Source organism: Oryctolagus cuniculus, chromosome 4 (assembly GCF_051225735.1).
Source record: "Oryctolagus cuniculus isolate XC-2025 breed Fujian yellow rabbit chromosome 4, ASM5122573v1, whole genome shotgun sequence".
NCBI lineage: Eukaryota > Metazoa > Chordata > Mammalia > Lagomorpha > Leporidae > Oryctolagus > Oryctolagus cuniculus.
In genome coordinates, this window is record NC_142870.1 from 132,369,111 (window position 1) to 132,513,289 (window position 144,179).

General features: G+C 42.0%; 2 protein-coding genes and 1 long non-coding RNA gene across 26 annotated transcripts in view; 2 read left to right on the forward strand and 1 right to left on the reverse strand.

Annotated features, from left to right (window-relative positions):
• The first annotated feature begins 18,400 nt into the window (after positions 1 to 18,400).
• HLTF (helicase like transcription factor) lies at positions 18,401 to 89,042 on the forward strand. Of its 21 annotated transcripts, NM_001082376.1 has the most exon segments (28): positions 18,401 to 18,594; positions 19,710 to 19,917; positions 26,068 to 26,234; positions 27,779 to 27,912; positions 28,619 to 28,716; positions 31,354 to 31,428; positions 31,582 to 31,773; positions 32,886 to 32,981; positions 39,802 to 39,874; positions 41,138 to 41,228; positions 43,770 to 43,849; positions 43,928 to 43,969; positions 44,653 to 44,742; positions 52,617 to 52,627; positions 52,629 to 52,652; positions 52,655 to 52,714; positions 58,872 to 59,015; positions 60,868 to 61,006; positions 61,632 to 61,767; positions 64,241 to 64,420; positions 67,711 to 67,835; positions 68,324 to 68,502; positions 69,628 to 69,753; positions 74,984 to 75,040; positions 77,897 to 78,009; positions 78,990 to 79,170; positions 83,474 to 83,554; positions 86,881 to 87,036. In NM_001082376.1, coding segments are annotated over 24 exon segments (2,508 nt in total). In that variant the 5' UTR covers positions 18,401 to 18,574; the 3' UTR covers positions 75,002 to 75,040; positions 77,897 to 78,009; positions 78,990 to 79,170; positions 83,474 to 83,554; positions 86,881 to 87,036.
• A 3,552-nt stretch (positions 89,043 to 92,594) lies between these two features.
• Positions 92,595 to 127,797, reverse strand: GYG1 (glycogenin 1). 3 transcript variants are annotated; one of them, NM_001082241.1, is given in 7 exon segments: positions 92,595 to 93,421; positions 95,610 to 95,829; positions 109,976 to 110,102; positions 122,492 to 122,654; positions 122,919 to 123,093; positions 124,868 to 125,003; positions 127,636 to 127,716. In NM_001082241.1, coding segments are annotated over 7 exon segments (1,002 nt in total). In that variant the 5' UTR covers positions 127,643 to 127,716; the 3' UTR covers positions 92,595 to 93,247.
• A 41-nt stretch (positions 127,798 to 127,838) lies between these two features.
• LOC103350414 (uncharacterized) overlaps positions 127,839 to 144,179 on the forward strand; it is a 47,642-nt gene continuing 31,301 nt past the window's right edge. The window contains exons 1-2 of one of the 2 annotated variants that reach the window (XR_016233258.1): positions 127,839 to 128,189; positions 128,296 to 128,449. This is a non-coding gene — a long non-coding RNA (uncharacterized LOC103350414). Of the gene's footprint in view, positions 128,190 to 128,295; positions 128,450 to 141,255; positions 141,530 to 143,153; positions 143,307 to 144,179 lie in introns of those variants that run through there. The other variant, XR_011388155.2, reaches the window with a different exon arrangement.

The following is a 144,179-nucleotide window of genomic DNA, read 5'->3' on the forward strand; positions in this document are numbered from 1 at the left end:
ATAATGTCACTCATGGTCCATATAAAATGATCAACTTAAAAATTAGCCTGCTATAGATTTGATGAATTTCAAATTCCACCTCAGTTGCCTTGGCCGAGTCAAACCAAATGATTATGTGGACCTTCTATGGCCACAGACTAGCTGTTCTCCACTCCTGGAAACCCCAGTTTCTCCTCAGTGCCATCAGTGTGAGGATGACTTCAAAGATGGCTCCCTAAAACCAGAGTCTTTCTGAAAGGTTCTGGATTCCTGGGGCACTGATTTTCAAGCCCATCTGTGAGACACCACAGAATATATATCTATATTGATTTTGGAGAGTATGTTGAGAAAAATCACCTACAAAATGTCATTTACTTCACATTTTTTTATCATTCCATATATTTTCAAAGCAATTCTTGGAAAAGCTTAAAAGCAACAACAGTGTAGCAATTCCCAAAAGGAGGCAACCACTATTTGAGAAGATGGCTTCATTATCTTTCCAAAACAAACAAAAGAGAGCCTGAAAGATTGTTTTAGAATAGGGTTGGTGTCCTGAGCAAAGCTCCTAAAGGATGGAATGTGACTTTCTCAGAGCAATAGATAAAGTAGTTTCCACAGCTCTGAGCACCACCATCAGGGCTTTCAGAGAGACGCATGGCACTTTGGAGAAATCGAGAGCCAGCCCTGAGGTGTGTAACTCCAAGCAGAGTGTAAGGCAAACCACAGCTCCAAAAAGTGGTCTTCTCTCTTCCTCCTCCCTAGCTTCCTCTTCCCTCTCTTCCAGATTTTTCTTTTTCTGCCCAAATGGCTCAAGCTGTTTACTCCTTTAGCTTTACTGGCTTGCAGCATTCAGAGAATGTCTCACATTTGATTTGACCATAAATCTCCTACATTGCCAAAATGCTTTGAGGGAGCCTGGGACTACAAGCAGGCCAGTCTAACTCTGTCCCACAGCTCCTTGCCAACATGTATACCCTGAACAAAACAGAATGAAAGTTCGGGTGTAGCAAGTATTTGCCAGCAGACAACAAGATTTAGGTTGGACAAAAACAAGTTAGAAAAAGGCTTCCTTAAGACTGCCCCTGCCTTCACAATAGCTAGTGTATAACCACTACATTTGCTGCTTGGAGTTGACATGTTAGACATACAAATACCACAAGATCTCAGCAGCTCGTTCTCTTTTTCATGAACCCCTCACCTTTGCGGGGAGCTTCTGTTTCCTACTCAAATAAAACTTCATTTCTTCTCCTCTCTTCATTGTGTCCAGTCTTGTAAGTTGTCATTGACACCAGGACACTAACCTGGACTCATTTCACCAGTTTCCCGGCATCCTTTCCGTCTTGCCTCTCGGCAGCCTTATCACTCGCCTTAGAACACTCTCTTCACCCAGCTTTATATATCCCAGTCTCCAGGTCTTCCTGCTTTTAGTCTGCTTTGCTGGATCTCGACCTCCCCTTGTCTCAACTCTAAAATTAGATGTCCTTGGACATGTTCTATCCATACTCACTCTTTCTCGAAATTAGCCAATCTCATCACTTTAAACTAAAGTTAAAGTTATCTAAATGCTAAGGACTGCCAAATTTATATCTGGAGCCTCTCAGTCTCTCCCTTGATCTCTGACACTGAATACCCAACTGCCAATCTAATGTCTGCACTGCCTACTAGCAATTTTCAGACTTCACATGTTCAAAAGTAGACTTTCGATTTCTTTACCCCCAACTTCCCTAACTAGATAACAAGGATCACCCTGTACCAGTCACTTAGGTCAAAACCCAGGAATATCCTTGACCCATCTCTTTGTCTCACACCTTATAGCCAACCCATGAGCAAATCCTATAACTTTGTCTTGAAAATATATACAGAATTGAACCATTGTTTCCCTATATCACCCACCATTCCTGTCTTTAAAGTCACCATCATTTCTTGCCCAAACAAAAGCCTTGTAACTGCTTTCCCGGCTACACTCTTGTCCCCCTATAGTCCATTTCCCATAGAGCAGTCACAGACTTTTTTTTTTTTAATATTTATTTATTTGCTAACTGAGCACCTAAATGGAAACCTGTATTAGTGAAGCTGACACTACGAGAAGCAAGGACTTGATCAGCCATTGTTCTGACTGTTGAGGAACAGCTTACTTTTTTATTCTTTTTAGTATTTTTTCTAATTAATACCATTGGTTGGACCCTTTAATTAACACAAAATTATTCTTAGGTGCTTAAACCCAAGTGACAATTGATCCCTGTTAAAAATCAGAGTGGTAATAAGAGAGGGAGGAGATGTACAGTTTGGCACATGCTCCCTCAGACTCATCCCTAAGGGTGAAGCTAAAAACTTGCCATGGGATTCCAAAACCCATTAAGTTGGCAGGTACCAATGCCACCTTATTAGTTAAAGTGATCAGTTTAAGTTCATAACTGATCATAAAGATAGGATTAAGTGTCAAAGGGATCACATAAATAAGACCAATGTCTGCTAATAATAATTGATAGAATTAAAAAGGAGGGAATGACTCAACATGGGAAGTGGGATACACAGCAGACTCATAGAATGACAAATGCCCTAAACAGCACTTTGCCCTCAGAATCAGCCCTTAAGTCATTCAGATCTGGCTAAAAAGCCCATGAGAGTATCTCAGGCATGGAAAGCCAAGGCATTGTGGCAAAAAATGACCTAAATGAAAGATCTCTGTGAGATCTTGGTGGAAAGAAGGGGCCATCAAAGAAGGAGGTACCTTTCTCTGAAGGGAGGAGAGAAATTCCACTTTGATTATGGCTTTGTCTAAATAACTTCAGAGTTTGTGGACTCAAGAGGCTTCCATAGCCTTGGCAGCTCATGATAAGAGCTTAGGGTGATTACTGGCCTCATAAATAAGAGTGTCAATTGTTAAATCAATAACAGGAGTCACTGTGCACTTGCTCCCCATGTAGGACCACTGCCCTTAATGTGTTGTACTATGAGAATTAATGGGAAAATTAATCTTCAAACTTTATATTTTGTGTGTCTGTGTGGGTGCAAACTGTTGAAATCTTTACTCAGTATACAGTTGATCTTCTCTATATAAAATAATTAAAAATGAATCTTAATGAAGAATGGGATGGGAGAGGGAGTAGGAGATGGGATGGTTTGTGGGTGGGAGGGTAGTTATGAGGGGAAGAACTGCTATAATCCAAAAGTTGTATTTTTGAAATTTATATTTATTAAATAAAAGTTTTCTATTAAAATATTTATTTATTTGAAAGGCAGAGTTACAGAGAGAGAGAGAGAGAGAGAGAGAGAGGTCTTCTATCTGCTGGTTCACTCCCCAGATGGCTGCCAACGGCCGGAATTACACTGATCCAAAGCCAGGAGTCAGGAGTGTCTTCCAGGTCTCCCGCATGGGTGATGGGGCCCAAGCACTTGGGCCATCTTCTACTGATTTCCCAGGCCATGAGCAGAGAGCTGGATTGGAAGTGGAGCAGCCAGAGCTCGAACTGGTGCCCATTTGGGATGCTGGCACTGCAGACAGTGGCTTTACCCACTATGCCACAGAACTGGCCCCGACAGATCTTTTTTTTTTTTTTTTTTTTTTTTTTAAAGATAGAGTTATAGACAGTGAGAGAAAGAGACAGAGAGAAAAGTCTTCTTTCCATTGGTTCACTACCGAAATGGCTGCTATGGCCGGCGCCTCACCCACCCGAAGCCAGGAGCCAGGTGCTTCCTCTGGTCTCCCATGCAGGTGCAGGGCCCAGGCACTTGGGCCATCCTCCACTGCCCTCCCAGGCCACAGCAGAGAGCTAGACTGGAAGAGGAGCAACCGGGACTAGAACCGGGCACTTATATGGGATGCCGGTGCCACAGGCGGAGGATTAGCCAAGTGAGCCATGGCAATGGGCCAACAGACCTTTTTAAAACGTGTAACAATTTCATTTCTCCATCCCTGCCTTCTCTTTCCAAAACCCAACAGTTCATCTGAAAACTATTAGGTAGGGCAGAGTAAGGTAAGCAGCACAAAGGGAAGAGGAAACTGAGTTTCAGGAAAATTGGAGGCCAAGTGGAATGACTAGGACGTCTGTAAGGGGGCATGCAAATAATAAACGGGGGGTAGGTCTGTGGTGCTGGCATCTCATGTGGGCACTGGTTCTAGTCCCAGCTGTTCCTCTTCCGATCCAGCTCTCTACTGTGGCCTGGGAGAGCAGAAGATGGTCCAAGTGCTCGGGCCCCTGTACTGGTGTAGGAGACCTGGAGGAGGCTCCTGGCTCCTTGTTTCAGATTGGTGCAGCTCCAGTCATTGTGGCCATTTGGGAGAGTGAACCAGCGGATGGAAGACTTCTCTCTGTCTCCCCCTCTCACTGTCTGTAACTCTACCTGTCAAATAAATAAATTTTTAAGAGGGGATATGCAGCTTTGTGTAGGCACTCAGAGCCCCAGAAGGGTGAAGAGGCATCTCTATGAAGGGGCAATCAGGAATGGGGTGACAGAGCCTGGCTGTAGTGAGGAGAGCACCCTTGCGGAAGGAGGGCACCCACACATGGGCTGGACTGGTGTGAGGGATCAGAGCTGAACAAGGTGAAGAGAGTTTCCATGCAGGGATACAGTGGCCGGTACAGGATGTCAGATCCAGGGCGGAACAAGAAGCATATTCATGTGAGGGCAGACCACATAGTGCACAGGTGTATTCAGGAGGCTCTCTTTCTCTCATCTCCTGACCTCTGTCTCTCTCCATCTCTCTCTTACGCTCTCCTTCTCCCTCTTTTCCTTCTTTGCCCCTTCCCTCCAGTCTGTCGGGTTTCCCCCAAAAAACTCCTTCCCTTAAAAAAAAAGATACACTCAGGACATATAATAAAAGGAGTGAGAAGCAAGTTACTCACTGCTAGCAAAGGAAAGTAGAATCATAAAAAGGAGAAAATCGGAATCAATAAGGGAAAAATAAAAATAAAACATCAAAATTGCATAAACTGAATTTAATCTTAAGGAAAACATCAGACAAAAGCAAATTGAAGAAGATGCTCCAAAAAAGTGGCCACAATGGCCAGGACTGGGCCAGACCGAAGCCAGGAATGAGGAGCCTCTTCCGAGTCACCCATGTGGATGCAGGGGCCCAAGCACACATCAGGCGCATCAGCAGGCAGCTAGAACAAAAGTGGAGCAGCCAGACTGGAACCCATGCCCACACAGGATGCTGGTGCTGCAGATGGAAGCTTAACTTGCAGCTGGCCCCATGTAATTTTCTAAAGTGTCAAGTCAAAAAAAATTCAAGACTAGGGAACAGTTCCAGACTAAAGGACTCTGAAGAAATATGACAACTAAATAGAGCATATAATTCTTTTGCAGTTAAGAGAATTACTGGGATAATTGGCAAAATTTGAATAGGCTTTGAGGATTAGTGGAGGTGATATATAACTGTTAATTTCATGATTTATTTCTACACTTTGTATGTAAATATCCATACAAGAGTATACACACTCAAGTATTTAGTGATGATAGGATATCATGTCAATATCTTACATGCAAATAGTTAAAGAGAAAAAAGCAACCTCATCTATACATGGAATGTTTCTATAATTTTGTAATTATTTCAAAAATTAAAATGATAATAATAAATATAAGACCTTGGCCAGCGCCATGGCTCAATAGGCTAATCCTCCGCCTGTGGCGCCAGCACACTGGGTTCTAGTCCCGGTCGGGGCACCGGATTCTGTCCCGGTTGTCCCTCTTCCAGGCCAGCTCTCTGCTGTGGCCAGGGAGTGCAGTGGAGGATGGCCCAAGTGCTTGGGCCCTGCACCCCATGGAAGACCAGGAGAAGCACCTGGCTCCGGGATTCGGATCAGTACAATGCGCCGGCCGCAGCGCACCGGCCGCAGCGGCCATTGGAGGGTGAACCAATGGCAAAAGGAAGACCTTTCTCTCTGTCTCTCTCTCTCACTGTCCACTCCGCCTGTCAAAAAAAAAAAAAGTAAAAAAATAAATAAAATAAATAAATAAATAAATAAATATAAGACCTGACCCAGTCCATGGCTGCTTCTGCTTCTCTGGTTCAAGTCCCTGCTGCTCTGCTTCTGATCCAGTTCCTGCTAATGCACCTGAGAAAAGTGAAAAATGGTCCAAATGCTGGAACTCGTGTCATCCATGTGGGAGACCCGGGTGTAGTTCCAGGCTCCTGTCTTGGACCTGGTCCAGCCCTGCCTGTTGTACCATTTGGAGACTGAATCAGTGGATGGAAGATCTCTCTCTGCTTCCAATAAATAAATAAATCTTTAAAAGAAAACTAGGAAAAATAGCAGTAAATAAAGTCCAAAGTAATCAAAAAAAGGAAATAAAATTCAGAGTAGAACTCAATAAAATCAAATACATACACAAAATGGAGGAAAATAGGTAATATCAAATGCTGGTTTCTTTGGAAATCCATAAAATCGATACAACTGTAGCAAAACACAGGGGGAAAGGGAGTTAAAACACACATTACCCGTATCAGAAAAGAGGTGACAATTCCACCTTCTAGGTTGATCCATAAGAAATTTAGATTTGGTTCACAGCCCTTATTTAAAACAGTGGAGGGCTTAGAGGTATGGTTCCCTAATTTTGCTACACTTTAGAATCACTGCAGAGTTTTTAAATACCAATGCCCCCCTTATCAATGAAATCAGAATGCCTGGAAACAAAACCAGGCATAAGTCTTTTCTAAATATTCCAATATGTAACAACGTTTGAGAGCCACCAACTTCACAAACCCCATTTCTTCCTGTGCTTAGGGTGCTGACTAAATCTAGCCCTTACCCTGAGACACTTTCATTTTTCTAAGTAATGTATATAATATTCTGAAAGTGTGTACTGTATTGCTTTACACACTGTTGGTCAACGGTGATCTCTAGTGACCTCTCCTGGTGCAATGAGAACTTGAAATAAGGGCAGGCAGACACCCTACTACCATGGCACCGCCCCAGCAATCAAATTTTCTTAATGGAGACAAAGGTGTCAATGATGCTCTCTGTGACATACTGAATACTCCCTGAATTCCTGAATGTTTTTTTTTTTTTTTTCCAGCTTCCAAGCTGATTCCTGCAACAGCCAAACAGAACCACCTAACTGATCTGAGCCACAAGAACCTGGAAAGAAGTGGTGATCTCTCTCCTCTGTGCCTGGGGTTTTAATTTTCTCGGTGAGGCAGAAGGCAAAAGTTGCACTGTTAACCAGGGAATTATGGACTGGGCCAAAAAGCATATATGCCCATTCTTCTGGTTAAGGATAACTGTTCCCATTTTATAAATTCCCAATGAACATGGTTGCCTACACCATCCATCGTGAAACACTCCTTCTCTCTGACCAGAATTCAAGAGACTTCATATCAAGTGGCAAAATGAGGTCCAAGTACTCAACTGTTCTCTCCAGGTAGGCTTCTGATAGCTCCTGGCTGACCTGTATCCCCAGCACCAATGGAACACTCGCGGTGTGACATTCTCAGTATGAGGTAACAAAGGAGGATGCCCAAGTCCAAAGAGAAAGTACAGGGTTGTAGGGTCTGGAAGAACATAGGGTATCAGAGTCGGAGTGGAGAAGGTAGTGGTGGTGGGGAATACTTGAACCTACACTGGTGCAGTTAGTCCTCGAAGCAGGAAATAAGTGGCATTTGAGGAGCGACTATTAGGACCCCTCATGGACTATTAGGCTCCTCACGGCTGGCTTCCCGGGCCTGAGACTGGCAGCACGCCGGCAGCTCTGACCCTACCTTGCCTCCTGCTGCAGGTGCCTGATGCCCCACGGCGGCGTGGCACCCAGGCACTGAGGACCCTAGAGATCAAGAGACTTTCCAAGCCAATGTGAGTAGGAAAGACCTGGGGCTTGGGGGCTGGGGACCGACTGATTTTTCTAGCCATCTGCCACTGTTCAAAGAAAGGGGACGGTCAAGGGGCTACAGCGGGTGTTTCCGCCGTTCCACTCTTTCCACGGTCTTCATCTCATAATTTTTAATGACATCGTGAACGAGCAAACTGCAACAAAGTCTAAACGTGATGAAAACTAGAATTGCCTAGGTCCCCACAGCAAAGGGAAAGAAACGAGTTAATCCTGCCCTCTGTGTTCTGGGAGAAAGAAAAGTTTCCAAACCCAGCGGGCAGCCCTGCCGGGCTTTCTGGGAAGTGTAGTTTTGCGTGGAGAGGGCACATTTCAGGAATAGTAGTTTTGGGCCTTGGGATACGCATGCTATTCTTTTTTTTTTTTTTTTTTTTTTTTTTTGGACAGGCAGAGTGGACAGTGAGAGAGAGAGACAGAGAGAAAGGTCTTCCTTTGCCGTTGGTTCACCCTCCAATGGCCGCCGCGGCCGGCGCGCTGCGGCCGGCGCACCGCGCTGATCCGAAGGTAGGATCCAGGTGCTTCTCCTGGTCTCCCATCGGGTGCAGGGCCCAGGGACTTGGGCCATCCTCCACTGCACTCCCGGGCCATAGCAGAGAGCTGGCCTGGAAGAGGGGCAACCGGGACAGAATCCAGTGCCCCGACTGGGACTAGAACCCGGTGTGCCGGCGCCGCTAGGCAGAGGATTAGCCTGTTGAGCCGCGGTGCCGGCCTATGCATGCTAACTTGCCAGGAGGTGGGCACATCCGATGCTCTGAGGCCAGGTCTGGTGCAACCTGGGGGCTGGTGAGGTTTGCTCCTCCTTTCGCTTCTCTGTGAGGTTTGGTGGAAGGAACTTAATTCTTCCAGATGCAATAATGTGGACAGTGATAATCCCACCCGTGTTACAGTTGCAGCCCTGGATAGAAGCACTTGGGTGGGATGGTTAGCCTGGAGAGACTGAGGTTTGAATGAACATCTGCTGGACCAACAGGCAGGAAACTGCTGAGATGTACAGCCAGATCCATGGGAAGAGGCGCTAACAACTGACCCCGGGCCAGAGCAGAGTTCATGAAAAGAACTTTGCCATTTGGTGGGGAGAGAAAAAGGGAGTAAGGGGGAAGAGAGAGAGAGGTGGGAGGAAGGAGCACCACCTGAGGCAGAATTGAACAATTTGGAGGTTATGAGATTATTCATAGGCACTGTGCAGACACTAGAGCACTAGGCAGGGGTCTTACCTGCTCACAATAGCTTTTTAGAAAAATCTGTCTCTTCAAGGGGTGGGTTGAAGAATTGAAATTGGAGCCAGGAAACCATGTGAACAAACCATAGTGGTGTAGGCAAGAAAAGGAGCAGTGGAGATGGTGAGATGGCAATGAGATATATTTAGGAGGAGGTAGTCGGGGAACAAAAGGTCATTGATTGGATGGGGGATGGTCCCTTACTTTGAGTCACCCTGGGGTATGGTGGATGCCATTCATTGGTTGGAGAAACTAACACGTGCTTACCCAAACATTCTGAAATAAGTTGCCCTTATTGATAAACCATTTCATTCAAAAAATAAACTGAAGGTTTTCAGCCACTTGCACAACATATGCTTGTGGACACCCATAATATACAACACACTGATAGACCCAGGTACCTGTGTTAGACTTGAAAGGGAACATAGAGTTAGACCAGGTCACTGCTCCCCACTCCATCCCCTTCCTTCACACACCTCAAGGTCTGTTCATTATCACAGTGTGCTCTCGAGCAAGTCACTCAAACCCATTTGCCTTAGTTTCCAGAAGGCAACTGCTTAGGGAGGAATAAGTCAGTTACAGTGAGGATATGTTTCTGTGAGCATGACTTTTAAGTACCAAAGAATAGCTAGTGTGTCTGTCCATGAATGATGGCGCTTGTAGAAGAGACACCCACTTAGAAGAGAAGAACCCATCATGACAGTACAAAGAACGTGGAGGAAAAGGTTGGAATAAACACATCTTTTGGAAATGGCCAGTGTGAGGGATCAGTGTTCACTTGTACTGATGATTTAACCAGATGTAGATTATGGCATTTTAATTTACAATCACTCACAGTCTCCTCTGATCACAAAACAATAAAATTTTATTGCAATGCATCCACTCTTTTTTAAAAAAATTTTTTTTTTATTTTTGACAGGCAGAGTTATAGACAGAGAGAGACAGAGAGAAAGGTCTTCCTTTTTGCTGTTGGTTCACCCTCCAATGGCTGCCGCGGCCGGCGTGCTACAGCCTGGCGCATCGCGCTGATCCGAAGCCAGGAGCAAGGTGCTTCTCCTGGTCTCCCATGCAGGTGCAGGGCCCAAGCACTTGGGCCATCCTCCACTGCACTCCCGGGCCATAGCGGAGAGCTGGCCTGGAAGAGGGGCAACCGGGACAGAATCCGGTGCCCCGAACGGGACTAGAACCTGGTGTGCCTGCGCTGCAAGGTGGAGGATTAGCCTATTGAACCTCGGCGCCGGCCGCAATGCAGCCACCCTTATTAAGTATTGTCTATGGCTGTTATTGTGCTATTAGGCCAGAATCCAATAGTTGCCAGAGAGATTTTATGGATCACAAAACTGAATTTATTTGCCAAACTATTATTTTCTAAACTATTATTTGCTAAATAGTTGTAGAAAAAAAAACTTTGCAATTTCTGGAATAAAAAGTAACTGGGGAAAGTTATTTTAGATCAAGAAAGCCTTTCTAAGGAGGTAACTTTTCAGCATGAGCAGGAGCCAGCTCGATGGTACCTAGGCCACAGAAAGAAAGAGGGCCAGTGTGGCTGGACTGTAGAGGGCTTAGGGAAGTATGGTGTAGAATAGGATAAAAGAGACAAATAGGGGCTAGATAATGGCTATGGAAGAATTTGGATTTCATTGTAAGGCAAAGATAATTCATTGGGGTGTTTTAAGCATGGTGATGACATAATAGAATTTATTTATTTTATTATTATTATTTTTTTTTGACAGGCAGAGTTAGACAGTGAGAGAGAGAGACAGAGAGAAAGGTCTTCCTTCCGTTGGTTCATCCCCCAAATGGCCACTAAGGTCAACGCGCTGCGCCGATCTGAAGCCAAGAGCCAGGTGCTTCCTCCTAGTCTCCCATGTGGGTGCAGCACCCAAAGACTTGGGCCATCCTCCACTGCCTTCCTGGGCCATAGCCAAGAGCTGGACTGGAAGAGGAGCAACCAGGACAGAATCCAGCACCCTGACTGGGACTAGAACCCGGGGTGCTGGCGCTGCAGGCGGAGGATTAGTCTAGTGAGCCACGGCGCCGGCCATCATAATAGAATCTATATTATAGAAAGTTACCCCTGGCTGCTGGATGCAAAATGAACCTAGGAGTAGGATCAGATGAGGAAAATAGAAGGATGAAGGATGGAGTTTAGTCAAGAGGTTATCACAATAATTCAGGTGAGGAATAATGGTAGCCTGTGTCTGAGAATAATCTGTCTTTCATATGTCTACCAGATATGAAAATGGAGCTTAGAGAAGCACTTAGGGTTATAGACACATATTTGGGAGTGATCAACATGTACATGGCATTTAAGCTCATACAGGAGTGAGCTAATGTATGGTGGTGGTTGCCTCTGAGTGAGTGATTGCCTCTGCCCTAAAGGGTCAATGGACAGTATTCAAAGATATTTTTGACTGTTGGGAGGTGTGTGTTGGGAGGTATAGAGTGGAGTAGAGGCTAGGAATGCTGCTCAGCATCCTACAATGCATAGAACAGCTCCTTAAATAAAGAATTATCCCATTTACTTAGAAAATGGAAGTGGTGCTGAGGCTAGAGAACCCCTTGTTTTCTTAAAAAAATGTAATGACTATTTTCCCTGGGCCACTGGTGAGGCCACCACTACCCTCTACTGGAGGTCTGGACTAGGCTTCGCTTTTTTTGAGCTGTGCCAGGAACTCTGAGGATCTATTAACAGTACCTTGGTGGAAAATTGATATCATCTTTCTTGGTCTGCTTTGCTTCTCTGAGTCAGGACTGTCAGTGACACTAATCTGGAAGAAATTCTAAGTGGTGTTGATCTTGTATCCAGAAGTTTCTGAATACTGTGAGAAAGACTTTTTTTTCCCTACCAGGAAATCATTAAAATTATCTGTCAGAGAACTACAGCAAGATATGAAAGAGGATGTCTTGGAACTAAGGAATAAATTACAATAGAAATATGAGGAGTTGTCAGAAAGTTCATACATGTATGAAAAAAACTATATCTGGATTTCAAAATTTTTTTGCAATCAAATAACCTTACCTTTTACTTCTGTCTTTCCACCAACTTCTTGAAGTGCGCTCATATGCTGTCGTCAGGAAACATTCAACAGAAGCAAAGCATGGGCAGCAGGTGCAGGACTGTGTCCATGAGCAGCACAGCAAGCCTGCAGAAATTCCTCAGAAGTCCTTGGTGTACCTGGAACAGGCTTCTGCTAATAGCTCTGCACCTATTAAACATGCATAAAGAAAGAACAAAGTCAGTTGGTTTGGCCGGCGCCACGGCTCACTAGGCTAATCCTCCACCTTGCGGCACCGGCACACCAGGTTCTAGTCCCAGTCGGGGCGCTGGATTCTGTCCCAGTTGCCCCTCTTCCAGGCCAGCTCTCTGCTGTGGCCAGGGAGTGCAGTGGAGGATGGCCAAAGTCCTTGGGCCCTGCACCCCATGGGAGACCAGGATAAGTACCTGGCTCCTGCCATCAGATCAGCGCGGTGCGCCGGCCACAGCGCGCAGGCTGAGGCGGCCATTGGAGGGTGAACCAACGGCAAAGGAAGACCTTTCTCTCTCTCTCTCTCTCTCTGTCCACTCTGCCTGTCAAAAAAAAAAAAAAAAAAAAAGTCAGTTGGTTTGAAAATTGCCTCACATAATTCAGCCTAACAACAGAGTTCTACAAGACATCAATCTGGCATTTTACAAGAAGAGCTTTGCTGAAGTATGAGGTTATTTTAGTTTTCTTCACTAATCTAAAAATTCATACTTTTTTTTAAAAAAAGTTAATTTCGCCGGCGCCGCGGCTCACTAGGCTAATCCTCCGCCTAGCGGCGCCGGTACACCGGGTTCTAGTCCCGGTCGGGGCGCCGGATTCTGTCCCGGTTGCCCCTCTTCCAGGCCAGCCCTCTGCTGTGGCCAGGGAGTGCAGTGGAGGATGGCCCAGGTGCTTGGGCCCTGCACCCCATGGGAGACCAGGAAAAGCACATGGCTCCTGGCTCCTGCCATCGGATCAGCGCGGTGCGCCGGCCCCAGCGCGCTGGCCGCGGCGGCCATTGGAGGGTGAACCAACGGCAAAGGAAGACCTTTCTCTCTGTCTCTCTCTCTCACTGTCCACTCTGCCTGTCAAAAAAAAAAAAAAAAAACCAAAAAAAAAAAAAAAAAGTTAATTTCTCATGTACTTTCTAAAATTCCTAAAGCTTTAAGACAAAAAGAATGCATTTTGATCTACCATAGTGTACAGTACAAATCTAGACATACAACTTGTAACAACTTAATCTGAAAAGTTAGAAACTTGTGTGCATTTTTTCTTTAATTTTTTCAGCAGATTTTGCTACAATATATCAACTCATGTGTTCAATGATCCTCAGAGGGAATGGAGGAAGGAGTATATAACTGGAACTTCAATAACTGCCCATGTTTCTCTAACATAAAACATTCCCACCTCACCTAAGGGTTTCCTAACCTCTGGGTGGTGCCATTTGTAGATTCCTTTTTACTGGATTTTTTTTTAACTGATGATTTTTTTGTGTGACTTTGTCTATCTCTCTGTATTTTCGTCTGTTAGATTAAATTGTATAATCTGAGGGAGAACACTATAGTAGTCTGGGTATCAAGAAATGAAGATTTTGATGGTAGCCTCTGTGTAATTGCACTTGTGTGGTAGTGTACAACAATATGCAATTTTGCTGTGTTTCTTTCAGGACTTTGAGCTACCTCAAGGACAGAAATCTAAAGCAGCAATAATTGTAATGAGAATATTTTGCATATAGGTGGGAGGAAGATAAGGGCGTCCTACTATTATGGCGGGGTCCTTTGGTGGACAGGAACTTTGTTTTTTGTTTGAATGGGCTGCTTCTCTGTGACCTGGCAGCTTTGGCTGCAGCTTTAAAGATGCCTTTGCAACACACTGTTCCAGGCTTTTAATCTATTCTTAAAGGGGAGTGGTTAATTAACCTGATTGGCTGGTGGGCACTCAGGTGTGGCCACGTAGGGGCAAGAGATCACACAGGGGCATGGCGAAGGCGTGGTCTTCCAGCTCACAAACTTAATCAATTTTAACTTGTATGCCTGCCTAATTCAAGAGGATACAATGGTTTGGTGATTCTGATGATTATTAGAAAAGTGATTTACTAATACAATATAGTGTCTGACATTTTAAAAATAGCGTTTTTTTGTGTGTGTTAATTCAAGTGCATTTCGAGTTGAAGTTTTGGTGTTTTAACTGTTTTAAAAGATTTATTTATTTATTTTGAACATCAGAGTTACAGAGAGAGAAGGGGAGATGTTCCATCTGCTGGGTCACTCCCCGATGGCTGCAATGGCCGGGGCTGGGTTAGGCCAGAGCCAGGAGCTTTATACTGGTGTTCCATGTGGTGGCAGGGGCCCAAACACTTGGACCATGTTCTGCTGCTTTCCCAGGTTATTGGCAGGGAGCTGGACTGGAACTGGAGCAGCCAGGATGCAAAGTGGAGTCCAAATGGGATGCCAGTGTTGCAGCCAGCGGCTTTACCTGCTAGGCCAAAACATAGGCCTCCATAAAGGAGGCAGATGATTTTTAACAAACTTTGCAGGATTTGCTGAAATAAAAAGATAACTGTCTATTGCCACCACAGAAAGTCCAAATCATTCCACATTTCAGAATGGTGCTTTCCTAAGTTGGAGGTGAAGACCCTGGACAAGAAGCAAAGGAGAGGGCAGATCTCAGGCAAATGGATGCCTCAGCAATCCTGGACTTGGACCATATAAAAGTATTTAGTGAGCCAAGGCCTCAAGGAGGAGGAAACAGTTATCTCCTGGGAAAGGGCTGTGTAATCTGGAACACCACACGTTTCTCTGGATGGGAGTTGAGATTGGTGTGTCTTCTGCTCATTAATGAAACAATTCAATCTGTTTCAAGGACATGCACCTGTGAAAATGCCTGTTTCTGTAAATCATGCTATTTTCTATTTAGGACAAACTCAATTAGGAAGTAGGCTTCACTCAACGACATTCCTTGCTAAGTGCTGGAGGTCTCATTAGACAATCACTATTATTAAAGCAACAATGGGAATGAAGTTAGCATTTGGTAGAGTGCTTACTCCTGGGTAAGCATTTGATATTTGTTACATTATTTAAATAAGAAGATTTTTACTTGGCATGATTTTACATCATTTTTTGCCCTGTTAGCTGTGATTTTTTTTTTTTACCTAGAATTCTGTTCCAGAATCTGTAAGTGTAATTAAGTATAAGCAATTTCAGTTTTAAGAAATTCACAGATTTTATTTTCTGTTAATTTCTCTGCATTAGTCTTCTTTGGCTGTTTTTATTTTAAAGGATCATTAAGTAATGTCCAATACCTCCAATGTTCATTTTCTGGTTTGATCATTGTGTATGGTTATATATTTTTTTTTTTTAAGATTTATTTATTTGAAAGAGTTACACAGAGCCGGCGCCGTGGCTCAATAGGCTAATCCTCCACCTTGCGGCGCCGGCACACCGGGTTCTAGTCCCGGTTGGGGCGCCGGATTCTGTCCCGGTTGCCCCTCTTCCAGGCCAGCTCTCTGCTATGGCCAGGGAGTGCAGTGGAGGATGGCCCAGGTGCTTGGGCCCTGCACCCCATGGGAGACCAGGAAAAGCACCTGGCTCCTGGCTCCTGCCAGGATCAGCGCGGTGCGCCGGCTGCAGCGGCGGCCATTGGAGAGTGAACCAACGGCAAAAGGAAGACCTTTCTCTCTGTCTCTCTCTCTCACTGTCCACTCTGCCTGTCAAAAAAAAAAAAAAAAAAAAAAAAAAAAGAGTTACACACAGAGAGAGTAGAGGCATAGAGAGAGAGAGAGAGAGAGAGAGAGAACGCTTCCATCCGATGGTTTACTCCCCAATTGGCCCAATTGGCTGCACCGATCTGAAGCCAGCCAGGAGCTTCTTCCGGGTCTCCCACGTGGGTGCATGGGCCCAAGGACTTGGGCCATTTTCTACTGCTTTCCCAGGCCAAAGCAGAGAGCTGGACCAGAAGTGGAGCAGCCTGGTCTTGAACTGGCCAGGGTGCTAACCCGCTGCGCCACAGTGTCAACCCCATATACGGTGTTAAAATAAATGAGGTAACAATACGAGGGAACAATTTATACTACTTTTCAACTTTTCTGTGAGTCTAAAATTAGTTTAATAAGTTGAAAAGGAGCTTGCATTTCTTTATTATATTTTGTGTCTTGCTTTCTTATGGCCAAAAACCAATATATATTTAACACAGAGAATGTGTTATATGCATATACACAAAAAGAAAGAAAATGAACACCCCCCCCATTTAAACATCTAGAGGTATCAGTGTTATAAGTTCCTTTGGTGTAATATATGGAAGTATATAGCATATATGATTTTAGTCAGAGGCTCCATTTGCAAAGGTAACCTTTATATTCCCCCCCTCCCCTTTTTAAAGATTCATTCATTTCTTTGAGAAGCACAGTGGTTAAGATGTACCTTGGGACCAGATTGCCTGGGTTTGAGTTCCAGCTCTACGTCTGTTCCCAGCTTCCTGTTCATATTCTCCAGTACCTGGATCCCTATCACCCACGTGAGAAACCCAGATTGAGCTTTCTTTCTTTCCTTTCTTTTTCTTTTCTCTCTCTCTTTTTGAAAGATTTGGTTATTGAAAGTCAGAGTTACAGAGAGAGAAGGAGAGAGAGGTCTTCCATCTGCTGGTTCACTCCCCAAATGGCTGCAATGGCTGGAGCTGTGCCGATCCAGGAGCTTCTTCCGGGTCTGCCAAGTGGATGCAGGGGTCCAAGGACTTGGGCCATCTTCTACTGCTTTCCCAGGCCATAGCAGAGGCTGGATTGGAAGTGGAGCAGCCGAGACTCAACTGGCACCCATATGGGATGCCAGCACTGCAGGTGGCAGCTTTACCTGCTAGCCACAGTGCTGGCCCCCTCTCTTTGCCTTTCAAAAAAAAAAAAAAAAAAAGGAAGAAAGAGCCACACATGCCATTCTTGGATTTCCTGTTTACCAAGTCAAACAGGGGGCGTGACATGATTGATTTCCATAAAGGGAGGGGGACAGATGAGAAAGTGTGTTTGTGACTGGGAGACAGGAGGCTGGAGCAGTTTTGGATTCCTTCCTCTTCCTCACCAGCCATACTCAAATCAATGGGTGAATCCTGCTAGCTCTCTGAGCTTTGTCAGCTCGCCATTCCAAGCCACCATTCTGTCTTACCTGGACACCATAATTTTCTATCAGTTGCTTCTATTCTTGCCTCCTAAAATTCATTCTCCACAGAACTGCCACAAGTGAATTTTTTGAAGCCTAATTCAGTCCTCATTCTCCTACTTAAAAAACATTCACTGGCTTCCTATTGCCATTAAAGTAAAATCCAAACTTTAGGAGGGTCCATGCATTAAAGTCTGCCCTTTATCTTCCTGATGATCCACTTTGTGTCAGCTTCTCCTCCTCCTTGGTCCACCAAGCAACCTACAGTTCTTGTTCCTGTTACAATCGTTCTTTTTTCACAAAACATAACCTACTGTGATCATTCTGGATTTGTACTTGTTTCATCTCAAAATGAGGACAAACTGCACTTGGTTGTTACACTAGAGATCCTGGGTCCCTCAAAGTGGGCATTGGAGGGATGAGTCAAGCAGATAACCTGCGTCCCTGGCAGCCCCGAGGCCACAGGTCCATCGTCCCAACCCCACTTTAACAAGCTTCTTCCGTCCTTGGCAGGGGCAGCCATGGGCCCACAGGGAAGCTGGTGTTGTCCATTTCCGGCAGTCGCCAACCAAGTCAGTTGTACCATCATACGTTACAGTCTTCCCGCGCTAAGAAATGACAATTTTCCTTTAACACACACACACACACACACACACTTGGGAGAAACACTCGCTCTGGAAGATCCGATGAAGATTTTCCAAACTCGGTGTATCATAGATTAAGTCAACGAGGCTTAAAATGGAAAAGAAAAAAGAAAAGAAAAAAAGACTAAGTCTCCACGGTTGCAACAGTTATTCCGCGGGTAGCCCAGGTTCTGTAGCAGAGCTTATTCAGACGAAGAAATGAAAATGAGAAAAATGAGCAGCAGAACGACGCAGAGGCTTGAAAATGTGTCTGGGCCTTAGAATGTGGCGGGGAAACAGCAGAAAGGAGAGTTGTTTTCTTCCGAAGCAGGGAATCACCAGAAAACGCAGCACCATCGCACGGTAGTCGCACTCCGACGGCCACGAGGCTTTCCCGCGCGCCCGGCTTGGGGGCGGGGAAGAACCCGGATGGAACAGCCCTTCGCAACCGGGACCCCCACTGTCTTTGAATCGCAGCGCGGGGCGGAGTTGCCCTCCCTTCCGTGTCCTGATTGGGTCATTTCCGCAGGCTCCCTCTCGTGATTGGGTGGTCCTAACGCCAGTCAGAGCGTCGCTGGTCTCTCGTATTGTTGCTGGAAGGAAACGGCGACGACGTCTGATTAGACCCGCGGCGTCTTTCCCTGTCGGTGGGAGCATTTCATCCTGCGCTCAGAACCTGCCCGCGGCTTGAAGGCTGTAGGGCCAGGAAGGACGCGTAACAGGCTGCATCAGAGCCCTCCAGGGCGCCCAGCGTCTTCCTCGTCACCCCGCACAGCGCCATGTCCTGGATGTTTAAGAGGTGAAGGGGGCGAAGGGGGTGGGGCACTGGAGCTAACGGCCTGGCGGCGTCCCCAAATGAACCTGACCTTCCCCGTGTTTCCTCCGCCTTCCCTGTGCGATTCGTGCAGCTTGTGTTTGTTCTACTTTTCGCTCCTGTGGCTAGGGGAGAAATACATGCATTGTCTTCTTGGCGAGGAGAGACTCTTCAGGCGAGTCTCGTGCCAGACCCTCGGGGAATTTATGTCACGGACTGTGGGGGGCCTGGGACTCAAGGCTTCCTAGCCCTTGCTTCAGGCAACAAAAAATATTCAGCTCCGCTGTGCCGCTACACATTGTGCTCGGACTAGAGGGTCGAGCAATACAGGCCTTGTCCCCAGGTGGTTCGTAATTTGTGTATATGCACAGACGGTTGCAAACGGTTGCAGAGAAGCTAGACGAGGTGTGCGTGATGCGGAAGGAAAACGCAGGCAAAAATAGCGACTGTCTCTTAAGAGAATAGAAACTTTCCGGAAGCCTCCACCAGACTAACGCTCATTTTCCTTCGTCCAGATTGCTTTTCATGCCTATTCCCAAAATCATTATTCATTAAAGGATTGGGGTTACCCTTAAACCAACGAATTGGGGAGCGGGAGATGACGTAGCTTGAATACCAGATTAAAATGCGGTCGGTTCCTAGGGAATTAAAGTAATGGATGCGGGATATAGTATCTGAAAAAATATAAACAACTTAATGTATGCATGCATAATAATGGTTCCATTTTTGCAAGTTTCTTCTGGCTAAGTCCTTCTTTAAATTTTGGCATAAAATTGGAGTTACAAACGTCATATACGCTTAAATTTAAGTGATTTTCACTGGGAAAGAGATTTGTGACCCTTTACAGGATTTTTCATTTTGTATGGGGGAGGGATGGACGAGCCAATTTAACAGGTGGGATTTCCGGGAGCTTTGCCTATTGCAGTCTCTGCTTTAACCAGAGTGACTGTTAATTTGTGTACAGTGATTCCCACATTAGATTTTATTTGCTAAAATAGAATATTAAAAACTATTGGCCTATAAATACGGATAAGTCTTTGAGAAGTACTTGGTTAAGTAGTGTATTGTTTTTTGTGCCTCTTCCCCTCCTTTTTTCATAGGGATCCTGTTTGGAAGTATTTGCAGACGGTCCAATATGGAGTCCATGGAAATTTTTCACGCCTCTCATATCCAACGTTTTTCCCACGTTTTGAATTCCAAGATATTATCCCTCCAGATGACTTCCTGACTAGTGATGAAGAGCTGGATTCAGTTTTATTTGGAACTTTGAGAGGTCATGTGGTTGGACTACGCTATTATACTGGAGTAGTGAGTATAACAGTAGATACTAAGTTAAATAGTGATATGTTTATGGTGTTAACCCAGAAAGTGAGAAATTTAGAAGGTGATGCATGCAGTTATTATAAATAATTGTAATATACATAGGCAAGAGATACCAAATACCTGAACTTCTTTAATATTTTATTTTTGTGTTACACTTATGATATATGCAGCACTTTTGCCAGCACTGTCACTTGATCCTTAAAATAACTCTGGAATAGATGGGACATTTATTATCCCCTTCCTATAACTGCAGCTCTGGAAGGTCAAAGCCATGTGAAGAAAGCAGGAATACTACACAAGGATACTTCAAAAAGTTTGACACAGTGAACAAGACGTGTTTTGGGATGCCCACATCTCATATCAGAGTGCCTAAATTCAAATCCCAGTTCCAGTTATGATTCTGGAAGGCAGCAGGTGAAAGTGTTAGATGGAAGGAGAGACAGAAAGATCTTTCTTCTGGGTCACTCCCCAGATAGCCACAGTAGCCAGCCCTGGGCCAGGCCAGAGCCAGTAGCTTCATCCGGGTCTCCCATGTAAGTGGCAGGGGCCCAGACACTTTTGGACCATCTCCCGCTGCTTTTCCCAGGCCATTAGCAGGGAGCTGGATTGGAAGTAGAGCAGCTGGAATGTGAAACTGGTTCCCATATGAAATACCGGCATCACAGGTAGTGGCTTTACCTGCACGCCATAATGCTGGCCACCTGTGATGACTTTTTTCTTCCTGTGTCTGTCATTCTAAATCTGTATTTTCTACTCTGTGCATGTGTATATATGAGAGGGGGCAGGAAGAAAAAAGAGGAAGAGACAGATTTGACTATGTAAATTTTTTTTTAAAGATTTATTTATTTATTTGAAAGAGTTACACAGAGAGAGAAGGAGAGAGAGAGAAAGAGAGAGGTCTTTCATCCGCTGGTTCACTCCTCAGTTGGCTGTAATGGCCGGAGCTGAGCCGATCCAAAGCCAGGAGCCAGGAGCTTCTTCGATGTCTCCCATGTGGATACAGGGGCCCAAGGACTTGGGTCATCTACTGCTTTCTCAGGCAATGGTAGAGAGCTGGATCGGCAATGGAGCAGCCAGGACTTACATGGGATGCCGGCACAGCAGGCAGCAGCTTAACCCACTGTGCCATAGCGCCGGCCCCGACTGTAACTTTATTTGGTCAGTAGTTTGCTGTGGCCATCTAGTCTGCTTGTGTGATATTTGGATAATAAACCTCTAATTTTATTAAATATGATTTAAAAATGAGCTATCAAAGTTAACAAAATTATTTTAATTATTAATAAAAATTAGTAAAAAATTTTAAACATGCATAAAAGTAGAGAATAGTACAATAAGCTTGGATATACCCTGGATCCAGATTAACAGGTTTTATTCCACATTTGCTTCATCTCTTTATTTTGTTCTTTGTGCTAAAGCAATCCCAAATGTGTCATTTTACATAGAAATCATTTAGTGTATATTTGTAAAAAAATTCATTTTCTTGCATGTAATTTTCATAATTGGCAAAATTGGGGCCAGTGTTGTGGTACAGTAGATTAAGGTGCTGCCTGCAGCGGCGTCTCATATCGGAGCTCTGATTGCAGTTGTGGCCACTCCATTTCCAGTCCAGTACCTGCAAATGCACCTGGGAAAGCAATGAAGGTGGCGCAACTGCTTGGGCCCCTGTAGCCCATATGGGTAGTTTTGGAAAGATCCCTGGGCTCCTGGCTTTGGGCACGATCAGCCTTGGTTGTTGCAGCCAATTGGAGAGTGAACCAGTGGATGGAAGACCTCTCTCTGTCTCTTTCTCTCTGTTGCTCTGACTTTGAAATGAAGTAAGTCTTCTAAAAAATTCTTTCAAATTCTTGCATAGTTATTTCATAATATGCATTTCCAGAAACTTTGAAGACTCTTCCTACACAAGGATGTAAAAATTTCTGTGCAACAAAATAAACTTATGTTTTCATACCATTTTCCACGAACTTTTTGAAATATGCTTCCATGTGGGAATTAATGTTTTTCATCATTTTGGGGGAGCTTTGGCCATTATTTTGTCAATTATTTTTCTTCCCTGTTTTCTCTCCTGGTGCTTAAATGTGAGTTGGGTTGCTTTATGTTAACCCACAGATTTCTGAGGCACTTAGGTTTTTTAATACTTATTTCCTTTCTGGTGCTCAGATTGTGGAAGCCCAGTTGACCTAGTTTCTTGTTCTTTTTCCTACTCAAATCTGTTGAGACTAGTGACTTTTCACTTCAGTTATTGTACTTTTCATCCACAGAATTTCTGTTTGGGGAGGCCTTGTTCTTATGCTTTTGGACATGCATTCTCATATCTAAAGAAATGGATTGCTTTAGCTCTTTGCACATTTTAAATTGGCTGATTTAAATTATTTTTCTAGTGTGTCAAATATCTGTGCTTCCTTAGGGACAGTAGATATTGATTGATTATTTTCCTAAGAATAGATATTCTTACCTTGTTTCACTGCATGTTTTGTGCTTTTATTTCCTTAAGATTGGACATTCTACTTGTTTATTTCATCCTGGTTTTGCATATGGGTGGCAGGAACCCAAGTACTTGGGCTTTCATTCACTGTGTTTCCAGGCACATTTAGCAGGCAGCTGAACCAGAAGTCCACTGACACCAGCACTCCAATGTGGGATATGGGCATTCTAAGTGGAGGCTTAAACTGATAGGCCACAATGCCTGCCCCTATTTTATTTTTTATAATTGTGCATAAGTGATGTTTTGTTACATGTATGTAATGTGTAACACACACATATAATGTACTAGCCAATCAGAGCAAATAAATTTATTTTTTCAAGCATTTAACATTTCTTTATCTAAAACGCTTATGTTTTGGGGGGTTTTATGGATAGAGAAACATATAGTACATTAACGTTTTCTATAATTACCCTACTTTTCGATAGAACCCCAGAACATCTTAGTTCTGTCTAGCTATAACTTAGTACCTTTACAACCCTTTCCCCATGCCATCCTCCCTATTTCTGTCACTAGCCTCCGGTAACCACTATTACATTTGTAACTTTTAAAAGATTTATTTATTTATGTGAGAGGCAGAGTTACAGACAGAGAGAGGGAGAGACAAAGAGAGAGGTCCTCCATCCCCTGGTTCACTCCCCAAATGGCTGCAATGGTTGGAGCTGGGCCAATACAAAACCTGGAGCCAGGAGTTTGTTCCGGGTCTCCCACATGGGCGCAGGGGCCCAAGGACTTGGGACACCTTCTGCTGCTTTCCCAGGCCATCAACAGGGAGCTGGATCTGAAGTGGAGCAACCAGAACTTGAACCAGTGCCCATAGGAGATGCCGGTGCTGCAGGCATCTATTATGCCACAGTGCTGGACCCTACATTTGTAACTTATTTTAGATCAGATGTTGAATATATCTGGAGGCTCAGTCTGTAAGCACTAGACAGGGGATAGAGGCCTATGAACTTTGGTGTGGTAGGCCTAACTCTGAGTTCCATGATGCAGTCCTAAGTTTATCTCTGTGTTGGGAGATGAGGAGGGGAGGGCAGAAGCCTCTGGGCTGTGGAATCTCCAAATATTTACTCCACAGGTTTAGGCCTAGGACCTGGGGAAGGAAGTTTAGTTCAAATGAATTTTTTTTTGCCATGTGCCTCCACTAGGATTCAGTTTGCTCTCCCTTTCCCAAAGTGCTGTGCCCTTGGAGCTAGGGGAGGAAGATGTGGGCAGCTCCTTGCTTCTTGCTTTCTTTAGTGTAACTCTTCTTATGATTGTAGCAGGATGAGACACTATGGTCTGTCATCTGACTTTAGCACTTGTGAAGGTGACTTGGTCTGTGTGTAGCTGTTTACATTGGATTCTCTTCAGAACCTGGTATTCAGCAGCCCCTTGGACATTTGGTTCTACCCCCTTGGACATTTTAAACAGTGTGGCTTTTCTGGAAATCAGATACTCTCCTCTCCCTTCCATGGGTTGTTTTTGCTGATTTTGGTAATTTGTATTTTTTTTCCTTTTTTCTGTAAGACACATGGAGACAGTGAACTCCCATCTGCTGATTTGTTCCCCAGATCTTGACAGGGCCAGGGCTGGGCTGGGATCAGAGCCAGGAGCTATGAACTCAGACCAGGTCTTGCATGTGGGTGGCAGGAATCCAGTTACTTGAGCTATCTCTGCTGCCTCCAAAGATCTGCATTGGCATGAAGCTGGAGTCAGGAGCTGGAGCTTCAAATCAGATCCAGGCACTCTCATGGGAGGCGTGGACATCTTGACTGCTAGGCCAAATGCTTCCTCCCATTGGTGTTTGTTAATTCAGTGACTTTTCTGAATTCTGTAATATCTGCTCTTTACTGTATGTTGTCATGAACACTGTACTTGGTTAGTATAATGATCAGCTAATGATTGTACCAGAACCAATAAATCTTCGAGATTTTGCTGAGAGGCTCTGTTTGTGTTGGGACACCCTGTAGCATTCTGAAGCGGTTAACAACTCTGTCTCGGCCTTCACTTTCCGCCTCAGGTTCAGTCAGAGGTGAGGGCTTAGTGCCTTTTCAGTCTTGTGGATGTGCACAGCCTGGTCATGTATATAGCCCTGTGCTTGCTTATGGCCTCCTGGGTTTCCAGAAATATGTTGAGGCTTTTCAAAGCCTCTATTGACGTCTCATTCCTGAACTGTTCCTTTTAAGCCTTTTAGTTATTTTATTGTTTGCTCCCAAGTGTTATTCACTGCCTTAGGCAGTTACAGAGTTAAAACACTTGCCTGTAAAATTGTTTTTGACAGGCATTTGCCCATGGGAAAACACTTTTTTTGTAGTGGGTAAGCTTAGAGATCAAATAAAGCTTGACTTGCAAGTAGGATTTTCTAGGGAACCACCAGATAGGTCAAATAATGATAGTTCTTTGAGAATGAATATCTTCGAGGGTTGTAGCAACTCCATTTTGCTCCATCTGGTGACCTCCATGCTGCACCAAGAATTCCAGGAGGCTGTTAATTTTCGAGGCCACCAATGTGCTTGCTGGAGAGATGAGTATGGGAATGAGGCATTGATACTCAGCTGTTTTTCTTGAATAAACACTCCCTGGGTTTCTACAGTCCTTTAATTAGTTTCCAGACTTCAGAGATTGATTTTGATAGGATTTCTTTTCCCTTCAAAAAAATGTTTATTTCATCTACTTGACAGGCAGGGCTAGAGAGAGAGGTGGGTAGAGGTTGATAGATACGGGTAACTGCAACATCCAGAGCTGGGCCAGGTGGAATCTTTTTAAGATTTATTTGTTTATTTGAAAGGCAGAGTTACAGGAGAGAGAAGGCGAGACAGAGAAAGAGATCTTCCATCTGCTGGTTTTCTTCCCAAATGGCTGAAACAGCCAGGTTTGGGCTAAACTGGAATAAGGAGCCAGGTCTCCAACTTGGGTGCCAGGGCCCAAGAACTTGGGCCTTCTTCCACCGCTTTCCCAAGTGCATTAGCAGGGAGCTGGATCAGAACTAGCTAGATCAGGAGTAGCGGGAACTCGAACTGGCACCCGTATGGGATGCCAGCACTGTAGACAGTGGCTTAACCCGCTGCATCCTAATGCTGGCTCCTTGCTGGGTTTTCTGTTGCATTTATGAAGACAATTTTTAGAAGTCCTTATTCTGCCATTTCTGATGATGTATGTCATCCTCACTTACCAATCAATGGAATCAGAGAAGGGCATGAGTTGAAGGCTGCTTATATTTTTATCATTCCAGTTCCATTCTGACTTACAAATGCCTTTTTCCTTCTTTTAGATTCTGGAGAATTCAGGCTCAGAACTAACCTACCTACTTCTTAATTCTTAACTTTTTGGCTTGGGCAAGTTACCTGACTGTTCTGTGCTTCAATTTCTTCACCTGTGGTGAGGGTGTAGTAAATCAGTCTATGCAGTCTGATCTAATTTAGATTTTACTGTATCTTTTAAACATCAAGGATTTGTTAACTTCCCAATGAGTGTAAATTAGAAGATACTGTAAAAGAATCATGAAAAAAATGCATTCTTTAATATTTCTAATTTGATTTAAAGAAAATATTTTACTTATGCAATGTTTAGCAATAGCATTAAAAATGAAATGGAAATCTCAGATAAAATATGGTAAAGTCAAACTGTTATTGTCTTCATTATTTATAATATTAACTGTTAACTATTTTTATTAGGTTAATAATAATGAGATGGTTGCATTACAACGAGAGCCTAATAACCCCTATGATAAGAATGCAATTAAAGTAAACAATGTGAATGGAAATCAGGTTGGCTATTTAAAGAAAGAGCTTGCCGCTGCTTTGGCCTATATCATGGACAACAAATTGGCGCAAATAGAAGGGTAATGTACTTTAACATTTGGCTTTAATAATTGTGAGTTGTAGTTATCTTTGAACTTGCTAGGGCTCCTTATTAGAGCATATAAGGGTATGTTGGCAATTTGTATCATTTTACCTTTAGTATGTGTTCAATAAATGTTTAAATTCTCTTCTTGCCTGCTTCCACTACCCTAGCCGTCAAACAACTGTCTGCCCTTTTTCCTACTGAATTATTATCATGGAGGAAAACAGACTTTCACTGTATATTAGGAAGTACACTCTCTCTCCAAGCCTTTTGGTGCATAGGTTTAGGAGTTTGGAAGTGTTAAATCAGATTGTAAACTGATGGTTTGTAGGTGAGTTTAATTTTGCTTGCAGAGTGTTTTAGAAGTTTTTTTTCACTTATTTACAGTATTGAAATATCTAGGTATTGTACATTTTATACATATTTTTTCTTAAATGTAAAACTTATTAAGATTTTTTTTCTTGACAAATGGAAAATCTGACAATGCTCGACCCTTATTTTCACATGCTATCTGTTGACAGGAACTAAGTAGTAGCTGTACCTTTTTTTTTTTTAAAGGTTTATTTATTTGAAAGGCAGAGTTGCAGAGAGAGAGAGGGAGGGAGAGAGAGAGAGAGAGAGAGAATGAAGAGAGAATGAGATGAATCTTCATCTGCTTGTTCACTCCCCAAATGGCTGTATCAGCTAGGGCTGGGCCAGGCTGAAGCCAGGAGGCAGAAGCTTCATCCTTGTCTCCCACGTGGCTGCCAGAGCCCAAGGTCTTGGGCCATCTTCCACTGCTTTCCCAGGCACATTAGCAAGGAGCCAGATTGGAAGTGAAGCAGCTGGGACTCAAACTGGCGTCCATATGAGATGCTGGCACTGAAGCCGCAGTTTAACCTGCTGCGGCACAGTGCTGCCCCAGTAGCTGTACCTTTAGCTAGGACATACTCTCTCCCAGTGCTACCACTATTTTATTTTTTTAAACTCTCACTCTCTTCTCAATTACCTCTTCTCTTTTAGGCATTTGTGTTTGTGATCTCAGTTTAAGTATTTGGAATGTTTAGGAGATTCATATCCTAATCCTAGGTGAGTTTGGAAGATAAAATAAATGCTCAGCAATATCTTACTTTATTTTCTGCTTTTTCAATTCCTCAAGTTTTTCAGATATTGAGAATAAACTTGTAGTGAATCCTGCATTTGAAATAGTTCTTGGAAATCATTCCCCGTTCTCCCAGCAGAATGAGTTACTATCCTCAGTGGTTCTATTAACCAAAGCTCTCCCCTCTCAATTAAACCATTTTATGTATTTTGTGTTTTAAACTGTGTATCTTTAGTTTCTTTTGGCATTTGTTTCTAGAAATAACCATTTTCTATTGACTGTTTTTTTATTCTATTCCCCATGGTTTTCAGTCTTTCAAGCCTGCCCAACTAGTTCTTTCTTATTTTATATTCCCATGCAAAATTTAAAAGGCATGCTTAGAATTTTTATCACATTCTTAATGGGGGTTAAAAAAAAAGCCTTCTAATTTCTTATTTTTTTTCCCTCACTGAATATAATAGGGTTGTTCCCTATGGTGCAAACAATGCTTTTACCATGCCTCTGCAAATGACTTTTTGGGGAAAAGAAGAAAATAGAAAAGCAGTTTTAGATCAGTTGAAGAAACATGGATTTAAATTGGGTCCTGCACCAAAAAGTAAGTTTAGGGGTTAACTTAATTTTATCTTGATATGGCAAGATGTAGGAATTGTAAAACATTTTTTTTCTCTTTGAGTATTTTAACCTAATTTGTACAGGCAAACACTTCCAGTTGCAGCTCTTTTCCTGGAGTCTTTTTGAAGAAATTTTTGTTTTTTCCTTTTTATTTTGAAGTACAGTGCTATGTCAATAAAGTAGATATGTTGTAAGAAATTCATTGTTAGGCCAATTGTTTTTGTCAGACATCATAGAGTATAATTATACAAATTAAGGTGACTATGACATCACAGGTGGTTCAGTTTTCTGTGACCACTGTTATATCTGTCATTGTTAACCCAAGCATTGACATATGACACATGACTATAACTGCATTCAAATATACTGGGAGGTCCCCAGTTCCCTGTGCCCTCCCCTAACATTCCCTGGTGATAACATCTGGAAATCCTCTGATTTTAAAAATTTTTTTGGTAAATTTTAGAAAAGAGAACCTCCAAATAGGGAATGATAAAGGATTATTTTTAATTGCGAGTTTATTCAAATAATGTGGAATTATTTTAAGATATCTTTTGAATGATTTAAGATGTAGCTTTAAAAATAACTATACTAAGGAAATATTTAGTTTATTACACAAATTTGTAAGAGCTACTTATTAAGCGATAAAAACCTATTTTATTTGATTATTTTTAAAATTTTGTATATTATAGCTTTAGGATTCAGTTTGGAAAGTGGTTGGGGCTCTGGAAGAGCTGGGCCAAGCTATAGTATGCCAGTTCATGCTGCCATACAGATGACAACTGAACAGGTATGCTTCTCTATATTTTTTGTTATTTTTCATTTATTATTTATTTGAGAGGCAGAAAGGGAGAGAGCACACAAATGAGTGCAAATACAAAAGCAAGCTCTCATCTGCTGGTTCACCCACCAAATTGAGAGCCAGGAATTTAATCCAGGTCTCCCGTGTCGGTGTCAAGGAGCCAACCACTTGAACCATCACTGCTGCTGCCTGTCAGGGTGTGCATTTATAGGAGGCTGGAGTTGGAAGTGGATCCAGGAAATTAACCCAGGCACTCCATAGGAGATGCAGGCATTCAGCCAGCAGCTGAACTGTTAAGCCAAATGCCTGCCTTGCTTCTCTTTTTTAATGTAATGTAATCTGAAAGTGGATTTTAAATGTTGAAGGTTGGTGTTTCAAAGAATAGAATAAATGTGCAGAATGTATTTGTGCTGGTATTAATGATATTCAGATACATTGTTAAGTTACATTGAAACATTATGAAATAAATGTATTTGTTTGCAATATTTAACAGTTAAAAGAAATATGTCCTTTTATATCTGGAGATTGGGTCCAGGGTCTCTGAGCCCCTTATTAGGAGTGTGAAATGGTGCGTTGTTTGCATATAACCTGTGTACATCCTCCTGTATGCTATAAATCGTCTCTAGATTACTCATGGTACCCAATACTTTGCAAGTAGTTGTTAGGGGATATTGTTTAGGGGATAATGACGAAAAGTCTGTACATGCTCAGTATAGACAATACCAATTAGCCTGCTGCTGTTTGGATCTAATGTAACGACTGCTGACTATATATCCATACATAAACATTTATATTTACATAAAAACATGAAACATGCACATGACTGTATGTGCATAGGTTGTTTTTGCATTTGAAATTTTATAATTGTCCAAGTAATAATTTAAGAAACATTGAAACTTGAAATTTATTCCTCCTTTGAAGGAGATTGCAAATACAGTACTAAAAGTTAACTCCAAATCAGCATTACCCTTTAGTTCTCTTTTTTTATTATTAAATATTTTATTTATTTGGCAGACGAGTTATAGAGAGAGGTAGAGACAGAGAGAGGTCTTCTATCCGCTGGCTCGCTGGCCAAAACTGGAGCTGCGCGGATCCAAAGCCAGGAGCTTCTTCCGGGTCTCCCACGTGGGCACTGGGGCCCAAGAACTTGGGCCATCTTCTACTGCCTTCCCAGGCCAGAGCAGAGAGCTGAATTGGGAGAGGAACAGCCGGGACTAGAACCGGCGCCCATATGGGATGCCAGCGCTTCAGGCCAGGGCTTTAACCCACTGTACCACAGGGCTGGCCCCTACCCTTCAGTTCTTTGTTTGATTTGTAACCTAGGATCCTGTTACGCTGAGTTAGTTCGAAAAGCAAATTTATAAAAATGCAGATTGCTGAAAAGTAACATCCAAGTGTGTGGTTTTTGTTGTTGTTGTTGTTGCTGTTGTTTTCTTTTAATGTCTCTACCTACCAGTTATACCTTTTCCCTTCTAATTGTAAGATACCATGTTTTCTGGCCGGCGCCGCGGCTCACTAGGCTAATCCTCTGCCTTGCGGCACCGGCACACCGGGTTCTAGTCCCGGTCGGGGCGCTGGATTCTGTCCCGGTTGCCCCTCTTCCAGGCCAGCTCTCTGCTGTGGCCCGGGAGTGCAGTGGAGGATGGCCCAAGTGCTTGGGCCCTGCACCCCATGGGAGACCAGGATAAGTACCTGGCTCCTGCCATCGGATCAGTGCGGTGCGCCGGCCGCAGTGCGCCGGCCGCAGCGGCCATTGGAGGGTGAACCAACGGCAAAGGAAGACCTACCTTTCTGTCTCTCTCTCTCACTGTCCACTCTGCCTGTCAAAAAATAAAAAATAAAAAATTAAAAAAAAAAAAAGATACCGTGTTTTCCCTGCCTGTTGTTCGAAGGGCTTGAACCTGTGTCTGGTGGGCAAACCCCAAGCTACCTCTCCTAACTTTCTAGACTTGGCCTAATTTGTTGAGCTATTGCTGCTATGTAGTCATTTATTAATTTGCAGAAGTAATGATAACATATATATGTGTGTGTGTGTATATATATATAATATGTTTCTATTAAATTGGACTAAATCAGTTTAAATAGCCAACTATATTAGCATAATAATGAAACCATCCTGATACTGTGTTGCATATACCAAGTTCCTTATGCAGTAATAAATTAAATGTCACTGACGTGAAAAAAGTCAGATGCAATGGTTAGGTCTGCCTAAGTAGTCTGAATAAAACTATAATAGAATCAGAGAATTTCAGTGGCAGAGGGCCTTAGAGACAATCTAAATTTAGTTCATTCTTTTTGGTTCATAGGAATAAGATACAGAGTTTGAAAACTAAAATGCCTCGCCCTAATTATATATGGGTTTATTTATGGGAGAACTATGACTGAAAGCCAGGACTTAATAACTCATTTTTGTTTTCTTTTGGGTATAATACATTTACCTCTTACACCTAAAGCAATCTTGTCATTCTACCTTCACCAAACAGTACAGTATTTCAAAGAGTAAATTTATTTTATGAGCCTTCTGGCAATTGATTCTCTTAATTATATGATTGGATCTCTGAATTAAGTGCAGTTATCATTTTGGTCCATTTGCTTCATGATGTTTCTTGTTGCTGTTTATCATAGCTTAAAACAGAATTTGACAAATTGTTTGAAGATTTAAAAGAAGATGATAAAACTCAGGAAATGGAACCCGCTGAGGTATAGAACCAATATATTTCCTATTTAAAACAACTCAGAATTAAAAAATTTGTTAATCTTATGATTAAAAAAAAGACTACCTCCTTTTCAGATTCTGCATGTGCAAAAAATAAAGGGCTTATGATGTTTCTCTTTATGACATTTTATTTATAGGCTGTTGAAACGCCATTACTTCCTCATCAAAAACAAGCTCTAGCTTGGATGGTTTCACGAGAAAATAGTAGAGAACTTCCACCATTCTGGGAACTGCGGAATGACTTGTACTACAACACAATAACCAATTTTTCAGAGAAAGACCAACCAGAAAACGTCCATGGAGGAATTTTAGCTGATGATATGGGTTTGGTAATTGTGGTTTTTTTTCCTTATGGTTAATAAAAATCTTATATCATGGTTATGATTTTCAAGTACAAAGGTAGGAATGTAGGAATCAGTTTGTGAATGGATTTTACTTTCAGTGTAGAGTATAAATTTTTAATGTGTTCACTTATAATAATGTTAAACTGGCTGAAGTATAATTACAAAGATAACAGTAATGGTATAAAAATGTATTTCTCCATTTTCTTTGCTTTTTGAAATTCAGAGTAATTTGTCTTTCATGGGTTTTCTTTTAAAAATTAAATAAATGCTATGTGACCTTATATTCTATCACAAATACTGTAACATGCAGAGTATTAAGTATTTATGATTCATTATACCAGCTGTTTTTAGTTTTTGGTTTCAATAACCATTTCTAGTCTTAAAAAATTATTGAGGATTACAAAGAGCTTTTGTTTTTGTTAAAATGAAAAGTAACTGTTCCCAAACAAATTTTGGTGAGAAGACTGATATTATTTTACAAGATTTTGCAAATCTGTTATTTTCAGGCGAAACAGATAACATAAATATAACAGATAAAATGTATTTCTCCATTTTCTTTGCTTTTTGAAATTCAGGGTAAGTCAAATTTAGTACAATGATTACCTCTTTATATGCATGTTAGAATTACTATTCATTTTAAATTGGCTCTGAGCTTCATAGAAAACAAGCAATTATAAGTAGTTTTAAGAGAAGAATAATGGTTTATTAGGTTAAGTGTAGAATCTTAGGACAGCAGTTATTCAGTAAAGTGACTTTTCTTAGAGATGCTTACAATCGTTAATCAGTTAATAATTTCTTACATCCAATAATAACCAGCCCTGATGCTGCTTAGCTTCTAATGTCAGACAAGAGCAGGAGTGTTCAGGGTGGTACGGCTGTAGACAGTTATTTAATAATTGCTAATGCAGTAGGGGCAGGTGTTTCCTGACTAAATGAAATGCTCATTTTTTATTAACATGTTTGAATAATCACTATACTTGTGTGGCCTTGAATGATATTTGGTATTTGATTACTTGATTTTAAAATTGGTTTTGGGATATTTTCTAGTCAACTTGATTTCAGCATCTGACCATTTGTCTTTTTAAAACATTTTAAAGGGTAAAACTCTTACAGCTATTGCAGTAATTCTTACCAACTTCCATGATGGGAAGCCTCTTCCTGTTGAAAGAATGAAAAAGAATCAAGTGAAGAAGGTAAAGTGTTAATAAGTGTGCTTTTTGTGAAGATTGTAGTTTACTACGAAACCTTTGTATTACAACGTTTAAAGATAGTTGCTGGGATGGTTGTTTGGCACAGCAGTAAAGACACTGCTTGGGGCACCTGCATCCCAAATTGGAGTGCCTGGACTCAGATCTTGGCTATGCTTCTGATTTCAGCTTCTCCTAATGCACATTGTGGGAAGCAACAGGTGAGGGCTCAAGGATGTACCACCCATGTGGGAGACCCAGATTGTGTTCTGTGCTTCTGACTTTGACCTGGCCCAGCCCCAGCTGTTGTATGCATTTGGGGAGTGAACTCATGGATAAAAGATCTCTCTGTGTCTGTCTCTGTTTTTCAGCCTTTTGAAAAATAAATGAATGAATGAAAATCTTAAAAAAAAGATAACCACCAAGAAATTGATATCTGGTGTTTTCAGAGATGTGATTAAACTTCTTTCTCGTTGCTGATAATATTGAAAAATCACAATCTTTCAATTTAAAAAAAAATTGTTGGAAAGGCAGAAAGAGAGAAATAGATCTTCTGCCTCAAATGCCTGTGACAGCCAGGGCTGAGCCAGACTGAAGCCAGAAGCCTAGAACTCAGTTTACATCTCCTACATGGGTGGCAGAGACCCAAGCACTTTAACTATCACCTGCTGCCTCCCAGGGTATGCATCAGCAGGATTGTAAGCAGAGGAGATTCAAATCAAGTAGTCTGACATGGAATGTAGTGTCTCAATCAGCCTTAGAACTGCTGAGATCCTGATATCACCTTTTTTTTTTTTCTTTAAAGATTTATTTATTTGAAAGGCAGAGGGAGAGAAGGAGAAAAGAGAGTGTTACCTTCCATCTGCTGGTTCACTCTCTAAATGACCACATCAACCTGGGGATTGGGCTGAAGTGAGGGGCCCAAAATCGAATCCAGTTCTCCCACATGGGTGCCAGGGACAAAGAACTTGGGCCATCTGCTGCTGCTCTCCCAGGTGTATTAGCAGGGACCTGGATTGGAAGGAAGGAGCTGGAACTTTCACCTTTGCCATATGGGATGCTGACATAGGAGGTGGTGGCTTAACCGTTGTACCACAATGCCAGCCCTGTATTACATTCTTCTTCTATTTATTTATTTATTTATTTATTTATTTTTTGACAGGCAGAGTGGGCAGTGAGAGAGAGAGACAGAAAGGTAGGTCTTCCTTTGCCGTTGGTTCACCCTCCAATGGCCGCCGCGGCCGGCGTGCTGCGGCCGGCGCACCGTGCTGATCCGATGGCAGGAGCCAGGAGCCAGGTGCTTTTCCTGGTCTCCCATGGGGTGCAGGGCCCAAGCACTTGGGCCATCCTGCACTGCACTCCCTGGCCACAGCAGAGAGCTGGCCTGGAAGAGGGGCAACCGGGACAGAATCCGGCGCCCCGACCGGGACTAGAACCCGGTGTGCCAGCGCCGCTAGGCAGAGGATTAGCCTAGTGAGCTGCGGCGCCGGCCCCCCCTTTTTTTTTTTAAGATTTATTTATTCGAAAGTCAGAGAGAGATCTTCCATCCGCTGGTTCACTCTCCAGTTGGCTACAATGGCTGGAGATGTGATGATCTGAAGCCAGGAACCAGGAGCCAGGAGTTTCTTCCAGGTCTCCCATGCGGGTACAGGGACCCAAGGAATTGGGCCATCTTCTACTGCTTTCTCAGGCCATATCAGATAGCTGGGTTGGAAGTGGAGCAGCTGAGTCTTGAACCGGAGCCCATATGGAATGTCAGCACTGCAGGCAGTGGCCTTACCTGCCAAGCCATAGCACTGGCCTTGTATTACATTCTTGAGGCAGTCAGTAATATGTATTGAGAGTCTTTGACATAGTGAGTAATTTCTGAGAGATTATCTAAAGAAGTAACCAGGAATCTATTTTTCTACAGGTAGTTTTTTTTCCCTCAAAATGATTTTAAATGTTGACAATTTGAAACATTTTTCAGTAAGGGAACAGTTAAATTATAATACAGCCATAAAATTTAATGTTACACAATCAGACGAATCTTTCCACTTAAGAATACTCACTTTACTGATACTTCTTAGTAAAAATAGTTGAGTTTGAATCCTCATTTTGTAAATACAATTTATGTATGTTTTAAGTGTATTCACATACCAGAATGGTACCAGAATGTTAATGATAATTTACGTACTAATGTCTATGTTTATGTATATAAATATGTAATATATAACTTTATATATAATATACAACTATATTTATATTCAATTTCTAATAAAAGTTAGCTTAATAATAGGGCAGGCATTTGATGCAGCAAGTGGTTAAGGCACTGCTTACGATGCCCACAGCCCTTATCTAGAGTGCCTGGGTTCAAGTCCTGGCTCTGCTCTCCTTGTGGGAGACCTGGCTTGACTTTCTGGCTCTTGGCTTTGGACTAGCCCAACCATATTTGTTCTAAGCTTTTGGGGAATAGGATATCTCTCTCTCTTTACCTTTTTCTTTTTTTCTCTCTCTCTACCTTTTTTTTTTTTTAAGCTTTATTTATTTATTTGAAAGGTGGAGTTTACAGAGAGAGAGGGAGAGACAGAGAGAGATTTCATCTGCTGGTTCACTTGCAATGGCCAGAGCTGAAACCAGGAGCCAGGAGCTTCATCTGGATCTCCCATGTGGGTGCAGGGTCCCAGGGACTTGGGCCATCTTTTGCTGTTTTCCCAGGCACATTAGCAGGGAGCTGAATCAGAAGTGGAGCAGTCAGGATGTGAACTGAGGCCCATGTGGATGCTGGTGCTGCAAGTGACAGCTTTACCCACTATGCTGCAGCCCTGACCCCTGTTTGCCTTTCAAACAAATAAATAAAAAATTTAAAAAACATTAGTTTAATAAAAAAAGTTATTGGAAAGGAACAATTCATTATTTTTTATTTTTAAAACAGTTTAAAAATATTTATTTATTTATTTGAAAGGCAGGGTTACAGAGAGGCAGAGACAGAGAGATCTTCCATCCACTGGTTAACTCTCCAAATGGCTGCAGTGGCTGGAGCCAGACTGATCCGAAGCCAGGAGCTTGCTGTGGGTCCCCCATGTGGGTGTAGGGGCCCAAACACCTGGGCTATCCTCTACTAGTCCAGGCCATAGCAGGGAGCTAGATTGGAAGTGGAGTAGCTGGGCCTTGAACTGGCGCCCATATGGGATGCTCCAACCACTAAGCCATAGTGCTGGCCCCACAATTCATTATTTTTAACAGAAAATTCAAAGTATTTAAAGTAGAGGTAGCAGAAAGATATGTGCAAAATATCTCTTGAGCTCAGAAGAACTGCTATTCCTATTTTTTTAGTTTTTAGAGAGGCTGCGCATCCGTTTCCTGCCAGCTGCTAATTGAGATTGTATTTTACTAACGTCTGCACTTAGTTTCATTTCCTTCTTTCTACATTAAGAGTTTAGTCTGTTAAACATTAGCACTGAATAATGTTTTATGACTTGTTCTTTCTATATTTGAATATTAAAACTGATGTTATAGGGTTGTCAGAATTTGGTGGAAGTGTGTGAGTCTACTTAGGGTTTTGGTCTGGATTGTCAGTTATCAATAATACTTATTTAAGGTGTTATGTAATAAGAAAGTTTTTTTTTTTTTTTTTTTTTTGACAGGCAGAGTGGACAGTGAGAGAGAGAGACAGAGAGAAAGGTCTTCCTTTTCCATTGGTTCACCCTCCAATGGCCGCCGTGGCTGGCGCGCTGTGGCCGGCACACCGCGCTGATCCGATGGCAGGAGCCAGGAGCCAGGTGCTTTTCCTGGTCTCCCATGGGGTGCAGGGCCCAAGCACCTGGGCCATCCTCCACTGCACTCCCTGGCCACAGCAGAGGGCTGGCCTGGAAGAGGGGCAACCGGGACAGAATCCGGCGCCCCGACCGGGACTAGAACCCGGTGTGCCGGCGCCGCTAGGTGGAGGATTAGCCTAGTGAGCCGCCGCGCCGGGCAAGTAATAAGAAAGTTTTAGGATATTTAGTTGGCTAAGTTAATTGAAATGGAAGCTTAACATGTGGTTTCCAGCCAAGAATTCATTATATATTTTTCAAATGAAAAAAAAAAAATTCTTGATCAGTACCAAACATGGCTGAGTTAATTGCCCCCCAACCCCTAAGCACTACAGTTAAGGTGCATATCCACCTTCCTCACCCCCTCCCTCAGCTCCTGACATGACACCTTTCCAAAAGTGGCAAGCAGAGTGGAGGAAACCTGGTATGGAAGAGTCCACACTCCAGAGGGAAGACAGGGAAAGAGGTGGTGCTCATGCTTCCTGGGACTGGCCACAGGAAAAGGCAGCAGAACCAGAGCGGCTCGGCTTCATTGTACCCACCCTGTCTTGGTCTTTCCTCAGGCCTGAGCCTCCACATACCTAACTGTGACAGGAGCAGAGGATCCTACCTGCCTCCCCCTTCCTTCTCTGAGGAAGGAGAGGAAGGGGATATTGGGAGATAAAGACCTTCTACCTCAGCTTTGGGGGGGCGGTGGTGGTGGTATGGGTGGAGGCCTATTTCTTGCTGGTGGGCTTAGAGTTGGGACATCCTGTGCAGTACATTGCCCTCTGTGAGGACAGAGTAGGCCTAAATGTGCAGTTGAGGGGTTGGGGAAAGAGGGTTCTGGAGGAGAGCAGACAAGCCCCTTTTGCATTCCTTGTATGCCCAACTGAGACAATGCAAAACAATACAGTGACAAACAAGACTGCTCCCTTCCTTCCATACTCCCTAAGCAGTGAACCCTCCCCCTATCCAAGACAGCTGCTCTACTGGAGGACTGTAAAGAAAACACACCATGAGGGCTGGGAGGTTGGGTTGGGTTAGAGGGCATCATAAGTGCTAGCAGGACAGGCCAGAGTCCTGGGGGATGGGGGAAGAGAGGGGATAGCAGGGGACTGTCACAAAGATGTAGTCGCCAGTGTCCCCCTACACATGGCATGCCTTCCCCAGTCATTCTGGAGGAAAAGGGAAGAGATTGCCAAAAAAAAAAAAAAAAAGTCTCCTTGGTCTGAAGTATGAAATGGTCTGTATACCTACCTACTCTCCCACCCCTAATCTGGGACCCAGCCCCCTACCCTCACCATTTGATGGGATTAGGGAGATAGCAGCCAAGAATTGATTTATTGCAAGAAAAATTTTTATTATTTCAAATAGACTTAGATAATTCTAAACTTAAAATGCTTTATTTAAAGTCCTTTAGAATAGGAAGTATGATTTGGTCTAGGTTTGACTTGGTAGAAAGTTTGCCTTTAAACTCTGTGAAGAAAGGATTTTACTGGGCAGAATCATTTAGTAAAGAATAAAGTACATCTTTTATATGTGGGTAAACTTTTGGATTTTTTTGCATGTTGCTCAATATTAAAGGTTATATTGGCTGGCGCCACGGCTCGCTAGGCTAATCCTCTGCCTGCGGCGCTGGCACCCCGGGTTCTAGTCCTGATCGGGGTGCCGGATTCTGTCCCGGTTGCTCCTCTTCCTGTCCAGCTCTCTGCTGTGACCCGGGAGTGCAGTGAAGGATGGCCCAAGTACTTGGGCCCTGCACCCGCATGGGAGAGCAGGAGAAGCACCTTGCTCCTGGCTTCGGATGGGCGCGGTGTGCCGGCGCAGCGGTCATTGAGGGGTGAACCAACGGAAAAGGAAGGCCTTTCTCTCTGTCTCTCTCTCTCACTGTCTAACTCTGCCTGTCCAAAAAAAAAAAAAAAAAAAAGGGAAAAAGAAAAAAAATGGTTATATTAGTTGAAGACTTGATAGATTTGTGAGAAGCACTCTAAGCATTATTTCTGGGAGCTTGTTACTTAAAATAGCTTAATAGCTAAATCACTATCTAGAGTTATTATATTTTATTAAAAATTATTTGGACTGGTACTATTTGAGGGGAATGGATCTTTTCAACCATAATTTTAGTAAAACTTTAATGAGATTTTATAGAGTAGATTTTTTTTGGACCCGTGTCTACATTGATGCATTTTGGAACAGAGGTACTTGTGAAGAGAAAAAGGAAAAGTCAGGAGTGGCGGGAAAATCCTCAGTAGGTTAAGAGACAGTTACTCTGCCACCTGTACTGTTGCATCCATCTACCCTGGGAATTCCAGAAGAAAAAAGAATAGGAATGACAACCTTATTAAAGATGTATTATTTACTGAATAGAGACTCATGGTTTATATGATAATCTGAGGAATTTTTCTTTTTTTAAAAAAACTTTTGTTTATTTGAGAGGCAGGGAGGGAGAGACAGAGAGAAGTGTCTTCCATCCTCTGGTTCACTCCCCAGTTGCCCATGATGGTGGGAACTGATCTGAATCCAGGAGCCAGAAGCTGCTTCCGGGTCTCCCACGCTGGTGAAGGGCCCCAAGAACTTGGTCCCTCTTCCACAACTTTCCCAGGCCATAGTAGAGAGCCGGATCAGAGGAGGAGCAGCCAGGATATGAACTGGCGCCCATATGGGATGCTGGCCTTGCAGGCAGAAGCTTAGCCTACTAAAGCCACATCGCTGACCCCCAGGAGTTTTTCTGAAGTAGATTCCATGTCATGAATTTTTCTCACAGTAACTAATATGCCATTTATAATTGAGGCTTGCTTTTTAAAAAATTCCTTTTGGAATAATAAAGACCAGCTGATTTTTTTTAAGATATCTGTGAACAGATTTGTAATCAATTTGTATATTTGTCCTCTTTACTTTTCATCACACCCCCGACCCCCTTTGTTCCAGAATTGAAATGCAATTTAAGAATTCTTCTTTATGTCAAATAAAGCAATATAAAGTAAGATATATTTTCAATTTATTTAAAGTTGATAGCAGTACCATTTAAGAAATAATTTCTTTTCACCTAGGAATGTAATAGCAGTGAATCTGACAAACCTGGAAGAAAGGATACCATCAAAAAGACAGATGGGTTAAGCAAAGGTAAACTTAATTTTGAATATGAACCAATATTTGATTGATATTTTTCTCAGTCATATAATTATAGTTTTGGTTTTATACTGTACAAAATTTTAAAATCTCTTTTTCTGAGAACTTCATGAGGACTGGTAGTCAGGAGTGTTAAGTCATCAAAATGGTGATTGCAGGGTGCTAGTTTACCAGTCAGAAAAACTGGGGGCACATTTTTGGTTAAGAAAAAAACTACCTATGAATGGGTAGTTAAAAAGCAATAGAGCATGTTTTATTATGGTACCTTAGTGATCTTATGGTATTTATAATGTAATGTGCTTGGAAAACAGAAGATAAAATTAGAAAGGTACGTTAGAGCCAAATTCTGAAGTCAAAAGAAAAATGGAAAGAGATCTGTGGGTTAGCAGTTACATATGACTTTCACAAAATTGATTTCTGAAGGTAAGTTACAGCAGCAACCGGAATATTTTAAAATAAGATTAAAGAGTTGGACATAATAGCTGTGTGCTATTTATTTATTTTTTGTTAAATTGGAGATAGGGGAAAAAGAATAATTTGAGAGGGAGGTAGAGTAGAAGGTGGGCTTTTTGTTGTAAGAAAGACATAATTAGGAAGAGATTTTGGATATAGTGGAGAGACTAATTTGGCTTGTGAATGGAAATGAAATCAAGAGAATCAAGGTAGATGAGTTAGTATTAAAAGAAAAGAAGGAAGGTTGAGAGAAAATTTAGATAAGGGGATAGAAAGTATAGAAATAGGGATTTTATAAAACACTCTTTGTAAAGGGCCTAGGTCATCTGGGAGTAGAAGGAGTTAGAATCTAAGGAGAGGGTTCAGTGTAGTATGGATTTTTGTGATGAATGGGTAGAGGAGCTGAACAGTGATATAGTTAGGAGTTGCTAGGTGACATAAGGTAAGGGCTGGAGATTTGAAAATTAAATTTCTAATAGCACCTGTTTGTTGTTCTTTTTGTTGTTGTTTTTCCCAGCAGCTCTTAGCTGTCTTGATACAAACTTTGTGAGGTAATAGGGGAGAGGTTGGCTAGATAACTGCAGGGGAAAGACTGTCAAAAAAATTGAATGATAAAATAAGAAAATACTAGATAAAGGAAAAAAGTAGGGAAAAACTGGTAGTTTCACTGAGAGAACAGGGTATTTGAATGAAGATGTTAAGAAAGATGAGGATAGCAATTGGAAAATCAAACTTTTAAAAGTGATACTGCTAAGCTAAGGGAATTTACTAATATTCTGTATATTTGATTTCAATTTGAAATAGAAGGATCTAGGTATAGTGAAGAACCCAGTATTTCAGATGTCAAGAAGAATAAGTATTCCATGTCAGAATTGTCTAGCTCTCAACCCAAAAGGTAAACTCTGTTTTGGTTTGATTACATGTAATCTGTTTAAACTTTTTCTGTTTTCTTATATACAAGATAGGGGTATGACTGCTATATCTCAGTTACGTGGTTCTTTCAAATACTTTGCTTTATTTCAAATTGTAAAAATCATTGACTTATGTAGGTAGAGTGTTCTTATTTTATAGGTGAAGAAAAGTAATATTTACCTATAAAAGAAATGAATTAGTAATTTTTTTAAAAAATTATTTATTTGAAAGACACAGTGACAGAGAAAGAGAGAGAAATCTTCCCTCATCTAATTTATTCCCCAAATGGCAGTAACAGCTAAGGCTGGGCCAGACTGAAGCCAGGGGCCAGGAACTCCATCCTGGTTTCCCATGTGGCCAACAAGGGCCTAAGAACTTGCCATCTTCTGTTCCTTTCCCAGGCATATTAGCAGGAAGCTGGATTAGAAGTGGAGAAGCTAAGACTGACACTGGCACTCAGATATGGGATGTCAGTATAGCCAGTGGCAACTTAAACCAGTGTATCACAATATCAGCCCCTAAATTGTAATTTTTAATTATCATTATTTTTTCTACCTTTTTTTTTTTTAATTTGAGAAGGGGAAAGAGAGAAAGTCCCATCCGTTGCTTCATTCTGTAACACCCCAGGCCTGGATCACAGAGCCCCAAACTCAGTTCGTGTCTCTCATGGGTGGTAGGAACCCAATCACTGAACCATCATCATGGCCTCCTAGGGTTGGCATTGGCAGGAAGCTGGAGTTGAGCCAGCATCAGACCCAGGCACTCCAGTGCGGGATGCAAGCATTCGAACTGGCACTATCTCAAATGCAAGGCCAAATGCCTACCCTCTTCCTGTTTTATTCATCTAGAAATTAAGATCTGTCTCCTGGTTTTTAATTTCTGTTGAGACTTCAGAAGAATTTTCTTTTTTTTTTTTTCTTTTTTTTTTTTTTATTTGACAGATAGAGTTATAGACAGAGAGAGAGACAGAGAGAAAGGTTTTCCTTCCGTTGGTTCACTCCCCTAATGGCCATCACGGCTGGCACTGCGCCGATCCGAAGCCAGGAGCCGGGTACTTCCTCCTGGTCTCCCATGGGGTGCAAGGCCCAAGGACTTGGGCCATCCTCCGCTGCCCTCCTGGGCCACAGCAGAGAGCTGGACTGGAAGAGGAGCAACCAGGACAGAATCCGGCGCTCCGACCGGGACTAGAACCCGGGGTGCCGGCGCCGCAGGCGGAGGATTGGCCAAGTGAGCCACGGTGCCGGCCGAAGAATTTTCTTTGTAGATTTGAAGAGGTGAAAACTTAATGACTCGACTTGACTGATGACTTGACAGAAGGATTCTTTGCTCATCTTAGTTTGTTCTCCCTTCACCTGTGGTGGAAGTAAGACATGATATGTTTGCCATAAACAAGTATTAGTTATATGGACAATGTTAATTATATTAACATAAACTAGAGAGAAAATTTTAGTAACACTGATTTCCCTCTGGTCTTTCATTGAGTGTCTTTACTTTGCAGACTTCGTTTGCTCTCTGGAGTAGGTCTAAATACTGGATTTTTGTTACACTGAATTGTGTGCCATCATTATCTACAGATATGAACTCATATCTGAGTCTGTCATCTTTTCATCAATAGAGACCTCAAAATTTTGGCTTTGTTAATTCTTCTGTAATTTATACTCATCTGAACCAAGCATCACACTGTCATTCATCAGTTTTTTTCTTAACTAAATCTCAAATCTGATAGCTCTGAACTGATATAAACCTGGGTAACAGAGCACTATCAGGTTGACAAAGTTAAAGGACATGGAAATAATAATGATGAGAACATGGGAAAAAACCAACTAGAACAGCTACCATCAACATATATTCTATAGCTAAAACAGATATGCTTACAGTGCACAAGGTAATATTTTAGGGACTTTTGCATGTAGTAATATTTTATTCTATGAGGTGGGTTATATTTTTACTTAGATTTTCCAGATGAGGAAATTGAGGTACAGAAGAATATTAGGTGAATTGCCTATAGTCACATAGCACATCAGTGGCAGAATGAGGATTTGAATCTAGGCAGTCTGACTCCAGAATATATTGTTCTTAGTCACTTAAGTGTGATATGTTATACTATTTCTACACAAAATTCATTGAAGTTTTCATTGTGAAACAATTTTTTTTTGCTTTTGGCTGCTTAATTCATTGTACTAGATATATATTCTTTGATAAAAGCTACTTTTTGTTTTAATTTTATATAAATGTTTTAATTGAGCTACCCAATATTGAATTCAGTATTGAAATGATTTTTAATGACTTACTTTTTTGACATTTATTTTAACAGTAGTGATACTACATTTTGATGTATGCAGCTAGTTATGAAAGCAGAATACTACAGCAGCTATGACTTACCGTTTGTCAAAAATTTTCACTTCAAAACTTTTCAGAAGATAAACAAGGGAAGCTAAAAGCATTTTAATTGTATTTATTAAACATGTTTTTACCATTTTGTTTTGGGTTGGTAAAAAATTTCATTGTGTATATTTAATCGTAGAAAAAAAATTGCTGTCCAGTACATTGAAAGCAGTGATTCAGAGGAAATTGAAATAAGCGAATTGCCACAGAAAATGAAAGGTAATGTGCAATAGATTTGATAGTGTTTTATATTCTAATCTGTTGTGCTCATTTTTATGTTTTTTGTTTTGTTTTTAGGCAAATTGAAAAATGTACAGTCAGAAACTAAAAGGGTAAAAGGTATGTGTGTACTATATCTCCTCAATAACCATATTTATACTCAAAGATGATTAAAGTTTCATAGATTTGTATCTCTCTCTCTTGGAATTCTTTAGTAATAGGTCTTGAACTTGACTGATGTTTGCATTTGAGCTCCTCATAAAGCTTACCATGGGTGTTAAATGAATGAGGCAAACTGAATAAATAATTTCAAGTTAAAATTCTAAGGTGTAATATCTAAATCAACTTTAAATAAAACAGATTAATATTCTACCAATTGTAAAATGACTTTGATACCCTATGCATATGTGTAAATAGTAATTCCAGAATTAGTTTGGAGGGCCTTTTTGGCATTATTGTTAATTTATTTTATTATACAGAGGAAATCAATGACTGTATTTTTTTCTGTAAAACATGCTTTATTTTCTTTTTAATTCAGATCATGTTGTATTGTTGATTAGTTGGGAAATTGTATTGAATTTGGATAGCAACTTATAATCATTTGACTGGATCGAAAATTTGGCAGACTTTTTATCATTAGGAGTCAAATATCTGTTTCTTTGAAAAAAATGCTCACATTTGAGAGTTGAATCACTTTGCATATGGCTTGTCTCACTTTGACTTCTCTTGCTCATGACATACTATTATCATTTTAAATAATATAAGCTTTTAAGATATCCTAACGGTTTTTTTTTTTTTTTCAGTAGGACCTTCTAAAATTAAAGAAGATACAGCATTTGCATGTGCACTTACTTCGTCTGCTTCTACAACAACAAAAAAAATCCTGAAAAAAGGTCAGGAAATCTGGTTTTCTTTTCTTTTCTTAAAGATTTATTTATTTATTTTAAAAGAGAAAGAAAGAGGGAGGGAGAGGCAAAAATAGATATTCCGTCACTGGTTCAGTTCCCAAATGGCTGCAGCAGCCAGCACTGGGCCAGGTCAGCCAGGAGCTTCATCTCTGTTTCCCATGTGGATGGATTGCAGGTGCCCGAACAGTTGGGCCATCTTCTGTTGGTTTTCCCAGGCTATTAGCATGGAGATGGATTGGAAGTGGAACATCCGAGACATGAGCCAGTGCCCATATGGGTGCTGGCATTACAGGTGATGGCTTTACCCACTATACTACAACACTGGCCCCAATCTGCTGATTTCCTAGCCTTTATTTTTCTATTTTTTTTTTAAAGATTTATTTACTTATTTGAAAGTCAGAGTTACACAGAGAGGTAGAGGTAGAGGTAGAGGTAGAGGTAGAGAGAGAGAGAGAGAGGTCTTCATCTGCTGGTTTACTTTCCAGATGGCCGCAATGACCAGAGCTGCGCCGATCTGAAGCCAGGAGCCAGGAGCTTCTTCAGGGTCTCCCACGCGGGTGCAAGGGCTCAAGGACTTGGGTCATCCTCTGCTGCTTTTCTAGGCCGTAGCAAAGAGCTGGATTGGAAGTGGAGCATCTGAGACTCGAACTGGCGTCCATATGGGATGCCGGCACTGCAGGTGGCAGCTTTACCTGCTGCGCCACAGTGCCAGCCCCCTATTTTTTTTTTAGTTAAAAAATAATTGAGTAACAAAGTTATAAAACCATATTGTAAGAAGTTTAGAGAATAGAAACAAAGTTATGTCTTGTTTTCCTTCTGATGCACCTTTCTATTGTATTTGTTATAATTAGACCAAAATATGATGAGAGAGGGAGTGTCCTTACTCTAAGCAGAAGAGGAACAAAGCACAAAACAATTTTGGCTTCATTAAAGCTTAATTTAATTTAGATTAATTATTATGATAAAGATTCGATTTTTGGTATGATTAGAAATTGTTTTTTCAGTTAAAAATGTTAGTGATCTTTATTAAAATTTTATGTTTTTTAATTCAACCTTGCATAATTAACCCTGCATAAGAGTTAAATACTTGAGATGGAAAGAAATTGAACTAAGGTTAAGGAGATCTGGTATAAGTTATATCTCTGCACACTGATCTCTTGTTTCATATGTTGGAGATACAGCACACAGTCCATTTTTGTGGAGCTTGTAATTTAATGATTGGAGAAATAGAAAATAAACAAGTGACTGCATACTTTTAAATAATGATAATGTAGAAAAGATAAGGGATAATAAAATAGTGACTTAAAAGGATCCCTTTTTTAAGAGGTGATATTTGAGCTAATGCAGAATTTTGAGGATCAACTTTTGCTGTAGGAATCAAGAACAGAAAATATAGGCATTTCAGACGGAATCCTCTTGACTCTAATTTTAGAAGTTCAAAGAAATCTGGTACCTCCAGTTGAGATAGAATTGTTCCCACATGGAAGCATAGAACTGTTTTCTTTTGCAGACACATAGTAATTATATAAGAGAACAAATAAAATTATAGCTGGGCTATAAAACCAAAATATGCATACCTCTGGAATTGTTGTAGAGTTGAAACATATCAGTGAGTGGAGACAGAAGCTATGGTCTTGCTGAGTCTTGTATTAGTGATTTCTTCAGTAAGACCTAAAAAGTCATGAGGAAAAGATAAAGTTCTGCATTGTATTTTTGGTGCATCAAAAGTCACCATAAACAAAGTAAAAAATGACAGGCTGTAGTAGATTAGTGTGATAAATATAACTGACTAAGAATTGGAATCTAGACTATGTAAGAATTCCTTAGAAATCGTTAGAAAAAGACAACTCAAAAGAATAGTCAAAGGGTAAAGTTATGCAGCCATTGGAAAAAAATATGAATAACTAATAAACATAAGACAGCAGGCTCATTAATCACTGGGGAAATGCAAATTAAAGGAACAGTGAGATAACCTCTCATCATGTTTTCTGGCATTTCAGATTTCAGAATGGCAAGATTATGGGCTAGGCAAGGTTATGCCCCAGTAGGAACTCTGATATACTGGAGTTGGGAGTGTCAGTTATTATGGAGAGCCACTAGTCAAAAATACAATGAAACTGAAAATAAACCATCTAGACCTCAGTTGATGTATACAGGAGACAGAGAAATGGTTTTATTTTTTAATTTAATTTTTTTTAAAGATTTATTTGAGAGAGTTAGAGAGGAAGAGAGAGAGAGAGAGAGATTGTCCGTCCACTGGTTCACTCCCTAAATGGCCGCAATGACCAGAGCTGGGCTTATCCAAGCTAGTAGCCCAGAGCTTCTTCCACGTCTCCCATGAGAGTGCAGGGGCCCAAGAACTTGGACTATCCTCTGCTGTTTTCTCAGGCACATTAGCAGGGAGTAGGCTCAGAAATGGGACAACTGGGTCCTGAATCAGCACCCATATGAGATACCAATGTTGCAGGTGGAGGCTTAACCTGCTGTGCCACAATGCCAGCCCTGAATAAATGGTTTTAATTGGAGAATTATTTAGTGAAATATTAGAAATATTGGAAACACTGTCCAGTAGGGAAACAAAGAATAAATTATAGGCTGCTTATGCAATATAGTGTTAGATATTGGTTAAAATGAATCTACTTCAGCTACAAATTTTTTTTAAAGAATTTATTTATTTGCGAGGTAGAGTTACAGAGAGGGAGAGACAGAGAGAAACATCTTCTATCTGCTGGTTCACTCCTTAAATGGCAGAGGCGGAGAGAGAGAAAGAGAAGTCTTCCATCCACTGGTTCACTCCCCAGATGGCCTCAACGGCTGGAGCTGGGCCAATCTGAAGCCAGGAGCCAGGAGCTTCCTCTAGATCCCCCACACAAGTGCAGGAGCCCAAGCACTTGGGCCATCTTCTACTGCTTTTCCAGGCCACAAGCAGAGAGCTGGATTGGAAGAGAAGCAGCTGGGACATAACTGGTTCCTGTTTGGGATGCTGGCACTGTAGGCGGACCTAGACCAGTATGCCATAGCACCAGCCCCAGCTACAAATATTAATTAGGATAAATCTCAAATATATAACATTGAGAGAAAAAAAGCAAATTGTAGAATGACACAGAAGTGTAAAATGTGTAGTTTAAAATAACAAGTATATATGTTAAATATGAGTACCATAGACGATCTATAAAAATATGCAAAGAAATAAGGATATACTGTTTCACCTTACTAGAATGTTCTCTTTAAATATGAAAAGAAGGCCTGGGCATTGGCTTAGTAGTAATCAGGAAGCCGGTGAGGAAGTCTGCCTCCTGTGTCAGAGTACCTGCTAATGTAGGCCCTGGTATGCAGCAGTGATGGCTCAAGTAGTTGCGGTCCCTGCCACCCATGTGAGAGACTTCAGTTGAATTCTTGGCCCTTCTCTTCAGCCTGGCCATTGTTGGCATTTGGGAAGTAAACCAAGCAGATGGGAGCTTTATTTTTCTGTCTCTGCTTCTCAAATTTAAAAAGAAAACTGAAGCAATCCTAGAAAAATGTTTCTATAGATTTATTGCTTGTGTATGGATTTTAATTGTAATCCAATATTTTGTTTGACATAGTTTATTATAAACTGGAAGTTTGGGGGCCTGTGGTGTAGTGGGTAAAACCACCACCTGCAGTGCCAGCATCCCATATGGGCACCAGTTTGTGTCCTGGCTGCTCCACTTCCAATCTGGCTCCCTGCTAATGTCCTAGGAAACTAGTGGAAGATGGCCCAAGTGTTTGGGCCTCTGCCCCTGTGTGGGAGACCCAGAAGAAGCTCCCGGCTCCTGGCTTTGGATTGGCCAGCTCTGGCTGTTGCTGCCATTTGGGGAGTGAACCAGCGAATGGAAGACCTCTCCCTCTGTTTCTCTCTCTCTCTCTCTGCCTCTGCCTCTCTGTACCTTTGCCTTTCAAATAAATAATTAAAAAAATAAAAACAAAGTTTGTGCTTTATCATAATCACAGTTAGGTTTTCAGAAAAGTTATAGCCAGTTGTTCCATTGAATTTTATTTGTTTATCTATTTATTTGAAAGGCAGAGTTATAAAGAGAGGGGGGCAAGACAGAGAGATCTTCCATCCACTGGTTTATTCCACAATTGGCGATAACCAAGGCTGGGCCAGGCTGTAGCCAGGAGCCAAGAACTCCATCTGAGTCTCCTACATGAGTGGCAGGTGCCCAAGCACTAGGACCTTCTTTCACTGCTTTCCCAGGCACCTTAGCAGGGAGCTGGAACACAAATGAAGCAATGGGGATTCAAAGCAGTGCTCAGATGGGATGCTGGCATTGCAGGTGGTGGGTTAACCTGCTGCGCCACAAACATAGGCCCACCATTGGATTTTTATTGTTGTTACTCTTATAATTTAAGTAACACACACCATTGTACCTCTTCTGCTTTGGGCTGAAAAGGAGATAACATCAGTTCGAAGCATCTTAGGCTATAGAAGAAAAACCTGTAATGAGGGAGTAAAATCATATTTATTGCTGAGGAGCCGAGTTCTACTCAATTTATGTAGTTTAGTGGCCAGTGATGTGGCGTAGTGGGTAAAGCCGCTGCCTGCAGTGCCAGCATCCCACATGGGTGCAGGTTCGAGATCCAGCTGCTCCAATTCCGATCCATCTTTCTGCTATGGCCTGGGAAAGCAGTGGAGGATGGCTCAAGTCCATGGGCCCCTGCACTCGTATGGGAGACCTGGAGGAAGCTCCTGGCTCCTGGCTTTAGATCAGTGCAGCTCCAGCTGTTGCAGCCAACTGGGGAGTGAACCAGCGGATGGAAGACCTCTTTCTCTCTCCCTCTCCTTCTCTCTCTGTGTAACTCTGATTTTCAAATAAATAAATAAATCTTTAAAAATAAATTTATGTAGCTTAAAGGATCTCATGCTATGCTGGAGTTTTTGACTGTTTCCATTTGGTGTATGGCCAAATCTGAGGAAATTAGGTCTCTACTGAGTAAATAAAGTGTTAGATTGTTAGAAAACTAGCATAAGCATAGGGTCCCAGTTTGTGGTGAATATAGAATAATATGTGTCTTGGGGCCTGCGCTGTGGCTGAGCCTCTGCCTGTGGGTGGTTTGTGTCCCAGCTGTTCCTTTTCCGATCTGGCTCTCTGCTTATGGCCAGGGAAAGCAGTAGAAGTTGGCCCAAGTTGGGCCCCTGTCCCCGCATGGGAGATGCAGAAGAAGCTCCTGGCTCCTGGCTTCGGATCAGCTCCAGCCATTTGTTTTGGCCATTTGGGGAATGAACCAGCGGATGGAAGACCTTTCTTTCTGTGTCTCCTTTTGTCTAATTCTACCTCTCAAATAAACACACAAAATCTTAAAAAAAAAGTGTTGCTAAACACTGCTAAAATCAGCCTCTATAGGGTGGGCATGTGGCAGAGAGACTTAAGTTGCTTCTTGGGATACCCACATCTCATACTGGAATGCATGGTTCCAGAACTGGCTCTTCTGCTTTGGATTCAAATTCCTGCTTTGTGTACCCTGGAGGTAGCAGGTAATGGCTCAAGTAGTTGGTTCCCTGCCAACCATGTTGAAGACCTGAATTGAATTCCTGGCTCCTGGTTTCAACCTGGCTCAGCCCTGGCTGTTGTGGGTATTTGAGGAATGCACTAGTGGATAGAAGATCTCTGCCTGTCTTTCTCTCTCTCTCTCTCTTTCTCTTTCTCTGCCTCTATGTCTCGTTGTGTCTCTTTTCTCTACCTTTCAAACAAAAATGAAAATAAGAAATAAAAAAAATTAGCCTCTGTTAAGCAACAGAATTTGTGTGCCACGCTGTTTTATTAAACTAAAGGTAGATGGTAATCTACTGAAAAAAATCATTATGTTTTGGTGCTGAAAACAGTTGAAAATAAGAATTTTCAAGATTTTAAAACTGCTTTTAAAAATTATGTATTTGAAAGGCAGAGGGACACACAGAGCTAGGAAAACATATCTTCCATCTGCTGGTTCACTCCTCAAATGGCCACAGCAGCTGGGGCTTGGCCAGTCTGAAGGTAGGAGTCAGTAACCTCACTGGGTGCAGGGACTGAAGTACTGTTGCTTCCCAGGTGCATTAGCAGAGAGCTGGATCCTGAGCAGAGCAGCTGGGACTCAAACCTGCACTCCATTATGGGGTACAGGTTTGCAAGTGGTGGCTTAATCTTCGTACCACAGTGCCCACCGTGCAACTCTATTATAGGACTGCTGTGTCCAGCTTCCTTTCCCTGTATGTTTGATTGATTTGATCTTTAAATCCATTTAGGGTTTGGATCACTTGTCACCCCAGAGAGGAGTATGTTGAAATTTCAGTTCAGTCTTTTTTTTTTTAAGAATAAAAATAAAGCCTTGCCCAGAGATAAATATTTCCCTGACTTTAACAAGCACATAGATAGATCAAATATTATAATATTTCTTGGGGCCATCATTGTGGTATAGTGGGTTAAGTGGCTGCCTGCAATGCAAGTGTCCCATATGAGTGCTGGTTCAAGTCCTGGCTGCTCCACTTCTAATCCAGTTCCCTGCTAATGCATCTGGAAAGGCAGCAGAAGATGATCCAGGTGCTTGGGCTCCTGACATCCATGTAGGAAACCTGGATGGAGTTCTGGGATCCTGGTTTAGCCTGGCCCAGCCCAGGTGTTGTAGTTATTTGGGAGTGAACCAGCAGACAGAAAATCTCTTTCTCTCTTCCTCTCTGTAACTCTTCATTTCAAATAAATATATCTGTTACTACTTTTTAAGATTTACTTTTCATTCATTTGAAAGGCAGAGTTAGAGAGAAGGAGAGACACAGAAGTCTTCCTTCTGCTGGTTCACTCCCCGATGGCTGCGATGGCCAAGGCTAAGGCAGGCCAAGGCTAGGAGCCATGAACTTCATCCACGTCTCCTACATGGGTGTATTTGGACCATCTGCTGCTGCTTTCCCCAGGCCATTACCAGGGAGCTGGATCAGAAATGGCGCAGCTAGGATTTAAACTATTGCCCATGTGGGATGCTTGCATTGCAGATGGAGACTTAACTTGGTACATCACAACACCAGCCCTAAAATAAACCTTAAAAATAAATAAATACTGAAAAGTCTTTTCAAAAAATACAAAAAAAAAAAAATCCACTTCTATCCTTAGTGTGAGGCTTATCTGGCTGGTTATAACTAATGGTCTAAGAGGTTGCTGTGAAACTGTCCTTCAGGGGTATAGGCATCTGAATACTAGACTTAGGGGAGGATCCTAGAACAGGGTTACTCATGTGGTTTTCAGCCAACCTGATTCCTGTTTGTTAAGTAGTCCTCAGTTCCTTACCATGCTTGCCCTTCCAGAGCTGCCCAAGGGTCTTCATAATATGGCTGCTGACTTCTCTGATATCTAGTGAACAGGGACAAGGAAATCACACCAAATGGGAGAGTTTCATCTTCTGTAACCTAATTACAGAAGTCATTTACTCTTATTTCTGTTATATCCTCTTGCTGATACACACCAACCCTAGTGCAGTGTGTGAAAGGAGTACACAAGGTTGTGTCAGAAAATAGAGATCATCGTGGTCCATCTTAGAGTTTGGCTACCACATTAAGTGTAATACGAGTTCAGAAAACTGCATTGTCAAAAAAAAAAAAAAAAAAAGTTGATCTTAATGAATGACTGAATATCAGGAGATATTTCAGACTACTTTGTACCCCTTCCCATTCAGTCCTCTGGCTTGTCCCATAAATAATTACAATCTGGATTTTTAGTTTTTTTAAAGGAAGAAGGTAAAAATCCACCCCTTTTTAGTTCATCTGCTTCCCAATTTGTCTTTTCAGGGAGGCATGTTATTATCTTCTTAGTGATAATGTGTATTAAGAATAAAAAAAAGCTAAAAGCTGTTCCAATGATTCATTCTTTTAGGAGCATCTGCGGCAGAGGGTTCAAAGAAAACTGATGTTGAAGAGAGACCAAGAACAACACTGATTATCTGTCCACTTTCTGTGTTAAGCAACTGGATTGTAAGTCTTTAAAGCCCTTCATAAGTGTAATGGGATATAGATTTGTTTAGTAAGATAAAAAGTGTTATGCTTGATCATTATATTAAGTTAAAATGATTGTTAATGTGAATTGGAGTTATATTTATTGAATTTAAGCAATTATTTTGATGATTTATAGTACAAAAAAGTAAAGAAGCATCAGTTGCTCACATGAAATTTGGTTTTTGTTTCTGCCTTTGCCACTCTTGTCTTCCAAAGTGTGAAAGGTATATAAATTTCTACCACCTTTAAAAAATAAAATTCATTTTTTATTTATTTAAAAGGTAGAGTTAGAGAGAGAGGAGGGGAGACAGAAAAAGAGATTTTTCATCTGCTGATTCACACCCCAAATGGCCAAATGGCCAGGGCTAGGCCAACCTGAATCCCGGATCCTGGAGCTTCTTCCGGATCTCTCATGTGAGTGCAGGGGCCTAAGCACCTGGGCCATCTGCTGCTGCTTTTCCAGGCACATTAGCAGGCAGCTGGATAGGAAATGGATTAGCCAGGTCTTGAACTGGCATCCATATGAGATGATGGCATTGCAAGTGGATACTTAACCTGCTGTGCCACAACGCTGGCCCCATCTCTGCCATATTTGTAAACTGACTATTAGCAAGACTTATTTTTATAACAGTGTTAACATTTAGTGAACTTCTATGTACTTATTTTGTTCTTGAACTTTTTTCATACATTTTCCATATGACTATTATCCTCAGTTTTTATTTAGTTTCCAAATGACCAAATAGAAACACAGAGAGGTTGTTTAACTTGTCCAAGATCATCCCGCTAATATGTGATGGAGCGGGTAGATAGTCTAAAACATTTTTATTCTGTAACCTATACTTTTTTTTTTAAAGATTTATTTACTTGAAAGTCAGAGTTACACAGAGAGGAGAGGCACAGAGAGAGAGAGAGAGAGAGAGAAAGAGAGAGAGAGAGGTCTTCATCTGCTGGTTCACTCCCCAAATGGCTGCAACTACTGGAGCTGTGACGATCCGAAGCCAGGAGCTTTTTCTGGGTCTCCCATGCAGGTGCAGAAGCCCAAGGACTTGGGCTGTCTTCCACTGCTTTCCCAGGCCATAATAGAGAGCTGGATCGGAAGTGGAGCAGCCGGGTCTCAAACCGGTTCCCATATGGGCTGCCCGGCACTGCAGTCGGCATCCTCACCTGCTACGCCACAGTGCCAGCTCCTGTGACCAATACTTTTAATATTACATACTAGAAATTTTTGTTGTTCTGTTTTTTCTGTTCTAAAACATTACATTGGAATGGAACCTCTTCTGTGTTGTATGTATGGAGTAGCCTAGTTCTGTGTCTCCTTTCTAGTTCTAGCTTCAGGCTTCATGTTATGATGACTCTCTTGGGAATGTTGTAAAACATAAGGACCACTAGATGTGAACTCTTCCATTCTTGCCCCACTCCAGGGTTATCTATACTTTCTATACTTCTTCTGCCCTTTCCTCCTTTTCCTCTTCTCTTTTTTTTTTTTTTTTTTTTTTTTTATAAGATTTATTTATTTATTTGACAAGCAGACTTGCAGAGAGAAAAAAGGAAAGAAGAAGAGGATCTTTCATCTACTGGTTCATTCCCTAAATGGTTGCAGTAGCCAGGGCTGGGACAGGCTGAAGCAGGAGCTTCATTCAGGTCTCCCATTTGGGTGGTAGGGACCCAGTACTTGGGCCATCTTCTGCTGCTTTCTCAGGCACTTAATTCAGGGAGCTGGATTGGAAATGGAGCAGCTCTGGCTTAAACCGGTATTTATGTGGGACGCCAGCGTTGAAGGCAGCGGCTTAACCCACTGCACAACACTGGCCCCTTTTCCTCTTAGTATGTGAGAAAGTCCTACTCTTTGTAAGACCTGTACCTTACTCTGTACTTTGTATCCCATCTTTTCTTATCTTTGCTTTCTATCTCTTATTTTTCTTCTATCTGGTTATTCAGTTTCTTCCCACTGTTCCTCTCATAAAATATACTCAGGTCTTTTTGCATTTTAAAGTATTTTCTCTTGATTATATCTTACCTCTTAAATCGCTGCCATTTCTCTTTCCTTCTGTCATACCACTTAGGGGTTAATTTCCAGTATATGCGTTCACTAGCTAACTCCTGAACTCATTGTAATCTGGCTTCAGTTACCAGTTCTCTAAATTGCATTGGAAAAGACTAGTGAAGGGCCAACTGTCAAATTCAGTGGCCTCTTCTTGACTTTACATATCCTTTTCTTCTTGACTTTATGTAACTTTGTCTTCCATGACATGACTTATCTTTTGATAAGTTTTTGGGTTTTTTGTTTGTTTTAATGAAGCTATACCTTCTGATTAGTGTGTCATTTTTTCTCTTAGGAACAGAAAGAATTTTAGTGATGTTTTGTTCTTTTTATTCCAGCAAAACTATGCCCTTTCTTTTGATACATACTTTTTCATGGGAAGGGCAGTACATGGGTGCTTGAGTGTCTTGAATGACAGTTTCAGGGTGATGTTTAGAAATATTATGGAGCTATAAACAATATTGTGATTGTTTCAGGGGCTTAGGGTATGGAGACATGTTTCAAAAATAAGTAATCAATTTTTTATTATAATCTTGTCTCTGGAAAACAGTAAAAATTTGGGGTTATATAAACTTCAAAAAGGAAATCTTGATAAATTCTTGCCTATTGGGAGACTGTGCAGAAGTGTAAAGGAACTATGGATAGTTGGGCCCATAGGGATTTATAGTCAAGAATTAAAATTTCAAAATATCTCAACAGGCTACTCTGTTCCTAGCTCGCAAGTAAATAACTTCACATTCTAAAAGTCAGTCTGGAGCTAATTTATCTTTCCTTTTTGGTCTTCAAATAAGGGAAAGAATCAAGTCAAAAGGGTATGGCCTGGGTACCAACCCCAAGTCCACCATATACCAGTTCTGGATATTTAGACAAGTTACTTACTCTCTCATGAAATCACCTATTTCATTTTCATTTGAAAAGAAATATATGAGAGTACTTTAAAAAGTTTACAGAAACTAGAGTTAAAAGGTAAGGTTACTTTAGTGCAAATAATTTGAAATCAATATGGAAGATATCTTCAAAAAGTTCATAAAGATGTCTATTATGGAAAAACTATGATGAATTTGAAAATTTCTGACAGCAGCATAAACTTATCCTTTAATTCTATTTTTCTATGAACTTTATGAAGCATCCTTGTATATGACCTAGAACAATGTCTAGAAATACAATAAATAGGTAGTTCTCTGCTTTTTCCAGAAAGTTGATTTTATTCTCTGTCTACTCCTTCTACAGATATGCACTTTTTTTTTCTCTGTTTCATTTCAAGACCACTCATTGATTTAGGTTTGCCATTGGGATCAATTCTTTTTTATGAAGATTTACTTATGGGACTCTCAGTGTGGCATAGCAGGTTGAGTGGATGCCAGTTTGAGTTCCAGTCAGTCTGCATCTGATCCAGTTCCCTGCTAGTGTGCCTGAGAAAGCAGCAGATAACAACCCAAATGCTTGGGCTGCTGCACCCACTTGGAAGACCCAGAAGAAACTCCTTGTTCCTGGCTTCAGCCTGGCTTAGTCCCAGCCAATGTGGCTATTTGGGGAGTGAAGCAGCATATGGAAGACCTTTCTCTCTCACTGTCCCTCCCTCTCTCTTTGTAACTCTTTAAAAAAGATTTATTTATTGATTTGGAAGAGTTAGAGAGAGAGGGTGAAAGACAGTCAGGGCTTTGCCAGGCTGAGGCTATGGGCAAGGAATTCTGTCTGGGTCTCCCATGTGGGTGGCAGGAGCCCAGGTTCTTGGGCCATCTTCTGCTTCTTTCCCAGATGCCTTAGCAGGAAGCTGGATCAGAAGCAGAGCAGCCAGGACTTGAACTACTGCTCATGTGAGTTCCAGCATCACAGGCAGCAGCTTAACCTGCTTTGCCACAGACGCTGGCCCTGGATTCTTCTCCTGTTGGATTCTGTCGTTTTCTGAAATTTTGTAGGAAAAAATCTGTTTTTTCACTTTTACCATTTCATTTTTTTTATTTTCTCTGTATTTTTAAAAAAGATTTATTTATTTATTTAAGAAGCAGAGTTACAGACAGGGAGAGACAGAGAGATCTTCCATCCACTGGTGCGCTCACCAAATGGCCACAATGGCCAGAGTTAGGCTTATCAGGAGTCAGGAGCCAGGAGCATATTCTAGATCTTCTACATGAGGGCAGGGCCCCAGGCACTTGAGCCATCCTCTGCTGTTTTCCCAGGCCACTAGCAGGGAGCTGGATTGGAAATGGAAAGCTGGGATTTGAACTGGTACCTTTATGGGATGCCGGAGTGCAGGCAGAGGCTTAACCTACTACACCACAGCACCAGCCCCACTAAAATATTTTTTTAAAGATTTATTTATTTACTTTAAAGTCAGAGTTACACAGAGAGAGAAGGAGAGGCACAGAGGGAGAGAGAGAGAGAGAGAGGTCTTCCATCCGCTGGTTGACTCCCCAGTTGGCCGCAATGGCCGGAGCTGCATCGATCCGAAGCCAGGAGCCAGGAGCTTCTTTCATGTCTCCCATGCGGGTGCAGGGACCCAAGGACTTGGACCATCTTCCACTGCTTTCTCAGGCCATAATAGAGAGCTGGGTCAGAAGTGGAGCAGCCAGGACTTGAACCAGCATGCATATGGGATGCCGGCACTGTTGGTGGTGGCTTTACCCGCTATGCCACAGTGCCGGCCCCTGAAATATTTTTAATTATATCCTAGGCATCATGTGATTTTTTCCCCAAATAAAGTTCCTTAAATACTGGTATTCTGTAGGCTCTGTTTCTGACTACTTTCTTTTCTCATTGTTACTAGTACATGCTCTTCTTGGGAAATTGCATTCATTCCTTTGACTTTACATACTTTTTTACAATCTTTATCTATACCTCTCACTTGTACCTACATGTTTGTATTTACATTTTCTTAGTATACTTCTCTAGTCAGAGGTATTCTGTAGTAACTAAAAATAATAAATGTCTAAAACACTCAGTATCTCTCATCTTTATGTCTACTTTCTCCCTTCATTTTGAAACTTCCTGTAACTTTATTTTATAGTTCTTCTATGAACTTTAAGCTTTAATACTGATCGTGTCCTCAAAGCTGATGCCTGGCAAGTAGTAGGCCTACAGTAAATGAATTAAAGTGAGTTCTGTGCTTAAATCTCTGCCTTCAGTCTTAAAAGTACTGGTTGCTATTCTTTTACTTATTAGTCTAGATATTATTATTATTTTTGACAGGCAGAGTTAGACAGTGAGAGAGAGACAGAGAAAAAGGTCTTCCTTTTTCCGTTGGTTCACCCCCCAAGTGGCTGCAATGGCCGGTGTGTTGCCGCTGGCATGTTGCGCCGATTTGAAGCCAGGAGCCAGGTGCTTCCTCCTGGTCTCCCATGCAGGTGCAGGGCTCAAGCACTTGGGCCATCCTCCACTGCCTTCCCGGGCCACAGCAGAGAGCTGGACTGGAAGAGGAGCAACCAGGACAGAATCCGGCGCCCCAACCAGGACTAGAACCTGGGGTGCTGGTGCCGCAGGCAGAGGATTAGCCTAGTGAGCTGCGGCACCGGCCCAGTTATTATATTTTTTAAAAATTTAAGTGTTTGAGAGGCAGAGAAAGAAAGGCTCTCTCAAATGCCTACAGTGGCTGGTGCTGGGGCCTGAATTCAGTCCAGGTCTCCCTAGTGGGTGGCAGGGATACAACCTGAGCCATCACTACTGCTTTAGCAGGAGCGGGAGTGCATTAGTAGGATCTGAGGTGGAGCTTGGGACTAAGATTAACCCACAGGCCAGATGCCCATGCCCAATCTTGATATTATTATATCTAATTAGGAGCATTATAGAAACCCTTTATTAAAATATTGTTTTAAAAATGAATTACTATTTTAGAAAAGCTTGTTTTTCATCCTAAAAAATAAAGTGGTTGGTAGAGCCAAGCACAATTCATGTAATGTATTATTATGATTATGTGTATGTGATGTTTTTCCTGACAATATAATAATTAATATTATTATCTTTGTTGTTAGTTTAGTTTAGTTGTAGGAAGCTTAATTTCATGCAGTTGTAATACTTTGATTTTGACATACTTTCATATACTTTTTAAGCTTCATATTAATCTGCTTGTTATTAAAATTATGTCTAATTTTCTTTTAGGACCAGTTTGGACAACATATAAAATCAGATGTGCACTTGAATTTCTATGTTTATTATGGTCCTGATCGTATTAGAGACCCAGCCTTGCTTTCAAAACAAGATATTGTTTTGACTACATATAATATTTTAACTCATGACTATGGAGTAAGTATGTTGATATTTATAAAGGTTGAAGTTAACTGCACTTCGAATTTCTTAAGTGCTCTAAAAGTTTGGCTTTCTGTACTTTTTTCATTCTAGATACTAAAAATATATAGGAAATAAATAGGATTTTTAAAAATAAAGATTTATTTATTTATTTGAAAGAGTTATATAGAGAGAAGGAGATATAGAGTGTGAGAGATCTTCCATTCACTGGTTCACTCACCCAGTAGCCTTGAGGTCCGGGGCTGGGCCAGGAACCTGGAACTCCATCCAGGTCTTACCCAATCCAGGTCTTACCCATGTGGATGACAGAGGCCCACATACTTGGGCCATCTTCTACTGCTTTCACAGGCTTTGGCTGTCTTCTACAGCTTATCAACAGGTAGCTGGATTGGAAGTGGAGCAGCTGGGACTCGAACCATTGCTCGTATGGGATGCCAGTGTCGCAGGCAGATGCTTAACCTATTATGTCCCAACGCTGGCCCCTTACCTTCTTTAGATACTAACTTAGGAATGTTAGGAATGTTTTCTATTTAGGACATTTTGAGGTAAAATTTTACATTTGAATTGTAACTAAGTCTAACTAAGTTTTATTTCTTAAATATTCTGGAAAATTATTTTCTGCCTTAATGATTTGACTAGTTAATACCTTAGTTTGAAGATAAGCTTTTTTAGGGGCCGGTGCTGTGGCGCAGCGGGTTAACACCCTGGCCTGAAGTGCTGGCATCGCATATGGGCACCAGTTCAAGACCCGGCTGTTCCACTTCCGATCCAGCTCTCTGCTATGGCCTGGGAAAGCAGTGGAGGATGGCCCAAGTGCTTGGGCCCCTGCACCTGCGTGGGAGACCGGGAAGAAGCTCCTGGCTCCTGGCTTCGGATTGGCGCAGCTCCGGCCGTTGCAGCCAATTGGGGAGTGAACTATCTGGTGGATGACCTCTCTCTCTCTCTCTCTCTGCCTTTCTTCTCTCTGTGTAAATGACTTTCAAATAAAAATAAATAAATCTTAAAAAAAAAGCTTTTTTATAGCTGCATTTCATGAGTTTTCTAATTCTTTTAGGAATCTAATTATTATGTAATTGTACCGTTTCAGTTGTTCAGCTAAATGTTTTGTAAATATGTTATTGTTAAAATTTCAGTCTTCTATGAATGTTACCTTTCATATAAAAGAAGGCAGTATTGTTATATGCAAATAATTCTGAAAATTGGCAATTTTTGTATCACCACTGTATTTTAGTCTGAAGCAGAATATTTCATTATATTGCTCAGGGACTCAGCAGAGTGTTAGACCAGGGTTTAAAATGCTGATTTTGCCACTTTCCAGCTATGATATTTTCAGCAACATATTTAGTACCTTGTACTTTGATTTTCTTTTCTTTTTTTTTTTTTTAAGATTTATTTTATTTATTTGAAAGTCAGAGTTACATAGAGGAGAGGCAGAGAAAGAGAGAGGTCTTCCATCCGCTGGTTCACTCCCAGTATGGCTGCAACGGCCGGAGCTGTGCTGATCCAGAGTTGGGAGCCAGGAGATTTTTCTGTACATGGGTACAGGGGCCCAAAGGCTTGGGCCATCTTCTACTGCTTTCCCAGGCCATAGCAGAGAGCTGGATTGGCAGTGGAGCATCAGGGACACGAAAGGGTGCCCCCTATGGGATGCTGGCACTTCAGGCAGGGGCTTTAACCTGCTATGCCACATCACCGGCCCCTAATTTTCTATATGTAAAATATCAGTAGTAATAGTCATGAGCTTTTTGAGTATTTGGTAATTGAATGTACTGTTATTTTATAGCAAGTTATACTCAATACTATTTTATTTTTCTGTGATTTTTAAATTTTTATGAAACCTTCATTTCAGACTAAAGGTGATAGTCCATTACATAGCATAAGGTGGCTAAGAGTGATCTTGGATGAAGGACATGCCATTCGAAATCCAAATGCTCAGCAGACAAAAGCTGTACTTGATTTAGAAGCAGAAAGGAGATGGGTATTGACAGGTAATCATAGTATTTAACTTTTTAAAAAGTTGATTCTTCAAAGTATATTATTTAATAAGTTAGTGAGTTAACTTTGTAAACTTCAAGTGGATATAAAGTCTGTCACAAAACTAATCATAGAAATTAAAATGTTTTGGCTTGTTTTTCGTAACTGCTCACTTTATCATAGTGAATTATAGTTAAATCACAGGATTTACTCTTGAATCCCAGGGATAAAGTAGCTACTCTAATCCTCTAATCAGAATTGTGATTTTTCATTGACCATCTTGGAACTTGTTTGCTACACATGATACCTTTAGTAAAAGGTAGAGAAGAGAATATAAACCTAAATTAGTTGCTTTTTCCTTCTTACTAATGCGACTGTTTTAAAAACCAAATAAGCAAACGTACTTTATAAAGAGAAAGTTTAATTCATTGGGTCTTTGGTCTTTTTCTTTGTTAGTGTGGCAAATGAGAGCTAAAAGTTAGAGTGAAACTGTATTTTGAGGTGTGTATCTGTCTAAGAAAGCATTATATTCACAGCTTGGTATAGAATGCCCATTCGCAACTGTTATCTTCTCTGATGGGCCAAATGAATATTCTTGTTGGATACTCTGATTAAAAGGTTTTTTTGATTATTTTTTAGGTACTCCAATCCAGAATTCTTTAAAGGATTTGTGGTCTCTTCTGTCCTTTTTAAAACTAAAGCCATTTGTTGATAGAGAATGGTGGCACAGAACAATACAGCGTCCTGTCACAATGGGAGATGAAGGAGGACTTCGGTAAGTAATTTCACAGCAACTGATGATTGTGCTACAGATAACTTAGTGACTTGAACCAGTTGCCACTTTCATTGTTATTTAATTTGACTTTTGATTTCTCATTCCATAAAGTGTTTATGTCTCAATGTCTTTGACTTTTAGAACCTAGTGATTCTTGTTTGGGAAGAGAAAGATTTCCAGTAACTTACTACCCTTCTGATTTTAGGCATTCTGAAAGAAAGGGCACAACTTTGTGGTCTCCAAAGCCTCTATTAACAGAATCAACAGTGACAGGGACATCTGTATCTGTTGAGGATCAAGTATGCCTTTAGCTTTCACACCTTACATAGCTTTATAAAGTGGTGAGTGATGTGGTGTACAGTGACCTCTTAGGAGTGAGGTTTTACATGATTGTATCTGGTGGAGACATAAAAGTTGAGAACATAAATTAAAACTCACCGTGGTTTTAGCTCTCTCTTTTTTTTTTTTTTTGACAGGCAGAGTGGACAGTGAGAGAGAGAGAGACAGAGAGAAAGGTCTTCCTTTTCCGTTGGTTCACCCTCCAATGGCCGCCGCGGCCAGCGTGCTGTGGCCGGCATGCTGCGGCCGGCGCACCGCGCTGATCCGAAGCCAGGAGCCAGGCACTTATCCTGGTCTCCCATGGGGTGCAGGGCCCAAGGACTTGGGCCATCCTCCACTGCACTCCCGGGCCACAGCAGAGAGCTGGCCTGGAAGAGGGGCAACCAGGACAGAATCCGGCGCCCCGAGCAGGACTAGAACCCGGTGTGCCGGCGCCGCAAGGTGGAGGATTAGCCTAGTGAGCCGCGGCGCCAGCCTTAGCTCTCTTTTAAGTTCTAGGGTCATGTGCAAGTTTTTCTGTCTAGAGCACTTTTTTTAAATTAAGTTTTATTGATTTGAGAAGTAGAGGCAGAGTAGCAGATAGAGAGAGGTGGTATCTGCTGATTTACCACTGAGTCACTGTCCTAATACCTGCAGCAACCAGGACTATTAGGACTATAGTTAGGATCCAGGGACTCAATCCAGGTCTCATATGTGGGTGACAGAAACCCAGTCGTTTCAGCCATTATCACTGCTTCCCAGTGTCTGCATTAGCAGGAAGCGCACGTGAGGATCCAGACCCAGGTATTGAATATATTTACTCCAGTATGAGGCATGGGAGTCCTACTTAAAATGTCTTAAAGATTGGGCTAAAAGGCCAACTTGGCAGTTGCTTTTAAACTGAGCATATCCGATACCTTAGTAAGTTGTGAAATCCTTATAAAGGTGGTAGCTAGCATTAAAGAGAAAATAGAGTAGAGGAAATAAGAAAATATCAGAGTGCTTCTTGCATAATAAAGATTATTTTATTTCTGTTTATATGTCTGTGTTTATGTATGGATGGAATTTAAAATTTGTCTCTTTTTGTGGTTATAGTGAAAACTTTGTTTTTTTTGACAGGCAGAGTGGACAGTGAGAGAGAGAGACAGAGAGAAAGGTCTTCCTTTGCCGTTGGTTCACCCTCCAATGGCTGCCGCGGCTGGTGCGCTGCGGCCGGCGCACTGCCTGATCCGATGGCAGGAGCCAGGTACTTCTCCTGGTCTCCCATGGGGTGCAGGGCCCAAGGACTTTGGGTCATCCTCCACTGCACTCCCTGGCCACAGCAGAGAGCTGTGCCTGGAAGAGGGGCAACCGGGACAGAATCCGGCGCCCCGAGCAGGACTAGAACCCGGTGTGCCTGCGCCACAAGGCGGAGGATTAGCCTAGTGAGCCATGGCGCCGGGTGAAAACTTTTAAAAGCCACTGACCTTGTTGTTAGTGTCGTCCATTTGATTTACTCAGAACCAAACACTTAAACTTTCAAGTTAAGAAATTGTACTTAGATTTCAATGTTAGGGAAAACCTTTTCTTAAAGAATTCATATGCTCCTTTTTTTCTTCTGATAATTAGGAGGAAATGTAAAGATCTTGGAACCTAGGAAGGCATTTCTCCTTCTTCTTAAATCTCATGTTTCTATTTTTGGATTTTTGTTACTTTAAAATTAGTTATGTACCTTTGATTTTTCACATTGCAGAAAGAAGGATTGTACTCATTTTATCCTTAGAACATTTATTTCAGTGCTTTGTACTCAGTGAGTACTTAGTAAGAATTTTAATGTTAATTTTTGGGTAATGCAGTTGACAAGATGATTGAGAAGTAAAGGTTAATGATTAGAGCAGAAGTGGGGAGAAGAGCTTAAGAAAATTAAAGACAGGATGTAGGAAGATTGTGACAAGTATTGAGTTGAGGGGAAATTCCAGTTCATTTTTTGCTATAATTTACTATTTGTACAATAATTGTATGGTTATCAGAGTAGATAAAACCTCAAATAAGGAATTTTTAAAAAACCTCTAGTAAGTTTATTAAACAGCAATAATGTAAACTTACTATTTTTTGTTTTTACTGGGCCAACTCATATAGACGTAAAAAGTTATGTAATTATTATTTTTTTGACTAGGCGTTTACAGTCCTTAATTAAAAATATTACACTTAGAAGAACAAAGACAAGCAAAATTAAAGGAAAACCTGTTTTGGAGTTACCAGAACGTAAAGTATTTATTCAGCACATTACACTTTCAGATGAAGAGAGAAAGATTTATCAATCCGTGAAAAATGAAGGCAAAGCTACTATTGGAAGGTATGGAGTAAAAAAGTCACATTAGAAAGTAATTTTTATGTTTTTTCTTTCTTTTGTTGGAAATAAAGTCTGAAGTGTATGGAAAGATAATTTATCTCCATAGTTTATACTTTTTTAAACAAATGAATAGTTGACATGGATAAAATAATAGTATAATTCATCAGGGAAGTAATTCCTTAAGTTAGAAAAATATTTAAAGAGAAAGTTGATTGCTAGGTGGAAGACTTTGCTTCTATTTTTGACCTTGTGTCATATTGAGTGTCGCTCCCCGTCTTCGTGGGGGAACGACACAGGACCCTGCGCTGTTCTTTCGTCTGCTCGGCCCTCCCCGGGTTTGCTGCTGGTTCTTCCCGGGTTGGCTACTATCCCTTCCACCTCCGTGGAAGGGCAGTTCCCCCTGGCCGCATTCCCCACTTCCGCAGGGGAGCGGCACACCGCCGGCCGGTTCTCTCGGGGGCTGCACGGGTTCCCTTAGATGTTCCCCATAGATGTTCCCGGTGCATGCCGTCTCTCTCCTCCTTTATAGTCCTCCTCCGCCAATCCCAACTCGGCTGAGTACGCTGCTCTCCAATCAGGAGCAAGTCCTACAGTTAATTGGTTGAACTGGAGGCAGCTGTGCGGAAGCTGTTTACTTCTCTCCCAGCGCCATATTGTGGGAGAGCAGATGCATAGAATAAGTCCTAATTCGAGTAACTTAGTCCAGTCCGGATTGCTCCCCACAATTGAGTAGATAAGAAATATTGAAACTAAAAAATATTTATCTTTCTATGGCTGTCTATCTATCTATATCTGTCTATCTATCTATCAACTGTAAGATATATCTTAATAAGGAATCAAAATTTGAGGGCAATGTTTGCATTTAAGAAATAAGATAAAAATAATCTACTATAGGAGATTCTGTCAAAGGGAGAAGTGTGAAGAAAGTAGCAAAAATGGTTACAGAATCCCAGGAAAGACAGCACAGTCAAGAAAGAGAAAATGACCAGTAGTGTCACATGTACAGAGACTTAGAAAGGACTGTTTAATTTGTTGATTCAATAGCTACTGGTATAAACTCTCAGAATAGTTTCACAAGAGTGATGAATATACGGGCAAATCATTGAACAAACTAAACTGCAGGCCACTTTTTTATGTAAATTTGGCTTTAAAAAGTACATGAGACTGGTAGAATCAGTACTTAATTGTCAGACCAGCTTTTTTCATAGTTAATTAGCATGAGTACCTTTAAGCAGAAGAGATTATAGATAGAAAAGAAATTATAGCGGTTGGTAGAGGAAAATACAGCCTAACATCGGAGAAAATAATATCAAGAGTACAGTCATTGAACTGTGAAGCAAGTGTATATACAAAGTAAGGTAATAAGAAGCTGAAGAAGGTGAACTGGACTTGCAGCTGTCTTTAAAAGATTGCTAGAGTGGCAGACATGCTATAGGTAGTATTAGATACATGTAGTGAAATTCGTTAATATGGCTTTGCAACAGTGTTTAGAATTCTGGGAATAGGAGTTGATTAATTAGATTAAAAGGGATTCGTGATGGTAGAAGGTGAGAAATTCTAAGGGAAAGCATATGTGATGTGAATGACTATGGTACCAGAAAGGATAGGAGAAAATGAAGGCAAACAGAACTGAGAAAATATGGTGTTCAAAACAAAATTCAAAATTCAGTGAACTGTAGGTACAAAACAGAGTTTCATAGGAATTAGATCCAAGCAGATTATAGAGTCTAAAATCTTATATTGGTATTGAAATTTCATGTTTATTCTTTCTGCTGAAATCTGTTAAGTGCCTTTGGTGTGCTAGGCATTCCTGCACATTTAGATACAGCATAATAAAAAACAAAAATTCCTACCATCAAAGAATTAATATTTTAATGGGTAGAAATAGGCAGATTAAAAACACGATTAAATTTATGGGGAAAAAAAGCAGAGAACATGAATAGAGAATGCTGAATTTTATTAAGGTGTTTAGGGAAAATCTCTCGGAAAATGATATGTTGAACAAAGCTTGGAGGATATTGAAGTTGAGGAGTGTTTCAAGCAGAGAGAACAGCCCCAAACTGTAAAAGCCTGAAATTGGGAGCATGCCTGATGAGTTTGAAAAAGAACAAAAAAGGTAGGTGTGGCAAAGTAATAATGAGTAAGCAGGAAAATAGTCATCATATGGAAGAGTTATTGGCGCGAGGGTTGGATGGTGATAGTGTGAGGCATTGTGGTATATTTCTAGAATTTTGACTTTACTTTCTACTTTCTTTGGAGGGTTTTAGCCAGGAGAGTGGCATAATTTGATTTACTTTGTTTAAGAAGATTTATGTATTTATTTGGAAGGCAGAAAGAGAGAGAGAGAGAAACAGAGAAAGCAAGAGAGATCTTCCATCCACTGGTTCATTCCTCAGCAGCTGGAGCTGGGCTGGGCCAAAGCCAGGAACCAGGAGCTTCATCCAGGTCCCCCATGTGGGTGCAGGGGCCCAAGCACTTGGGCCATCTTCTGCTACTTCCCCAGGCATAGTAGCAGGGAGCTGGGTAGGAAGTGGAGCAGCCAGAATTTGAACTGGAGCCTGTGCAGGATGCCGGTGTCACAGGTGGCAGGTTAACCTGTTGTGCCACAATGCCAGCTCCATGATTTACCTTTTAAATGGATCATTCTGGCTTTTGTGTTCAGATTTAGATTGTTGGAATAAGGTCATCAGTAGGGAGAGCACTGCCAATAATCAAAGGGTTGATGTTGGTGTTTACCATAGTAATAGTGATGAAATGGATGAGAAATGTTTGGACTGTTCAGAGCCAACAGAACTTGCTGATTGGTGGGATATGGTGTGTGTGAGAGAAGAGTCATAGATACTCCACAAAGTTTTTCATGTGAATGGAAGGATGGAAATGCCATTCACAGAGATGGGTCTATGGGGGGAGTAGAGTTTTTTTCAGGTAAGGTAAGAAGCTCCTGCCCTTAGTCTTGTTTCTGAAAACACAGGGCATCCATGTGTTTCTTCACTCAGTTTGCCTTCCCTGCTCTTTGTGTAAAATTGTTCAGAGAATTTCATGTCAACAGGCATGTGCCCTGTTTCTGTTTTTGTACATGAGAGGTAATTTTTCCATTCCGTTTTGAAGAAATGCATGTCTGTTCCAGATTTGCAGTTCTGTTTTCCTATCGTTCTTTTACTGCAGTTGATAGCCGTTTTGCATAAGTTGGGCTTTATTGTTGCAAATTTCTGTTTTTTCATTTTTAATTTAGAATGATTTTCAGAGGAGATGTTGTTTAGAGGATATATAATATTTAACATTTTTATCTCTAGGTATTTTAATGAAGGGACTGTCCTTGCACACTATGCAGATGTCTTGGGTCTTTTACTTAGATTGCGGCAGATTTGTTGTCATACTCATCTTCTTACAAATACAGTGTCTTCCAGTGGTCCCTCAGGTAAGAAAATATGATTAGTTCATGCCATTATATTTTTTGCAAATACTTAAATCAGAATCAGAAATTTTTTACATAGCCTGAATTTGGTTGGTCATTTTGTGCTGTCAGATGGACATTGCTTTTGGTATAGGACATTTGGGAATATATCCAAGAATTTTTTACCAATGAAATGGAATTATAATGAAGTCTTTCCAGGATTTTCAGATTTCTTTTAAGATACCCTTAAAAGAAAGAATCACATTGGAATTGCCTTTTAGTCTGTGCTGGTGTGTGTAGATCGTAGTGTATTGGTAATTCTCTATGAGGTAAATTGATTTGGTTTCTATACTTCTGAATATTTCACAAAATTTCAAATTTAAATCATGCTTTTTGCCTAGGACAGAAAAAGATGCAGTGGCAAGCAAAAGTTTCCTTTCTCTTCAGTAGATTAATTTGTCAAGTCGTGTACAAATCTTGCTTTGAAATTAATTTTTCAGCCTTCTCTCTAGGGAATGATACACCTGAAGAACTGCGAAAGAAGTTAATAAAGAAGATGAAGTTAATTCTGAGCTCAGGTTCAGATGAAGAATGTGCTATATGCTTGGATTCTTTAACAGTTCCTGTGATAACACATTGTGCACATGTATTTTGTAAACCTTGTATTTGCCAAGTCATTCAGAATGAGCAGGTTAGTGTTTTGCTCAGTACGGGTCCAGTGTTCTCTGTAGTGGTGTACCTGTCTGTAGCATAATAAAACCCAAGTTCAAGAGAGTATAAGAAGTTTTGTACTTGGATTTAATAGTACAACTTTTGTAGCTAATTATTCTAATCTTTAATTGGTAATATACTTCTCATTAGTGAAGCTCTTTAACACAAAGAGATATTATTTTGGAGGCATTGTTTCACAGTTTCCTAGTTCTGCTGTCTAGATTATTGCTGTCTAACAATATATTGATAATTTGTGAGAGACACAGGGAATTTAAAATTTCCTCATAGTTGTATTAAAAACATAATTTAATCATTAATGCATTTTAATTTAATGTATCTGAAATGTGAATAGTATTCATGTGATATACTACATTGCCTCTTTTTTTTTTTTTAAGCTAAGTCTTCAAACTTTGGTGATATTGTACACTTATATCACCTTAATTTGGCTTAGTCACATTTCTAGGGCTTAATTGCTATTGTTTTGGATAAGGAAGGTCTAGATTAATTTGTATAGAATTTTTTGAAAAAATCCTGAAATCCTTGAGCTAGAGTAGATTTTTTTATGGTTTTTAAATTGATGTATAACATACATGTAGAAAAATGGATTATCATGATTCTGAATTGCATTGACCTCTAGCATCAATTTTAGTTTCATAATCTTTTTTATTGTAATGGTGGTTAGAGTCTAGTTTTTAAGGTGTAATCTTATTTTATTAGTGGGTCTTAGTACAAATGGATACAACACATGTTGCAAACTAATAGCTGTGTAAGTAATTAACAAGGACTTTTTTCTTAAAGAATAACTCCAAATAGCATGATCTATTTTAGTTTCATTCAAGGCATTGTATTCATGGTTTCTGTACTTGCCTGCAATTGGTATAAATTAGTGTTTTAAGCTTGTGCTTGGTTAAGGGTAAATACTTTTGCTCCTTCCTTTACCCATCTTACTTAGCACACATATTAGAACACTGTATCTGTCTGGATTTCAGCAAATTTTTCTCAAATAATGAATGTAACAAGTTTAATAAAATTTTGTTGTGAGAAATAATAGAATTGATATTTTTGTTCATCTTGTAAGTGTTGCTCATACTTTGTTTTTATATAGCCACATGCAAAGTGCCCTTTATGCAGAAATGATATACATGGAGATAATTTATTGGAATGTCCTCCAGAAGAACTGGCATGTGATAGTGAGAAAAAGTCCAATATGGAATGGACATCTAGTTCAAAGGTAAAATAATATATGCAAATATTTGAGTATTTGTCTTACATTTATATAAGGAAATATACATCAAAGTTATAATTCTGCTTTTAGTCCTGTCAGTTGATTGTTATATTCTTTTAATGGATGTTGGCTTATATTCTTTGGATGGGTGTTGGCTTTTTATTTCTTTTTCAATGCTGAAATTGAGAGGTAGGAGAACAGTTTCAGAGTATTGCAGTTATTTCAGTCTTTTTTTTTCCCCAAAGAAATCTTTTATTTCATGAATACAAATTTCATAAGTACAACTTTAGGAATATAGTTATTCTTCCCACCATTCTGACCTTCTCAACCCTCCCTCCTCCTCCCTCTCCCTTCCCAGTCCTATTCTCCATTAAGATTCATTTTCAGTTAACTTTGTACACAGAAGATCAACTCATATGCTAAGTAAAGACTTCAACAATTTGCGCGCGCGCACACACACACATACACACACAAATATTGTTTGAGAATCAGTTTTATGCTTAACTCTCATAATACAACTCATTAAGGACAGAGGTCCTGCATAGGAAGTTAGTGCCCAGTGACTCCTGTTGTTAATTTAACAATTAACAGTCTTGTGTATGATGTCAGTGACCACCCAAGGCTCTTGAAATGAGCTGCCTAGACTATAGAAGCCTTTTGAATTCACAAACTGTCAGTATTTATACAAGGCCATAAACATAGTGGAAGTTCTCTCCTCCTTCAGAGAAAAGTATATCCTTCTTTGATGGCCCCTTCTTTCCACTGGGATCTTTATCACAGAGATCCTTCATGTAGGATTTTATTTTATTTATTTATTTATTTATTTTTTTGCCACAGTGTCTTCGCTTTCCCTGCCTGAAATGCTCTCATGGGCTTTTCAGCCAGACCAGAATGCCTTTAGGGCTTATTCTGAGGTCAGAGTGCTACTTAAAGCATTGTCATTCTTATGAGTCTGCTGTGTGGACTGCTTCCCATGTTGGAACATTCTCTTTTCTTTAATTCTTTTATTATTAACATAATTAATCCAATTTATATGATCACTTTGACACTTAATCCTATCTATATGTTCATTTTGACACTTAATATAATCACTTTAACACTTAAGGTGGCATTATTACCACCCAGCTTATTGGGATTTGGAGTCCCATGACAAGTTTTTAAACTGTACGCTTAGAAGTTAAGTCCATAGGAACCTATGCAGTACTATACAGCTTTACAGTTACAAACTTCCTCCTCCCTCTCTATTCCTACTCTTATTTTTTAATGAGATCCATTCTCAATAGACTTTATACATGTATGATTAACTCTATGTTAAGTAAAAAGCTAAACAAAAAAGAAAAACCAAAGAAAATGAAACTGTTCCTTGACAGTCAAGGGCAGCTCAAGTCATCCCTTCTCCAAGGGTCAATTTCACTTCTCCAGATTTCATTTTAGTTGCTTTATTAGTTCTCACAGAGCAGGAAGACATATGTATTTGTCCCTTTTGGACTGGCTTATTTCACTAAGTATGGTGTTTTCCAGATTCATCCATTTTGTTGCAAACAAACCGGATTTCATGTTTTTTTTTTTTTTTTTTTTTTGCCAGTGTATAGCATTCTATAGTATACATATCACATAATTTCTCATAATTTCTTTATCCAGTTTTTGGTTGATGAGCATTTAGGTTGATTCCATGTCTTAGCTGTTGTGAATTGAGCTGCAGTAAACATGGAGTTGCAGACAGCTCTTTTGTTTACTGACTTCATTCCCCTTGGGTAAATTCCCAGGAGTGGGATGACTGGGTTATATGGAAGGTCTATTTTCAGATCTTTGAGCTGTCTCCATACTGTCTTCCATAGAGGCTTTACCAGTTTATATTCCCACCAACAGTGGATTAGGGTGCCCTTTCCCCCACATCCTCTCCAGCATTTGTTGTTTGTTGATTCCTGTACGAGGGCCACTCTAACTGGGGTGAGGTGAAACCTCATTGTGGTTTTGATTTGCATTTCCCTGACGGCTAGTAATCCTGAACATTTTTTCATGTGTCTGTTGGCCATTTAGATTTCCTCTTTGAAAAATGTCTGTTTAAGTCCTTGGTCTATAACTGGGTTGTTAGTTTTATTGTTGTGGAGTTTCTTGATCTCTTTGTATATTCTGGTTGTTAATCCTTTATCAGTTGCGTAGTTTGCAAATAATTTCTCTGATTCTTTCAGTTGGCTCTTTACTTTTCTGAGTGTTGCTTTTGCAATACAGAAACTTATCAATTTGATGTAATCCCTATTGTTCATTTTGGTTTTGACTGCCTGTGCCTCTGGGGTCTTTTCCAAGAACTTTTTGCCTGTGCCAGTGTCTTGCAGGGTTTCCCCAATATTCTCTAATAATCTGATGGTGTCAGATCATAGATTTAGATCTTTAATCCATGTTGAGTGGAATTTTGTGTAAGGTGTAAGGTAGGGTTCTTGCTTAATACTTCTCCATGTGAAAATCCAGTTTTCCCAGCACTGTTTGTTGAAGAGACTATCCTTGCTCCAGGGATTGATTTTAGCTCCTTGGTCAAATAGAAGTTGGTTGTAGATGCTTGGATTGATTTCTGGCATTTCTATTCTGTTCCATTCGTCTGTCCACCTGTTTTTATACTAGTACCAGGCTGTTATGGTTGTAACTGCCTTGTAGTATGTCTTGAAATCTGCTATTGTGATGCCTCTGGCTTTGTTTTTGTTGTATAGGAATGTTTTAGCTTTTTGAGGTCTCCTGTGTTTCCATATGAATTCCAGTATCATTGTTCTATATCTGAGAAGAATGTCTTTGTTATTTTGATTGGTATTGCATTGAATCTGTAAATTGCTTCTGAAAGAATGGACATTTTGATGATATTGATTCTTCTAATCCATGTACATGGAAGATTTTTCCATTTTTTTTTGTATCTTCTTATATTTCTTTCTTTAAAGGTTTGTAATTCTTATCATAGAGATTTTTTTTTTTTTTTTTTTTTTTTTTTTTTAACAGGCAGAGTGGACAGTGAGAGAGAGAGACAGAGAGAAAGGTCTTCCTTTGCCGTTGGTTCACCCTCCAATGGCCGCCGCTGCAGCCGGCGCACCGCGCTGATCCGATGGCAGGAGCCAGGATCCAGGTGCTTTTCCTGGTCTCCCATGGGGTGCAGGGCCCAAGCACCTGGGCCATCCTCCACTGCACTCCCTGGCCATAGCAGAGAGCTGGCCTGGAAGAGGGGCAACCGGGACAGAATCCGGCGCCCCAACCGGGACTAGAACCCGGTGTGCCGGCGCCGCAAGGTGGAGGATTAGCCTATTGAGCCACGGCGCCGGCTTATCATAGAGATTTTTGACACCCTTGGTTAGATTTATTCCAAAGTATTTGATTTTTTTGGTAGCTATTATGAATATGATTGATTGTAGAAGTTCATTCTCAGCCTTGGCATTGTTTGTGAATACAAAGGCTGTTGTTTTTTGTGTATTGATTTTATATCCTGCTACTGTACTAAACTCTTAAAGGAGTCCCAGTAGTCTCTTGGTGGAGTCTTTGGAGTCCCTATATATAGAACCATGTCATCTGCAAATAGGAATAATTTGACCTCCTCCTTCTCAATTTATATCCCTTTGATTTCTTTTTCTTGCCTAATTGCTCTTGCTAAAACTTGCAGGAAGTATATTGAATAGCAATGGTGAGAGTAGGCATCTGGTTCTGGATCTCAGTGGGAATGCTTCCAACTTTTCCCCATTCAATAGGATGCTGGCTGTAGGTTTGTCATGAATTGCCTTGATTGTGTTGAGAAATGTTCCTTCAGGGCCAGCGCCGCGGCTCACTAGGCTAATCTTCCGCCTTGCGGGTTCTAGTCTGTCCCGGTCGGGGCGCCTGATTCTGTCCCGGTTGCCCCTCTTCCAGGCACAGCTCTCTGCTGTGGCCAGGGAGTGCAGTGGAGGATGGCCCAAGTGGTTGGGCCCTGCACCCCATGGGAGACCAGGATAAGTACCTGGCTCCTGCCATCGGATCAGTGTGGGACGCCGGCGCAGCGCGCCGGCCGCAGCAGCCATTGGAGGGTGAACCAACGGCAAAGGAAGACCGTTCTCTCTGTCTCTCTCTCTCACTGTCTACTCTGCCTGTCAAAAAAAAAAAAAAAAAAAAAAAAAAAGAAAGAAAAGAAATGTTCCTTCTACACCAACTTTGCTTAGAGTTTTCATCATGAAAGGGTGTTGTATTTTATTGAATGCTTTGTCTGCATCTATTGAGATAATCATGTGGTTTTTCTTCTGGAGTTTGTTAATGTGGTATATCACATTGATTGATTTGAGAATGTTGAACTATCCCCGCATACCAGGGATAAACCCTACTTGGTCTTGGTGGATGATCTTTCTGATGTATTGTTGGATTTGATTGGCTAGAATTTTGTTGAGGATTTTTGCATCTATGTTCATCACGGAAATTGTTCTTGGTTCCCTTTCCCTTTTTCAGCTTTAGGAATTAACATGATGCTGCTTCATAGAAAGAATTTGGGCTAATTCCCTTTCTTTCAATTGTTTTGAATAATTTGAGCAGAATTGAAGTTAGCTCTTAAAATGTCTGCTAGGATTCAGCAGTGAAGCCATCCAGTCCTGGGCTTTTCTTTCTTGGGAAATTTTTTATTATTGATTCAGTTTCTGTCTTGGTTATAGGTCTGTTTAGGTTTTCTGTGTCTTCATGGCTCAGTTTAGATAGGTTGTATATGTCCAGTTTGTTGGCATACAGCTCTTTGTAGTAATTTCTGATGATTTTTTTTATTTCTGTGATGTCTGTTATTAAATTCCCTTTTTCATCTCTAATTTTATTGATTTGGATCTTCTTTTTCCTTTTTTGGTTCATTGGGCCAATGGTATGTCAATTTTCTTTATTTTTTCAAGAAAACAGCTCTTCATTTTGCTGACCCTTTGCATTTTTTTATTCAGTTTTGTTGATTTATTCTCAGATTTTAATTATTTTCTTTCTCCTACTAGTTTTGGGTTTGATTTGCTGTTGTTTTTCTAGATCCTTGGAATACATTGATAGCTCATTTATTTGGTGCCTTTCCAATTTCTTGATGTAGGCACCAATTGCTATAAACTTTCCTTTTAACACTGCTTTTGTTGTATCCCATAAGTTTTTATATGTTGTATTGTCATCTTCATTTGTTTCCAGAAACTTTTTGATTTCCCTTTTGATTTCTTCTGTGACCCACTGTTCATTCAGGAGCATGTTTTTCAGTCTTCATATGTTTCATATGTTCTAGAGATTCCTGAGTTGCTGATTTCCAGCTTCATTGCATTGTGGTCCGAGAAGATGCATGGTATGATTTTGATTTTTTTCATTTGTTGAGTCTTGCTTTATGGCCTAGTTTGTGGTCAATCCTAGAGAAAGTTCTGTTCACTGGTGAGAAGAATGTGTATTCTTCAAGTTTAGGATGAAAAATTCTGTAGATATCTGTTAGAGCTATTTGGTCGGCAGTGTTGATTATGCTGTTTCCTTGCTGATTTTCTGTCATCTTGACCTGTCTGTTGCTGAAAATGGGGTATTGAAGTCCCCCATTACTATTGTATTTGAGTCTATGCCTCCCTTTAGATCCTGTACCATTTCTTTTAAATAGCCAGGTGCCCCATAATTAGTTGCATATACGTTTATAATAGTGACGTCTTCCTGTTGAATTTATCCTTTAATTATACATAGTGCCCCTCTTGGTCTCTTTCAACAGTTTTTCTGTTAAAATCTCTTTTGTCTGATATTAAGATGGCTATACCAGCTCTATTTTGGTTTTTGTTAGCATGGAATATCTTTTTCCATCCTTTCACTTTCAGCCTTCATGCATCTTTGTTGGTGAGAGGTGTTTCTTATAAACAGCAAATAGATGGGTTTTGTTTTTTAATACACTCTGCCAGTCTGTATCTTTTAACTGCATAGTTAAGGCTATTTACATTCAAAGTGACTTGAATGATAAATAACAACTTTGCCCTGCCATTTTCCCAAAAATAATCCTATTTTTTTACTGTGTATTTCCTTTGTGCTTTTACTGGGAGATTTTCTTCCTTTATTTCATAGTGATGACCTTGTTTCTGTGTTTTGTGTGTAGCACATCCTTAAGCATCTTTTACAAGGCTGAATGGGTGGTGACAAATTCTTTCAACTCCTGTTTTTTGTGGATGGTCTTTTTTTCACCTTCATTCATAAAGGAAAGCTTTGCAGGGTATAGGATTCTAGGTTGACAGTTTTTTTCTCTTAAGACTTGGACTATATCTCGCCATCCTCTCCTCGCCTGTAGGGTTTCTGATGAGAAGTCCACTGTGAGTTTAATTGGGGATCATCTGAAAGTAATATGGTGTTTCTCTTGTGTACATTTTAGAATCTTCTTTCTGTTTTACTGTGGTAAGTTTGATTACAATGTGTTGTGGTTGGATCTTTTCTGGTATTAGGAGTTCTATGTGCTTCCTGTATTTGGATATCCTTTTCTTTCTTAAAAGTTGCAAAGTTTTCTGTTATTATTTCACTAAAAAGGTCTTCTAATCATTTCTCTCTTTCCATGCCTTCAAGAATTCCTAGAACCCATTTGTTGGGTCGTTTGATGGTATCCTGTAGATTGCCAAAGTTTTTTAGTTTTCTAATTTCCTCATCTTGTTTTTGGTCTGACTGTATAATTTCTTGTGCTTTGTCTTCTATGTCAGATATTCTTTCTTCTGCTTCACTGATTCTGTTGTTAAAGCTATCCACTGCATTTTTAATTTTTCTATTGAATTCTTCATTTCATTTTGATTTAAGATCTCAATTTCTTGGGAGAAATTTTCTTTCATGTCATGTACGGATTTCAGTAGTTTGTGCATTTGCTTTTTAGATTACTTCTATGTAATCAATTTTTTGAATTCCATTTCTTCCATCTCATCATCTTCACAATCTAGTACTGAAGTATGCTCTTTTGGGGGCATCATGTTGTATTCCTTATTCTTATTTCTTGAATTGGTTCATTTGTTATTCACCGTTTGTGGAGATACTGATTTGTTTTTTTTTTTTTTTTTCATTGTGACGGCTTTTATCTTTGTACTATTCCACTGTAGATTAGTGGAGTGTCTGCTTTCAGTGAATATCTAGAGGTGGGTGTGGCCCGGGAGTTCTGTTCAGTTCTCTAGTGTGAAGGGCATGTCTGAGGTGACACACTCAGGTTTGGCATAGTAAATCTCTCTCTCTCTCTCTTTTTTTAAATCAGAGGGGAGGTTTATTCTATTCAGCTGAGCTCCTCAAAAGAGACCAGTGCCTGAGCGCTAGCCCCAGTGGATATAATATTCATCTGCTGTGCCACAAGGACCACACAAAGGATCTGTGTGGTCTTCAGTATAAGCTCAGATTCCCCAGCAGTGCCCTCACCTGGTGATAAGGGAGCCCTAAGCATGTGGATTCTCCCACAGTGACTTCCCAAAGTCCCAGCCACACAGTGAGCCCTCCCATACAGCCTTGGTTTTTTCACAATCCTGGCACACAAGTCTCCCACAGTCACAAACACCCAGCCCCCTGTTAGTTCTCCCCGCCAGAGTCAGGAGTCTCTACTTGGCTGGTTGGTGGGTGCAGACATGAGCTGGCGCAGCTGTTATGTATGTCCAAAATGGCGCCCACTCTGTCGGTTTGTTACAGGATGCCATTTCAGTGTGATTGGGGAGAGAGAAACGTGTCTGTCCTTCTTTTTTCTCCTCTGGTTTGGCAGGTACACTATCCCAAGTGGGGCTCCAAGTCAGGTTCCCTCTAGGCTCTTCCTGCAGATTTATTGCCAGTGGCTTGGGTTGCTGCAGTCTGGTCTCATCTCAGTCTCCAACCCTGATGCGGAAGCTCTTGGCTACTGGGGTCCTGAGTTGTGGGTGTCCACGCCCTCCATGTAGGTCCACTGTGTCCCTCTAATTTGCTTGGTTCCCTTTGCCATTTTCTCCCTAACTCTTCCCTGAGACTGTACTCTTTCCACTTCTTTTAAACTATCTTCTCATAGACTAGAGCAATAAGCTCCTTCTGTACTCTGCCATCTTGGAAGCCTCACTCTTAATTTTTTTTTAAATTAATAGCCTTTTACATTTTAAGGAAATAACTTGACAGAACATTTTTCTCCATATTAAAAAGTTTTGGAATTACTTTACCAATTGAAAAATGAAATCTGATGGGTATTTTCTTTTTTCAGATTAATGCTCTAATGCATGCATTGATTGACTTAAGAACGAAGAATCCCAATATAAAAAGTTTAGTTGTTTCTCAGTTTACAACATTCCTGTCTTTAATAGAAACACCACTTAAGTAAGTTGAACAATAATTTTCATTTTGAATAAAAGGATTTTTATAGAAATGTATGGATTTGTATAGCAAAAAATACACCACTATTTTACCAGTTTTAGTTTTTATAAAGATTTATTTTATTCAGAGATAGGGAGAGACAGAGAGGTCTTCTGTTCACTGGTTAACTCCCCAAATAATGCTGCAACAACTGGGGTGGCCCAGGCTGAAGCCAGGAGCCAGGAGCCTTTTCTGGGTTTCCTACATGGATACAGGGGCCCAAGTGCTTGGGCCATCTTCTGGTGACTTTCCCCGGTGCATTAGAAGGGAAATGTGGAAGTGGAACAGCCATACTCAAACCAGCACCCAGATGGGATGCCAGCGTGGCAGGTGGTGGCTTTACCCACTGAGCCACAACACTGTCACCCAGTTTTAATTTGTTCATTTGTCTAAAATTAATACTCAATATCACAATAGAGAATATTTCCTGGCAGCATTGAATTTCCAACATTAAGTTCTGAATTTATTGGAAAAAAGTATTAACTGCAGTGCCTAGCATTCTGGTTAGCACTAAGTGATATTAAAATAAATTAGGGAAGGAGTGGACCTTTAGCCAAGTGGTTAAGATGCCAAGGTCCCATATTACTTAGAGTGCCTGGGTTTGCTTTCCGTTCTTGTTGCTAATTCCAGCTTCTTGCCAGTGCAGACCTTGGGAGACAGAAGTGCTAGCTAACTAACTGGGTTTGTACCTCCCACAGGGGAGGCCTGTATTACGTTCCTAGCTCCTGGCTCCCCGCATTGGCACTGGCTTCACTTGGCCTCTTGAGGGCATTTGGTCAATGGACCAATGGATGGGAGTTCTTTCTCCATGTATTTCCCTTTTTCTGTGTCTCTAATAAAAAAGTTTATTTTAAATGAATGGAAGAATTGAATGAAGAAATTCGTAATGAACATTTGTTTCAGAGTATAATAAATGTTACTTGTCTTTTTTTTCACCTCTGTAGAGCCTCTGGATTTGTGTTTACTCGTTTGGATGGTTCCATGGCCCAAAAGAAAAGAGTTGAATCAATTCAATGTTTTCAAAACACTGAAGCTGGATCTCCAACTATAATGCTTCTGTCTTTAAAAGCAGGTGGAGTTGGTTTGAATCTCTGTGCAGCTTCTAGAGTGTTTTTAATGGATCCTGTAAGTACTTCTGTAAACTTTTCAGAATGTTACTACTTTCTTTAAAAAACAAAAATGAGAAAAAGTATTTGGTAAATGCCTTCATAGTTAGAATTGATTGTGAAAATTCTTAAACTTTTTTTTTTTTAAGATTTTATTTATTTTATTTGAGAGGTAGAGTTACAGACAGTGAGAGGGAGAGACAGAGAGAAAGGTCTTCCTTCCGTTGGTTCACTCCCCAGATGGCCGCAATGGCTGGAGCTGTGCCGATCCAAAGCCAGGAGCCAGGTACTACTTCCTGGTTTCCCACGTGGGTGCAGAGGCCCAAGGATTTGGGCCATCTTCTGCTGCTTTCCCAGGCCATAGCAGAGAGCTGGACTGGAAGTGGAGCAGCTGGGATTAGAACCGGTGCCCATATGGGAGGTCGGCGCTCAGGCAGAAGATTAACCTAGTGCACCATGGCGCCAGCCCCAAACTTTTTAAAAATCGATAACAACAGCTTGGTGAATGTATTGAGGCTTCTTCTTACGTATGTCAACTGAAATCTTTACAACATACTGATGAGGTAGGTTCCTATTTTACAGATAAGGGAACTGAAACACAAGAAAAGTAATTTTCCCAACATTACACAGTAATAAGTCAAACTTCTAGATTCTATCTGTTTTAAGGACTCTTAAATCTGTTACTTATTTTTTTTAAATATAATTTATTTGAAAGGGTTATAGGAAGTAGATATTCCATCCTCTGGTTCACTCCCCTAATGGCCACGATGGTGGGGATGGGCCAGGCCAAAGCCAGTAGCAAGGAACTCAATCTGGGTCTCTCACATGGGTGGCAGGGGCCCAAGTTCTTAAGCCATTTCCTTCTGCCTCCCAGGGGACAAATTAGAAGGAAGCTGGAATTGCAAGTGGAGCCAGGACTCAAACCCAGGCACTCTGAGATAGGATGGAGGTGTCCCAAGCAGCATCTTAACCACTGTGCAAAATGCCCAGCCTAGTAAATTTGTATTGATTGAATCGGAGTTTTATTTTTCTGTAGTTTTATTTATTTGACTCAGAGATGGAGAGAGAGAGAGAGCTCTTATGTTCTAGTCCACTTCCCAGTGCCTTCACCAGTTAGGGAATTGAAGGTAGGAAAATGTGGGAACTCAATCCAGATCTCCCATGTATGTGGCAAAAACCAACTATTTGAGCCACTGATGCTACCTTCCTACTGTCCACATTAGGAAGGAAACAAGCCAAGAGAGCCAGAGAACAAATGTAATTAGAGTTAGAACCAACATTGGGAAGCTTGACAGATTCAAAAAAAAATAATCAACTTTACTATAAAACTGCTAACATAGTCTCCAAGTTTATTTCATCTATAGCTGCTAAAGAGTTTAGTCTCTGATAAATTTTATCATACTAATTATTCAATTGTGATACTAATAACCTTTTCCTAAGATTATAAAACTGAAAATAATTTGGGAACTTGTTAAAAAATCAGCTTCTGTAGGCCGGTGCTGCGGCTCACTAGGCTAATCCTCCGCCTTGCGGCGCCGCCATACCGGGTTCTAGTCCCAGTCGGGGCGCCGGATTCTGTCCCAGTTGCCCCTCTTCCAGGCCAGCTCTCTGCTGTGGCCCGGGAGCGCAGTGGAGGATGGCCCAAGTGCTTGGGCCCTGCACCCCATGGGAGAGCAGGAGAAGCACCTGGCTCCTGCCTTCGGATCAGCGCGATGTGCCGGCCGCAGCGCGCCGGCCGCGGTGGCCATTGGAGGGTGAACCAACGGCAAAAAGGAAGACCTTTCTCTCTGTCTCTCTCTCTCACTGTCCACTCTGCCTGCCTGTCCAAAAAAAAAAAAAAAAAAAAAAAATCAGCTTCTGTTTTATCGTTGAGTTAATTAATATGAAACACTGTTTTATCGTTGAGTTAATTAATATGAAACAATCTGTGGTTACACAATTTTTTATAATAACCATGAAATACTGAAACTGTATAAAAGATTTAAAATTTCATTCACAGGAAGATTTCTGCATGTTATGAATCTCTTGAGTTTCAGGTAAAAAGCTGGGACCACAAATCTTTATTTTATTTTATTTTAAAGATTTGTTTATTTATTTGAAAGTCAAAGTTAACACAGAAGGAGAGGCAGAGAGAGACAGGTCTTCCATCCACTGGTTCACTCCTCAAATGGTCACAACCGGCAGAGCTGCACCAATCTGAAGCCAGGAGCCAGGAGCTTCTTCCTGTTTCCCACGTGGGTGCAGGGCCCCAAGGACTCGGGCCATCTTCTACTGCTTTCCCACGCCATATCAGAGTGCCGGATTATAAGTGGAGCAGCCAGGACTCGAACTGGCACCCTTATCAGATGCTGGTACTGCAGGCGGTGGCTTTACCTGCTATGCCACAGCACCAGCCCCCAACAACAAATCTTAAATATGTAGATGCACAGGGATAGCACGGAGTTGCCTTTAGTCCACAGAGTACCCAGAGCATGTTAGAAATAGAACTAGTTCAGGGGCTGGCACTGTAGCATAGCAGGTAAAGGTGAAGTGCAGTGCCAGCATCCCATATGGGTGTCGGATCAAGTCCTGACTGCTCCACTTCTGATCCAGCTCCCTGCCAATACATCTGGGAAAGCAACAAAAGCTGGCCCAAGTACTTGGGTCCCTGTACCCAAATGGGAGACCAGGAAGAAGTGCCTGGCTTCTGGCTCTGCATCGGCTCGCCTCCAGCAGTTACAGCCATTTGGTGAGTGAACTAGTGGATGGAAGACTCTCTCTCTTGCTCCCTCCCCCAACTTTGCCTGTCAAATAAATAAATCTTTAAATTAAAAAGAAAAAAAAAAACAACACAAACAACTAGTCCAGGGTCCTTTCTGCCAGATAGTCCCTTATTTAGAAAAAACATGCCCCTACGCAGATGCAGCTTTATGTCACACAGCTTGGTGCATAAAGTTCGGAGTGAATTTTAGCTTCCATTTTTACCTCCAGGTCTGTATTGTACAATCACAAGTGACTGTATGACATTAGGCACTAAAATTTACCCAGAACATTCTGTTAATGCTTTGTGTTCCTCAAACTGTGCTCCTGGACACTTGCATCTGTATCATGCAGCTTCCTGAGTCTTATCTAGTAGCTCCTGAATCTCTAAGGATACAAGTTAGAATTGTATTTAACCTAGTTCCTCTATGCACTGAAGCTTGAGACAGCTGCTCAAGAGAGTAGTCCTTTTAAGTTTATAGTCAAATTTTTTCCAGTGCTATTAAAACACCTGGACACAAAACAGGATTTCATTATTTGTTGACCGCATATGGGCATTTGGAGAATGAACTAGTAGATGGAAGATCTCTCTGTCGCTGTCTTTCAGAAAAATGAGAATTTAAAATAAATTGCTCATGAATATCTCTTTTCATGGAGCATCGTGTAACAGGTTGATATTTTAATGTCCGTAATGAACTTCTGATGGATCTAGTTGCTTCCTTAATCATGTGAGAAAGAGAGCTATCATGAGAAGATGGATTAGTAGATAGAGTAAGCTTGTGAGTTAGGTTTCTGGATAAAATACAGGCAACAGGAAGAAAAACTTCATCTGGCCTCTTGTCTAATTTGTGAAATAAAAATATTCACAAAACAGGATTTTCTGTTAGTTTTAGAAAATCATTAGCTAAATTTTCTTTATATCTAACTTTTATACTGGAAAAGAACCTAAAACTCAAATTATAGCACTAGGAAAACTTTTTGCTGTAGATCCCACGGACACTTTACAATATTATAAACCTGTCATCTACATATATATTTAGTATTTTACTTCTACTTCAGGTAGTTTTTTGCTGTGAAAATGTTCCTTTTCCCCAAAATATCATGTTTTCAGCTTCAAGAGTCTTAAACAATGTTGAGGACATCTGACTACTACTGATTTGAAACTTTTTGTACTTTTATTTCAGTGGAGGAAAGTGAAAGATAAACCAAAACTCAGCAAGAGGAAAAAACTATTTCATAAATGGACCCAAGAATTGCTATATTTTCTAATGTAAAATCAGGGACATCTTCTTAGATGTCTAAACCTTATTTTGTGTTAAACATACATAGATTCACTTTAAGATGAGGGGAAGGACTGGGGGGAAACTGATTAATCAATAAATACTTATGTTAGGTGCTGACTACAAGCAGTGGAATGTAATGACTAGGGGAGATTGTGACATAGTGATTAATGAGGTGCTTGGTATCCCCCAGTATGCCTGTAATATTGGCATCTGAAAACAGTCAGAAAAAGGTGAATTATAAGTCAAAGGACTATTACAGAAAAGTGAGGGTGATGATAATGTGACTGGTGTTCTTGTTAGGCCTGGAATCCTGCTGCTGAAGACCAGTGTTTTGACAGATGCCACAGACTTGGCCAGAAGCAGGAAGTTATCATCACAAAAGTGAGTTTTTAAGCCATATTCTAAGATTACATTGATAGTTTTTTAAAATTAATAAGGGAAGAATTATGGGGAGCAAATTAAAAGCTACCTTTTTTCTCCTCCATAGTAGTTTAACGTATACTGTTCAAGATGTATATATCTCTCCATTAAAAAAAGTTATTTTGAAGATAAATGGGATCACACTTTATTACTCTGAAACACTGTTTTTCCTTCAAAGTGTAATGTTGAAGGCTACTATATAGCTACATTTAATACAATAAATTTATTTTCATTATGGTAAAATATACATAACAGAATATACATAATAGAATTTACCATGGTAGTCATTGTAATGTGTTACCGTTTAGTTGCACTAAGTACATTCACATTGGTGTGCAACTGTCACCACCATCTACCCATAGAACTTTTCTGTTTGCTCAGACTCAAAGTCTGTACCTGGAACTCCATTCCTTCCTCCCCTGTCCCTTTCAACCACCACTCTGCTTCTGGTGTCTGTGAATTTGACTACTATACATGCTCATTCTTTTTAATACCTGTGTATAGATATATGTACATCATAATTTAGTTAACCAGTAGAATTTTTTTTGCTAATAAACACTGCATGATGAGCATTATTGAATATACATCTTTGTGTAATATATATTTAGTATTTCTTCAGGATAAGAAAACAACAATACTGGATTCAAATTTTGTATTAGATTGTCAAATTGCTTTCAAAATAGGCTTTATATAAATTGATGCTTATTGGATGATCAAAAAAGTGCCCTTCTATGGGTGTTTTAGTGCAACAATTAAACTGCCACTTAACATGCCCACATCCCATATTGGAATGCTGGTGCAAGTCCAGGTTCCTCTGCTTCCCATCCAACTTCCTACTGATACATCCTGGGTGCCAGGCTGCTGGCTTCAGCCTGGCCCAGCTGTGGCTGATGTGGTCACATGGGGAGTAAACCAACAAATGGAAGATTTTTTTTTTCTCTCTCTCTCTCTCTTTCAGTCTGCCTTTCAAGTAGAAGAAACTAAATGAATAAACATTTTTTTTTTTTTCAAAAAAATAGTGCCCTTCAGATTTGCATTTACCTAAGATGTTGAGCAAATTCCACCTCTGTTGTTCATTAATATTTTTCTGTGATTTGTTTGTTTTTATCTTTTGCCTATTTTCATAAACTACAAATGTTTCATAGTATAAAGGATTCTGATTTTAAATCTTTTATTATGAAAGTTAGAAATAGCTTATCAGGCTGTTGCTTGTCTTTAAATTTTATGAGCTTTTTGTCATGAAAAAAATTTTAAAGATTTTATAACTTAAAACTTACCAGCCATTTTCATAACTTCTAGGTTATAAGGTCTTACCACGGAAGACTATTTTTACTTTTTAAAAACTGTTCTCCAATACTTCTGATTCTCTTGGAAGATTTTATGCTTAAAGACTTGTGATATGGGTCTGAGTTTAGTTTTTTCCTAATGATGAACCAATTATTTGTTCTGTCATTTTTAAAAAAGGAAAATTCCTGAGGGCCAGCACTGAGGTGTAATAGGCTAAACCTCCACCTGCAGTGCCGGCATCCCATAGGGCACCGGTTCATGTCCTGGCTGCTCTTCTTCTGATTCAGCTTTCTGCATATGCAAAAGCAGTGGAAGGTGGCCCAAGGGCTTGAGCCCCTGCACCCACATGAGAGACCTGTAGAAGCTCCTGGCTCCTGGCTTTGGCTTGACCTAGCTCCAGCCATTGCAGCCATTTGGGGAGTGACCCAGTGGATAGAAGACCTTTCTCCCTATCTCTACCTCTCAAATAAATAAATAAAATCCTTTAAAAAATAAATAATTAAAAAAATTCCTGGTTTTCCTAATACGAAATGTCACTTTTATCATAAACTGTAATTCATATATATTAAATGGGTCTCTTTCTAGACTAATAGTTCCATTGATTTGTGTGCCTATTTTCAGGTTAGTATTACTCTTACAATAACTGTGGTTTTAAAAATTTCATTTTTTAATAAAAGATTTATTTATTTATAAGGCAGAGTTGGAGAGAGAGATTTTCCATCTGCTGGTTCACTCCCCAAATGACTTCAACAGCCAGGGCTGGGCCAGGCCGAAGCCAGGAGCCCTGGAACTCCATTCAGGTCTCCCACATGGGTAACAAAGTCCAAGTACCTGGACCATTTTCTGCTGCCCTCCCAGTGCATTAGCAGGGAGCTGGATTGAAAGTGGAATAGCTAGGACACAACCGGTGCCCATTTGGGATCGCTGCCAGCCGCTCAATCCTGCCACAATCCTGGCCCCATAAAGTTTGTTTTTAAACAGATATCTGATAGAGTAAATGGTTTTCATTACACTTTGTTTTGAAAATGATTGCTGTTATCATTAATCTTGAATTGAACTTTGGGTTTAGGTTGTCAAGTCCCATTTAAGAACTCTGTTTTGGATTTACTGAATTTTTACCTTGAGAACTATCTTCTTTTAAAATGTTTCCGTACAGGAACATAGACAGTAGCTCTCTCATTTATTGAACTCTTTCATGTATTTCAGTAAATGGTACCCTGGTAACTGGGCTTCTTATTCAGTGTTGAGTAGTAGTGATAGTAATCATTTATGACTTTTTTCCTGTTTTTGTTGTGAATAATTTTATTTCACATTAAATATCTTGTTCTTTCAGGTTTCTAATAGATATCCTTGATAAAGTTGAGGACATTTATTGCTGTGTTAATTTTTTTAACCAAAATTTTTATCAAGAATAAGTACTGAATTTTGTTAAATGTTTCTTAAGCATCTGTTGAAATGATCACATTCAGTTTAGTTATGAATTACACTAGGTCAAAACTCATTTGTTACATTTCTGTGAATTTCTCATTTGGCTTTTTTTTTTTTAATTTAATGCCAGAATCATTTTGCTATTTTTTTAGTTAGACTTGCTTATATAGTTTGCTTTTTTTGTGCCTATTATCTATTAATCTTTATATGTAACTTCTGTCCTCACAGTCATATACTATATATTAAAAAGTGAAAAATCAATGCTCAGCTCTAGCTACATCATATTCTAAATATTTTCACTGTAAATTGCTGGAAGAAAACTAAAGGTGCTAGTAATTACTGTACATTTTTGAAGGCTGTATAACACACATTAGAATATAAATTCTTTTATAGACCAGCATTCTCGTCAGGTTTCAAAACTTAGTTTTTTTGTGGGCATTATTAGCATATTTATTCCTGTATACTTCTCAGTTAATTTAGGTTTCTTAGGGTTTTTTTAACATTAAAAATTTTAAGTATTGTGGCCTAAAAAGTAATCCACCAATTCAACTTCATTTTTTTCCTTTTTAAAGTTCATTGTGAAGGACTCTGTTGAAGAAAATATGCTGAAAATACAAAACACAAAGAGGGAACTTGCAGCTGGAGCCTTTGGAACTAAAAAAAATGCGAATGAAATGAAACAAGCTAAAATTAATGAAATCAGAACTTTGATTGATTTATGATTTATGAGATTTTAGTGAATCTGATCAGCTACATAAATTTTGGAAAAGAGGAAAATACGTTTTAGAAATTAGATCTAGAGAGTATGTGTCCTAAAATATTGTTTTATATTAATGAAGCGGTATTACTGATAATCTCTTCAATATATGAACCTATTTTTAATGATACTTAAAATAGCAATAAGTTCCGTTAAATACTGTGGCCTAAAGTAATTTTTTGAGAAAAAATTTACTTTGATATTCAACTTTTCATAGTATCTTATGCTGAGTATTTTCATATATCTTCCAAGTACTCAGCTTTTTCATATTTCAAGTAAGGTCAACCCTTTTATACTTTTGACCAATAAAGAGTTATTTTCTATGTTGGACACATTTGGTTATTCACCAAAGCCTCCGATTTGTGAAGCAGTGGGTTCACAGTCCTTGTAGACAGTATATATACAGACTATATAAGAGATTGATTTTGTTGGGTTTTCTAAAACCATATTTGCATTCATTCCAAAACCAAACCTTAAATGAGAGACCAAAGTCCAGGTACTTGAACTTTGTTGTTGTTGTTTTACGGCTTCATTGGATAACTCACATTATGTGACTTGTTGTTTTCTGTTCATGAAAAAAGTAGGGACTGTGTCAGAGCACTGTTTCCTCCCTTGTAGTCAAGTGGCACTACATTCCTTGTTTAAATGTTAACTTGATGTACACGCAGGTTGTGGATACAGTCTGGAGATAAGAGTGAACAGTTCTACTCAATTTGATTGGAATATTTAAATTATGGAATTGCTAAATAGATATTTCTATAAATAGATACTTTTTATTTATGTAGCTTTTTTTGGAAATAACTATAAATTTTTATAATTCAGAAGACTACTATATGTGAGAAGCATAATATCTGGATAGAAGTTGGCCTGGATAACCTCCAAAGTTGTTTCAACTCTTAAAGATAACTTGATCTTGAATGTAAAAATGTGTTATGTGTGCATAGAATCAGAATTTGATCTTAGAACCTCAGTAGTTCATCCATACATTTATCTATAGAATTAAGTCAGTTTTTGGGTTATTAAGCAAACTCATAGTAGTTGCCACGGAATTCTAGAATGATAAGTCATATTTAAAACAAAGAAGTTAGAAATCAGATTAGGCAGTCAGTGGTTTTATTTCCTTAAGGGAAACTTTTTTTAACCCAAAGAAAGAAGGTATTGATTACTGTAACAAGAGAAGCTTCAGGTTTAATGATACAGACTTATGAACACCTTGGATTTTACTAGTGTTAGAAGTGACTTTGACTGGAAGATCAGATCGAAGGCAGTGTGTGTCAAGGGGCACACATCTGACGCGTGTGTCAAATCCTCACCCGCCAAGTCCTCCTGTTGCTGTGCCGTCTGTTGCTCCGCAGGAACCTGCATGAGGCAGCAAGAATCTGAAGCAGACGGCTGATGTTCTTCAAAACTAAGACCTTTCTGCAGGGCTGAGTGGAATAACAATTTGGGTTAGTGTGCTAGCATTAGGAGCAGTAGGGAAGTTCTTCACCTTGTAGATCTAGCATTACAAAAAAAGTAGGTTGACTAGAATCTCATGAAACATGGTGTATGAATCCTCTATATACCAGTGCTCCAGTGAGATTTAACAAAAGACAAAACAGTACTCTTGCTCACAAAGGCAGCGCCTTACAAACTCACTGTAAAAAGGAAGATAGTTTATTTCTTTACCCTAGAATTCTCAGAGTTGTGTTTATAGACATATTCTTGGAAAGTTTGGCAAGTCATATATCTTTGTTTTTGTATAGTTCTGTTACAGTGGTGTTCAATACAAAAATTTAATTCATCCTAAGAAAATATATAAACCACTGGAATGAAAATTTTACATTAAGCTATGCTGTTAATTCTGTTATTATATAGAATAATAGCCTTAGAAATATCTTATGACATTATAATTCCACTTGTGATTCAAACTGAATATTGTGGTTCAGTGGTTCAACTGGATTTTGTTTTAAAATCAATAAAAATTTCAAAAACTTACTAGCTTCTTTGGTATTCTCTCTTAAAAGAAAATCTTTCATTAAATCTCCCATTTTAATTAAGACATTTATACATCATTTCTATTGACAGAATGTAAAAATTACTGTTATTAATCATGTTCCTATTGTTATTTTGCTCAATTTAACTGGTTAAATTTCTTGTTCAAAAAGCAGAGTAGGAGTGGGCATTTGGTGTAACAGTTATGAACGCCCACGTTCCATACGGCAGTGCCTGGGTTTGAGTGCTTGCTCTGCTCCTGATTCCAGCTTCTTCTGTACATCCTGTAGATGGCTCAAGTGAGGTCCTTGCTACTCACAAGAAAGAACTGGCTGAGTTCAAGCTCCCAACTTCAGCCTGACCCATACCTGGCTGTGGGGACATCTAGGGAGTGATCAGTGGAATGAGAAATTTATGTCTGCCTGCCTCTCAAAGAAGCATTTTTTAAAAATTAAGAGTATATACTTGTTTATTAAAAATGCCTTGATCCAATTAATTTCCTCATCTGCAAGAAAAATAGGCATTAAGATAGTGTCCCTATATATAGATAGTATTCTGGATTGTTTAGAGCTTGCCCTTAAAAATCAAAACTCTGTGACTGGCGTTAAGGTGTAGTATGGGTAATGCTGCTGCCTGTGATGCTGACACTCCATATGGGTGCCAGTTGGAGTCCTGGCTGCTCCACTTCTCATCCAGCTCCCTGCTAATAGCCTGGGAAAAACAGTGGAAGATGGCCCAAATGTTTAGGCCCCTGCCACCCAGAGAATCAGTTGAAGCTCCTGGCTTTGGCCTGGCCATTGTGGCCACTTGGGGAGTGAACCAGTGGATGGAAGATAGGTCTCTCCCTCCCTCCCTCTCTATAAATTTTTCAAATAAATACATATTTTAAAAAATCACAATTCTAATGATTGGAAATATTGAGAAAATTATCCTCCGTAACTTATTACCAGATTCAATGAAATTTATGCTCCAGCCATATATGCTGGACATTGGTGTGTTTTTTCCTCATTTATAATTCTTGATAAAATTCCTTATAATTTGGATGAGATTCATAAACATGAGGACAGATGTGGTATTTGGTTCATAACAAGAACTCAAATGTTTAACACATTTTTAATACATTAAGAATATCTGCAGGGAACAAATACCATATATTCTCCCTGACCTTTAATAACTAATAGAGCACCTAAAAGGCAATCTGTGTAAGTGAAATTGACACTTGGAGAAGCAATGACTTTGAACAGCCCTCATCTTGACTGTTGAGGAACAGTTTTTTTTCCCCCATACTATTTTTTGAACTCTTCACTTAACATAGTCAATCATATGTGTATAAAGTTAACTGAAAATAGATCTTAGTTAAAAAATAAGAGTGGGAATAGGAGGAGGAGGAAGAGGGGTATGAGAGTGGGTGGGAGGATGGGTACTGTGGGAGGAATCAACATATTCCTAAAGTTGTAAATATGAAATGTATGAAGTTTATATTCCTTAAGTAAAAGGTTTCTGGGGAAAAAATTTAAAAAAAGAATCAATCACTCTCCTTTTCAAAAAATTAATACAAATTTAAGAAACAAGAACAACAAAAAAGAATGTTTACAAAAGGTATAACCTCGGGGCTGGCACCGTGGCTCACTTGGTTAATCCTCTGCCTGCAGTGCCGGCATCCCATATGGGTGCAGGGTTCTAGTCCTGTTGCTCCTCTTCCAATCCAGCTCTCTGCTGTGGCCCGGGAGGGCAGTGGAGGATGGCCCAAGTCCCTGGGCCCTGCACCCTCATGGGAAACCAGGAGGAAGCACCTGGCTCCAGGCTTCATACCGGTGTAGCTCTGGCCGTAGCGGCCATTTGGGGGGTCAAACAATGGAAGGAAGACCTTTCACTCTGTCTCTAACTCTGTCAAATAAAATAAAATAAAATAAAAAATCCAAAAGGTATAACCTAACAGGGAACTATAGATGCAAGGAAAACTAAACACCTAGGTCATAATCCTATACCTTGATTAAGCATGGAACTAATCCCTGAAGACATAGATTTGACCTCTGTTTAGCAAATTTATCTTAGATCAATGGCTGTTCTACCCACCATTGTTCACAAGGGATTAGGTAAGGTTACAGTTACCTCCCATTCATATCCTCTAATTTGAGTTGCTGCCTTTTTATTTCTCTTACTAAGTAACTCTTACTTTGGGCTCCCTGGAAAAGATTTTACAGGGTAATTGTGCAGCTTTGCCTGGAAAAGTTAATAACTTCACCTTAATGAAGACATAGCCTTTAAAAGAAGGAAAATAAATTGTTAACACAGTTCAGTGACTTTCTAGCCATATAACTTGACATCTTTATGCATATTACATGCTTTATTTTCAATGAAGAGATAGCTTTTAATATTTTCACATGAGCACCAAAGTGTAGTAAATATTAAAAATTCAGAGTTTGATTTCCTCCCAAAATTTGATGCTTTTAAATAGTTTCTCAGTTAAAGAAAAAAAGCTTTGAACCTTATCTCTTCTAATATACTTTATTTGGATTGTATATTCCATGGGTACAAAAGTAAGGTCATGTACTTTAAAGACTGGGTTCCTGTTCCTCTCAAGCAGTGATCCAGAAGCCAGGTTTCTGAGTAGCTCACATAATCTTGGGAGGTCTTTGTGCAACAGCAGCTGACACATGGATGTATTTAAATCTTTGCTAAATGCTTCACCTACATGAAGGCACACTAACTCATTCTCTCTACCAGTCCAAATCGCTTTTATCTTTCGAAATCACTTATTTAATATTTCATTTTAGGTAGGTCCTCAGGTTCTTCTTGAACTCCTATAGCCAGCCTTTAATGCAGCCTCCAGCCAGTCTTGTCTCCAAGTCTCCGTATCCCTTTGTATTCACTGACATCCATATTAAATAGAGATGACCAGCAGAATATTACTGTAGACACTACAAAGGGTGACTGAAGGCTGGGGTTATAAAAGCCACGGCAGATGCCCAAGCAAAACTTTGTAGTCTTTCCTACTGAGTCCTTTAACAGAATCATATCTGAGTACTCACTTTAGTTTCAGAACAACAGTTTGTATCCTACCCTGCTCCAGTTTACCATCTCTTGCAATCTAGAATCATCTGTAAATTTAATAATACTTCATCATTTTATCACTTTGAATCACAGAAAAAAGTTCTAGTAGTCTAGTACTTTCACTGAAAGGTTTCTGAGTACGTTCCAAGACTGACAATGAACCTTTGATGACTTTATAAATATCTGAAATCCCAGTGAATATGGAAATGGAGTGTGGGTAACAGATTAATTTGATTTCACTTTCTCCTGTCAAATCCATCACTATCACTGGAGAACATTAGATTTAAATCTCAGATAATGTTTAAGCATATATCCCAGTGTCCAGCTTTATACTGTTTAGAAATATGACATCATTTATACACTATGAAGTTTCCTATTAGATTTTTGCCAAGTGTGTGTGTGTGTGTGTGTGTGTTCTTAATCTAATTAAACAATCAGGATATGGCAGTGAGTCTTTATTTTTCATACAGGGTGCCGTTGCAGGTAACCATCAGAGAACACACTATTTTCAAATATACAGAACTGAACAAAAGCATTTCCGCATGCTGCCTCCTCACTGTACACAGAACACTGGTGAACATCTTCAGACACAGGCTAGGCAATGAAATGGGTTCGCGCCAGCTGCTGATGCCATTGTTGCTATGAGTCACTCAGCAGTGTTATTATAGGCTGTCTTTACTCTGATAGCCTCTGGGCAATTCTACAATGCAGGTCTAGTGAAGGGTGCAAGCAAGCAAGCAAGCAAGCAGGGGACCGGATGCCATGTGCTGTCTGGAAGGGAAACTGACTGGGAACCTGGCTCTGTACTTTTCCCCCAAAGAATTGATATAGCCATCTTAATAGTTTGATATATCAATATATATTTATATCGATATATATTGCCTTTACCATGTATAATTGGCAGTCTGCCTAAGTGAAAGTTCGTGAAACAGCTAAGTCAGTCAAGTGTTGAAAAGCAGAACACTGTCCAAGCAGAACACTGTCCATACAACAGAACTGCTACCTCACAACTTTTGCCCAGTTCTCGCTCTACAGAAACCCTTCATCTGATGAGTTTTAGTGAAAGCCTCTAGCAGCTGTAACAGACTTTTCTCAACCCAGCTCTAGATGCTAAGTATCAGAAACAAGTGCCTGTGAAGTGGGTGTGTCCAGTGCTACTGGAGGTAAGTGTCAAGTTTCTTCTTGATGTTGTCAAAGGAATCTGCTCCCATGTAATCAGCCTGGCCCTGTTCCCATCGCTCTTTCCGTTCTTCTGAGGACACAAAAGGTTGTGTGGTGGCCGGGGTCTCCCCAAGGGACAAGTGTGATACGGCTCCTGAGACATCTTCCTGGAAAGCAGAACATAATCAGAAGGTCTTGAGAGCTGAACATCAGACCATTTTACAGCGATCAATGCAAGGTGAGGAAAGCCAGGATGAATTATCATGCAAAATAGCAAAAACTGAAAAGCATCACATGAAATAAACAAAAAGCACAAAAATACAAGGATCATATGGTTGTTTTTTTTTTTTTTCCTAACAAAATGAGGACTTCTGGACTCAGTGAAAACATTGGGAGAACAAAGTAATTAGGGTTAATGTTTAAGCTCTGCATACCTTTCTACAGAAGCCACAAGAGAAAGCCAGTGTATAGACCAAGTCTGAGAGCTGCAAACAGTTCATTAGAAAGTGTAAGGTGAATGGACAAAGGAAGACAAGTCTCACGGTAAATTCTCAAATCTGTGTGGGCTCAGAAAGGTTGAGAACTTAAACAAAATGATATTTCTGATGCTATGCTTCTGAAAGAACCTAACCAGAGAGCCGCAACACATATACGAGTTGTCACATTATAGAGGAAAGCTGCATGGTCTGAGACTATGCACCAAAATCTTCTGCCTGCTCAAGCTTTCATCTGGGTTACCAAGTAGCATCTAGTAGCTTCTGTTAATCTGCTTAGTTTTGAGCAACTGTTTTAATTCCAGGAACTTCCTGGGTTCCTGATTCTCAGCCTTTGTGTTAGGGAAGGAGGAGGATATATGTGCAGCCAGCAGAGCAAACCTATGCTTTATTAAATCTGATGCTCATTGTGTGAAGTTTCCAATGCACAGTAAACGAATAGCAACGCTACTCTCCAAAAAGCTCTAAGGTGAGAAGATACTGGGAATCTTAGCAAAGAAAAAGGTGAATGAATACAAATAGGTATAGATTTTCACAGAAGGTGGTGAACAATTTTTGATGACCTGTTTGTGTTGCCATATGTATTTAAACATAGGTGTGTGCGTATGTATTTAAATACACTGAACTGCAAGGGATTTGGTATAGGGGTGTATTATAGGCAAGGAAACATGAGGAAGTTCTCCCATTGGCTCAGTCCTGCCTCTGCCTTCTACTTGCAACAGGAAGGATAAAGAAAGGCTCTTCCAGATTCATCTGCTTACAATGTAGGGCTGTGCATTTATCATGAACTTTCCCAAAGGTTAAGCCAAGCTTAGTGGATCTAGCTGAAAACAGTTCAGCATCTGAGGTCTAACTCCCTCTGCCATTAAAAGTGCTACACTTCATTTAAGGCTGTAATGTCCATGTCACATTTTCATAAGGATAGCAGTCTTTCAGACCTGAATTTGAGCCCCAATTCCGCTACTCACTACTCTGTAAGCCTCATCTTATCTATAAGGCTGTTAGCAATAAAGGTAGAGCTAAGTTTCACTAAGCACTTACTGTGTGCCAGGTACTGTTTCAAATACTGTACAAGTATTATTTCATGATCCATACAAAGCACTTAGGGTAGGAAAAATGGACGTGTTAGTTATTTCTCCCTTTCTCCTTTGTATATTTTGGTACAAATGCTGATAAGTAAAAGGGCTCAAATCAGTATCATAGAAAAGAGAAGAATTATAATCCACCCACTCAGTTATATTCTTTTATATCTTAATGTGCTCCATAGCAACTTAATTCCTCATCCTCTTCCAATTCTTCTAAAAACAAATCTCAGGGAAGAACCTTTAAAGTCAGAAAAGATGTTAAACAGGTTCTCTATATGATAACATGTCACCTCTCCTGCAAAATTTGATTTGCAATACTATAGTCATAGCAAAACAAATAGAAAATAAAAATAGCCCTAGAAAAGTACTTACTGTATGTTATTGTGATTGTAACTGAAAACATACTTTCCAAGAGGATGACAAACATAAAATTGTAGATTCTAAAAGGTGTAATGTGGCAGTCTGTTTCTACAGACATCTGCTTTAGGATGCTTCTTAGGACAGTGGAATAAGGAGTTTTTAGGTACAACATATGGAAGCATATAAGAAACTCTAAAAGCTTTTCTAATGCTCTGAGGTCTACTGACATTTGCCACACAATCTATTCCTACTACTTTTTTTGGTGGTAATATTTCTTCCCTCTAAGATGGTCATTGTTTTCTTTCCACAACATCTTATCTCTGCTTAAAATAGCACTAAAAACTTCCCATCTGTATTAATATACTGAGTTTTTAAAAATGCACAATTATCTGAGAGAGATAAAACCCAGAACCTACCACATGTTGGTATGAGCAGGTATCTTGGACAAGGCCAAATTGTTGAAGCAGAGGTACAACACTGGTGGTGAAGATGTCCCACCACACGTTGAGAAACTGTGGATGAGTCATGGTGGGATCATGGCCCTCACTTCTGACACTTTTTGTTTTGGTATCGTAAGTATAGTTCCATGGTTTAGTTTGCCCCAGGAAATGCACAACTTTGGCATTTGCACCAAACCTGCCAAGTGAACACAAAAGTTGAAACGATTAGTGGATTCTGAGCACTGACAAAAAAAAAAAAAAAGATAGACAACATTTTGTTCCATAGCACCCATCCTGCAGTTGGGAAAGAAAACCGAGAGACGGTTCCTTTTAAAATTCTTCAATTTGTGTTAAATACACACAACCAAACACGAATCCATCATGGACAGGAAAGGCACAAGCACCAAGAACACACTTAGTATTACCTAGTAAAGTTGAGGCGTTCACGCGCTACAACCCAGCAGAGCTGAGCTTCTGAATGTGTACTCTAGAAACTGCATGCGCAACAGAGGGGAGAATAAAAATGTTCACAGCAGCAACACTGTTCGAAATCGTTATAAACTAGAAACAACCCAATGTCCATATGCTAACTGGACATACTGCTAAGCATCGGCACATGCCTCCCAGCCTCCACAGGGGAGTACACTCTGTTGCACAAGGTCATGATGGCTTGATTTGGCCAATGGAATGGGGGTAGAAGTGACAATGTACCTTTCAGAGGCATTGGGTATTTCTGTCCACCTTTTCTGAGAAATTACAATTCCTACCAGCAGAAGAGCATGTTCTGGGCAGCCTGCTGGTTCCAGGAGAGAGAGAAACCTGGAACAGCTGGTTCAAATCTGTGGCCTGGCTCCAGACTTGGCTGAGAGATCACAGCTATCCTAGCCAACCCACCAACACATAACGAAATACTTGCTGACTGTCAAATAGCATGCAGATTTTAGAGTTATATGAGAGATACTTCAAAAAATTCGAAGAAAAATACAATTAAAGAGGCTGGCACTGTGGCATAGTGGGCAAAGCCACCGCCTATAGTGCCGGTATCTCATATGGGCACCAGTTTGGGTCCAGGCTGCTCTACGTCTGATCCAGCTCTCTGCTATGGCCTGGGAAAGCAGTGGAAGATGGCCCAAGTCCTTGGGCCCCTGCCACCTGCGTGGGAGACCTGGAAGAAGCTCCTGGCTCTTGGCTTCAGATTGGCTCAGCTCCAGCCGTTGTGGCCATTTGGGGAATGAACCAGTGCATGATGACTTCTCTCTGCCACTGCCTCTAATTGTGACTTTCAAGTAAATAAATGAATCTTTTAAAAAAATACAATTAAAGATGTTTCCGTGCAAAAAAGTTTTGAAATCTATATATAGCTTTTTCAAAACATGCATTTTTAATGAATTTTTTGAAGACGCCCCTCATATATCCATTCTATTTGTTAAAAAATAAAACACATGTGGTATATTCATACAATGGAATACAAAGAATATAGCAGTATGAATGGATGAACTATAGCTGTAGCTATCAGGCAGAAAACAGATGAGTTCTCAACATACTTATGTTGACAAAAAATAAGCCAAATAGAATCAGATACATTTGACTCCACTTCCAAAAAGGCAAAACAAAACACAACAGAAGGTACTATTTAAGGATTAGACAATAATCAATATAGGAGCTGGTGCCTTGGCTCACTTGATTAATCCTCCGCCTGTGGCTCCAGTGTCCCATATGGGTACCAGGTTCTAGTCCCGGTTGCTCCTCTTCCAGGCCAGCTCTCTGCTGTGGCCCAGGAGGGCAGTGGAGGATGGCCCAAGTGCTTGGGCCCCTGCATCCGCATGGGAAACCAGGAAGAAGCCTGGCTCCTGGCTTCAGATCAGCACAGTGCACTGGCCATAGCAGCTATTTGGGGAGTGAACCAACAGAAGGAAGACCTTTCTCTCTTATTGTCTGTAACTCTACCTGTCAAATAAATTTAAAAAAATTAAAAAAAATCAATATAAATTTCATGATTCAGGTTGCCTCCAGGGGAAGGGGAAGCTGTGATTGGAATGGACAAATGGGAGCTTTGAAGGTACTGCTGGCCCACTTCCTAACTTGAATGTTGGGTTATAAAACTGCATGTGTGTTTCAATTATACTCTTCTGTATACACGTTGTATATTTAACATCACTTTGAAAGGCAGAGTGACACAGAGAAAGGGGAAAAGAGGGAGTGGGAGGGAGAGAGAGATTGCGATCTTCCATCTGCTGGTTTACTTTCCAAATGTCTACAACAGCTAGGGCTGGGCTAGGCCAAAGTCAGTAGCCTGGAACTCCATCTTGGTTTCACATGGGGCATTGTTTGCTGCCTCCCAGGTGCATCAGGAAGAAGCTAGATCAGAAGTGGAGTAGCTGGGGTATGAACCAGGTGCTCCAATATAGGATGCAGAGGTACCAAGAGGTGGCTTAACTCGCTGTGCCACATGCCCACTCTCACTATATTTCAAAATAAATAATATCTTTAAAAGAGTAAGAGTTAAGCTGGTCCTCCTCTGGCTAGGGGGAAAAAATCTATGCCTATAAAAACAAATAGTAACATGTTATTTACTCAGGAATTCAGCGGCAGAGTGGCAGGACAGGGGCCGAGATGGTGGGGTTGACTTTAAGCTTGCACAGCAGATGGGGAGTTGGTGAAAATAAAGGGAATTCCAGACAGGGAGTGGCAGATATGAGGTGAGCATCTGTGAGATTAACCAAGTATCCTCAGAGCCAGAGAGGAAGTTTTGAGGAGGGAAAGAAAGGAAAACAGGGACAGATCCCTGAGTACCCCGCTCAGCATTAGATGTTAGTGGATTATCCTAAAGGCAACCAAAGAATTGGAGTATGATATGCCAATCAAAATTCATGTAATCTTTCGTATCCTAAAGTTTATTTTGTAAAAAATGTTATGGACTTGATAAACAGCTGTCATTAGCTGAGCGTTTCCTATATTTGGAGCCTAAATTCTTTAAGTACATGATTGGGAATAATAATATTCCTACAAAATAGGTTCACTGGTGTGTTAATTGAGGTGCTGAGACTGAGCTATCCAAAGCCACACCACTATTAAGTGTCAGAGATGGGATTTGGCACAGTTTTGCCTGCCTCTCGGGCTGGGCTCCCACTCCAGCGATGCTGCCACTCCAAAAATATGTGAGAAAAACAGGCTCTACTTGTAAAGTTCCTGCTTTTTAAGGGTGACTGATTATTCCAGAGTGTTTCCTCTGAAAATGAAGGGGATACCTGACACCTCAAGCTTTCTCTTTATACACATAGACTTCACTCACACACACACACACTCAATTTTAATCCTTTAAAGGACAGAAATCGTAATGACCAAATGTGTGCCAAGATAGGGCAATCAAATGAGCAACTGCCATGCATCAGGCACTATGCTCAGTGTGCGGCCCAAAATGCTTCTGTCCAAACAGTGGGACGGGCCATCTACATAGCAGTAAGTGTACTAGCACACGCAAGGCTCCGAGGCAGGGCGAGCAGGCCAGTGCCGACTGGAAGGGCTAAGGGGATTCTAAAGTAAGAAATGCGGGAGGGATGTTCAGAGGCAGCTCTGTGCAGGTATAGGGCCTGGGCAACGTCTGGGAAAGATGGGCAGGGCTCAGGGAACTGCCTTCAACAAATGTCCTGACGGTGGTGGAGGGACCCGAGGCAGAGGTCCAACGCCTGTGTGTATGTGTTGGGGGTCGGGGTGGGCAGGCGCTGCCTCTTCCTAGCAGTATCAGTCCTCATGCCTAAAACGAGAACGAAGCCCTCAGCAGAAGCACGTACTCCTCCGCCTTCCCAGATGTTCACTCCTCCTGAGCCCCTCCCCTGTCCGCAGCCATAGCACCCACCTGCTCCTTGTGAATTCACTGACCGCTAAGTCTCAACCCATGACTGGCCTAGACCTCACATAAATGGTGTACACAGTCATAACACTGTAATTCTAATAAAAACATGAAGTCTCCTGACAGTTCATGGAAAATGCACATTATGAAAAAACTATGCCTAGATTTAAATTTTTTAAGATTTATTTACTTGCAAGAGTCACAGAGAGAGAGGGAGACAGAGAAATCTTCCATCCGTCTGCTGGCTCATTCCCCGGATGATTGCAAAGGCTGAGGCTGGGCCAGGCCTAACCCAGGAGCTTCTTCCTGGTCTCCCACATGGGTGCAGGGGCCCAAGCACTCGGGCCATCTTCCACTGCTTTCCCCTGGCCATTAGCAGGGAGATGGACAGGAAACCGGGCAGCCGGGACATGATCCCGGTGCCCAAATGGAATGCTGACATTGCAGGTGGCGGCTTTACTACAATGCTGGCCCCTAATTTAAATTGGTTTTGCATCAAAATAATCTTTTAATCCTATTTTCCTTGAACTTTTTGAAGTACCTGTACATAGTATAAATGTTATTCCATTCTGATCTGCTCTCCTGGCAGTTCACAAGTGAATAAGCAGTAGTAATAGCAAATGTGCTTGTCTATGGGAACCCACGTGTGCTAGGCACTGGTTAGTAGCTGCATGGTTTTCCTTAACTAATCTCCAAAATGACTATGTGAGGAAAGCAAGGTATGAAGAAGTTAGGTAACCTATCAAGCATTGTATGGCTGGTGAGTGACAAGGCTGGGATTTCATGCAGGCAGTCTGGCTCCAGAGCCAAGACTCTTAACTACAACAAGGCTCGCATTGTAAGGCACTACCAATGATAAGGGCATTGTCTATGTGTGGCATTTGTTAATCCATGAACAACTCTCTGCCCATGGACAATCATTCTGAAAGTGGAAAAGGTATGGCTGAAATCCCTGGCAATACCCTCAGCACAGCTGAGGGCAGAGCAATAGAAAGCAAAGAGCAGGAAAGACAGTTAACACAGTAAGCAACTTCGCACTGTCTGAAGAAAGACTGCTCTTAGAGGATGCAGTTTGCACACAGACTAGGGACACAGGTGGGACAAGGCCTAGATGGGGCTTCTTAGGATGAGCAGGTGACCCACGAGGGCACTGTGCTGGGCAGTGTTTCAGGGCCCCCAGTTCCTCTCCAGGACCTCGTTCTGTAGACCGAGGCTCTGTGCTCCGGTGGAGGAAGGACACAAGGGTTCATCTACCTGCACATTGCAACTGCCCAGTCCTCTGCAGTAGGCAGGAACACACGCCTTAAGCTGTCCCAGCCTGGTGCAACCTCCCTCGATCCTGGCTTCAGGCTGGCAGATCCCTCCGTGGCTCATGACCTCATTTTTGAATGTCAACAGGAATGCCATCTGGAGTAAGTCCATACTCTGCATTTCACTGTCGCTCAGGTCTTCAGCTCCACTTCCATGAATCCATGCTCCTGAGTGCCTTTTAATGCTCAATTACTTTTACTACCTGTGGCCAGCAGACGGATCCTCCCTCCTCCTTTACCTCTTCTACACGAGCAAGTTGTAAACCATATCCATCACACAGTCCTTTCCTGGCAGTCATGAGAGATTCTGGACAGGCCTGTTTGGGGCTTACAGGGTCAGAAATGGGGGTGGAACTGCTGTTTCTTCCAGCACTTGAGGAATTCCTTGAGTGCTGCTAAGATGGGGGGAGGGATGGAGGGACGAGACAGGAGAGCAGAATTGTGGAAGGCAGCATGGCAGAGGGATCACGGACCCTCCCAACAGCTACCCAAATGTCTGCAACAAAAGAACTCAAATGTAAGCTGTGAGTAAGTTTCTTAAAAAATGAGCTGGAGCCAGGCTATTGAGGGGCGGGCCAGAAACAGCTCATGAGGATTCAGGTGTGTGAAGGCAGAGAGATGCACCAGACAGGAAGTCAGAAACATGCTGGGGGCATACAGCAATCCCACAGGGACTTCCCTGGCCAGCAGGAAAGGGGAGCTCGCTGACAGATATAGGTGTGGTCTAACTGCCACACACCTAACTTCTATGGGAATGGACAGCCGTAAGGAGCGGTAGGAGAACCAATTTTAGAGCCATGCTCTTTATGAGAAGAGCAGGCCTGGGTGAGTCATTGAGCATGCAAGGCTTGGGCCAGCCTAAGGGCCTTTGAAGCTGGGAGGAGGACTGCTAAGTGGGAAAAATGGGGCTCAGCTAGGAAGGCAGGAGGGAAGCTAAGAAAGACTTTGCCATTTCGTGATCCTGGAAATCACCAACAGCTCCCACTGAGTATAAGGGCCACTATCTGCACCCAACATCATGTAAACCATCTTATATAAAGGTTTAGGAGTTGCTTTAACTGTGTTACAAGCAAAGGAGCTTGAAGGGCTTGCCCTGTTAGCTTTCCTGATGACACACCGGACAAAGAACAGAGGAGCACAGCAGGAGGTCTCAGGCTCCAGTCTGGTTTGTTACCGAGTTTCACCTCATGTAGATAGACATGGACTTCAAATGATTATTGTTTTATGTCTCAATCAGGTTTCTTGAGAAATGCTTCTAAAAGTCATTTTCTGTCATCTTAGTTTATCCTTGTCACTTATGAAAATCCAAAATAACCACATCAAGATGAAGTAAGGAAGAGCAAGATCATAAGTCAAGAGAGAAATTATTTCATGCTTAAAAGAATCTTTCAGCCTGAATGTGAATCTGAGGGCACATCTTACATGGAGGGTAACCCAGGATACTTCTCTGTCTTTAATCTCCCTTCCACTTATGGCAACAATCAGGTACCAGTAAGAATCTAGTTGGTTGGCGAGGGCAAAATAGTTAGCTGGTAAATAAGAAAGGGAAATGCTGATGTCAGAGGATAAAGCCGAGCTGACCTCGCCCCAGAACAAGGATAAGCAGAAGATTCCCTGACTCACTCCCTGATTTATCCACCAAGCTGCCAGCCAGGAAAAAAAAAAAAAGTTCAGTATACATCACAATTGTCTCTAAACTACTGAGAGCCATTCATTCTGACCCACTAAGGGGGATTGGTCTCAGCTTGCACACATCTCTTAAAATAAGTGTTCTAATTTTAACTTGATAGAATCTCAAAAGAGTCACCCAGATCACAAGACTCGGTTTGAACCCGAGCCAGCAATAATACTGCTTATGTTAGCCGTTAAAGTAATCCCTGTGACCTGATGCTACCAAAAGATCAGATAGAATTTTCGTGACTAGTTTAGTAGTTGGGAAACACAGCTGGTAACACGCGGGGGAGACTACGGAGCAGAACAGGCGCTAACCCAAGACAGTGCACAGGGAAACAGTCTGAATTCTCACTCTGCCCTTTTAGAGCAGCATTCAGAGGGAGAGCGGCAGTCCTGCTTTGTTAACACTTGTCTGAGAAATACGGCAGCAAGGCCTCACGACTCACCTGCACACAAGCCCTTCCCCAACCAATGAGCCACCTGTCCTCTCTCACCAAAACATCCCCTTCTCTTAGCCACTGACCTTCTAAGTCAAGTCACGAACACAAGTGCCCATGGGGTACAGCCAATCATGTAGATGGGGAGTGGACGGTGAGGCTGGGGCTGTGGCACACAGGAGTGCTTGTGCCATTGCCAGAAGACAGCTGCTACCCAACAGCAAAGGACCACGGCCCCCAGGGGCCCACCCAATTTTTCCTTGCAACAACTCCCAAGAGTGGCCTGGAAATCAGAACAACGTCAGTTCTCAAGAGCAGACCTAGACTGGGGCCTAGCTGACTCCAAGCCTGGCAGGCCTTTCTTCACAAACTAGGTCAGGAAAAGACTCACCATGTCAGGCCACTGGGGGCGCTGTTCTGAGGGTAGCATGCCATTTGTCTGCTACTTTGCTCATCATTTAACCAAAACATGCATCCACCCTCGAGCAGCAGCAGTGCCCACACACCCTGCCTCATACATTGTTGTTGTTTTAAGACTTATTTACTTACTTGAGAGGCAGAGTTACAGACAGAAAGAAGGAAAGACAGAGAGAGGTCTTCCATCCACTGGTTTACTCCCCAAGTAGCCACAACAGCCAGCGCTGGGCCGATCTGAAGCCAAGAGTTTCCTCCAGGTCTCCCATGGGGGTGCAGGGGCCTAAGCACTTGGGCCACCCTCCGCTGCCCTTTCAGGCCATTAGCAGGGAGTGACATCGGAAGTGGAGCAGCAGGTACTCGAATTGGCTCCCATATGGGATGCCAATGTCACAGGCGGAGGCTTAACCTACTACGTCACAGAGCTGGCCCCATTCATTGTTTCTAGGGATGAACTGTATAGGCTCCTACCTGAGGCTGATCTCTCCACTGTGCGCTGGGTCCCACACCCTTTCACCTACCCGAGGATATCACTATCATGTTCCCCTCTACTCCCAATTTGTCTGCCTGTTAATGTCCTCTTCCCCCTAACAGCAATCCCATAAAAAACCCCATGCTCTAACACCTCACATTTTCACAAAACAATCAGCGCCACCCTCTCTGGGCCCCACCTTCCCAGCCGGCACCATCCCTTTGCTCAGATGCCTCAGAATTTTCTGCCTCCAACGTGCCTCCTCCTTGTGGACTTGCTCCAACCAGCCTCTCTCCTCCACCGTTCCACCAAGTGTTCTCTTGCCAAAGTCACCAGTGACCTCCACCTTCTACAACCGATGCCAATCTGCAGCTGCCTTCCTATCTGACCTATCACAGCGCCTAACACAGAGGGATCCCTCCTTCCTCCCTGAAGCACTTCTTCGCTTAGCTTCTGTAACACTGCACCTCCCGGGGTCTCCTCTTACCTTGCTGTCCTTGGTCTCTTGTCCCTCTTCGTCCTTATTTTTCTGCCTCAGGGCTCAGTCTTTGGGGACTCTTTCTTACAGATAATCACTCCCTTGGTGACATCACCTTGTCTCGTGGGCTATAAATACCACTTCTCTGCTGACACCACTCCTGGTTATGTCTCACCCTGACCTCTCTCCTGACCTCCTGACTTTTACGTCTACTTGCCTATTCTACACTCTTGCTAGGATGTTAGTATACACCCCAAACTTCGTACATCCCAAACCTAACACATCCAATACAGCTCTGGCCCACACCAGCCCCACGAACCTGCTTCACTCCTGGGTGTTCCCATTCCAGGAAATGGCAACTCTATCATTCTGGCTGCAACGGCCACCAACCTTACCAGACACATCTGACATACACCACCAAGTATCCGACTTTTCCAAAGAAGTTGGAAACTTGGGTTTTATAAACAATGCTAATGGAGTTTAAAAAAAAATTCTGGGTAGCAGAAATAAAACCTGCTAGGGCACAGATTCAGGGGATACTTCAAAATGCTCATGGGGAAAAATGGAATTAAAATATAAGTTTATTTTGATGCAAACTTTTTTTGAAATTTCTGTACAATTTTTTTTCATAGTACACATTTTTCCATGAACTTTTTTGGAGACCTGGCATACAACAGGCATGAAGCCCACGGGTGTGGGAGCTAGAAGGAAGCTGTCCGTGCTTTTCCTCTCCCGTGAGCTCCCTCTTCTGTTGAGACAGGATTTCTCAGCCAGACGTCCACCCACATGAGGTCACTTCTTGTGCCCTTCATTGCCTATTGTCGGAGGGGCCTCTAAAGGCTGGGGTGGGTCTGAGATGGAAGTTGTTCCCTTGTGATGAAGACTGGGGCAGGGCAGCTGACCAGGCAGATCATCTGATTGACACTTAGGGGTGAGGTCAGAATGACCAGATGGCCACGTTGCTGGGCTGTACAGGCATTGCTGATACCCAGAAAAGAGGAGCAAGATGTCTGTGCAGCCACCACTTGATTCTTTTTGAACATTTAGCCCCAAAGGGACCATGGCGTGCCAGACAGGGACTCTGCACACCTCAGCAGCTGCAGTGGAGGAGACGAGGAGCTCCCTTGTTCCTTCCCCGGCCTCGGCTGTGCTGAGCGTGTGACACGCAGCGCGCGCTTCAGCACTGCCGCGTAGGTCAACCAATGACCCAAGAAGAAGAGCGATGCAAACTACAACAGCCTCAGGGTTCCAGGTGGAGTAGGCATGAGAAAAAAGAAATGAAAATTGGCTGGCGCCATGGCTCGCTTGACTAAATCTCTGCCTGAGGCGCCGGCACCCTGGGTTCTAGTCCTAGTTGGGGTGCTGGGTACTAGTCCCGGTTGCTCCTCCTCTAGTCCAGCTCTCTGCTGTGGCCCAGGAGGGCAGTGGAGGGTGGCCCAAGTGCTTGGGTCCCTGCACCGGCATGGGAGACCGGGAGGGAGCACCTGGCTCCTGGCTTTGGATTGGTGCAGCATCAGCCATAACAGCCATTAGGGGAGTGAACCAACAGAAGGAAGACCTTTCTCTCTGTCTCTCTCTCTCACTGTCTATAACCCTCTCTCTGTCTCTCTCTCATTGTCTAACTCTGCCTGGCAAAAAAAAAAAAAAAAAAAAAAAGAGAGAAATGAAAATAGAAAGGCTACAGCTTCAACAAATGGTCATGGGGAGAGTTGGGGCCAAGGGCATCTTGAACAATCAGATCAGAAATACAAAGAACAAGAGAATTTACCACGCTGATGATTCTATTTCTTTTTTGGGAAAATACTGATTTTAAATATGTTTGGTAGAGTCTTAGTGAGTGAGTCACAGTCTTGTAAAGAGAGATTCATACAACTATCCTCAGAAAAGTTTAAGACAGTGAAATAAATGGGAATTCTCAGATCCTATCTCAGTTCAAATAAGAGGGCAAAATAAAACATTAATATGAAAATTATTTGGCAAATCAGGCTTGTAGTCAATCAGTTGGCCAGCTAATTTGTGTGGTAACTTAGAGCAATACCAGAGAATTCTGTATCTTGGGTTTAGGTCTGTTTCATATGACATGCTATGATATAAAGAACTTTTAGTCAGTGGGTATAATAGAAAGCTAAAATGGAATTAAATGACAAAAAAATAATGAAAATTCTTTTCCTAGCATTCTACATAAACCAAATTCTATATGCTATATGGATGAAATAGGTCCTTCAGTTGGAAAAACCTTTAAAAAACTTCTAATAGTCATTAAAAGTCTTTTATATCCCAAACATTATGCTAGGTACTTTCAAACTTAACATGAATTTGAGCCATTTCAAATATATTATTTCATTACAAATGTACTTATAACTTTGTGCCTTTTGGAAGCTACATTTGAGCATTCAAAGTGGTAAAACTATTAAAGCTCTTTATTTCGTTCTACCCAAATAATACACAGAAAAAAAGCATCACTTTGCTATTTCATGGCTCACATTCATGTTAAGTCTGATTCATATTGCTGAAACTTCACAGAGCATCAAAGGCCACGCTCTTCCAAGACAGCCAAAGCACTGAGATTCTGGGTTTTCTAAGTATTGCGTTGGTGACCTTATGGCACATGTTTGGAGCTGGGGACACAAACTCTTGTTTCTTGCTTTGTGGAAGAAAGTCCAAGAAGCCCAAGTGGCTCTAAACCAGGCCACAGTCTCCTATTCTAACTACCATTCCCCACGCAACCTAGGGAAGACCTAGGTGCTCCTCGGTCCTGGAGACTACCAAGGATGTTCTGAATACCTGGGTGAGGCTTCAAAGTCATGGGGGCTCTTTGAGGAGCAGCTGTGGTGGCCCAAATGTTCTCGATGGGCTACTTTGGTTTGCAAAGGATTTGGCATTTTTTTTTTTTTTACATTAGTTGAAACAGAAAAGAAATGCAACTCCCTGCACCTTTTCAACCCTTCCCACATGAAAGGAAAGGTAAGCAGATGTATCTCTTTGGGTCTCTGCAAGAAAAGTTAAAACATTCTCTGGCAGTGGTAAGGGAAGATGAGTTCTTTGATCTGGTTTAAACATTGGCAAACAGGCAGCCGTGGGGTGAGCCGAGGCAGGGCTTTGAGAGCCTTATCGCAGAAATGTAGCGCTGACACCCTCAAGGGCGAGCTACTGAGCAGCAGCAGGGACTCCCGCCAGCCCGCAGGCCGGCCGACATCTGGCTAATGGATGGAGTCACTCCCAATCTCCCCAGTGCATCTCATACTCTATAGTAAGGGCAATAAACCAAGGAGATTGCCAAAATTAGCACTTCTTCGTTGAGCCCGGAAGAAAAAACCAGCTTGACCATTGTAATTTAGATCTCAACTGTTTCAACTGTTTTTTTCTGGGAAACCCATTTAGAGGATCTATATGCAACTGGGTTCTTAAGAGAAGGGGGCCGAGGTTCCAGCAACAAAGTCCATAACCTCCCCAACTCCCCCCGACCAAATAGTTAGCATTCCGCTCTTCCTGATTCTTGTTCTTCTATGTTAAAATAAATGCAAGCAATGTGTACAAACCAGGCTGTCCCTGTAAGACACAGTGTGTTCAACATTGGCCAGTACGGTAAGGACAGGAGGGAGTCAAACTGAGGCACTGGGTACTGAGGGCCACATCACACCATCTGGGAACTGAGACCAAGCGGCGGATATCAGATTCCTACCTCCACAAGGTACTCACCCCAAGGCACCTGCTCACTGCGCAGAATTTTTATCAGAGTGGTCACACTATTAACATTTTACACTCTTTTTTTGCTTCTAAGGTGAATTCAGTCAATTAAATTAAAAGCAACTGCCCTATTGTATACAAACTCCACTCTCAGGAGTCAAGATATCATGGTGTGCAGGACACTATTCAAAAAGGCAGGGTTAGGTAGGAGGCTAAAAGGATGAAAATGAGTCAGGTCCACAGCTCTGTGCGAGACAGATTTGTATTTTACAAGGCCAACAACTGAGAGGTGAAAACAACGCTTCTGCTGCTCCTCCCTTTATGAACAGCAGATCTGGTTCTGGGTGCTTGGCTCAGAGCACGGTTGGTGAACTTGAGTTTGTTTCAGAAAGGGAAGACAATCGAGAGGCTGTTGGATACATTTGCCAAGACAACAGTGGGGAGGAAAGGGCACCAGATGCTTACAATCCTTATCTGGGGATGCTGACAGAGCAGCTAGAAAAGAAACATTTCTGCCATAAAGCCAGCCATGCTGGCCACTGCGGTGTGAGACTTGTGCAGAGCGCTCTGGATAATGAAACATGAGGAGTGAAAGGCCCTTTGTTTCCTGCTTTCCCAGGAATGCCCGTCAGAGAGAGATGGCCAAGACAAGGCCAACTTGATGAAGGGCTTCCCTGCTCACGGCTGTGTCTCGCTGTCAACCTGACAGCTAGGCCCCTGTTCAAGAGATCTGAATCATCATCTTAGCTCAACACACAGAGTCAGAGGCTGAAGACCTGGACCCGGGCCCTCCCGGTACAGAGCACACACCAAATAATCCTATCACACCAAGGCACAGCAACCACAGCAATCGCCTGCTGCTCACTCATGCACACACACTCACGCACACACACTCACTGCATCTCCTTCCAACCCTATGAGGGACACACTCTTCCTCCTCATTTATGCACAGGGGAACTGAAGCGTAGAGTCCTAATCATGGAGCAGAAAAAGGACAGAGTGAGGACACTCTGCTTTCCTGGCTTCAAGGATTGCTCTTAATGTTATACTTCTCTCAAACAAGACTGACTCATCACCTACCCTTCTCTGAGCACTAAGTTGTAGGCCAAACCGCTGTGCGTACTTCCCTCAACCCAGGCTCATGATAACCCTACGGACACGTCGGATCAGGGAGGTCAGGACCTAGGCTAAGGTCCCCTTCCAGCAAGGGGCTACTCTAAGATGTAAAATGAGCCCAACTCCCAACCAGGACACCACACTGCAGCCTGCATCTCACTACCCATGACAACCATGAAGGGAATGGAGTTGTTTAAACCTCTTTTCCTATAGGAGGGAACATGACACTCAGTGCCAGTATAAAGTGGAGGCCAGGTTTGTGCCTAATGCATGAATTGTACAGTTTATGTGGGTTTTTAACATTTATTTACTTATTTATTTGCAAGAGCAAAAGAGAGGAACAGAGAGAGAGAGAGAGAGAGAGAGAAAGGAAAGAATAAGCTTCTATCTGCTGGTTCTCTCCTCCAAATGCCTGCAACAGCCCCAGGCTAGGGCCAAAGCAGAGAGCTGGGAACTCCAGTCAGGTCTCCCCTGTGGGTGGCAATGACCCAACTACTTGAGCTCTCACTTTTGCCTCCCAGGGTATGCAATGTCAGCACGCTGGAGTCAGGAGCAAAGCTGAATATTGAACCCAGGCAGTCAGATATGGGATCTGGGCATCTTAACTACTAGGTCAAATGCCTGTCCCCTACTCTGTGTTCTTGACCATGACTAGGGGTGATTTAACAGAAGGCCAGACACCAGGAACTGTCCTTTAAGGTAGCTACATGGGGTGAGTCTAAGCATAAAGCAATCGACAGCATCAAAACGTCTCCCAATTGCAGCCAAGTTTCTCCTAATAAAAAGACTTTCCTCAATGTCCCCACTCTTTTTGCCTCAGAATGACAAAGAGGCAACTCCAAAATCTTAAGCCCCACTCCTCCTTCCCTCACCATCCCCGACAGGTTGAACAATTTGCACTTACGCTTTGAATGCTGGGAGGTAGGAGTATATAGAAATGCTGCTTAGGTTATAAATAAATGGCAGGTGTTTTCTGATATCTGTTGTTGCCCAGCTGTTAAAAAATGTGTTCAGTAAGCCCTGGTCCCCACCTGGAAGAAAAAAAAAAGGCATTATAGTTAACAAATCTCCAGGAAAGATCAATAATTTCATAGGAATATATAATTAGAACTTTAAAATAGAGCCACATTCCACACCACACCCCTTAAGGACATTTCAGTGGGTAGTGACTTCTCTGATTTAATTAACTCACTGAATATTTACTGAGAAGCTGTTATGTGCCAGATAAAGGACCAGGCGCTGCAGAGTCAACAGTGAACAATTCCAAGGGTCTTCTTCACAAGGGCCTTTGTGGGGGTGGGAGTGTTGATACTGCAACCAGGAGTCAACCAACGCCGCTAACGGCAATGAGGGCAGTGAAGGACGCACAGGGTGCTGTGAGTGCAGGTACAAGTGGCTCACGGAGCCTCCCAGGAGCGCGCTGTGTGTGAGCCAAGAGCCGAGGGGAGCATGGGCATCTGCAGCAAACCGAGGGAGTTGGAAGAGGGACAATGGTGTTCCACGTAGAACAAAACCAGCACGCACCCCAGTCCTGGGCTGGGAAGGGACGTGAAGCTTTTAAGAAAAGACGACCTGGCACGTGGACTGCAGAGAGGGGAACAGGGTGCACCAGCTGAGTTCCAGAGAGGTAGGGAAGGCCAGATCTCACCAGCATCAGAAGTTATAAACGTTTCCCCAAGAGCCATAGGAGAGAAAAAAAGTAAAAAGCAATAAAAAGCAAACTGGAATTGAGGAATTGTTTTCTGGGACCTCCAACTGTTGGCTCATGGACAGAGGCCCAGGACGCCACAGCATGCCTGTGGTGTGCTCTCCTGCCACTGACCAAGCCTCTGGGCAGGTGTCAGTGAATTATCGCTGCGGCCATGGTCAACCACAACTACACGGAAAGTGCTTGCTCAACACGTGGGGTTCCCAGATCACACACATTCTTCATAAAGTGAGGATCATAGCTGTTCATTCAAAAGAAATGAAAACAATACACATCTGAACAGCTGTCTCACCTAAATCATATAAGTAACCAAACAGGTCCCTAAGCCACGTCATACCCATTCCATGGAGTCCTTGTGCTTTCTGTTTTGGACTCACGGGACTTCAGAAAACACGTTTAGCACCTCATGCAGGCCACTGGTGTGAGGGCACAGGGGATGGAAGGCAGGAGAATCCTGCTGGCTCTTCTAAAGGCGATCCTGGCATCCCTCAGTCACTGCCCTCCTCGGTGAGCTTTGCCCCAAGTTCCAGTTTCCTTTCTCAACATACAGCAAGTCCGACTGTCTGTCACTGAGACTCAGGTTTTTTGGTTTTGATGCAAAACCAAAAATCTATAAAGATTTATTCAACTAAAAGAGGTAAATAGTGAGATTTAGTTAAATAAAAGAGGTAAGCCCTGAGATGAGGAATTTAGGTTCAAAATCCAAATGCATCTTGTCCATCCTCTGGTTTCCTATCTTTTCATATACCTTCCACCAGCTCTAAGGATCAGCATTCACTGGGTAATGTCTTTGGAGCAACCTCTCAGGTCTGACAGGTCCCCATTCTTCAAGGGACAAAAATCAAAGCTTCACCCTCATAAGTTCCAAAGGACAATGAATGTGGCAACAGGATATGCTACACTCATAAAGAAGATGTCGACTGAATAGTTTATGTTCACCAAAAGCTGCATGTTGGACCCCTAACCCTCAGGGCAGGGTTAAGTTGCTGCTCGGGTCACCCACAACCATGTCATAGTGCCTGATTCAAGACCTGGCTACACTGCTTCTCATCCAGCTTCCTGCTACTGTACACCCTGGAAGGCAGCAGACAATGGTTTAAGTGCCTGGGTCCCTGCCACCCATGTGGGAGACCTGAATTGAGTTCTGGGCTCCTGGCTTTGGCTTGGCCCAACTCTGGTTATTACAGGCACTTGAAGAGTAAGCCAGTAGATAGAAATTTCTCTCTCCTCTCCCTGCCTTTCAAATAAAATTGAAATAAAAATTACAAAACAAATGGAAAAGAAATTCTAACCATCAAGGTGATGGTAGGAGGAAGTGGGGCGTTTAGACCATGATTGGATCATGAGGGTAGAGACCTCATGGATGGCATCGGGGCCCTCATAAAAGGGGCTCAAGAGGTTCCAGCAGAGACAACTGTTTATGGACCTGCAAACAGGCCTTCTCCACACACCACAGATGCTGGGGCCTTGATCCTGAACTTCCCAGCCTTCAGGACAGGGAGAAATTCCTGTTGTTTAGAAGCCACCCAGTCTATAGTATGATGGCACAGCAGCTCAAATGGACGCAGACAGAAAGAAGATGATTCGAGTGATACAAACTGACATAATTCGAGGCATAAAATATTAAAGCCAAAACACCACACTACTCATCAGTCTTGTTTGGGATTCTACAAAGCTACACGAATATATGAGGACAGGTACTAATGGCTGAGGTGTCAAGGTATGAAGTCTTTAATTCCCTTTGATACATAATCATCAAAATAAGGGTCTAGGAAATGTTCAAAGCAACTGATTCATAACAGGACAAACCTGGAAATGGGTGTGTGAACATGGTACATTCACACAACAGACTGGAACTCTGCCATAGAAAGGACAAACTATGGAGCCACACAGCAACTGGGATCTCGTCAAGGAGCCATGCTTAGTGGGAAACGCCAATCCCCTGGGTTACACACCATGTGACCCCATTTATCTAACATTCTTCAAGTGGTCAAAGTAGACAGAAGACATGTGTGGCTGCCAGGGGTGAGGGTCGGGGAGCAGGAGAGGTGGCTGTGCTATGAGAGTGGTCCCAGGGGACCCAGGTGGCAGCACTGCTCTGCACTGTGACTGTGGTGGTTGCTCTAATCTGTGCACCTAAAAGCTGCACAGAAAACACACCCACAGCCATACACACGAATAATGGTGACACCTGAGTGAGCCTGCTGGATTATATCAACGGCAACTTCCAAGCTGATATTATAGTTATGCAAGCTATTTCTAGGGGGGAAATTGAGGGAAGGGTATATGGGATCTCTTCTGTTTATTAGAACAGTATGTGACTTTCCAGCTCTCAAGCAGTCCCCCCGCCAAGTCCAAGGATTAATGTGGTTGCAGTACAAAATATACCCAGGAAGTACTAGTTGTTAGGTTCTAGATTCTGCAAGAACCAAGGTTATAGCTCTTTTGCTGACCATACAATTCTAGCACGTAGTGGAATGCCTCACACAGAGGCAAATTAGGTGTGAAATGAATGCAAGAACCTTGAAAATATTCTGTAACAATGAAAGTTGTCTTAAACGTTCCATCAGAGAGGAAGGGTTGGTTTGCTGTGATGCCAATCACTCATGGGAACATCACTCAGCCACTGAGACTCATATCTATGAAGAGAGCAGTCCAGCAGGTAACCTGTCCAGCTGCACATGCTATGACTACTGAGAATATACACATGAAGAAACATGCACTTCAGAAGAAAACAAATGAAACAGCAGTAACTGTGTTGGGGATTGGTGGTTACAGATGTTCTTCCCCCTACTTTTCCTTATTATTTTCATAATGTAAAAATATAACAGAATTAGGGCGAAAAATGAGAATGGTGCTAAGATCTTTCTTTCTAAACACTGTTATTTTTATTTTTTACTGTCAAAAGAAAACTATGTGTAGACCATACAGCATATTAGTAATACCACTCTATAAATCCAGTGTCTGAACCTGAACATGAACAACTGGCCCTTCCCACCAGAGGTACCTATCCATCATGAATTCTGTTCTAACTGTCTTGCTTTCCTTTATTTAGCCACATGATACCCACTTCTAGACACCACATGTGCTTCCTTGTGTTTTTGAATGCTCTAAAATGTGGGTATCATACTATGTTTTTCCTATAGCATATTATAAGATCTTTTTTAAAATAAAGCAACTCCACTTAGAACAATGATTGGCTCATGCAATGCTGTGAAGAAATCGAATTCTCGGGAGGCCAAATAACAGTTACAAAGCAAAACATCCAAATCCGACCCACGTAAGCCTAGGAAACAGGCAGCAGAGCTGCTGATCCCTCAGAGCCCCTGGCTGGCTGCCCCTGGCCACACGAGGCCGTTTCTGTTTACCCTCAGGTACCCTACAAACATCGCTGCCCATCAGCTGTGTGCCGCGGGAGGGAGAGGAGGCAGCGAACAAGCAGGAAACCATCAAGAAAAGGCAGCAAGGTAGACTTGGGGAGTCAATGGTGTCCACTAAACTGGCAAGTCCATAAACATTCAACTAGATCCTGGCCTCCAGATGGGCTAACCCAGATCACAAACCTTCCATGACCACCAACCATCAATATATGACTATGAAGGATCACCTTTGAGCTCAAAATCGTGGATTAAAGACAGAATTTAAATACCACCTAGTAGTTTGTGGGTTCTTAAATAATTTTAAAATACAGCAAGTCTCAAGATCCTAGCCATTTTTTTTTTCAAAAGCACACAGTACAAACTTCCAAGGTGAGGTAAATGTTTCAACTTCTACAGAGAAATCTATATGTGGCATGTCCTCTGCTTAGAGGTCTCTAAATGAGAGCGTAATTCAAGGTAGAAGGCAAATCTAAGCACGTCTGAGTTACAAGACACAGAAAGATGCCCTGAAGATGGCTCAATTCCCACCACAAAACCCTAGACCTTCCATGCAGTGTAATCTGGTCAGACTTCCAAGGGCAGCTTTATTTAATCTGACAGGTTAAGACACTTTTAATCGGAATCATCTCAGAACCGACAAACAGGATTATGAGGCATCACGGGCAGCTGTAATCCAGCAGGCCTGGGCGTGGCAGCACAGGTGAGAGACACGGAGACAGGGAACAATGGGCACAGGGCATCTGTTCTACAAACAAAAGCAAATACCTGATTCTGTACCAGCCTTCCACTGAGAGCCTTACAGCTATGTGGTATGTTCTAGTTCTTTTGAGTGGGGTCATAAAGCTGTTAAGCATGACACACCATAGCACTCAGCAGAAGCTGGGACTATGAGTTGCATAACCAATTAGTTTTATAGAAATGGGGTTTTTGAGTGTGACCTTTTAAATCTGTCTGCTCAATGCGTGTGTGGTTTGTGTGCTCTCCCACAGTCTGTGGGCAACAGGCCAGTCTAAGGTGGACGGCAGGGTGGGCCAGTCAATTCCAGTATTAAATGAACACCTTAGTATCTCAGCCATAGCAATGCTCCTGATATAGCTGTGCTGCTCAAAGTGTGGCCCAAGTTCTGGGAGCGTGGACATCACCTGGGAGCTTGACAGAAACACACAATGTTGAGACACATCCTAGGCCTACCGGAATCAAAGCCCAAACTTCAATCACTGGGCGATTTGTTTACACTGATCTAGTTTTTTGAAGAACAACTCCTTTTTCATTTTATCATATCAGAGGATACTACTCTTAAAGATGTTGTTTCTATTGGAAATGTCGGAAATTCTGTGAATTTGGTCCAGACTTAGCAGCCATGAAAATAAGACAGATATGCTTCAGCTCTCTAATGGCTCCCAACACATAAAACGGAGCACAACACCAGATATCAAGCCTGTAATTTATAGTAAAATATGCTTATAAAATAATTGAGCTATAGACAGTGCTGAAATGAACATGTACTCACTCCTTAAAACAGACTTTCTATAATAAACTTGGTGGATATCCTTAGTGCTGTCTACAGTGAGAATGCCAAGGATTACTAAAATCATGTTTATGAACTGCCCAGCTTGGGCGGATCTTTCTATGAGGTTTACTGAGGATCAGGGGATTAACCCCAGGTGGCTTATGGAAATCCAGGCACTTGGTCTCAGCATCGTGCATCTCACTGGCCTCAGCCCATTTAAAGGCAATAACAGCTGATTCGTTTCACCACTTCATGTTATAGCTTTTGTTTTTTCCACTGTTTCTTTAAAAAGGATTCTTAATAACCAAGCCATGAAATTATTACACAAATGCAAGGATATACTCATTCTTGACTTAAATTTCACTTTCTCCATCTAAGGCAGGTCCTCCTGGTCAAGATTCCCCTACCACTCTGAGCTTCTCAGATTAAATTATGTAATTACACTAGTTGTTAAATGTCTATAAGGTGAGGCCGGCACTGTGGTGTAGTGGGTAACGCCGCTGCCTATGGTGCCAGCATCCCATATGGGCACCGGTTCAAGTCCCGGCTGCTCCACTTCTGATCCAGCTCTCTGCTGCTGGCCTGAGAAAGCAGCAGAAGATGGTCCATGTCCTTGAGCCCCTGCACCTGTGTGGGAGAACTGGAGGAAGCTCCTGGCTTTGGATCAGCGCAGCTCCAACCTTTTTTTTTTTTTTTTAAAGATATATTCTATTTATTTAGATGCCAATCTTATTCCAAAAAAGGCTTATAAGGATATAGATAAAACAGTAATCTAAAAAAGATTAAAATTTTAAAATTAGACTAAGGAAAATAAAAACAGGAAGCTGGAACCAAGGCCATCTGGGGAGTGAACCAGCAGATGGAAGGCCTCTCTCTCTCTCTGCAACTCTGCCTTTCAAATAAATAAATAAATAAATCTTTTTTTAAAAAGTCTGTAAGTTGTCATAGAATATAAGCTTTATGGGAACAGAGATAAAATCTGTATCAATTACCATTTTATTCCAGACACTTTTAAACTTAGTATCTTGCCCAGATTAGATGCTAAAATGATTTCTGCAATACCAAATGAAGGGCCTACTGTAGAAATGCAGGTGAGAGTAAGACTTCCAAGAATACTTCCAGACCCTGAACAATGTGCTATCAGTCTAAAATGACAATGTAGAGAAGTATTTGTGCACCAGAGGGGAGAACATGAGCTGCAGAGATAGAAGACTTGAGCCTCTGTGTGGTCCTCTGTAAAATGAGTACCAGCTGTTCTGTGCACTGAGGGCAATGAATTTTCAGTCATTCATCTGTAAGAAGGCCAGGTTAACAGGGCTCCTCCTCTATCACTCTCATGATACATTTTAAAGAATGCCGCAATGTTCAAGAGTTGGCAGAGAGAAAAACACACACACATAACCAACCCACAGTGGTGAGAAAAACTATGTAGCTCAGACTTGACTTTGCCACCAGCTCAGAGAACTGGAACAATGGCAGGTTCCCAGCACAAGCTAGATAGCAGGGCTTCAACACAAATCTGTCCAATGAATGAATGATGAGAATCACACAGGAATGCCGAGAAGCGAAATGACCAGCATATGAGCCTGCACACTTACAAAGTCCCTTCCTCCTTCCCTACATCTCACAGGGTCCGTGGTCTCTGCTGGTTGTATAGCTGGAGACAAACAGATGGCTACATTAAAAAACAAAATACTCATGAGCACAATGAGATAAAAATTGCTCTTAAGGAAAAAAACCTTTACGTGTGCTCATTTATTTTGCCATTACACGTCATGGCATTTGCTTTTCCTCTGTACTTATTTAAGATACTCACTACCTAAACCATTAATTGTAGCACGCAGGAGAACAATTATTTGGAAAGCAACTGATCAAACACTCTTAGGGCAGCACACAGCCTAGTGGTTGGGCAGCTGGGGAAAGCCCATCATGGGGAGACAACTGTGAAAGCCGACCCTCTCCACTGGGGGAGCCAAGGGAAGTGCCTGATTTCTGAGCTCATTCGGTTTGAACAAGTACTATCTTGAAACACCTCAGTCCTTCATTCCTTTTTTGGGCAGCTCCTTTTGTGAAGCCTAATTAAAGACAGATATGAGAGAGGATAGCACTGGGGTCAATCTTAAACTTCAATAGAACTTAGTACTCAATTATCTCGTAAACATTTAAAAAGCACTCCTATACTCCATTTAAGGGCCTCGGCGACCACAGAACATGAAACGTGTGGGTAGACAGATCTCACAGCAGATCCTGGATTCTGCTTAAAGTAAAATCACACTTTATATTCTGTCAATTTATTCTCGATTTGTTTCTTCTTTCTGAAAATTCAACCACTGTCCAAAATTCCAGTACACCAATAAAACATTTAGGGTATTTAAGTCACAGTAACTAAAACAAGCACTAAAATTTTTTCCTTAAAATATTGGAAACTCTGAGTTCCTCTGACTTGGGTTTTGAAACACATACAGATGAAATTTAAAAGACAGCAAATGTTAAGCACTAAATTCTTATCTGTACAAGCACCCTTAATTTAGGATACTTCAGAGTCACAGAGAAAAAGAAACCTCTGTGTGTATCCAGATTGATTTCTTCAATTCAAGAGCCAAGTGCATCAGTTCATTTCACATGAGTGTGCGAGGAGAAAGAACTGCTCATTAGTACTTAAAATAATAACATGGCCTCTTTGTTCCCCCTCTTACTGATAACAAGCCCTAAATTTAACCTCATCTTGTCACAGCCTATAAAATGCTAATATATATCTATTTCACAACGGCTATTGTTCAACTTTTCAGGAACTGCCACTTCTGTGATGAAGTGACAAGACAACTGGAAGATGTGTACAGCAGCACAGAACTCAAATTCTTCCCGATGGAGAGTTAGATTCCAACACTGAACTGGTGACGTGTCTAAGTGTCTAATACTCTAGGTATTTGCAAGGGAAAGAGATGTCAAGGTGCCTAAAATGGTTTGCCTTATTAGGGGCACTTTCTTGACCAGAGGCACGGGGTGCTGGGGGGAGGTGATTACAGGGCTGGTGATGAGAATGACAGCCACATTCTTTCCTGTTACAAGGGCTGTGGGAGCAGCTGCAAAAGCTGGGCCATCAGCAGCCTGTGTGGCTTGTCAGTGAGCACCAGGCCCCATCCATGACTACAGATAGGCGAGAGATTAAGCAGGGTTTTCAAGATACTCAGACTGAGATACAGTCACCTGCCAAACTGGTCTTCTGGAAAACCAAGGTAATAATGCTCACACGTACACCTCTGCACACTAAATTTGGGGGACTGGGGGAGGGGAAACCTGGGGCTGTCAGCGTACGTGACGGTGAAAGAAATACCCCAAAATGTGCACCTCAGTGCCTATGGCATGACACCTAAACACAATTTTTAATATAATTTTCACTTAAAAATTCTTATAACTTTTATAGAATATATTGAAAACGAGGCAAAGCAAGGCTACTGCCATCAGTTTGATGTTCAGAATATAATCAGTGATATCAAGTGTAAGCCCCCCATGTCTTTATGTCACACAGGTACTGACTCCCCCCAGAGGGGAGCAGGCTCCGCAAGGCACCGAGTGAGCTTTCTTTGCTGGGTAAAGCTGAGCGACAGCTACTTCAAGTGAAAACAACCTCTCACTTAAGAGTTGCTAGTATATTCTGATGAATCTTCGCATAGTGAGCTCATCTGCATAGTCGATGTTTTGAAACTCTTTTCATTAAGCATTTCTATTAACAGAGAAAATTCAACCCCTTGCCGGCCACGAGCCAGTCCCTGAGTTGGTCCGTCAGCGGAAGGCAGCGCTGGAAAGCCTGCTGCTGAATAATGAAAAGTGCTAGCAGGCACACGGAGAATCTCACAGTGGTTTCAGGTTCAGACTGAAAAGGCGGGACGTGCTTTCTAGTTGAACACTCTGCCCACGTTCAGGCTTTTACACCACAAATCCATCGACTCCTCTCCTGCCTCTAGATTCTAAAGCGTAGTAGCTAGACCAGACTCCTACCAGTTAATGAAGTTTCATATTCTAAAACCATAACTTGGGTAATTTACCATGGCACACTACTGTTTGGTAACTAAACTCTTATCTCACAGCAACAGCATCTAATACGCTTCTCGGTTAGAAACTGGATTCTCCTTACACGATTAAAGTCATTTGGATTTCAGGCACTTGGCAAGCCCACAAGATCTATTTCAGAATGTGATTCGCTTACTGAAGTTGAGAACAGTTACACTGACTTTCTGGCAGGATTACACTCACTTCCTTCACATGAGAGGAGAAGGAGTAAAGGTAGTGATCCTGCTGCGATGGGAAAGTTACAACAAACAGGGAGTTCTGCTTGAACAGTCTCCTCCTCCTCTTAGAAAAGGCAGCGGCTTGAGTGTACAGCACTAGGACTTAGAAACCGTGCAGCTTCCATTCCTTACATGAAAGGAAATAGCAGGATATAAAAACATGTCAGACGAGCAAAGAAGCTTCATTCGGCCTTGACCACAGTGAACATTCAACATGTTATTTTCTCACTTAAAGTTGCCTGAAATAATCAGATACTGCCATTCAGTATGGTTCAGGCAGTCCTGCTGTTTTAAAGCGAGTAATGTCTTTCCATGGCGCAGCTTCTCAACCTCAGCAGGACTGACATTTGGGGCTGGATAACTCCTGGTTGTGGGCAGCCGTCCTGTGCACTGCAGGGTGTAGCAGCATCCCTGGCTACTCCCCAGAAGCCAGGAGCACACCGCCCCCTCGACTGAGACAAATGTCTTCAGAAGTTGTCAAATATCCCTTGCAGGGGCAAAAACTCCCCCTTGAGATTTGGGCTTAGAGTGTAAATTAACCAATCAGCACAGACAGACAGACTTACGCATTCTTATTTCAGTGACATTTCCAACAGTGGCTAATCCAAAAAAAAAAAACAAAATAGAATTCAATTCTATAAACAGCGACAAAAACCCAATTTCAGTTTTAAGTATCATGTGAAATGTTTTAAATTTCAATATCCTAATTTAGCTACTGACAAACTTTTAATCTTTTAATTAAAAAAGTTCAGTATTCTGATTTTTAACTTTATAACTAGGTACAGAAAATGACTCCTCCTATCTGCATCCAGGGCTGAATCTCAGGTCACTAAGATACTTCTGCTAATTCCAATAGATCTACTCCGTGTAGATCTCCTCTTGGACGAGGGGTGGGGTAGGGAGGCGGGGGAGAAAGCCCCTGGACTGCGCCTGCCTGTTTTTTGCCTCAGTGTCAGGTATCTGATGTGAGTCATCCCTAGAGTCCTTCTAGGTCTTCTTCCTGTCTGCCTGGTCTTTTCTTTATTCAAAAGGCCCATCAACCATATTTTATAAGAATTGCCTTTACATTACTAGTTTTATCTTGTGTTTTGTTTCTGATGTTACTTTTAAAAAATGGTTTATTACTTATTTCAGAGATTGGCCTAAAAGAGAAACATAGCTATTAATTCATTCTATCAAAATTCTCCAAAGGAGGATGGGCATTTGGCACAGTGGTTAAGATGCCAAAATCCCAGATTACAGTGTCTGAGTTCAAGTCCTGGCTTAGCTTCCTCCCAGCTTCCTGATAACATGCATTCTGGGAGACAGCAGGTGATGGCTCATGTACTTGGGTTCCTGCCATCCATGTGGGAGACCTGGATTAAGTTCCTGGCTTCTGGCTTCAGCCTGGCCTGGGCTGAGTATTGCAGGCATTTAGGGAGTGAACCACTGAATGGAAACTCTTGTTTCTCTGTGTCCCTCTGTCTTTCAAGTAAAATAAATGAAAAAAAAAAAAAACAATTTAATTCTCCAAAGGATCTAAGGCCCTATATCATAGACAGTCCATATCACCTTTACATACATTTAGTTACAGATACACTCAAACACGATAGAAAATGGATGATGACTTTGTTAATGTTATATTTGGATTTGTAGATATCATTCTATCAGACATAAGCTTTAGATAAAATGAGAGTTTAGAAGCAAAGATTATTCACAGAAACTTTCCATCTTCTTTTTTTAATGTCTCCTTAGAGAATGAATGGAAACCAAATAATCAGGCTTATTTTTCAAGTTTCCATGGAGACAACTCTTAGCCCTCCTGTGGGCAATGGCTGTCAAGCCCTCTGGAGCTCAAGTTCACTCAGGTTTATGGACAGATGTTAAAGCTGTTGACCTGTCAGTATTATCTTACTTTTTTAATAACTGTGGTACATTTCTAATACTCGAATAAGAAAGCCTATTTAAAGGCAAGCGGGGCCGGCGCCGCGGCTCACTAGGCTAATCCTCCGCCTAGCGGCGCCGGCACACCGGGTTCTAGTCCCGGTTGGGGCGCCGGATTCTGTCCCGGTTGCCCCTCTTCCAGGCCAGCTCTCTGCTGTGGCCAGGGAGTGCAGTGGAGGATATCCCAAGTGCTTGGGCCCTGCACCCCATGGGAGACCAGGAGAAGCACCTGGCTCCTGCCATTGGATCAGCACGGTGCTAGGACCGCAGCGTGCCGGCCGCGGCGGCCATTGGAGGGTGAACCAACGGCAAAGGAAGACCTTTCTCTCTGTCTCTCTCTCTCACTGTCCACTCTGCCTGTCAAAAAAAAAAAAAAAAAAAAAAAAAAAGGCAAGCGGATAAAACTGCTTAACCTCATGCATCTATGGGGAAAACGGTACACACAGGCACACCAAGACACAGCAAGGATTTCCAAAAGGAGCACAACTTAAAACGTGCTACATCTCATGTGTCTTCTAGGCACAAGACACCACAGCAATTACGGCTCGGGGAAGAGACGCCCCTACAAGGGAGGAACAACTTATCAGATGTGAAGGCTGCAGATACATACCATCAAAACTGCCTTGCTCAGAAGCAACGTGCAACAGCTGATTATAGGTTTCCACTGAAGGCTGATAAACAAAGACCCCGGAGTTGAAGCAGTCAGGCCAGCCTGGGTCTGGTGCAGCCGACAGCTCTTCTCTCTCAAAAAGATCATCAATATTTGCCAGGACCTGATTCAAAGCGGGAGGAGAAACATTACAGAAATGTTTTGGGGTGGCCTATCCTTCTGAAGTGCTCCCAGTGTGATCCAAAACAGAGGATGATGACAGCTAAGGCAGCCAGGGCCCCACTGTCCGTCATCCCCCAACACCTTTCACAACGGTAGTGGTTTTATCTGAACTTGACTCTCAAGTCTTGCCAGCATTCCTCAGATGCCTAGCAAGTCTCGGCCTGTATATCCAGGACATCCTTGCAGCCCTGTGAGCCTCACTCACCAGAGTATCTGCATCCATGAACACGCATTTTGAATACTGAGTAAGGGACCAGCAGTGCAGTTTGGTCAGTGTGACACCCAACTCAGGCCTCTTCATTAAGGTGAGATGCGCAGAGTCGCCACTGTCCAAGATGTCCACGGTGATGACTTCATCAAAGACTATCTCTAAAGCCTTTCTGTCAAGACAAAACCCAGAAAACGACACTCAGTGTCTTTTCAGAACAAGTGACCCACCCTTTCTGTCGCTTAGAACAACCTGTTTCCTTGGTCGGGCATATTCCCTGAAATCTGTCTTCATTTACTTGAGGGCAAATTCTGTTCATCTGCATGTGCAGCTAACTTTCCCAATAAATGTTTATGGTGAGGTTCAAGTGCTAGTCTTAAAAATTATTATAGACATTTTCTATTTTTTTAAAATCCCGGCACTGAATACTGGGCAGGTTGTAAAGATAGCTTGTAAAAATGTGACTGACACTTGGTCAAAGAGTTTCATCTTCGCAACAGCCTATATATTTGATGATGACATTTTATTGATTCTTGCAGACTGCTGCATTCCTTTACAAATGATGCTGAGTAACGTGTGCATAGGGTACTCGCAATGCAGCCTTTAACCAAACATGTTTGCTAACACAATTGACGGGGAACTGCCCATCGCTCAGTGTCCCAAAAGAAGGCAAAGGGCTGGGTTACCAGGTCACTATTTTTTTAAGATTCCAATTTAGTGTGCATTTATAATGTGCTTAGCACTCTACTGGGGCACAATGAGAGTCTCACTTTGCTATGTGAGGTATAATTCTCCATGCCCACAATTTAGGAAGCTTTATTTTGGAAAGCTCTTGAGGCGCTTCAGAGGGGTAGACTCAGGTAAGACACTAAACTGAGCACAAGGAAAAACATACGCTAAAAACATCATCCCTGGACGTTTAGAATGATGTCAGAGATGCAGAACAAATCTTTTATATTCTGCTTCCAAAGCTGTCCCAGAGCAGGTTCTAGTTAAACTGTAAACTCAGTCTGTTTGAAAAGAAATGGCCAGAGGCAAATAATAAATTCATGCTGGAGGGGGAAATTCAACTCTGATTTCTCATACACATCCTCACTGAGAGGTTACAGATCAGGACACATGCATTAGAAGGTGGCCTTTCTGGCATCTTCCTAAATCACCATTTTAGGAACAAGGTTGTTAGTGTGAAATATATATAAATATATATCCAGATATATATACATGGATACATACTGCCTACTTTTCAGAAGCCCTTGGCTTCTGCTTAAATTTTAAAAAAAGTCACAAAAAGGGCATTTTCAATTTCTAAGAGGGCTAGCAGCCCACAAAAATAAACATGACACAAAGCTGCTAGTGTGCCCAGATTTTTTTTAAAGTTAGTGAACTACACAATCAACAAGCTGCCTGTGCCCCTCAGGATGCCTTCTCTAACAAAACAGAAAGTCAGAAAGCCTCTGGGAAGATTTTAGTTGTATTATGTTGAAATAAAGATCTTTACACTCCAATGTCAACTGGCAATGAAGGAAGGGACTGCTTCTCTTTCAAAGTCACCAGAGGGTTTCCTGGCTTCAAACAGGACTGGGCACCCCTGCTGCATTTGGGAGAGGACTACAAGTGAGCAGTGACTACATAAAGGTGCGTGTTCATCATCTAGACAGCACTTGGCCAAGTTGAATGCAGCGTCTTCCTTCTACTACTCCTTGGACTCAGGATGGGTGTGGGTCAGAACGCCGCCTCCCACAGGGAGCTAGGCTGGGATACCTCCCAAAAGCTGGGAGGAGGTTTCGGTCCCAGGAATCCTGCACTCAGCAGCTCTTGTCCTTCTCTACCCATTGCTCAACTCCTGCACAGGGTGTGACTCAATGCCCACCAAGGCCAGAGATGGGGAAGGAGGATGACAGAGCCCTGGGGTGGGTGGATAGACACACGGGCCACGAGGTTCTCACCTCATGGTGTCTGAGACCTGTGGGGTGGTGAGCACGGCCAGCCTTCGGGAGGTCCTATGCTGTTTCAGGGATGAGCCCAGGACCAGGGCACCCTTGGCGTAGGCATCGTTTGTGGTCAGTGTCACAAAGGCCTGATCTTAATACAAAGAAAAAGAAAAACCACGCTCATTACAGTATCTAACTTGGAAAAAGCATTTTCCCCAGGACCCTGTTCAAACAACAATTCGGCAAAATCAGCAACTCTCAGACCACTTGCTCTATTAAGGAAGCAACTGCTTTTTTTTGGTGGGGAAACCCCAGCAGCTGCTTCAAGAATGCTTAAAGACCCTTGCTTCCCAGGACTGTCTGGCAACCTTTGAGAGGCTTACGGAGCCATGAAAATTGCTAAACTGGCAGACTAAACAGCTCAACACCCAGAGGGTGAACTTCAGGCAATCAGCGGTGGTGAGAAGAGAACAAGAGCGAATTTCCCTTTTCTTCTGCAAGGGTCTATCTTCAGGCAGGCACAAACCCAACTGTCAACCTCAGCTGAGTCTGAGAGTAGAGGCCACATTCTTCATTCTGGGTCTTAGGATCATGCCACACTGCAGGCATTTTTATCTTTCTTTTAAAGATTTATTTACTTATTTGAAAGAGTGACATGGAGAGAGGGAGACAGACCTTCCATCCATTGGTTCACTCCCCAGGTGGCCACAACAGCCAGGGTAGGGCCAGGCCAGAGCCAGGAGCCTGGATTTCAGTTCTGAGCTCCTGCACAGGTAACAGTGGCACACTTAGGGCATCTGCTGCAGCTTCCCTGGCACATGAGCAGGGAGCTGGGTCAGCAGTGGAGCAGCTGGGACTCGAACTGGCACTCTGACATGGGATGCCGCGGTTATAGGCAGGCAGCTTAACCTGCTGCACCCCAACACACCAGCTCCATGGCTTTGCATACCGATTCTTCAACCTGGAGCAAATGTGCCCCGCCCATGTCCTCTGAGGAGTCCCTGGGAGTCTCTGTCTGGATACACTGCCCACAGAAGACACCTCTCCATGAGGCTGCTATCTAAATCGTGATCCATCACTGTCATATGGATTTAGAGACCACCCACAAATGCTAGCAAGTCTGCCTCCACTTTAGAGAAGGAGTAGCTACTACCCGCACCCAGGGCACCCTGCTCCCGCAGCCTTAAGCAATCACTTAGCTGCAGGAACCCAAGGCAAACACGTGGATCATTCCTCCCCCTGAACAATCCCCACCGCCAGCCCAACCTTTAACTTGTCTCTGGTCTTTCTTCCGGGACCGTTCTGGGCATGCTCCATGGCGGAGAATTTTTTTTTTTTTTTAACAGCAAGCTGGTGGGCATCCAAATGTATAGGATGACTGAGGAGCAGGCTCTGGCAGGGGTCACTTGGGGGCACTGTTGCCCAACCAGGGAGTTGGGACATGTTGCCATGGATTCTCCGTCTTGGGTTTCGTCATTCTCCCTTGCCCATTTTCCAACGTGGAGGCTGGCGGCAGGGGCAGTTCCATGGAGGAGCGGGAGAAGGTTGTGTGCTGCCGAGTGGGCCAGCGTATCCTGCAGGTGCGGGGCCTGAGAGCCATCTTCTCGCGTAGGACTGCCGCATCCTCTTATCGCTGAGCCCTCTTTCAGGACAGGCCGACTTCTAAGTTACAAAAAGACTGGCATGGCCCACTCTGGCGGGTCCCGGGCTTCCAAGCCCATCACACTGAGGAACCCTGGGAGCAGTGCCACCTGCCCCTTGTCAGGCTCACCCACCTCTGCCTGTGCCTGCTGCTCTAATCTTCCACCTGCCCTAAGGCAGTACCGTGTCAGTCAGTCTGCATCCAAAATACTTAATCTGGGCATTAGGAGTCCTGCTGTAACTTAAAGGTGGTCCAGCGTCCCGCAGGTCTTGGAGAAAGTTTAACAGCAGGATTCAAGGAAGCAAAATATGGGTGAATTCCTGGATTAAATAAGGGGCGGGACAAGTGCTCAAACGCTGAAGCACCCAGGCTACAACACCACACCTAGCAAACGACAGACCCACAACAGCTGGGTAGGAGCTCCACGTCCGCAAAGGCGACTGAGCTCCGTCACACCTGCAAAGATTGGCAGGCAGTTCAACTGCCATACCATCCCGGCAATCAGCCGCAACCACACGGAAGGGCCAGTTTCTTCCCAGCTTCCCGGTCCTCGCGGGGGGCAGATTCGCCAGCGGCCGCAGCGCCCTGCAACAAGTGAAGCTGAGGCCGGCGCCCTCCCACCCGCGGGGCCCGCCCCCGGGGACACTCGCCCGGCTGCCGGCTCCCCGCAGCCCGGCCCCAAAGGCCTAAAAATAGGCTCGGCGTGGCGGCCAGGGCCGGGGCGGGCGGCCGAGAAGCCGGGCCGAGGCCGCAGGGGTCCCGGCTCTGGGCGGCCCCTTGCCTGGGGGCTCCTGCCGGCTAGGCAGCGGACGCACCCCGCGCCCCCTCTGCGCCCCGGGGCTGCCGCCTGGCGCCCCCGGCTCCCCACCCCCACTCAGCCCCGCTGCAGCTGCTGGGCCGCCCGCCCTTCACGGCGAGAGCAGGAGGAAGGGCGAGGAGACGGAAGCCGGAGCAGGGTTTCGGCCCAGGGCCCCCGGCTCCGCCGCACTGCTCCGAGTCCTGCGCGCCGCGGCGCGGCGGTCCGCGGCAACTTTGCGGCGCTCGGGATCCTGTGGGAACTCGCCCGGGGCGGCGGCGGAGCGAGGAGCCGGGGACGGCGGCGGGGCCGAGCCCGCCGCGCGCGGGGCGGCGCGGCGCGTACCTGTCATGGTGCTGCCGGGGCGCGGGCGGCCGCTGCAGCCGCAGGTTAGTGGCTCGGAGAAGCCGGGTGCGGGGAGGGGAGCGCGGCCCGGGAGGAGGCGCGGCGGGAGCCCAGCGTCCGCCCCGAGCGCTCTTATAGCGGCCGTCACGTGGCCGCGCACGCTCCCCGCTGCTGCCTGCATCCTCCCGGCTGGCGCTGCCGGCGGGGGGCGGCGGCCGGCGGTTCCGCGGTCCGGGCCCGCGCCTCGGCCCGCACCTGCCTTGGGGCTGGGCGGCGGTTCGCGCCTCCCCGCACTCCTGCCAGGCCTCCCTGTCCCGGCTGAGCCTGAGACCCCAGGCGGAGTGTGGCCTCAGGCTTCCAGAGAAGTCAAGGGTTAGGGAGCTCTAACTCTCCAACCAACTGTTATCCAGTTAGCATAACTCCTCCGCTCCGCTTAATTCATTAAACATGAATTTTAATTCCCTTTTTTTCACCTCGAATTGCAAATCCGCCCATGGAATTGGTGTACCCAGAATAGTTTTGTGGCCTTGATGGAAAGATACGGCAAATACTCGGTGGGCACTATTTAGATTCTTGGAACTGTCTGTATCAGTTAAATATTTAAGTGCTTCATGTAATCCTTGTAATAACTCAGGTAACTGTTCTACGTTCGCTTTACAGATGAGGAAACTAAGGCACAGAAAAGTTAAATTGCTTTTCTAAGCCCGGATGTGAGTGAAGAAGGTGGGATCTGAATCCTGGCAGCGGGGCTGCAGAATTAGCCTTCCCACTGAGAAAGCCTTGTTTGTTCTTGGCACACTGGTGCTTCCAAAAGGTTAGTAAATATGGTAACTGTGGTTAGGTAATATACTTTTTTTGGTCAAACTGTTTCACAAATCTTGAAATGGTCCATTTGTCATGCTTCTAGGAAGTTGAGAAACACTTCTCTTAATGTGATCACACCCTTTGCTGCTTCCCAGCCCAAACACAGTGGAAAGCCTGCAAAAGATACTCAGTAAATGTGGGGTGATCCTACCAGGCTCCTGGAAGCCAGTCACGAAGTTGACAACATCAGTCAGTTCAAGAAATGAAATAGGTGCTTGAGAACAAGTGATTTATTTGCAAAGGTGGTGCTGCCCTCTCTCCTGCTCATAGACCCATTTGACTTTACAATACTGTAAAAGTGATATGCATTCAGTACAGACCATACTTTTTGAAATTTTGATCCACCAACCCCACACCACCCCTGCCCCGGGCTACAACTCTCTTACCATGCATGACAGCAGTGGCCAGTGCAGCTCCGGGTCAGCCATGCACTCATGAAAGTGACAACCGAGACTTGACAGTGTGTAGTGTTGCTAAGCTGGGATGTTAGTAGGTTGGGTGTGTGTTAAATGCATGTTTGACTTACAGTATTTGCAGCTTAGGATGGGTTTATCAAGACTGGAAACCCCATGGTAAGTTGATGTATGCCATTGTTTCCTTATGTGTGGGACTGGCATTCTTACAGGACAATCATTTGGGGGCACTGGTTGAAATGTAGATTTCAGGGCCTCAACCCAAACCTCCTGAGTTAGAAACTCAGGGTAGAACCCAGAATCATCATGTTAGATATCACCCTGCAGAGGCTTCTTCTGAGTGCTTCCCAGACCCCCTCTCTCCACCATGGCCTGGAGACCACTGAATTCCCAATTACAATAGGTACACCCAGAGTGAGGCTTCCATATTCCACCCAGGAACTCTCTTGCCACTAATAACTTCCACCTGAAGTGTGTCAGGCTGGGCTTCCCTCAGGGGCAAAAGAGCAAAGTGAGAAGGAAGAACCAGGGACAACTGGGAAAAAAAAATGGGAATACTTCCCTTGGGAACAAGCTCTCTCTGCTCTACCACCCCCAATATTTAAATAAAAGGGGTCCCCTTGGCCTTCTTTCCTGGGATGGATGTATATTTATGTAAAGAGAAACTTTACAGGGGCAGGCTTAAGTTGCAATAGTTAAGACACTGCTTGTGACACACACATTGCATATCAGAGTGCCTGGGTTTGAATCCTGTCTCCACTTCTAATTCCAGCTTCTACCTAATGTGCACTTGTGCAAGCAACAGGTTGTGGTTAAAGTATTTGGGTCCCTACATGCCCTTATGGAAGAACCAGACTGAGTTCTTGGCTCCTGGTTTTGGCCTGGCCTAGCCTTGGCTGTTGCAAGCATTTGGGGAGTGAACCAGTAGATGAAAAATATATTTCTATCTCTGTGTCTCTCTGCATTTCAAATAAATAACATTTAAAAAAATTTAAAACAGGAAGTTTATAGCTTTTATCACTCTGAATCAGATAGGGACATTTTGAGGTTTCTACAAGCTGCTCTTAAATGTTCTTAATCAAGGTTACTCATAATGACCCACCGCCTAATTCTCCTGAGGTTGCTCTGTGTGGAGTTTCAGTTGGATGTGAGAGCAAAGCCTCTCAAACTTTAATGTGCACACAAGTTGCTTGAGGATCTTATTAAAATGCAGATCCTGACTCAGTTTTTAGGGAGTGGATCTCCCAGGTGGTAACCAAGCTATAAGTGGTGTTATTTGGATGTTTTGGATTATAAGGCATTGAAGGCAATGGACAGATAGACACATGTTTGTGACTTTGGCTTGTGAACCTTATTTCTTGTGAAGTCTGAACTTGCAGAATTACTGAATCCTAACGGGAAAATTGAAGTGAAAAAAAAAAAAAAGTTGTACACTACATAAGTAGTACAAGCAGAAATATGCATAACAATTAACCTTTAAAAGCTGTGCTACACGTGTATAATTTGCATGGTTGGTCCAAAATTCATTTTGAATTGCCTTTGGAATGTGTTATGTAATGTTTTGGCAGGATGCTTACCTTCCTAATTATGGTTTTGTTTAAGATAATGTTGAAATCAGTTGGCCTCCCCTTGAGCACTTGCACTAATTGATGGTGGGACAACTGACCTGGAACTACATTCCAGAGCAGAGGATACCCTGCTGACCTGAGGTCCCAGCGTTTCCCATGGACAGCCCTGGAAATGGATGTGCCACATCTGGCCGGACGCACGGACTAACTAGTTCACCAACTGCTTAAAATGTTGTCCTTAATTAATGACATATAAAATCTGTACTCAGATTGTTGGCAATGATCACAGCTCTGTCCAATTCCATCAAAACTTTAGCTTCCAGATATAATATCCTTGGAGCCTGAAAGTAGTGCATTCTCCACTCAAGAACTGGAATCCAGATTCCATAAATTGCAGCAGCCTGGTGACTAGTTGTATTTCCTTAAAAAAAAAAAATCCTTATTGAGGTAATCCACATATGGTAAAATTCAACTGTTTTTGTTGAATCAAAGTATACAACTAAGTTTTTTTTAGTATATTCATAAAGTTGTACAACCATTGCCACTGTCTAATTTTATAACATTTTCATTACCCTCAAAAGAAGCTTAATATCCATGAGTAGTTAGTTTTAATTCTAGTCCCAGGCAGCTACTACTCTACTTTGTTTGTATCCATTTCTTTGCTGAGATTTGCCTAAATATGGTCTTTTGTAACTGGCTTCTTTCACTTAGCATAATGTTTTCAAGGTTCTCCCGTGTTAGACATCTGTTGATATTCTTTCGCCAAATAATATTTCATTATGGATATGTCATATTTTATTTACCTATCACAGATAAGCATATTGATGGACATTTGGGTAGTTTCTTGTTTGGGGCTGCGATAAGTGATGCTTCTATGAACATTTGTGTCCAACTTTTTATGTGGACATATGTTTTTGTTTCTCTTAGATATAAACTAAGAGTAGAATTGCTATATCATATGGTAACTCTGTTTAACATTTCAGGAAATGCCAGACTGTTTTCCAAATGTCTGCATCGTCTTTCATTCCCACCAGCAATGTATGGAGTTCCAATTTCTTCATTTCTTAGCCAACCCTTATTATGGTCTGTTAGATTGTAGCAATCCTAGTGGGTTTGAAGTGATACTATAATTTTGATTTGCATTTTCTAAATGACTTGTGATTTTGAGCTTCTTTTCATAATTACTTGTGTATCTTCTTAGGAGAAATGTCTATTCAAATGTTTTGCTCATCTTTTAAATTGAATTGTCTTTTTATAACTGAGTCGAGAAAGTTCTTTATATAATCTACATACAAATCCATTATCAGATATATGACTTGCAAAATATTTTCCAATTCTGTGTTGACTTTTTACCTTCTTGATGGTATCGTTTGCAGCACACAAGTTTTAAACTTTGAAATAGTCCAGTTTGTGAGAGCACTTCAAAGGCTTATCAAAAACTGGAATTAAAAGATAAGTTTATTTTGGTATAAAACAATCTTGAAATCTGGGCATAGTTTTTTTTCCCTTATTTTTTATTTCTCATAGTTTTTTTGTAATGTAGATTTTCCACAAACTTCAAAGTGTCTTAGTATTTTTCTTTTGCTCTTTATAGTTTTGATGTTATATCTAAGAAATCATTGCCTAACCAAAAGTCATCAATTTACCACTATATTTTCTAAGAGTTGTATACTTTTAGCTCTGAAGTTTAAGTCTACTGCCTATTTTGAGTGAATTTTTATTAAGTTTTGTAAGATATGAAGGCATCCAACTTCCTTCTTTTGCATGTGAATTTCAGTTGTCCCAGCCCCATTTGTGAAAATGAATGCTCTTTCCCCATTGAATTGTTTTGGCATCTTTGTAAAAAAAAAAAATCAATTGGCCATAAATGTGATTACATTCCACTTCTGGACTCAATTCTGTTCATCAATCCATATGTCTATCCTAATGCTAGTTTACCACTGATTTCTGTAGCTTTGTACTCATTGTGTATCTCTTATCTGAAATGCTTGGGGCTAGAAGTGTTTTGGGTTTTGGATTTTGGATTTTTTTCAGATTTTGGAATATTTTGGAATAATGAGATACACTGGGGGGAAGATCCAGTTGTAAACCCAGCATTCATTTATGTTTCATATGCCACTTGTGTAGATAGGCTGAAGGATTTCTATACTATTTTTGCCAACTTTGTGCATGAAACAAAGTTTGTATATACTAAACCATCAGAAAGTAAAGACACTGCCATCTCAGCCACTCCTGTGGTGGTTTGGCATCACTGTCATTCCTGACTGAATTTATCTGCTAAGGATAACCAATGAGTTTCTTGTACTCATTCATACATAAGTACTTCATAGTAAAAAATATGTCATAGCATTCATACAGTGAAAAAAATAAGGTGTTCAAGATGACTCAGCAGCAGGGTGTCATCACCAATCCCTCTGTTGTCAGCTGTTAAACAGCAACAAACAACAGCAAGCTTTCAGTGTTCGCCTATGATGGTGTGTGTTTTAACAAATTAGTTAATTTTATCTGAAATGCAGAGAGAAAGAGATAGATCTCCAGCCCCTACTTCACTCCCAACTGCCTGCAGCAGCTGGGACAGTGCCAGGGTGAGCCAGGAGCTGAGAATTCAATCCAGGCCTCCTCGGTGAGTGACAGGGACCCCACTACTTGAGCCATCAGCCAGCCTATTGAATATTAAAGTCCCTTCGATTTTCAGTTCATGATGATAGATCTTTGCATTGTTTCATGCCCAGAATAGCATTAAGTGGCATGGTGTTCACTGCAAAGCTGACAAATCAGCTTCTTGAAAACACAACTCAGACTTTCATTTTTAGTTCTAGGCATTGTTTTTCTGCTTTTCATTAGCTCCTGTTCATCACTTTCTACAAAGAGCTGCATCAGTTTATCTTTTGATTTCTGCAAGTCACATGTGGTGGTCATTCCAACGTCAGGCTCTTCTATAGGACATTTTGCACTACACCACTGTCTAGTTTTTCTAACAGCTTTACTTTCTGTGCTGTAGATAAACATAAATGCTTTCTCCTATTTTCTCCCACCTGAGTGGCTGTAACCCAATTACTTGAGCCACTACTGCTGCCTCCCAGGGTCTTAATTAGCAAGAAGGTGGAGTGGGGAGCCAGAGCCCGGTGTCAAACCCAAGCACTCTAATATGGTACTTGGGGCATCTTAGCATCTTAGCTACTTGGCCAAATACACACTCACTTTTTCTTAACCCTCTCCACCCATAGGCTCTCTGCAGAGTTTTGTTTTGTTTTGTTTTGTTTTGTTTTTTGACATTTACAACAATCTCTTCAGGGCCAGGCATTTATGCTAGCAGTTTAGATGCCCACATCTTACATCAGAGTCCCTGGGTTTGTGAGTATGCTTGTGAGAAGGGAATCTGGGCATATTCAGAAAAGACATTGTGTGAGAGGGCTGGGAATTTTTTTCCCCCTTATAAATGCTGGATAAAACTGTGTATTGTGCATCTGTGTTGTGACTGTTAGCTGTCACATGAGGTCAGGTATGTTTTCCACTTGTGGTATCAAGTTGGTGCTCAAAAATTTTTGGACTTTTGGAGGGGGGCGGGATTTGTTTAGGATGCTCAACTTATGCTAAGTTTGAAATTGGAAAGGAGTCTTCTAGTTGTGATCTTGTTTTCAACACTGTCTAGGCTATTCTGGCGCCTCTTATTTCCAACTGAATTTTAGGGTTAGTTTAGTTTCTGCCATAAAGCAAGCCTGGATTTTGGTAAAGATTGCATTGAATTTGTAGGTCAGTTTGGGGAGTAGTGCCGACATAGCAACTTAAGTCTTCTGATCTGTGAACAAGGGATGCCTTTTCATTTACTGGGGTATTCTTTCATTTCTTTCAACAATGCTTTGTCATGCATTGCCTTATAAAACACATATCAAAACCCAAACACAGTGCGTCTATTAGCTGCATGCATACAGGCATAGCAGATCAGGCATAGCAGCTAATTTTTTTTTTTTTTTTATTTCTGAGAGATACTCAGAATTCGTACTCTTGACTAAAATCCAATTATCACTGAGCTTTATACATGAAGCCACATTCTCTTGACCCTTCCCAAGGCAGCTTTTACAAAATGCACTTTGGTATTGTTGTTGGCAACAGCTAAACTTACCTGATACCAAGCTTCCTTTATGTACTAATTTATTTAACCTTCCCAGACATCTAATGAGGCAGATATTCTCTGATCCCCACTTTAAGGGTGAGGCACAGGGCTCATCCAACATTCTACAACTAGTAATTTTTAGAGTGGAGATTTGAACCCAGCACCTTTAGTAAACTGTAGGTTATGCACTGCTCAAATGCTACAAAAGAGTATGTGCAAAGTGAAAAGTAACCCTGTGCTTCCCTAGTCACCATGTTCTCCTCCCCAGAGAGGCACTAAGCTCATGGCTTTCTCTATGGCTTCAAGAATGTCTATGCCAGGCAGTTTTCCCTTTTGGAGGATCTGTGGGAAAATCTTCACACTGTTTTTGCTATCAGAATAAATGTTGCATTTATTCAATACTTACTTTTTTCATTTTATAGATATTTGAGTCTTATAGCAATATCTATTTCTCCATTTTTTGGGCCACTTAGAAACTTATCAAAATTTGCAGTCATTTCTAGTAGTTATCATGTAGGCTGTCCATCCCGCATTTATCTGCCTTAACTTTTCCCCCATTTTTACCCTTGCTTGACTTATTTATATGTTGCTTGAGACCCTCTGGAAGTGGAAGAGAAATAGGGAATTAATTAGTAAATGATTAAATGATAAAAGGGTTTTAAGTGGGCATAGAACAAAGATGAAATTTCAGCTCAATTTGGGTGGCTCTGGAGGTTTTGTAATGATTTGTCAGTATAATGAAGATTTCATAAATTAGAGTGGCATGGGAATACCCCTCTATAATTAGTAAAAAATCCTAAAAACAAAGTAATTGCTTGATCGTTCAATCTTTTTTTTTTGAAAACTTTTTATTTAATAAATATAAATTTCAAAAGTACAACTTTTGGATTATAGTGGATTTTCCCCCCCATAACCACCCTCTCACCCACAAAACCATCCCATCTCTTACTCCCTCTCCCATTCCATTCTTCATTAAGATTAATTTTTGCTGGCGCCGTGGCTCACTAGGGTAATCCTCCGCCTTGCAGTGCCGGCACACCGGTTCTAGTCCTGGTCAGGGCACCGGATTCTGTCCCGATTGCCCCTCTTCCAGGCCAGCTCTCTGCTGTGGCCAGGGAGTGCAGTGGAGGATGGCCCAAGTCCTTGGACCCTGCACCCCATGGGAGACCAGGATAAGTACCTGGCTCCTGCCTTTGGATCAGCGCGTTGTGCCCGCCGCAGCGTGCCGTCCGTGGCGGCCATTGGAGGGTGAACCAACGGCAAAGGAAGACCTTTCTCTCTGTCTCTCACTGTCCACTCTGCCTGTCCAAAAAAAAAAAAAAAAAAGATTCATTTTTAGTTATCTTTATATACAGAAGATCAACTTAGTATATACTAAGTAAAGATTTCAACAGTTTGCACCCACACAGATACACATAGTATGAAGTACTGTTTGAATACTAGTTTTACCATTAATTCTCATAGTACAACACATTAAGGACAGAGATCCTACATGGGGAGTAAGTGCACAGTGACTACCGTTGTTGATTTAACAATTGACACACTTATTTATGACATCAGTAATCACCCAAGGCTCTTGTCATGAGCTGCCAAGACTATGGAAGCCTCTTGCGTTCACAAATTCCAATCTTATTTAGACAAGGCCATAATCAGAGAAAGGTACCTCCCTTCAGAGAAAGGTACCTCCTTCTTTGATGGCCCATTCTTTTCACTGGGATCTCACTCACAGAGATCTTTCATTCAGGTCATTTTTTGCCACAATGCCTTGGTTTTTCATGCCTGAGAAACTCTCATGGGCTTTTAGGCTAGATTTGAATACCTAGAGGGCTGAATCTGAGGCCAGAGCGCTATTTAGGGCATTTGCCATCCTATGAGTCTGTTGTGTATCCTGCTTCCCATGTTGGATCCTTCTCTCCTTTTTAATTCTATCAATTATTATTAGTAGACACTGGTCTTATTTATGTGATCCCTTTGACACTTAATCCTATCTTTATGTTGATTGTTCAATCTTTATTATGTATTCTACCTGTAACATAATAACAAAGTGGTCAAAAAAGGATAAAATTGTCCAGGATCTCTAACTCTGAATGCTTAACTGTATTTCACCTTTTGAACTTTAGTTACCATATTTGTGATGTTTTAGTTGATGAGTTAAATCACTTAAATTAGCTAGTTACAAGAGTAAAAATTAAGAGACTGTCTTTAGCAGTTACTTATTCTTTTTTTTTTTTAAAGATTTATTCTTATTTATTTGATAGAATTACAGAGAGAGGTAGAGACACACAGTGAGAGGTCTTCCATCCTCTGGTTCACTTGCCAAATGGCCGCAATGTCCAGAGCTGAGCCGATCTGAAGCAAGGAACCAGGAGTTTCTTCTGGGTCTCCCACTTGGGTGCAGGGGCCCAAGCACTTGGGCCATCTTCCACTGCTTTCCCAGGTGCATTATCAGGGAGCTGGATCTGAAGTGGAAAAGCTGGGACTAGAACTGGCGCCCACATGGGATGCCAGCGCTGCAGGCTGGGGATTTAAGCCATTGCACCACAGTGCCAGCCCCAGCAGTGGCTTATTTTTTAAAGTCAGATTACTGAAGTTAAGTTTACATACAATGAAATTCACTTTTTAAAATTTTGCTTTTAATTAATTACTTAGTTTTAACCATTTATTATTTTAATTATTTGAAAGGCAGGGTGAGATGTTGTGGTTGATTCATTCTGAGAGGAGGAGCATGGTGGGGGCAAGAGGTGCAGAGTCACCACATGTATCCTGGGAGTTGGGTGAAAGCAGGCCAGAGAAGAGCAGCCCTCAGACTCATTTATTTCAGTTGGTACAGCAGCTTAAATAGCCAAGGCAGCCAATCCAGTCAAGGGGCAGTTTGTGCCCTAACCAATCACAGCCTGTTGCCAGGCAGGCTCCATTGCCCGGTGGGTTCAAAGCCATTCTTGAGTAACTGACACTCGCTTGCCAACAGCCATCTTGGCATGGCCTTCTCATTCCACCACATTTCCCCCTTTTCATTTATTTTTGAGCAACAGGAGGCATGATTCTTGGCCGTACCACTGTTGACCCCATTTCCATATAGTCTCCGTATGTGGCTGTGCCTGTCTTGGGTTGTACCCCAGGGGATCTTACCCGTCTTTGATTATCCAGCGCTCAAAATGGGAGACTACAGGAGTGCTTGCTCAGATGAGGGAAGGAATGAGGAACAATGGTAGTCAGGAATGTCATGACTGCACACAGGCTATGGGCTGTTTGAGCGGCTGACCAGAGCTAGTGGGGTATAAAACAGTAACAGATGTGGCTATGGGCAGTTTCTCAGGGTAGGATGATAGGGCAGGTGCGTCTGCTAACAAGGAGGTCTCTCTCAGTCTTGTTTAGCTGGTTCTGGTTGACTGTCAGTTGCAGGCTTGATGTTTCTGTCTGTTACCCAAATGGGCTGTCCCACATTCTCTGGAAAGACAAAAGCATATCTTCGGCCCTTGGTTAGCAGTAGCCTTTCTATGGGCGTTGGAATCCAGGGCCTGAATTCTGTGTCCGCTCCTACATTAATGGCAAACATGCAGATGGGATGGGGTCTAGCGGCTGCCCTGAGAGCCTGGGGTGCCCAAGGACTGCCACAAATGTGGGGATCCTCACTGGGTGTGGATGGGATAACCTCTCGTGAGTTATTGTCTGGAGGTAGTCTGTGTCTATCCCAGGAGTATTTGGGGGGTGGCTGACTAGGCATTGCTACATTGTTTGTTACATTGTTTGCTACATTGTTTGCTGTCATGTCATTTTCACTGTTGGAGCTCTCTCTGCATAAGTCATCAACTGTTGTCTGTGAGGCAGACGCCTGGAATGTCAGGCTCTTATCACTCACAGATTCACCATGTTTGGTAATCTGCGTGGGATTCTGAGAGGGGGGTATTTTCCCATGTTTGAGTGTTTAAGAGCAGCATGCCATGTCAACTCTAGCCAAAGGAAAGACACGCACAGCACTGCTGCCATAACAAAACAAATTCCTAGCACCTCAGTAGCTGATGGCATTCTGCAGGGGGTTCCCTACGTTAGACGAACAGACAGTGGTATATCAGATCATACGTATGTCCTGTGCTTAGTGGGGGACTTCCTTGATTCGTTAGGTCAAGGCCGTATGCCCACACCGTGTCTCCAGAACGTCACCTCTCTCGAGTGAGGGAAGATGACTTGGTTCCGAATTCTGGGATGATCAGTTCGCTGGGTGAATTGAAAGTAAAAGGAGGAGCCGAGAAGCAGTGTTATGCTTCTGGGCAGTGTGTGCCTAACCTGGGGTCACTTAGACCAAGGAAAAGGACAAGGACAAGGAAAGGAGCGTAGGAGGGGGTTCTGTGCTCACCCTCACAGAACCGAACAGCACACAAAACACCGAGGGGTGTACTTGCCAAAATCAAGGGGGGACCTTGCTGAGTCGGACACGCTGTCTCTTTCTGTCATGTTGGGCGCCAGATGTTGCTGTGGATTTGTTCTGAGAGGAGGAGCGTGGTATGGGCAAGAGGCACAGAGTCACCACACAGACCCTAGGAGTCAGGTGAAAGCAGGCCAGAGGAGAGCAGCCCACAGACTCATTTATTTCAGTTGGTACAGCAGCTTAAATAGCCAAGGCAGCCAATCCGGTCAAGGGGCGGTTTATGCCCTAACCAATCACAGCCTGTTGCCAGGTAGTATTTGAAGTCACCCAATCACAGCCTGTTGCCAGGAAGGCTCCGTTGCCAGGTGCGTTCGAAGCCATTCCTGAGTAACTGATGCTTGTTTGCCAGCGGCCATCTTGGCATGGCCTTCTCATTCCACCACAGTGAGAGAGAGAAAAGAGAGAGAGAGAGACAGAGACAGAGAGAGAGAGAGAGATTTCTATCCACTGGTTCATTCCCCAAATGCCTGTAAAGCTGGGGCTAGACCAGACCACCAGGAGCCAGGAACTCTATCTGGGTCTCCAAGATGTGTGGAGTGTGCATTAGCAGGAACTTGAGTTGGAAACAGAGGTGGTACTCGAACTCAAGCACTACAATATGGGATGCAGGTGTACAAAGGAGTGCCTAAACCCAAAGTTCCAGGAACCTGCCCATATTCACCTTTTAAAAGCATACAATTCAGGGCCAGTGATGTGGTATAGCTGGTAAAGCTGTGGCCTGCAGTGCTGGTGTCCCATACAGGCATCAGTTTGAGTCCCAGCTGCTCCACTTCCCATTCAGATCCCTGCTAATGGCTGGGAAAGCAGTGGAGGATGGCCAAAGTCCTTGGGCCCCCACACCCATGTGGGAGACCTAGAAGAAGCTCCTGGCTCTTGGCTGCGGTCTGGCCCAGCCTTGGCCATTGGGGCCATCTGGGGAGTGAACCAGAGGCTGGAAGCTCTCTCTCTCTCATCTCTTCCTCTCTCTCTCTGTAACTCTGCCTTTCAAATAAATAAATAAAATGAACCTTAAAATAAAAAAGCATACAATTCAGTGATCTATGAATAGACCAATACAGTCATATCACATCACCACAATTATCCTCCAAAATTCCCTTTTGTGTCCTGATGGTAAATCCCATCTCCCTCCCCTGGCCTCTGGCAAACAGAGTCTGATTTCTTTCCAATATAGATTGCCTTTCCTATAATGTCATACAAATGCAATCATAGAATATGTAGTCTTTTCTGTCTGACTTCTTTTACTTAGCATAATGTTTTTGAGATTTATTCTATTGAGTGTATCAATGGCTCATTCCTTTTTACTGCTGAGCAACAAGTTTTTTGCATGAATATCACAGTGTATTTATTCATTTGCCAGTAGAGGGACATTTGAGTTACTTCTGCTTTTGAGTCTCATATATAAAACTGCCATGAATATTCAAGTACAAAGATTGCTGGGTCACATAGTATGGTACATTTAACTTCATAAGATTGGCAGTTAATTTCCAAAATTTATTGCCAAATTTGGGTGAGATCATTAAGAATGGGAGTTACTGTTTTCATGTAGAATTGGCTATGGCCTGGGATAGTTTCAGATCTAGTCACAGTATATTGAGAAAGAAGGGGGCATAAACACAAGTGTGTGACTAGAGAATCACTTTCCGTTAGTGTCTGTGCTGTCTGATTGAGCTTGTGTACAGCTCAGGTGCTCTCAGGGCTTCCCTTGAAAGGGATTAGAGGGGCTGGTGCTGTGGCATAGTGGGTAAGGCTGCCGTCTGCAGTGCCAGCATCCCATACGGGTGCCAGTTCGAGTCCTGGCTGCTCCACTTCTGTTCCAGCTCTCTGTTATGGCCTGGTAAAGCAGTAGAAGAAGGCCCAAGTCCTTGCGCCCCTGCATCCACGTGGGAGACCCAGAAGAAGCTCCTGGCTTCTGATTGGCGCAGCTCTGCCCATTGCGGCTGTTTGGGGAGTGAACCAGTGGATGGAAGACCTCTCTCTGCCTCTCCTTCTCTCTCTGTGTGACTCTGACTTTCAAATAAATAAATAAATATTTTTTTTAAAAAAGAAAGGGATTGGAAAAGATGACCTCAGGTTCATTACAGGACAGAGTCTTAGGATTCTATCAGCTCCAGGAGTTTAACCTGAAGACCAGAAAGCATGGAGCCTGAGAACATCATTGTCACCAAAGTAGGTGACAGCCTACTTCGCCACAGTGTCAGCCTCAGCATATGAGAGATTCTTGCCCTTCTATTGCAGATGGTGTAACTGAGACTCCAAGAAGTTAGGAATTTGCTCAAGGTCATTTTACTACAAAGAGTGGGGCGTGAGGTCTTCCTGAATGCTGCTGTTTCGGTGAAATTTGAGTAGGACCAGGAAATTCCGTAAAATGTAGGAGCCCTGAGATAGTCACTGCTGATGTAAGCAGTCTTAAGTAGGCTTTACCATCTGCTTTTTTGGATATAGAAGAAATGTGGGAATGAATGGACACTGGATATATGAAGCAGGACCCCAATTCAAAAGAGAAAAGGGGGTAAGTAGAGAAAGTAGAAGACAGATCATGCCAGAGGGAGCCTGAGAGGCTGTAGATCGTGGGAGGGCAGAGAAGGAGTGAGGGTGGGAGGGAGACAGAGCAAAGGCTCCCAGGTCGTGACAAAGCTGGTCTCCAAGGAAACATGTTGCTTCATTCCCAGTCATTCCCAAACAGCTCCTAGAATAGATCCTACCACTTACTCCTGGTACTGGGGAGAGGTCATTTGAACAAAGGCGTAGTGATGTTTTGGAAGGTCTGAACCCTTGAAATATCTCCATCTGTCTGGAGTTCCTTTCTCAGAAGACAAAGTACTGCTTCACCTATAATTAAAGAGAAAAATAAGTTCTGGTTGGAGAAGAAGAGGCACTTATTTTGAGAGCTAATTAGTATGAGGGACAGCAAGGAACAGGCACTGAATGTATGATCTCATTTAATCTTTCCAACAGTCATATGCAGGAGATATTATTAGCTCCATTTTTTGTACACAAAGATGATGAAACCAAGAGACTAAGAAACTGTTTACTTTCCATGTGAATATGCCTTTATGAGCCAGTAAATAGACTTTGTGTCCAGAGGTATTTCTGTCCTATGTAAATACTCTAATGTATAGTTTTGCCTGAAATTATTACTGGAGATTTTTGAAAACAAGCTTCTTAATAAAGCAACATGTTTTCAGAAGCTCTATGGATTGAGGAACAGAGGACTGTTAAGTAACACATAATTCTGTGAACTGTGAATACCCCCAGTGCTGTTGTGATCATTCATGAATAGAAGAGATGTTTATGTAGAAGTAGAAATTTGCTCAGTACTGATACTTAAACTGTTTAAAGGGTAGTTAAGTTTGTTTTTTTTTTTTTTTTCCAAATATGTGTTTTGGCATTTTTTTAAAAGTGCTAACAAGTGACACTTTATTGTTCCACACAAATCAGTATGTTCCTTGAGTTATAAAGTACTTGCTCACATCTATTTTATAGTACGAGGCTCTTAAATATGAGTGCAAAAACGTCATGAAAATTTGTATTATGCTTTAATTCTCTTCTTCCACGAGCTGCCTAAAGTCCCTTCAAGTAGCTTCTGATGGCTTAAACTTTTCCTTCTGATGAACTTTCAGGTTCTTTGTTTTTTTGGAATTTATGGTGAAGATATTCAGTTCCCCAAAATATTGTGGGCTTTGCTCTATGGAACAATTAAAAATTTTTAACTTAGATGTGAACAGCTTAAAAAACGTACCAAAGTGTCTGCTGTATTAACCTCCATCAGCAAATCTTTGGAATCATAGGCTGCTAATGGTCTGTCTGCTGGAAGAGATTTGCAATCAATAATTTAAAGGGATCTGGATAGACTGCCTCCATGCAGCATTGACTGACCTTGAGCTTTGCCAATTTGTGTCCGGAAAACCCCTCCTGCAGCCCAGGATCTCCCTTGAATACTACAGAGCTGAAAGCTGTCACCAGAACTTGATCCCACACCACTCTGTTGCCAAGCAGGGGGCTGCAGCCAAAGCAGTTTGGCTGTGGGTGATCATCTGGAGGAAGCTAGCTTCTGGCTTGGAGGAAAGCTTAGGAGTGATGGTATCTAACCTCTCTGGGCCTATCAGAAAATCAGCATGTGAACTCTTTGGCAGGTTCTGCTGTTGTCAGCCAAGTGCGGCCCTTTCTGGAAGCATGAAGACCTGAGGCAGAACTGCCTAGCCACCAACCCTGAAGTAATTCTGTGTGTTGGGCTAGAATGGAATTCACCAAGATATGAAACTCGCAGAGGGATATCTATAAGAAAGGTACTACACCAGAAAAAACAAAAACACAGCTTTTATCAAAGATATCACTTCCAACAGTTTGCCTGACAGGTGTCGTGGGCAAATTGGTTTGGAAAGAAATCTAGGAAGATGTTTGGCTGCTTTCTGAAGTAAGGGGGAAATGCTGTCGAAGGCCGGCGCCCCTGCAATGCACAACTCCCAGGCATGCTGCTCGGCTGGTAAGGAGAGCTGGTGGTTTCCAAGCCACCTGTGACACACACAGCATGATGTGTTCCTGGCCTGTGGACTCTTGTGGCATGGAGTCTTCACAGTTAAACAGCAGATATTTATTCAAGACTGATGGCTGGCGTACAAGGTGAAGTTTTACGTAAGGAAAAAACAAATGGAAGACAGAGTTTAATACCGGGATCCAAATCCCTTTAGCATTTACTTTTTCTTCTTTCAAGATTTTATAAGATTTTTTTTGACAGGCAGAGTGGACAGTGAGAGAGAGAGAGACAGAGAGAAAGGTCTTCCTTTACCGTTGGTTCACCCTCCAATGGCCGCTGCGGCTGGCGCACTGTGGCCGGCGCACCGTGCTGATCCGATGGCAGGAGCCAGGTGCTTCTCCTGGTCTCCCATGGGGTGCAGGGCCCAAGCACTTGGGCCATCCTCCACTGCACTCCCTGGCCACAGCAGAGAGCTGGCCTCGAAGAGGGGCAACCGGGACAGAATCTGGCGCCCTGACCGGGACTAGAACCCCGGGGTGCTGGCGCCGCAGGCAGAGGATTAGCCTATTGAGCCGCGGTGCCAGCAGAGATTTTATAAAATTTTCTACATGCTTTTATGAGTTTCAACAAGATGGAAATGTGGATCCTAACTTTTTTTTTTTTTTGGACAGGCAGAGTTAGACAG

Bases quoted from the DNA above. Each gene is read 5' to 3' on its own strand.
- HLTF (XM_017346628.4), top strand. From the start codon at position 18,575: ATGTCCTGGATGTTTAAGAG. The intron at 44,743-52,616 runs GTCAGGAAATCT...TCATTCTTTTAG, and splicing joins AAAAAAAATCCTGAAAAAAG to GAGCATCTGCGGCAGAGGGT. The intron at 67,836-68,311 runs GTAAGAAAATAT...TTAATTTTTCAG, and splicing joins GTCTTCCAGTGGTCCCTCAG to CCTTCTCTCTAGGGAATGAT.
- GYG1 (XM_089330238.1), bottom strand. The intron at 123,094-124,867 runs GTGAGAACCTCG...TTGTCTTGACAG, and splicing joins CAGGTCTCAGACACCATGAG to AAAGGCTTTAGAGATAGTCT. The intron at 93,740-95,609 runs GTAGGTTCTGGG...AACTGTTTGCAG, and splicing joins CCTGCTCATACCAACATGTG to CTCTCAGACTTGGTCTATAC.